At 48.3% G+C, this 144,179-nt stretch overlaps 1 protein-coding gene across 3 annotated transcripts; it reads right to left on the bottom strand.

Moving 5' to 3' along the window:
* Positions 1-402: 402 nt before the first annotated feature.
* VIPR2 (vasoactive intestinal peptide receptor 2) lies at positions 403-115,534 on the bottom strand. 3 transcript variants are annotated; one of them, XM_055269715.2, is made up of 13 exons: positions 115,390-115,534; positions 113,118-113,217; positions 80,945-81,052; positions 75,572-75,669; positions 28,739-28,836; positions 13,267-13,408; positions 6,804-6,954; positions 6,012-6,072; positions 4,639-4,708; positions 4,272-4,363; positions 2,001-2,130; positions 1,891-1,932; positions 403-825 (listed from the first exon to the last, which is right to left on the bottom strand). In XM_055269715.2, exons 1-13 carry the CDS (start codon positions 115,438-115,440, stop codon positions 652-654), a joined length of 1,317 nt encoding a protein of 438 aa, XP_055125690.1. In that variant the 5' UTR covers positions 115,441-115,534; the 3' UTR covers positions 403-651. The 3 variants fall into 3 exon arrangements, with proteins under 3 accessions (XP_055125690.1, XP_055125691.1, XP_055125692.1); XM_055269716.2 differs by lacking the exons at positions 113,118-113,217; positions 115,390-115,534 and adding an exon at positions 83,270-83,322; XM_055269717.2 differs by lacking the exons at positions 13,267-13,408; positions 28,739-28,836.
* Between the last annotated feature and the right edge of the window lie 28,645 nt (positions 115,535-144,179).

The raw sequence follows: 144,179 nt of genomic DNA on the forward strand, positions 1-144,179 counted from the left end.
CCGCCCTGATGTGGGACGGATGTCACCTGGTGGTCGCCCAGGTTCCTGCTGGGCCACACAACTGCGTTTCCACATGTGCTCCTTGGTTCCCCTATTCTCTTGGGCCTGGCGTGGCGGCTCACACCCTGTAATCCCAGCACTTTGGGAGGCCGAGGCGGGCCCATCACGAGGTCAGGAGATCGAGACCATCCTGGCTAACAAGGTGAAACCCCGTCTCTACTAAAAATACAAAAAATTAGCCGGGCGTGGTGGCGGCGCCTGTAGTCCCAGCTACCCGGGAGGCTGAGGCAGGAGAATGGCGTGAACCCGGGAGGCGGAGCTTGCAGGGAGCAGAGATCGCGCCACTGCACTCCAGCCTGGGCGACAGAGCCAGACTCCGTCTCAAAAAAAAAAAAAGAAAGTGGATCCACTATACAGCTGAAACACATTTTGAACAAGATTATCTAAATGCTGGAGTTTAAATCGAGTCAATGACAACACGACCCCAGTTCCAGGTATGGGGTTTAGTGGACAACCAGCTCGACGGAGTCAGGACCGCGCGGACCTGCCCGACACGGTGCTCGGGCATCTGGAAGGAGGAAGCCGGCGTCTCAGCCCCGCAGAAGCCCCGCACCCTGGGCCTCGCGCCGCGTCCGACAGGCAGGGGTGGGGCTAGAGGACCGAGGTCTCCGTCTGCAGGAAGGACTGGGCGCGGGAGCCGCGGTGGGACTGCAGGGCGCCCTCTGAGCCGTTGCGGGAGATGGAGGAGCCGCAGACCCTGTAATCCCGGCTCGTGGACGGGGTCGGGCACCGGCTTCGCCATTTTCGCTTCAGCTCGCACTGCACCTGGGAGGTGAGGGCAGCGGGAACGCCTGTGAGCCCGGGCGGGCGTGCGGGGGTCGGCGGGTGCTCTGGGAAGCGCGGCCCGCGAGCCTCCAGCTCTCCCTCCCGCCTGCTCCCGTGTGGAGGGTGGGGCTTCATCTGTGTCCCCATCAGATGGACAGAAACAGAAACGGCCTTGGGGGAAGAGAGGCTGCAGGGAGCGGGAACTGGACGGCCACAGGAGGGCGGGGGACGCGGCCAGACTCTAAGGCTGTGCATGGGTGGTTCGGGGGTCGCCACTGCCACGGCAACTGCAGTCCCACAGTCTGGAAAGATTTTTTCTGACAAGATTTTCCTTAGCAGCCGGGGATGTGACGGTGCTGGGCCTCCGTCTCCTTCTCTGTTCCCAGCGGGCAGGGAAATGTTAGCTCTGGGAGGGGGTGGGGATGAGTGAGGGGTGCCCGGGCGGCAGAGGAGGGAGAAGGACAAGTGGCACTATTCGGGCTCAGCTCTGCGGAAGCCGTGCTGGTGAAAGTTGCATGTCAAGCAAAGAAAGCACCAGCGACCGCAGCGTGGGGCCTGAGGGTCAGGGGTCAGGGGATGGGGCCAGGCCGTTGGAGCAGCCCGGAGAGAGCATCCCTGGCTGGCGATGAACGCAGGGCAGAGCTCCGCTCCCGGCTTCCTCCCCAGGGACTCACAGAATGCTGTGCATCTCCACCCCCCAACCCAGGCCCGGCTTTCTGGGACTCACAAGCTATATGGTCAGGAGCGAGACGCTGACCATGGGGAAAAACAGATTCTGTCTAGACCTGGCCGGGAGCTTTCCCGAGAGGGCTCCGAGACGGACGGCAGTCGATGCTACTTGGGGTGGACGGAAGGACGGCGGGGTTTGGAAGCCGGGCCCAGAAGAGTGGGTTTGCCTGTGTCGTTGTGGGTTCTCTGATGGGGACACAGAGAACTGTGGGGGCCTGGGCAGTGAGTTGAGCCCATGGAAGACAGGCGTGTGTGGGGGCCACGGCACCAGACTGGGCAGCATTTCAGGAACCAACTGAGTACCTGCGCTTGGTTCCAAGGCGGCCATGAACTTACCTCACTGTTCAGGAAACAGTAGAGGACGGCCACCACCAGGCCCTGCAATGAGAAGAGATGGTCAGGCAGGACCCGCAACTGGGGGAGGGTGGCTGCCTCTGCACACCTACCTGGAACGACCCGAGGCACAGTTCAAACAGTATCTGGTATTTGGAGGAGATGCTGATGGGAAACACGGCAAACACCATGTAGTGGACGCCAAACAGCGGGATGAGCAGGAGCGTGGACTTGGCCAGCCTCCTGCACAGAAGGAGAGGAGCCAGCTCAGCTGCTGGACCCGCGGACCCTCTGCACGCCTGGGTCCTTCTCAGGACAGGGCAGCTGGCTGTGGGAGGGGCTCCACACCCCCTCTCCACTGCTGGAGTCGCCGCCCAACAAGAAAAACCTCTGCTTCTTTCCGTTTATGTCTGAGGCCCCTGTGCAGATCCAGCACTCAGGGCCCGGGAACATGCATTCCAGAAGTGTCCGTTTCTCCCAAATTCCCTCACAAGGACACACGCTGTGTCCTGGGGTTCATAGCTGGCAGGGGCAAGATTCCCTGTGAGTGACCCAAAACCTACACAGGCCCCGCCTGGGAGCCCAGCCCATCCTGAGGCAGGCACGGGACAAGAAGTCCGGCCTCCACCATGGCCACGCGCATGTTTAAATGATGAGGCCCCGATCCTGCTCCCAGACCTGCAGCTCGTAACAGCTGGGCTCTGTGGGAGCCAGGCCCCTCAGTCAGCGACAGAGGACCCGCCTAATTCCCTCTATGAACGCATCTGAAGTTTGGTGGAAAAGAGGCCTCTCTGCAGCTTAGCTCCTGGCCCCTGTCCAGGGAGGTTTTGCTACTTCTGTGACTAGAGAGTTACACAGAAAGGACCTCGTGTGGCCTCAAGGGTGTCTCGGCCTTTTCTGTTGTCCTGGAAAGGGAACAGATTTTGTTTCCAAATAAAAGCATCCATCTCCAAGTCCAATTTAACAAACACTCCCAAAGAACCAACGCAAAGGTCAGCATAGAAACTAAACAAGATTCACAGGAAATCCAAGTTCAACCTGAAGGGCAACCAAGAATGATCTTATTCGGGGGTCTCTGCCATGCAGGCACCACCGGACTCCGCTGAGCAGGGACAAGGTCATGCTGCCATGCAGGGTCTGACGTGGAATCCCATCCCTCATGTGGGCAGGCAGAGACGGATACTCCCTGGATTTAGGCACCACAAGGCAGAATTAGATTCTCTGGTTTACCAGACTCTTTTGCAATACTCTGGTGCCAGGCAGCAAATATCCGGCAAATATAGACTGCATTGATCCTCCTGACCTTAGTGACATTATTACTTCCATCTTACAGATGGGGAAGCTGAGGCATGGAGTGGCAAAGTGACTTCCCTCAGGGCACTGGCCGGTATCTGCACCCAGCTTTGGGGCTCTTGGCCATGCTCCTGTCTAACCACCCCTCCCCAAATCCATCCCTGTTTTCTAAGGTGGGAGAAAAGGGAAATGCAGGCCAGGCACCCTCCTAGGCCGGGCGGCAGGGTTCCTGCCACGGTGCAGCTCTAAGCACAGCCGCCCTTCCACCCCCAGTCAGAGCCCGAGGCGCCTTCTGGACTGGGCCAACCACTTCCACACCAAGCCAGTGTTTAGTTTATACTTGAATTTTGGTTTTTACCTTTTTTTTTTTTTAAAAAAATAAATTCTTGATATAAATTTATGGAGACTTTGCATTACTTTATAGATTCCCCAGATCATCATGAATTAGCTGGATGACCGGGGGTGACTGGCTGAACATCGGCCCTGTCTTCATCTACTGAAGGGAGATCACAATGCCATCGTCATGTAATCACGCGGGCAGGAAACGCTTTCTGAATTGTTATTAGGTGCAAGGCCTGGTATTAGGGCTGGCAGTAGACACACGGCCATGGACCATGTGGTCTGAGGGGAAGACAGAATTAAATGTAAAATAAAAAATAATGTGTGGCCAAGGAGAAAAAGACAGGCTGTATAACATGCAAGTGGGCGGATGCTTAAACAAGCAAGCTCACTAAAGAGGACTTTCTTCTGGCCTTGAAATAAAAGAAATGCTGCCTGACTTTCACAGTCGCCAAGGCCAGAAGGGCCCCTGCTGAGTCCTCCCAGGTCATCAGGTGCAGAATCACACCCTATCTAGACGGCGGGTGTTTTAAACCACCAAATTTTGGAGTGATTTGTTACTTCACCAGGGAAATGCTGTCCAGGACCTCTCTGAGCTTTGGGCAGGAGCAGAGCCCTGGGGCCCAGCCTCGAGGCGTGACGGTGGTGGAGGCGGAGTTGCCGCACCTCCAGGGCCTTCCTGGCAGCCTGGGGGTTTCCTGTCTCCACACGGCATCCCCACTGGGGACGGCCAGGCTGGGACACACACTCACTTGTACTGAGACTGGTCGTTGCCGCCGACATCTGGGGATGTTAACTTCTGCAGCAAAATTCGTATAATACTAATGAAAAGGACAAAATTGACCTGCACAAAAGAGATAATAAGTTTGTGAAACAGACACGTGGATCCTAATTTGCCCTGAAGTCCACCTGATTTCGACCCCCCCCTCCACTCCCTCAGTCCCTCCCTCCTTCCCTGGGAACTGGCTTGGGGGGTCCACATGCCTGAAGAGGTCCTTTTCCGGTAAGGCTGAGTGATGAGTGGAATAGGGTCATTTCTACTTAATAAAGGATGGCAGCTTGTGTCTGCCCAAGTGTGTGACTCCACAGATAATTCACATTTCAACAGGGGCTACTCACAATGATGGAAATTAAAATCGGTATTCGTATGACCCACCAGGGCACACTGTGGTCGTTTGTATCCCAGCAACTGTCAGAGAGAGACGGGAAATCAGGTTACCACCAACCACTTTCGCAAGACAGGTACAGGAGAATGAGCGCCTGCGCCTGCCAGTGGGGCCATCTGTCCCTCCCAACTTGCCCGCTCCCCTCACCGTGGAAGCAGTTTCTCTGCACTGACAGATCGTAAAGGAATCTGTCCCAGGGAGTGATTGAGTTTTGTTTTATGCTTTCAAAACAATAGTCAGCTTGTGGGGAGGAGGAATGGAGTGTGGCCCCAGAAGCCAGGACAAGGGCAGGAGGGCTGCTGACGCCCTCCACTCTGAGCACGAACGCGTGTCAGCCCCATTCAGCCGACATCAGGAGACAAGAACCTTCCTCCTGAAAATTAGCTTCCCCTCACCTACCGAATGGTTTGCATATGTATGGCAAAGGGTTTAAAATGTCCTTAGAGTGACTGAGGTGGGAGAGCCGCCAGCTCTCCATCTCGTAGCATTTCATTTTGATTTTCAGCGCATGGGGTGTCTCCAGCAGGACGCTGTGACCCCTGGCTTGTAAAATGCCTCAGTGATTCTCCCCAGGGTCCACACCCTGCGCTGGGAGTCTGCAGCCCTCCCATAAAGCAGAATCTCCATCGCAGGCCTGGGTCCATGCTTTCCCTCGGGGGCCGAGGGCAGGAGCCTTCCGGCTGGTGCAGCCCCTGCTGAGTCCTCCCAGGTCATCAGGGGCAGAATTGACTGTAACTAGATGGTGGGTGTTTTAAACTACCAGATTTTGGAGTGATTTGTTACTTAGTGGATAACTGATGCACACTGAGGCCCTTTAAAAGGCAGGATATTTGTGCTGGAACCATGCGTGCTCGTGTCTGGGCTGTGGTCTCCCTCGGGGTGAGCGCTCAGGGTGAGCACAGTGGAGAAGTGCTCTGGGCCACACGAGCCAAGACCAGTGCTTAGCAAGTGCCGGGGGCCCTGCAGCCACCATCACCTGAACTTCCACTTTGCTCCGGTAAACAATGTGCAGGGCACGCGGTTTTCTTCTGTGGACATCGCTGTGCCCACCGCAGGGGCTGCCCCCGTCTCTACCTGGCTTATCCCAATCTCAACTATGCTGCAAAACCTGGCTCACTTCCTGTCTCCTGCACGGGGCTTCCTCCAACACTCCAACCTCACAGGATTTCTCCCCATGAATCGCCCAGATGCTTCCTGCGTGGCTGTCGGTTGGCTGCAAACGCTCCCTGTCCTTCCAACCAGGTAACCTTCTGGCTTCCGAAGGACTTCGTGTTGCCAGATGTTGCCGGGCCTGTTTTCGAGGTTGCAGTCTGGGCATGGACTCACCCGGTGTCTTCTAAGTAGAGCCTGGCCGCAGTCCACGCACCGATGCAGACGGTGGGGAGGCCTGCAGAGAGATGCCTGGTTATGCAGGTGGAGCAGAGTGGTGTCCAGGCACACAGGTGGGTGCCTTCACCAGCAAAACCCTCAAGGACACGCTTTCTCACGGGAATATTAAGTGCAATCTCTCGTATAAAGTCTTTGTAAATATTTACAAGTTATGCTCATGCCTTAGTAAGCAGCGAAGACAATTAAACACATGCTTGAGAGCTGAGAATCTGAGACTTGCCATTCCACATGAGAAGTGTTTACTGGAGGCCACGGAGCTGAACGTGCGGAGGAGATGTGTTCACTGATTTTGCGACCACCCGCGGAGCTATCGGCTACGTTTGCCTCATCCTGTCCATGAGGATGTCCTGAACTTGCACCCCTTTCCAACCCTGGGCAAGGCAAGGCTTCCGCTACCTGTGCCTCTCCTCTCTGATCCCCACCCTCAGTGAAAGGTGAAGTGGGCAGAGGCGGGGAGGAGGAAACCGTTTTGTTACTTGTTAACAGCCCAGTTTTAATGGGGGTAAAAGGGGCCAGGAATGGGAGTATTTTAAACTAGGTTCCTGGTTACCAGAAATATTAACGTGTTGTTCGTAGGAGCCTCCAGTCATCCTAGAAGAGCTCTTCACAATATGACCCTGACATGCATTCTACGGGGGTGACAAAGTGTTTTCTGAGCTGAAAATGTTTGCGTTGTTTGGTCCGATGGGATGGGATGGAGGGTTTGTGGGTGGGAAGGGGCACGCTTACCCCATCCGATCAGGAGGTAGGCCAGGAAGCACCTTCTGGGAGGGAGCATGGCCACCAGGAGGGTGTGGAGGTAGAGCCCCTCCACCAGCAGCCAGAAGAAGTTGGCCATGATGCAGTACTGCAGGAAGACCAGGCTCAGCTTGCAGCCCACCTAGAAACCGCAAACAGAGGAGAGCATGACCTCATCCAGTAACATCAGCTCCCAGCAGGCAGCGCTGCTCCAGGACACAGGGCGCTTGGTATCTGTGCAAGGAAGGAGGTGACACCGGTGCCATTGGGAAGGAAAGTGATTAACACAGCGGCCAGGGTGCTGGCCAGGAATGCCTGCTGGTAGCACCGGGCCCTTTGTGTCCGCAGCTCCAGAGGGAGATCACTGCAGAGGCAACTGTGAACAGCCCTCCCTGAGATGAGCTTACTCACTGTTGCGGACCAGGAGCGCACGCACTGCTGGAGGGTCCTAGACAGGCCGCACAGCTCCCTGGCCCTCCCGTTCTCAGCCCCTCCCCTCGGCTTCTCCACTTCCCCTTCTCTGACCTGCTTCACCATAGGAACCCCCGCAGTGGTCCTGCCGGCCAGCCAGGAAGAACCAGAAGAGCCGGCAGGAGCTCATGTGTGGGGCAAGGTGTGGGTGGCAGGGGCCCTGCAGGTGCCCAGGGCTCTGGCCTCTGTCCCTTTGTGTGAACAGAGCACGAGTGCTCTCACCAGCAGCTCAGGTGAGCAGCACCTGGGAAGAGAAAACAGTGGACCCGCACCAGTCCCCAGACTTTTCTTTTAAATTTTTGACAACTACGTAAGTTCCTCAATTGTAAAAAACTGGTTTTAATATTGGGTAACTTAATTAAACATGAGAAAATAAAGGGGAAAACAAGAGTAATCTAGCAAATAAAATATTTTGAGGAGATTTTAAGAGGATTTTCATTGGGAAAGAATTACATATTATATAAAATAAATCTATTTTAATCTCTCAGACCTTCATCTAACTAAATGTACCAGGCATTTCAGCTTCATGAGCAACCATGAAACTGCTACTTTTAATCACTAAGCTTATATAAAGTGTGCTGAAAAAGAATAGTATTTTCATTTCCATTATTTCTATATTTATGTTCATATATATCTATAGACATATGTAGGTGGATGTACATATGTATGGCAGATATATGTATATCTGATACATAGATCAGATGGATACACCTATATATATTTGTGGGTGGATATACTTACATATATATATATATGGGTGGATATATTATGTACATATAGCAGATGGCTATCCCTATACATATATATGGGTGAATATACTTTTTTATATATGGGTGGGTATTCTTATATGTATGGGTGGATACAGTTATATATGGGTGGATATACTTTCATATGGTGGCCTTTCAATTTGGCCTCCAGGGTCCTGAGAGCCAGTGAGCCCTGCAGGCTGCCCCGACCTCCCCAGTACTCTGGGTCTGCCGCCTTCCTCTGCTTTTCCTTTTTCCCAAGCATAGCAGGGTGGGTGCTTTGTTGTCTGAGGCACGGCACAGGTGGGAGTTACCCTTATGGTCCATCTTTGCCACCAGAGCGAGGCGAGCGTCTGCACGCAGATCTCGTGTGTCAACACCTGCTGAATGGACACTGAGATCCCACCGAGTTCTGCCCCTGGCATCAGGACAGAGCCTCTTATGTGGAAAGACACACACGATAACACAGCCATGAGCACAGGAGAGTCACAGTAAGTCAATTTGTGACTTATTGCCACTCATTTGAATGGTAAAGTGAAATAAATCAGGTTTTAAAATCTCCGGGAGGTGGGATTCTGGGAGTTGGTGACCCATCAGGATGCAATGTGCCTTCTTTTGTCTCTCGGTAAAAGACCGCATTTTAAACACAAGGAGTAAATTGCAGATGAACCAAGACACAAATGAACAAACTCAGAATAGAAACCTCCTAACCAAGACGGGAAATCTGAAATGAAAACAAGAAGTGCTAAAAGGATAGACAGCAATTTTGGTTATATAAACTTTAAAAGCTTTTAGATGGCAAAACTACCATAAAAATACAATTGACAAATGATGAATTTGGAAACATATTTACAATAGAAATGACAAATGTTTAATTTTTATGACACCAATATTACAGATGAATGCGGTGTTTTAGAGGGCTGGAACAGCTTGTGGAAAGACGCCAGTTCTCAGCAGGTGCCCTGCCCTGGAGTGTGCATGAGAGCCACAGAGGCAGTGCCAACGCCCACCAGACAGGCAAAACAGTAAAACCAGTCAGGTCTTTGGGCTCCGGTATGATTCTACGTGCAGCTGTCAGCTGTCTCAGCCTTTTGGAAGACGATCTAGCAAAACAGATTTACTACAATTTAAAAATACACATGCAGCCGGGCGCGGTGGCTCATGTCTGTAATCCTAGCACTTTGGGAGGCCAAGGCGGGGAGGATCACTTGAGGTCAGGAGTTCAAGACCAGCCTGGCCAACATAGTGAAACCCCGTCTCTACTAAAGATACAGAAAAAAAAAAAAAAAGAAAAAAACAATTAGCTGGGTGTGGTGGCGCCTGCCTGTGATCCCAGCTACTCAGAAGGCTGAGACATGAGAATCGCCTGAACCTGGGAGGTGGAGGTTGCAGTGAGCCAAGATCCTGCCACTGCACTCCAGCCTGGAAAACAGAGTGAGTCTGTGTCAAAAACAAAACAAACAAAACAAAACAAAAAGTAAAAATATGCATGCCCTTTGCAATGGGCTGGAGGCTTCTTTATGCTGCCAGAATTCATGTGTTGAAGCCCCACCCGTTGTGGGGGGGTGTTAGTGGGTGGGGCCTTGCCACAGGTGTAGAGCCTTACGACGGGATTAGTACCCTGTAAAGGGACCCCAGCAACATCCCTCGCCCCTTCCACCACGTGAGGACACAGAGAAGTCAGACCCGAATCCGGTGGTGCCTCGGTCTCAGGCCTCCAGAACTGAGAAGTAAATATCTGCGGCAGGAGCACACGTGGATGGAGTGAGGCGAGTTCCACCCGACAGAAATAAGAACACCAGTCCATAAAGACACATGTCTGGTGATGCCTACAGTGGCAAAAGAAAAAAATAAAGTGCAGAGCAGGCCCCGTACCAGGAGGATGCCATGCCACACGAGGGGCCGTGTGCCGCCTGAAAGCAGGCGCCGACCTGGTGGGGCCCTGGGACATCCTGCTGAAGGAGCAAAGAGGATGCAGAAAGAGCGTGCTGAAGATGATTCTATTTTCTTCTTAAATGGTAACAAAAACATCTCTGCATTTTTTCCCATGTGCCCATTCACCAAACAAACACACTGAGGAAGGGAGGTCTGGGGAATGACAAGGCCTCTCCTGACTTCATTTTCTACAGTGTGACCTTCCAACCTCATTACACAGGCTCCAGACACCGAAGGAGGGGCCCAGCGGGCCACAGGGGGTCCTCCAGGGCCAGCTGCCACCCACAGGGTTGATGTGGGGACCCCCGGCCAGGATACCCACCAAGGCCCAGTGCCCAGTCAGCGGCTCGTCCCTCTTCAGCCCTGTGGCCTTGTCGGGGAGCCTGTGTGTGAGCGTGTGAGTACGCGCACACGTGCAAGTGAGGCAGGCAGGACTCAGCTTAGTAAGCCTGGGGGTGTGCTTCTGGGAGTCCCACAGACCCCGCAGGGAACCTGCTGTGGCCGACGGTGAGAATAAAGGGCAGGTTTGCTCCATGTCCCGGGACAGCCCAGGGCCCCAGAGGAAACTGTGTCTCTGTCTAGGCCGCGTGGATAGACCTAGAAGAGAGCTGTTCATGTTCCTGGCTGATCCTAATGTCGTGAGAAAAAGACCCTGCACCTATTTTTGGGGGGCTGCCCCAGGTACTCTGCTTGGGAGAATAATTTTGGTTTGGTGAAGTCAGCTGGGAACAAAAAATATACAAAAAAATAAAACTGGAAGGAAAGATATTTTTCCTGTTCCTTATACTGAGGTCTGACTATTTCTGGCTGGCTTGTTTATTCAAAGCCTGAGCGTTCTTTAGAGGACAGCGAGAGGGAAGACCCAGCTTGGCTCCTCTCTGGCCTCAGGCATCTCCCCTCCCTCCTGTCCTCTGTCCCCTCCCTCCTCCATCTGTCACATGCTTTTCCCTTTGCCTCTGCTTTCCCGTTGCTGGTACTAGAGTCACGGGGCATCTGGCACAAGGGGCAAAGCCAACTCCCTCTGTCCTCACAGAGCTCGACTTGGGGAACAGGCTCCATGCTGCTGGGCGTCGTGGGGCCCCACATGTACCTGGGCTTTGGATCCTGAGACTCTGGGTCAGTTGCTGGGTTCCCCTCAGCCCAGTTTCCTCATCTGTGAAATGGGGCAACTGCTCTTTTAGAGGCGAATGAGTGTTCACCCACAGTGTCCACAGAAAGAGCCCGGCATTTAGAGGATGCTCTGTGTGGTGTGTGGGAGGCCAGGCCCTCCTAGTGGGGCAGCCATGCTGGCTCAGATCCACTCTGCCTCAGAGGTTCTGGGCACTCCTCTCAGGTTGAAGCAATAGGGGAGAGTAGAGAGCTGCTGCTCTAGGCCAGCACCCAGTCCCGAGAGCCACCACTTTCTATGTCACAGGTCCTCCAGGGTCCACTGAGGGTCTGTCGTGGGTCCTGAGGGTCTGTTGAGGGTCCTCACAGTCTGTTGAGGGTCTGTTGCAGGTCACTGCTTTCTATGTCACAGGTCCCGAGGGTCTGTCATGGGTCACTGCTTTCTACATCACAGGTCCGTTGAGGGTCCGTCAGGGTCCTGAGGGTCTGTAACGGGTCCTGAGGGTCTGTCATGGCTCACTGCTTTCGATGTCATGGGTCCGTTGAGGGTCTGTCATGGGTCTGAGTGGTCCTCTGAGTGTCTGTCAAGTGTCTGTCGAGGGTGACTACTTTCTACATCACAGATCCGTTGAGGGTCCGTCAGGGTCCTGAGGGTCCGTCATAGGTCCTGAGGGTCTGTCATGGTTCACTGCTTTCTACATCACAGGCCTGTTGAGGATCCGTCATGGGTCCTGAGAGTCAGTCATGGGTCCTGAGGGTCTGTAATGGGTCCTGAGGGTCTGTCATGGGTCACTGCTTTCTACATCACAGGCCCGTCGAGGATCTGTCATGGGTCCTGAGGGTCTGTCATGGGTCACTGCTTTCGATGTCATGGGTCCGTTGAGGGTCTGTCATGGGCCCGAGTGGTCCTCTGAGTGTCTGTCAAGTGTCTGTCGAGGGTGACTGCTTTCTTCATGAAGAGCTAAGGGCAGGGGGATCTGCAGAGTGAAGCCTGAAACTATCTCAGTGAGAGAGAATCTGACACCATCCTCACACTTCTTATGGGCGTTGACCACTGTTACACATGTGGGGAGACCCTATTCCCAGGACAGGAACTCCAGGGGCGCAACTCCACCTGGGACAGGGGCTTGCCAGGTGAAGAATCTTGTTTTTAATTTTGTTATCACAGCAAATCTGATTCACAGGCATCACGTGCCAGCTTATCCCCAGAGGCACATTTCCTGCATGAAGACGACGATGGGCTATGAAAAAGCTGACGTCTGTGTGGTTATAAACGGCTTTACTATCTTAAAACTAAGTTAATTCGAATCTGTTTAGACTGAACAACTGTGCCAGCAGATGGACCTATCTGCGTGGAATACAGGAGGAGAGTCTGGAGCTCCTGGCTCCTTCAGAAGAACCTAGGTAGCGAGGGTCTCGGGTCGAGAGTGAGGTACCAGGGGCATGAATCCTTCACAAAGATGCTGAGCATGTGGAGTGCTCTGGGCCAGCAGGGATGTGCTTGGTAGAACGGCCTGCATGTAGGAGGTGCTCAGCAGCACTTGCTATGTTAAACTGACTTGATTGGGTGCTATATAACCACCAATAACTACCACAAATACAGCTGAGGGAGAAGGGTGTGGGTGGAGTGAAACATCCTGTACTGCATTTGTAGGAACTAATAATTAAGATTATCCTCAAATCAAAGAGTTGGACGCAAGATATTCACAGACATGCAACTGGTTTCACAATCAGGCTTTGCATGGAATTTACCCATGGCACAGATCAAGTTCTTCCAGCAATCTGGAAGGAAGCCTTTACTGCTCAGAATCTAGGAGATTCAGATAGAAAGCAACAGAGTTGTGTGTGTTCACCTGTGCCACAATTTCTCAACCCAGATGTGTGTGAGGAAGGGTGTGCCTTTCCTCAGTCTAGCTCCATGGGGGTCAGGGCTCAGGGCCCTTTCACGTCGCAGCCCTGATGGTGCCTGGGGCCCCCACCCTCCCTGCCTCAGTACCAGCCCCACGTCTCAGCTGCAAACTGGGCCTACTCTGGCCCCACCCACTCTGCCAGGCTCTCTGTTTCTCGGCCATGACCCTGTGCCCTGACAGGGACCCTGCACCAGCACAGAGATGTCCTCATCGTGAGAAGGGTCAAGACAGAGGGACAAGACAAAGGGACAAGACAGTGGGACCCTGTGGTGGGGACAGACTTACCCAGGAGGACGGCTGGTCGGGGCAGTGCAACGTGCCCGAGCTGGAGTAGAGAACATCGTCCTTGACCAGCACTGAGATGGCTCTCAGGATGAAGGACAGGAACAGGTTCAGGTGGATGTAATTCCTGGTGCAGTGCAGCTTCCTGAGGTGGGGGAGTGGGAGAGAGAGGAATTGGAGGGGGAAGGGGAGGGAGGGAGAGAGAACCAGATAGAGATGAGAAACTCACACTATGATCAGAGAAGCACAGAAAAATAAAAGAGTTGAGGGCATGAAGCAGATTTCACCATGAATGGCAACTGCAATTTGCTGTGGCAGAGAAAAAGGAAAAAGCTCTGTTAAGAATTTTTTTGAGATAATAAAGTGGATGAGATGAAGAAATGTTTTTAGCAAATACATATTAAATTTGATAAGAAGTTTCCTATCAACAATTAAAAAACTGTTAAAATCCCAACAAAGGAGGTCAGTGAAAATGGTGGTGTAGGGACCATTCAAGAAACAACAACAACAACAACAACCACAACAACAACAACAACAACGATATTCAAAGGCTTATGGCAACCAAGTGAACACTTAGCCAGGGGAAAGGCCCTGAACAGGCAGAGAACATGCTGTATTTAGCTCACCTTTTGTCCACCCCACCCCAACATGGTGGTTATTTTGAAGACAGAAGCCCATGTTCCTATTGTGGGTACTTGGTCCTGGAGGAATTTCATAAACCCAAGGAATTGTGTTTGTTTTGACCTTTCTGTGGGTTCTGGGCAAAAGACTCAGATTCCTCAGGCTGAGAAGTGGTTTTGCAGACATGCTGGAAGCTGAATGAATAAGCTCCTGCCATCTCAGGAAACACTTGGCAGTGGAGGCAAACATCAGGTCCTCTGATTGCCTGAGAGGAAAAGCTGGTGAGTGAGAATCTTGGAGAATAAGGGCTTCAGGAAGCTCTCACATGAAGTGGGGAACCTAGAAATCCAGGTGCACGTTCAGGGCAGAAAGGACCAAAGAATCCCACAAGCTGTTATCTCAGGCTGCTCTTTGGGCTCAGCACAAGCAGGCAGTGAGAGCTAAGGCAGAGCTGCAGACAGTATGGTTAAGCATTGAAGGAGTGCTCCCAACACAGAGCCAGCCTACAAAGGCCTTTAGAGGGCACTTTTTCTTTTCTTTCAGTTTTTTATTTCTTTGACTCCAGGTGTTTGTGGAAATCTCTATCAAATAACTAGCTGTTGACTGAGCTAAAAGTATAGAGTCTTCAGAGACCAATAAAGACCAAGAGTCTTTATAAAAATAGTTTAGAAAATCCCTAAATAAACAACTACAACCTGCAGCAAGAAACAACAAATCCTAGAGAGGGGAGACTGTGATTCCAGAGTCATCACATCAGAATATTCAAAATGCTCAGCTTCAACAAAAAATATAAAGCAAAAACTAATAATAATATGAAAATATGGCCCATTTATAGGAAAAAGAAAATGAATCAACAAAAATTATCCTTGAGGCATCACATGAAATAGATTTACCTTAAGTTTCTGACTTAAAGTCATAGGCAACAACTTTAAATAAAGTGTCTTAAATATGCTTAAAGAGTGCAAAAAAAAAACCTAAAACAAAAAACCATAGACAAATAAAGGAAACCAGGAGAACAATGTCTCAACACATAGACAATATTGATAAAAGAGACAGAAATTACAAAAAGTAACCGTGTGGAAATTTTGGAGCTGAAATGCACAATTGAACTAAAAGATTAACTGGGGTAGGTCAAAGCAGTTTTTTTTTTTTTTTTTTTTTTTTTTTGAGACGAAGTCTCGTTCTGTCACCCAGGCTGGAGTGCAATGGTGCAATCTTGGCTCACTGCAACTTCTGCCTCCCTGATTCAAGTGATTCTCCTGCCTCAGCCTTCTGAGTAGCTGGGATTACAGGCACCTGCCACCACACCCAGCTAATTTTTGTACTTTTAGTAGAGATGGGGTGGGGTTTCGCAATGTTGGCTAGGCTGGTCTCAAACTTCTGATTGTATGTGATCCGCCTGCCTTGGCCTCCCAAAGTGCTGGGATTACAGGTGTGAGCCACTGCACCTGGCCTAGGTTTGAGCAGGCAAAAGAAATCATCTGTGAACTTGCAGAGAGGTCAAATGAAATTATCCAGTCTGGGGAGCAGAAAGAAAACAAAGAATGAAGGAAAATGAAGAGAGCCCAAGAGCCTAAGAGACCTGTGGAATTCTGTCAAGTGCACCAGCACACGCATGGGGGAGTGCCAAAATGATGATCCCGAAGTCATGCGGAATTATGAGGGATCCTGAACAGCCAAAACAATCTTAAAAAGAACAAAGCTGAAGAACTCACCATCACAACTTCAAACTTACTAGAGACCACCAAATAGTGTGGCACTGCATATAGATCAACTGTATAGAACTGAGAGTCCAGAAATAAACCCACACATCTAAGGCCATTTGATTTTTGACAAGGGTGCCAAGGACATTCAATAGGGAAAGAATAGTCTTCTTAACGAATGGTGCTGTGACAACTAGATGTCCATATGTAAAAGAATACAGCTGGACCCCTACCTCACAGCATATTAAAAATTACTCAGAATGAATCAATGACCTAAACATAATAGCTAAAACCATAAAACTCCTCTGAAAAAACATAGGAGCAAATATTCATGACCTTTGGATTTCCTATGTACTTGTGGTGTCAGCCACAAGTCTATTAGGCTGTTGGATTTCGTATGTTCTTATGTATGATACCAAAAGCACAGCAAGAAAACAACAGATAAAGTGGACTTCATCAACATTAAAAACGTTTATGTATTAAAGGACATTACTAAGAGAGTTCAAAGAAAACCTACAGAATGGGAGAAGATGTCTGCAAATTATATATCTGATAAGGACTAGTATCTAAAATATATAAAGAACTCTTACAACTCCACAACAAAAACCCAATTAGAAAATGGGCAAAAACTCAACTATCTATTTCTCCAAAGAAGATATACAAATGGTCAATAAGCACATAAAACCATAATGTGACATCATTGCATACCACTAGGATGGCAATAGTAATAATAATAATAAATTAAGAAAACAAACTAAAAAGTATTGGATGGGTGTGAAGAAACTGGAACCCTCATATATTGCTAGTGGAAATGTAAAATGGTACAGTCGTTGTGGAAAGCAGTTTGGTGGTTTCTCAACACAGAATTACAATATGTCCCAGAATTTCACTTGTAGGTATATGCTCCAAAGGGTTGGAAACAAGTATTCAAACAAAACGTGTACATGAATGTTCATGGCAGCTCTATTCACAACAGGCAAATGGTGGAACAGTTCAAATGACCATGAGCAGATGAATGGATAAACTAAATGTGGCATATGCATACAACTAAATACTATTCGACCATAAAGAGGCATGAAGTACCGACATGGATGGAACTTGAAAACATTATGCTAAGTAAAGACACCAGTCACAAAAGGCCACATACTATATGATGCATCCAGAGGAGGCAATTCCATAGAGAAGGTAGATTCTAGTTTCCAGGAGCCGGGGTGGGGGGATGGGGAGTGACTGCCTAATGTATCGAAGGCTTCCTTTTGGGACAATAGGAAGTTCGGGAACTAGATAATGGTGATAGTTACACAACACTGTGAAGGTGCTTAGTGCCAAGGAATTGTGTGCCTTAAGATGGCTTAAATGGTAAATTTTGTGTTATGGGTATTTTACCACAAATTTTGAAAATCCACCCTCCCCCTCAAATTTTTAAACAATTATGGCCAGCTGAAACAATTTGGATTCTTGCATAAAAAAGAAAAATAATTTTTGTCCAAAAGGATGTTAAAGGAAATTTTTATTTCATTTGTTAGAGAAACATAAAGAGCAGACTAAGAAATATATTTTACAAAAAGTGAAAATTTTCAATTAAGCCAAACTATTGCCCACAGAGTACAAGCCCTTTCTAACATTATTAAAGATCCTGGGCCGGGCGTGGTGGCTCATGCCTGTAATCCCGGCACTTTGGGAGGCTGAGCCACGTGGATCACCTGAGGTCAGGAGTTCAAGACCAGCCTGACTAACATGGTGAAACCCTGTCTCTACTAAAAATACAAAAGTTAGCCAGGCTTGGTGGTGGGGTGCCTGTAATCCCAGCTACTCAAGAGGCTGAGGCAGGAGAATCGCTTGAACCCAGGAGGCAGAAGTTGAGATTGAACCCAGGTGCTTGAACCCAGGAGCCGAGATTGTGCCATTGAGCTCCAGCCTGGGCAACGCGAGCAAAACTTTGTCTCAAACAAAACAAAAAAATTATAAAGGATCCTTTAATTTAAAACTTGAAAACTTGCAAGTATTTTTCTTTGGTTTTTGGTGAGTTGTGTGGTTAAGAGAAACTCACTGGACAATTAATATTTTGAATTCTTTAATTTCAGAAGAATTCCAAATTTATAAACAAACGTCTATTGATGGCCTAAAAATTAGAAATTATGGTGTAAATATTTTTTCATAGTTTCCATTTGTCAAAGAATTTGGTTATATATGAAAACACTAGTTTCTATTATGACAGACACTGCTCCAGCTATGGCAGGTCAAAAATCTGAATTTATTGCAATTCATTTGGAATTTAAAACAAGTGACAGATGTTTCCATTATTGCTTCTTTCCACTGTATAATACTATTGAAAGTATTTGTGTTCCATTTTATGAAGCAGACTCTAGAAAAACCATCAAGAATGTAGTTGGTAAAATCTTTCAGTATTTATGTGCAAATGCTTTGAATCGCTGAGCGTTTACACAACAGCTGAAAGAAACAAGACAATGAACTTAATGATCTAGTGTTCTTTGCCAATGCTTGGGTGAGTCGTGGAAGAATTTTACAATATTCACTGTATTGGTAACTCCAAGTCAAGATTTTTCTCAAACAATAAGTGCTTTCCAAATACTCAATTATCACAAGCAAAATGACAATATAATTTATGTTTTCTGCTATCCTGTTGATTTTGAAACCCTGAAGAAAGGAGAGCTCATTTGTGACATAGCTAGTTATGAAAAATTATGTGGAAATAAAAACTTTTCATAATATAAATCATAACTAATGATTTAATATTTTTCTAACATGAATAAATATGCAGAATATTTTAATTACAATCAAGAGAACCATTTAAGCTGGCAGAAAAATACCATATAAATTTGAGAAACACTTTTTCTAATTAATGGATTTAGAGTTGTTTGCCAATTTATGCATTGCCCCTTGGAATCTGACATTAGTTATACTGAGCTGATACAAGGGTAAGCTTATTTAACTTGAGAAGACATAATTTGCAAACAAAGGTGCTTTTGCTTCAAAGTTAAATCAACTCTTTCTAAAAATGGTGACCTAGTTTTGTTAATGTGGATATGAATAGTAAAGGGAAATGACTCCTGGTACTCAAGTGACTTGCTGGAGAACTTTTATGTATGTTTGGACAGCTAGGTATGTTTGAACAACTTTTTAAACTGTAAATTTTAAAAACTCTAAAGGCAGATCAAGTATTTCCAATACAAATCAGTGACCAAATTGAACTACACTGTGTGAGCTACAAATTGGATTTTTAAGACTTACTGTGAACACAAGAATGCAAATAGCTCATTAATATTCTATTGATTACATATTGAAGTAATATTTTGGATCTGACTTTAATAAAATGTATTATTAAAGTTAATTTCACTGGTTTCTTTTTATTTTTAAAAGAAAATGTTAAAATGAGGCTACTAGAACGCTTACAATTATGCTAGTGGCTTGCCTTATGTTTCTGTTGGACACTGCCGATCTCGACAGCTATTGGATCGTGCTTTTTCAGCTCTCTCTTTGGGCTGGCACGTCTCAAACTCCTCCACAGCCAGCGTGCACTCAGCTCAGCCCTTCCCGATGTCCTGCACAGCTCCAGGGGCTTTCTCTAGTTCTTCCACAAACCTCTGCTGGGTCCACTTGTTCAAGGCATGGAGGACCCTTCTCTCCCACTCAAAAGATTCCTCATTCTTAGCCTTCAGTTTCTTAAACCTTATTTTTATTTTTTCTATCAACATGCCACCCCCATTCCTGCACCCTCCATGGACTCTGAGCATCCCGTTCCTCTGCCAAGCACACACTCCCATAAAACTTTCTCTCTTAGAATTCTCTTCTTCCAGCAAGACCCTCATCAAATGTCAACATGAACCTTTCTTGGGGCTTAACTTTATGTGACATCTTGCTTTTCTAAAAAGTGTTCAGAACATTTTGTTTATAACTCTCTTAGAACACTTAAATTCTGCTTCAGAGAAGACTTAATTGGAACACACCCTAAAGAGGACCTCCACTTGTAGCGTGAAGGAGAATCCCTCAGGAAAGGATCAGGGTGACCCTAAAAAGCAGCCCAAGGGCTTTGGGGAGCAGCCACAGCCGTGGGGACCAAAGGGCCGGACTCTGGGGAGAAGGCGAGGGCACTGTGGGGAGCGCCTGGGCCCTCCAGGGCCTCCGTGGGTGTCTGCTGCTTTCGCTCTCTGGGCACAGAGGGTGTTCAGAAGGACAAGCCCAGACCCAGGGCCAGAGCGAGGGCAGCCTCACCTGCCAGAGCAGAAACGGGAGATAAAGGCTGTTGGGTGACCCTCAGTGAGCAATGACTCTGCAGGAAAGGAAATAGAGGCTGCATCCAAATCCTTTTGGTCTCTGAGATGGCTGTGTGTTGGGTGAAAGGCTGAGAAATAAAGCAGAAAGCAGTGGCCAAGGGCGAGTACTTGGGGGAAATGCCTGCAGCCTCATGGGTACTGGGTGTCAAGTGCCAGGATTCAGGGCCTGAGGGTGGCGGGGTTCCCACGCCTTCATGGGGGAGTCCCGAATAGCTGTGGCCCACAGTAACAACAAACCAGAGAGCACCTGGCTGCTTGAAGCCTGAAACGCAGCCCCAAACCCAGCCCCAAACCCACGTGGCCCCGACGGCCCAGGCTGGTCTGCCCTTGTTACCACGAAAAATTCAAATCCTCTGCAGTAAGATAATCGTCTGAAGCCTCTGCAATTTAAGTATTTGTAATTTTAGTAACAATTACTAGGTATGCCAGAAACAGGACTAAGTAATCAAAAGCCAAGTTAAAAAGAAAAAACACTGGCCGGGCACGGTGGCTCACGCACGTAATCCTAGCACTTTGGGAGGCCGAGGTGGGTGGATCACTTGAGATCAGGAGCTCGAGACTAGCCTGGCCAACATGGTGAAAACCCGTCTCCACTAAAAATACAAAAATTAGCTGGGCATGGTGGTGCATGCCTGTAATCCCAGCTACTTAGGAGACTGAGGCAAGAGGATCGCTTGAACCTGGGAGACAGAGGTTGCAGTAAGTGGAGATCACGCCACTGCACTCCAGCCTGGGTGACAGAGACATACTCCATCTCAAAAAACAAAAAAACAAAAAAACAAAAACAAAAACAACAACAAAAAAACAGACAATAGAGATTCAGATGCTAGTGTTTTAAAACATGGACTATAAAATAAATATATTTAAGAAAACAGAGATGGAGAATTTTATTAGATAATAAAATTAAGACAAATAGAAAATTTAAAACTTAAAAAACCTTGAAATTAAGAGTTAAATAGAGGGGACTAACATTAATTTAACACAGCAGATGCGAGTACTATGAATTGGATCAGTAGTATGCCCAGATTAAAGTAGAAACCAAAAATATGAAAAATATAGGAAAAAATAGTAATACAATACATGGGAAATAGAGTTTTAGGAGGAGAGGAGAATTAGGAAGGAGCAGTATTGGAAGAGATGCTAGCCACAAAGTTTTTTGAAACTGATAAAAGACAGTAACAAATTAAAGAAACTCTACAAACCCCAAGAAGGAGAAATATGAAGAAAACCACCTTAAGTCCTATGAGAGTGTAACTGGTAAAAACCGAAAAAAGTCTTCAAAGCTTTCAGAGAAAAAAAGACACACTGCCTCAAAGGAACAATGGTGCACTGGCAGCTGACTTTTCAGAAGAGGTCACGACATACATCTTTAATGTGGTGAGAGAAAATAACTCCCAACAGAATTCAGTCCTCCCCAAAATAGCCTCAAAAATGAAGGCAAAATTAAAATGATTTCAAGCAACCAAAACTCCTAAGAATTCACTATTGGTGGGACTGTGTTGAGAGAAACACTACAGGGAAATCTTCCTGCAGTAGGAAAATGATCCCAGATGGAAATATGAAATGCAGGAGAATGAAGATTACCAGAAAGAAATGTTGAGGGAACGCTAAGTAAATGCGACTTTTAACACAACAACAATAGTATTTATATATGGAATTAAAATACATGACAAAAACAAAAAACACATGAGAGGTAAAATGGAGCTAAAATGTTGTAAAATTCTTGAATTGACTGGAAAGTGGTAAAAGTAGTAACTGGAGTTTAACTCATGAGAAAAGGACGCCTATTGTGAATCTGGGGTAACAACTAGAAGAATAATAACAATCCAAAAGAGGAGAAAACCGGAAGAATAAAAATACTTGATCAATTCAAAAGAAACAAGAATATGTGCAAAACCAACAAAGAACAGTTGAGACAATTAGAAAGCAAAGACATGAAAGGTGGATTAGAACTCAGAGTTGTCATAAGTAGACTGTGCATATGAAAATGCTGCATTTAAAAATAAAGATTGGAGACAAAAAGCAAATTCCAATTAAATGGAGCTTATAAAATACCTACATTTACTATAAAACACAGGGAAGTAGAAAATAAAAGCACAGAAAACCGTATACCTTGAAAATACAAAATAAAGCTAATAAAATTATCTTAAATATCAAACAAAGCAGATTTTTAAGGTAGGGGACATTACTACACATTGACAGTTTAAACTGATATACTCCTAATGATATAGCCTTAAAATATAGATGGTAAACAGTGAAAGAAGCCCACAATTATAGTTGGAGATTTTAATACATGTCTTTCAGTACTGTAGAAAAATATACGTCTTTCAGTTCTGGTAGAAAAAGCAGTTAAATCAACCAGTAAAGGTTTGGAATAATTAAATAACATTGAAAAACGATGTGAATGACCTATATAGCATTTAACCAAGAACTGCATAATTTACATTACTTTCAAATGAAAATGAAACTTTTACCAAAACAGATGGCATGCCAGATCATAAAGCAAGTCTCAACAAACTTCAGAGGACTGAAAGTTGGTTCTTGGAAAACATTGATAAAATTGATAACATTTTATTCAGTAAGACTCATCAAGATAAAAAGAAAACACAAATTGACAATACCAGGACTGAAGGAGCAGAGATCTGCATAGATCTCACATACATTAAAAATGTAACGGAACATTGAAAACATTGATGAAATGGACAGAGTCCTTGAAAAGTACAACTTAGCAGAACTAACATACAAAGAAACAGAGTCTGAATAGTCCTATATCTGGTTTAGAAATTTTGAACAGCCAAATAAAAACTGCTCACAAAAAAACTCTCTGCCCTGTTGGCTCTTCTGGTGACAACTTCCAAACATTTAAAGAAGATATAACATCTTATCTAACCTAAACTACTCCAAAAAATAGAAAAGAGAAAACACTTTTGGGCCAACACCAAACCTTACCAGATTGACTCATGGGAAAGGAAGACAATCGATCAATTTCATGAATGTAGATGCAAAAATCCTCAACAAAATATTAGCAAGCTGAGTTCAGCTATATATTAAAAACATAATATATCAAAACCACATAGGGTTAATTTAGGAATGAGAGGTGGATTTAACATTAGAAAATCTATCCATGTAATATTTCAAATTAGATGAACAAATGATAAAAACCGTATGTATGTACATAAAAATCATGATAAAATTCAAAAGCCATTCATGACTAAAAACTCTCAGAAAACTGGGAATTGAGAGGAACTTAATTTGGTAAAAGGTATCTTCAAAATATCTACAGCAAACATCATGCTTATAGTGAAGTATGGAAAGCTTTCACTCTGAGTTCAGAAATAAGAAAATGTTGTTTGCTATCACCACTTCTATTCAACATTGTACTTCACAAAGAGCATGAATTACACATAGAAAAATCCAAGTGAATTTATGGAATAATTAAACAATCCATAAATGAATTTAGTGAGGTTGCTGAAGCAAGAGGTTTGTTTTTTTTTTTTTTTCTCCTTATAAGACAGGGTCTCACTCTGTCACCCGGGCTGGTCTCAAACTCCTGGGCTCAAGCGATCCTCCTGCCTTGACGTAAAGTGCTGGGATTATAGGCATAAGCCACTGTACCTGGCCTTTGAAGCAACATTAATATACTAAAATAAATTCTTTTTCAAGAAACAATTAGAAATGGAATTTAACAAAATATTTATAATAGCATAAACAAATATCTAGGAATGACTATTAAATTATGTATAAGACTTCCACTCAGAAAATCATAAAACACTGAGAGAAATTAAAGAAAACCAAAACAAATGGAAGGATCTACTATGATTACAGGTTGGATGATTCATAATTAGAACGATGTCCTGTCTATCCAAGCTGATCTATAGATACAATGCAATACCAAATGAAATTGCAATAGAATTTTTGTTTTTTTGTTTGTTTTGAGAGAAATGGTCTTGCTCTGTTGCCCAGGCTGGAGTGCAGTGCTGTGATTACAGCTCACTGCAGCCTCGACCTGGGCTCAAGTGATCCTTCCACCCCAGCCCCTTAAGTAGCTGGGACTGCAGGCATGCGCCACCACGGCCAGCTAATTTTAAATTTTGTTGTAGAGACTGTAGAGATGGGGTCTCCCTATGTTGCCCTGGCTTGTCTTGAACTCCTGAGCACAAGCAATCATCCTGTCTTGGCCTCCCAAAAGTGCTGGGATCACAGGCGTGAGCCACTGCATCCAGCCTGATTTTTTAAAATGGCAATTGACATTAAAAGTTTATTTTTAAGACTTGATTTTTAAAATTCACATGTAAGTACAAATGGTCAAGCTCTTCCTAATTAAAAAATAAAAAAGGGTTAATGGACTTGGACTCCTAGGAATAAAGACTTATTAAAGGCAGGGTAATTATAATAAACAGAAACAGTACAGTGGCAGAAGGCCAAAGGAGCAGAACCGGGACTCGAGGCCCCCACACAGGCCACTGCCTGCCCTGTGAAGAGAAGCATTGCAGGCCACAGAAGCTTCTTCCTGTACCCGTTCCCTGACAATGGGATACACATGCTGGAAGCCCTGAAGAAACTTTACCCTGCTTCACACCATAGCAGAAATAAATCACAGGTGGATTATGGACAGAAACATGAAAAGTTAAAATAATAACATCTCTAGATGATAAAAAAAGAATATGGCAAAGATTTCTTAAGAGGACTCCAGAAACAATGACATAAAGAAACAAATGGCAAATGAGCTTCATTAAAGTTGAGAGCTTCTGTTTATCCAAAGACCATGAAGAGAGCTTAAACCCAGTCACAGAGCTAGAGACAAAATCCATAATACTCGTATGTAATGAAAGGCTCTAGGACTCCTAAACACTGACTTAAATAGAGGAAGAGACCAAATAGAAAAATAAGCAAACTCATTTTAAAATGGCACTTCAAAAAAAGCAAGATTTTGAAATGTATGATCTCATTTTCCATGAGGGAAATCAGGGAAATGTAAATTAAAACACCATTCTATGTTATTACAGACCCACAAGAATGGCTGAAGGCTTAAAAATAGACAAAACCGAATGGAGGCAGGGTGTGGTGCAAAAGGAAGCCTCCTGCACTGCGGGTGGGTGTGTACACTGGTAACCACTTTGGACATTACTTGGCAGCATTCTTTTATATAAATTTATTTATTTTTAATGGACACACGGTAACTGTACATATTTATGGGGTATACTTTGATGCTTTGATACATATCTATGTGGTATGATGATCCCATCAGGGTATTAGTGTATCTACTGGCAGTGTTTAGGAAGACTAACTCTATGTATAACCTATGACCAGTAAATATAAAACAAATGTAAATATAAATGTGTGTACATATACACACACACCTAAAGTAACATGTGCGTCTGTGCATGAGAGGATGACTAAGAATATAACAGCAGCATTATTTGTTATGCCTCAAACTGAGTAATCTATATGTCCATGAACAGTTGATTGGATAAATACATTATTTTTTTGAGTGGAATACTACACAGCAAGAAAATAACACATGGTAACTACATGCAACAACATGGATGAACCTCCTTGCAAAATGCTGAGTGAAAGAACCCAGAGACCAGGAGTTCCTTTTGCATGATTCCGAGGTAACGTTTTCAAAAAGAGAAAAGTTGTCTCTGGTGCCAGAACTCTGAATAACGACTGCTTTTCAGGAGAGAGGTGGGGTGGACACAGGGTGGCTGCAGGGTCCCTGGTGAGAGTCCTATCCCACAACTCGATCTGGTGCTGTGTTCACTTGGTAAACATGCATTCTGAACGTATACTGCATTAGCAAACGTTTATTTTAGCATATGTAACACTGCCACAGAGCCTTAGTAAGCGAAGAATTGTAAATATGCTCTGAAGTTTCTTGGTGTCTTGGGAGCAATTCCAAAGCTGTGTGGCCACTGCGCCAGGCTCACGCACCAGTGCCGCTCCCTCTGGCTTCTCCTCAACGCCCCTTCCTCAGAAAGCAAATGTCCCCCCACCGGTGCCATTTTGCTCCCACTGATTCTCTCATTGGCTGCGTTCATCTCTCCAAATCACCTTTTTCCCTCTCATTTTTTCTCCTTCCCTCTCTCTCCCACCCCATGTGTTTCTGTGGAGTGCGGTTGGCACTCACAGCCATTGCTCAGAGATGAGCACACTTTTGGTCCAGTTAGCAAGCCATCCAAATACATGTTTGCTGGGTTTCTCAGTGATATTCTTCATTACTCACTGCTCATTTTAAATTTTCACTTCCATGTATGGATCTGCCAATGGGAGATGGAGGTAGCAGAAAGTGTGGCTTCTGGAAAGGGGGACGGGAGTATGCTCATCAGCAATGGTGGGAAAGGATTTTGGAGGCCACGTCCATCTGACAGTGACGGAGGTGCAGGCTGCAGTGATGAGAGCCTGGGTTGAAATCGGGGCTCTGCATGCACCAGCTCAGCAACCCTGCAATGTCCAGCGACCTTCCTGGGGCTGCACTCTCCACCTGGAGAAACTGGGTAAGTGGCAGCACTTACCTGATGATGTTAACATCTGTAAAGTACTTGACACGGTGCATGTTAGCAGTTACAGCTGTCCCTCGGTATCCACAGGGGATTGGGTCCAATCCCCCTCTCCCAATCTTGCCCCCCTTACCCCATGCCAAAATCCATGAATGTGCAAGTCCCACATTCAGGACCTGCGGATATATGAAGCTGGTCCTCTGTATCTGCAGGCTTCTCATCCTGAGAATAGGCCGTATTTCTGATCTGTGGTATCCATCGATACAGGGGGCTGACCATATTGAAAAAACATTCTCAGAGAAGTGGACCATGCAGTTCAAACCTGTGTTGTTTGAGGAGCAACCGTGCTGTGGACCCTGCTGGACTGGCATGGACTGGAGCCGTCTCTGTCAGTCCCTGGGTCACAGGGGCAGCTGTCACCATAGGATGACTCCCCCACAAAGCTGGTCCTATATTTGTTGTGAGCGTCAATGCTGCACTTTGGGACGTGTTCTAAGAAGTAAGTAGCTCCATTTCCCGTGTACAAAATAAGAACATGGCTACTGAAGGCTTTCTTGGCTTATAGGGCTATTTTGGAGAAGAAATGTTCAATGCCCGCAAAGCATTCTGCTTCCTGGGTATAATTACTGAGACAATGGAGCATGTTATTTTTATAATTCGGACTTTAGAATTGACAGACTCTCACAGCTCTCAGGAAATGGCACTGGACCCTGCTTCTGACAGAAGGATGTGGGATGAGCCCCAAGCCTAGAGCTGCACACCAGCTCTGGACGCTATGTGGTCACTAGCAGAATGACATCCAACGCAGACATGCACTTTTTTCAGCTTAGAAGTGCCACAGGCAGGTGACGAACGATGCCCACAGATGGAGGAGTGTGTTCTGTGCCCTAAAGGATCAGTGTTCATAGGCGGGATAATTCCTCATGCTCTTGGGTTGTCTAATTAAATATGTCATGCTGTACATATGTGAAGGAAATGGATGTGTGTAAAAAATAGGGATTGTTCAATATAGGAAAATAAGATAAAATTTTCAGATTCAATTACCCTGGGTCAGCTTACCTCCTTAAAGTTTTCCTCTTTCTCTTTAGCAACTTAAAAATTTAAACATATATAGTAAAATAGTAAACATATATAGTAAAATATTATACTCCATAAAATATAGAGTATAATAGAATATTAATATTGTACCAGCTTTTAAAAATAACTAGAATATGATAGGCCTTCCTCACACTTTTCAGAGTGCAGCCCTGCATTAAAGGTAGACTTATTCTGAGAATTACCAACCATAGTTAAGATGCGTGAACAATAAAAAGCATAGCTCAATTACATTTGCTGGGTTTCTTAGCTGGATTCTCAACCACTCCTAACTTGTTTATTTTACACTTCCAAGTATGGATCTTCTAATGGACTATTGTTAGGGTCTAGAAATATTCTATTTGTTTTATCATTGATTTTATCTGACATACTGGCAAACATTTGGATTACATTTTAGCAAAGAGAAACAAAATATGTAGTGATTGATACATAGAATAAGCTGAATAGCCTCCATTTTATTTAGTGCTAATGATACATAAGACAGATTTAATCCTAATTCACCAATGAGCTCTTCCTATAGAGAAACTGCTGTTCTGGGACCAAAACCTCTACCCCCAACCCAAATCAAACAATGATTTGATTGGTCAAATCATCTGTACTATGTCATCATTAGTTACCAAGAGACCCACTAAAGATGCAGGTGTGCAGGGGCCATCTCACCTCACTGCCAGGGAAGAGTGGGCAGCATTTAATAAGCCCTCATCACAACCTCACGTGCCATGCTAAGCCCTTCACATCTACCGACACATCAAGTTCTCACAACAGCCCTCTGAAAGGGGCTTCTTAGTCTCCACACGTTACAGAAGCAGACAAGTTAAGTACTTTGTCCAAGGTCACACAGCTGCTAAGAGACTGAACCAGGATTTGAACCCACAGTCTGACTCCACCTTCATGCTCTTAAACACATCGTAGCATCTCTCTAATAGAGCACCTACAGCCAAAACACAGGAGCTTCTGGATGGCAAGGGTGAGATCATATTTCTTCTGTATTTTCCATGCATTTGCATAATGGCTAAGTATTTAATAAATGATAGCTGAGCTGAGTTCCTATCCAAGGTCAGCATTATCTCTTTACATAATAAATACAGAGTATTTAAATAAAAATGTAAATGTTAACATCATATTTCATGGCAGCATTCTCCAAGGGAGTCTTATTGGCTTAGCACACAGAGGGCTCCAGGCTGGGTGGCGCCTAGAAGGCCTAAATGGAAACTTTGCTTGTCTTGTATTCTTTGCAGAATTACTAATTTCTGCTCCTTACCTGAAGAGGCACAGAATTATGCTTCCTGTTGCAAGAGACATCAGAGAGACACTGTAGCCCAGGGTATAAATGGCCTTCACCAGAATATAAAACGTGATCTATAAAGAAAGAAAACGGATCTGTAAGCTGAGGGTGACCAGCAGCACCAGAAAACAGGAATGGTTCCAAGATCCAGCCCAGTGCTCTGGCCATGAAGGACTCTTGCCTGCCTGGAAGGCATGAGACAGTCTCGCTTTATAATTCCACCTCCATTTTGAACCAAAAAATGACACCCACCACTCGGAACCTCCATTTTTTTCTTATAATTCGTCATGAATGATTTTGCATGGTTCCTGTAAAGCACCTCTGTCTGGAGGGAATATGAACCGCCACCATCAGGGAAAGCAAAGGAAGGAAGTGCTGAGCTAAGTTCAGAAAGAGAGCTAGTCTGTCCCTGAGGCAGCACATCCAGCTTTCTGACACTCCTGGATGAGCTCAGGTGGACACACAAGTCTGAGTATGTTAAACACTATGACCTACAGGCTCAGGGTGAGGTGTTCCAGACAGAGGTAGTTGCCTAAGCCAGAGCTAGCTGCTGAGCTGCAGTATCTTGGGAATTTTATTTCCTTAACATTTCTTGGTTTAGCAAGGTTCATGGCTTGATACTTTTAATCTCCACGAAATCATCAGGTACAGGAGGGATTCATGATCATCATGGTGGCAGAATCACTGGGAGTTCTACGACAACAGGGAATCCTACACAAAAAGAACTGGGTCCTCTAGAAGGAAAACCAGTGCCGGTAGTGAAAAAACCAGCAACACCTGCAGGGCATCGTCATCGCTGGCCACTCCCAAAGGCCGCTTCCTGGTCTGCATTTTCTTGATAAAGCTAATTCCTACAAAATAAAGAGGGAAACAATCCATGTGTGCTTATGTGACAAATTTTATTTTTTGCCAAGAGGTCCTAATTCCGTATACGTACAACCGAACCTCGGTTATTTTACAATACAAAATTTAAGGCAAAACTCAAAAAGTTATGCTCTTGTTTATTAGTTTGGCTCTTAATTATAACTTTACTGTTTAATCATTATTTAGAACATATTAACCCATTTACTTTGTATTGCACGAATCTCTTCTTGGGAACCTCGGCCCTGCTTACTTAGGACAGCTCAGAAAAGAGCAGAGTAGTCCTGGCCAGATCCCTTCTCTTTGCTATTCCTCATCCTTCCCAACTCCACTCATGAGAAGATGTCATTAACCACCACACTCACCTCACCTAACCACCACTCTCAACTTACCTAAACTATACTCACTTCACCTAACCACCGCCCTCACCTCACCTAACCATCACATCACTTCACCCAACCACCACCCTCACCTCACCTAACCACAAGCCTCATCTAACCCATACTTTACCTAACCATGACCCTCACCTCATCCAACCACCATTCTCAACTCATCTAACCGTCTCCTTCACCTAACCACCATTTCACTTCACCTAACAATCCACTTCACCTAACCACGTTTCTCACCTCACCTAACCACCACTCTCAACTCATCTAACCCATACTCACTTCATTTACCCACCATATATTCACCTCACTTATCCGTAACTCTTACCTCACCTAACTGCCACCCTCACATCACCTAACAACCACCTTCATCTCACCTAACCACTTTCCTCACTTCAGCCACCACTCTCAACTCATCCAACCCATACTTACTTCACTTACCCACCACCCTCACCTCACAGAACCCATCTTCACCTCACCTAACCACTAACCTCATTTCACCTAACCCCCACTCTGAACTCATCTAACCCATATTCACTTCAACTAACCACAGCCTGCACCTTACCTAACCCACCGTCACATCACGTAACCACCACCTTCACTTTGTTGTGGAAAGCAGTTTGCTGATTTCTCAAAGAACTCAGAACTACCACTCAACCTGGCAATACAATTACTGGGTATAAACCCAAAGGAACAGAAATCATTCTACCAAAAAGACATGACCATCAAAGCCCTATTCACAAAGCAAAGACATGGAATCAATACGTTTCCATCAAAGGTGGACTGGATAAAGAACACGTGGTACATATAGAGCATGGAATATTATGCAGCCACAAAGACTGAAATCACGTCCATTGAAGCACCACGGAGGCAGCTGGAGGCCATCATCCTAAGCCAATTAGCACAGAAACAGAAAACCAAATACCACATGTTCTCATAAGTGGGAGCAAAACATTGGGTACTCAGGGAGGAGAAATGGAGGGAGAGGGCAAGGGTTGAAAAACTAACTGTTGGGTACTATGCTCTGTACCTGAGTGGCGGGATCAGTCAGACCCCAAACCTTATCATCATGAAATATATCCAGGTAACAAGCCTGCACATGTGCCCTCTGAATCTAAAATAAAAGTTGAAAAAAAAAAAAAAAAAAGGCTGGGCTTGGTGGCTTACACCTGCAAAATCCCAGCACTTTGGGAAGCCGAGGTGGGAGGATTGCTTGTTCCCAGGAATTTGAGACCAGCCTGGGCAACAAAGTGAGACTCCCGTCTCTATAGAAAAAATAGAAAAATAATTAGCTGGGTGTGGTTGCGCGTGCCTGTGGTCCTCAGCTACTGGGGAGACTGAGGTAGGAGGATCACCTGAGCCAGGAAGGTGGAGGCTGCCTAAGCTGTGATCGCGCTACTGCCCTCCAGCCTGGTGACAGAGCGAGGATCTGTCGCATAAAAGAGAAAAAAAAGAAAGAACGAAAAAAAGTGAAAAATAATCCATACTTCCATCCTTTCTCTCATTCGACAAGTATTTACTAGGTGCCCACCACGGTTGAGAACGTGAGAGAAGCCAACAGGAACGGTGGCCTTGCGGGTCTCACACAGCGGGAGGGCGAGCCGCGGCGGAGTAGCGGGTCAAGCGCGGTGCGCGGCTGTGTGGGGAAGCCAGGCCGGGTCGGACGCCCTGCTGGGGGGAGGGGAGCGGCGGCCGCATCTGGAGCCGATGGCGGGAAGCCTGAAGTCTCTAGAGGAGACCCGTCCTAAGAACCCTGGTCTTGGGGAGCCCCGTCCTGAGGGCCCTGCAGGGGGCGAGGTGTGGAGTCTTCAGGCTGCACTGGCGGGCGTGAAGCAGGCGAGAACTGGTCGGATCCCAACAATGACTTGATGGGGGGGCCCGCGGGCCTTCCCGACGGAGATGGGAGGAGAACAGGGCAAGGACACCAGTAAGGCTTCAGCCTGAGCCCGGGCAAGCTGCAGCCATAGCGGCCCGGAGGTGAGAGAGTAGCGCCAGCCTTGGGCTCGGGTCTGGGGGTCCTGGTGGGATCTGGGGTCTTGGCAGGGTCTGGGGGTCCTGGTGGTGTGTCTGGAATTGACGGGTTTTTGGTCTCACTGACTTGAATTCAAGAACGAAGCCACGGACCCTCGTGGTGAGTGTTACAGCTCTTAAGGCGGCATGTCTGGTGCGTCGGGAGTTGTTCGTTCCTCCCATCCAGAGTTGTTTGTTCCTCTGGGTAGGTTCGTGGTCTCGCTGGTCTCAGAAGTGAAGCTGCAGAACTTTGAGGTGGGCGTTACAGCTCATAAGAACAGTGAGGACCCAAAGAATGAGCAGCAACAAGATTTACTGCAGCAAGATTTATTGCAAAGAGGGAAAGAACAAACCTGCCACAGCGTAGAAAGAGATCAGAACGCGTTGCCACTGCTGACTCACGCAGCCTATACTTATTCCCTTATCTGGCCCCACCCACATCCTGCTGACTGGTCCACTTTACAGAGAGCTGATTGGTCCGTTTTGACAGGGTGCTGATTGGTGCATTTACAATCCCTGAGCTAGATGGAAAAGTTCTCCAAGTCCCCACTAGATTAGCTAGACACAGAGCACTGACTGGTGCATTTACAAACCTTGAGCTAGACACAGGGTGCTGATTGGTGTATTTACAATCCCTTAGCTAGACATAAGGATTCTCCAAGTCCACACAAGATTAGCTAAATACAGAGCGCTGACTGGTGTATTTACAATCCCTTAGCTAGACATAAAGGTTCTCCAAGTCCCCACTGGACTCAGGAGCCCAGCTGGCTTCACCTGGTGGATCACGCACAGGGTCCACAGGCAGAGCTGCCCGCCAGTCCCGTGCCCTTTGCCTGCAGCCCTTGGGCGGTCGATGGGACTGGGTGCCACGGAGCAGGGGGCAGCGCTTGTCGGGGAGGCTTGGCGGTGCAGGAGCCCACGGTGCCAGGGAGGCCCGGGCATGGCTGGCTGCAGGTCTCGAGCCCTGCCCTGCGGGGAGGCATCTGAGGCCCAGCGAGAATTTGAGTGCAGGGCCGGCGGGCCAGCACTGCTGGGGTACCCGGTGCACCCTCCGCAGCTGCTGGCCCGGGTGCTAAGCCCCTCACTGCCCAGGGCCAGCGGCCCTGGCCCCGCTCCAAGTGCGGGGCAGTCCCGGTTCCCGCCCGCGCCTCTCCCTCCACACCTCCCCTCAAGCTGAGGGAGTCGGCTCTGGCCTCAGCCTCCCCAGAAAGGGGCTCCCACAGTGCAGTGGCGGGCTGAAGGGCTCCTCAAGCACGGCCAGAGTGGGCGCCGAGGCAGAGGAGGCGCTGAGAGCGAGTGAGGGCTGCCAGCAGGCTATCACCTCTCAGTGGGGTCCGGGGGTCCTGGCGGGATCTGGGGTTCCTGGCGGGTCCGAGGGCCTGGCGGGATCTGGGGGGTGTGGCAGGGTCCAGGGGTCCTGGTGGGGTCCGGGGATCCTGGGGGGATCTGGGGTTCCTGGCAGGATGTGGGGTCCTGGTTGGATCTGCGGGGCCTGGCGGGGTCCGGGGGTCGCAGAGCACCCGGTGCCCACACCGGGCTGGGGTTCAAGAGGAAAGTCTAGGTCAGAGGCGTCCCCTGAGACTTCCTCAGGCTGAGGCAGCACTGAGGCCCGGGGCGTGCACCAAGAAATTCAATGACAAAAACCCCTGTCATGTGATTCCGGGCGTGGGTGGACGCAGAGGGAGCAGAAAGGAGGCAATGCGGCTGCTGGGGTCGGGGAGGGGCGGCCCCACGCGCCGGGCCAGGAGGGCTCCTTCTTCCCTCATTTCACAGGAGCCCGGGTCCCCTGCCCCGGAGCCGCTGGGGCCTGGCTGAGGCGACCCTGCACCTGGGCCCCGTGGGCTCGAGCGGGTCCACGGAGGACCCCCGGCTGCCCCTCTGTGCAGAGCCCTCCGGGACCGGACTGTGGCAGGGAGGGATGCAGGAAGCGGCGGAGACGGAGTGGAATCGGCGGCTCCTGAGTCAGCAGCGTCCAGGTTCGTTGTGAGTGAGGATTCTGGCGGGGTGAAAATGGACGAGACCAGAACTGTGGTCTCAAGTGGGGGCAGCGAGTAGGGTGCTGGGCTGAAGGTGGCAGCAGCCACCCGCTGTCGGGTGGGGCTTCGAGGTCGGCAGCAGCAGGAGCGCAGAGGCCTGGGTTTGGGTCCTGGGTTTGGGTCCTGGGTGCAGTGGCACAGAGGCCGGCCAGGCTGCTCTCTCGCGGCCGAGCAGTTGGTGCTGACTGAGTCTTGCCAGGTCGGCGTCCAGTTCTGAGGCGCATCCAGGGCCCTCTGCTGGCCCGGCCTTCACCCCAGCTCTGGCTCCACATGGCCCCGGGGCTCTGTGCACAGCATGGGGCACCGACCCTTCCTCCTTCAGTCCCTGCAGAGGCCTCGCCTGGAGGCCCGGGGTTCCATGCCTGGCAAGACAGGCTTTGATGAGGTGGAGGAAGCTGCTGTCCCAGCTTTGCAGGGGCCTGATGTTCCCCGCGTAGACTCTGCATTGCCACCTCTACCGAGAACCTGCCGACCTTCCAGAAGCAGGCGGTAGGAACTCCGTGGGCCTTGGAGCCATGGCGGGCCCACTGCACCGCGCCCTGAAAGCTGGGAGGGCGGAAATCACAACACGCTGTTGGAACCCCACACGATTCCTCCTGAACTAAGGCTTTCTTGGCTCTCCTAAAGGCCTGATCCCTGGGGAGTGGAAGATCTGAGAGCTGAGAGAGAAGTCTCTGGATGTGTCTGTGTTTCTGAGTTGTTCTAGGACCTCAACCCCTGGATTTAGAAAGCCTTGGACAGCGTCATGCTGCTGTTCCCTCTGCCCGCCCATCTCCCTCCCTCCCCTCCCCTGCAGTGGCTGCTACAGGAGGAACCCGCAGGAGACGGGGGCAGGAGGGCGGCCACCCCAGGCTCTGGCCCTCCGTGGCTGCTCAAATACGTCAAGCCCTGGTGTCTCGGGTCCCTTCCCTGCCCCTCTGGCCAGGGTTCTGGCTTCCCGTGGCTGGAGAGTGGAGGCTGCACAGTTCTCACTGGGCTCCGTGACTGCCCAGACCTCTGTAAGGATTCTCTGCATTTAAGCTCTTTTCAGTTTCATCCTTGGCGTGTGCCAGCAGTGTCCTGTTGCTGAACCCTGAATCGACACACTGTTCCTTCAATGTACAATAACATTTTTTATGAACTCGAATCCCCATAAAAAGACCATCAGATTGACCAGGAAAATTTTTCAACACTAAGGTTTTAGAACTTGAGATCGCACAAGAAACGAGAATACATCAGGGACACAGCTATTGAAAGTGCTTTGCTTGACCCGTCTCAGAAACCCTCCACCCAGAAAGTACCCTGGTTTCTCTGTGGCCCCTGGCCCACCTGTGGTTACGTTCTCCACCACAGTGTCCACTACAGAGTGCTCAGGGCTGACCCACAGATTGCGTTTAGGGAATGAAAGAAGCCACACAGAGCACAGAGCTGTGAGGTTTGACCTCCACTGAGACAGAAAACGCGGATGAAGCAAATTCATTTAACCTAACATGTGTTAGAGATTAAAAGAGGGCTGCTGGGGCAGGTTTTCCCTTAGGGGACTGCTTCCACACCGTCCGTGGGATTCCAGGATGCCTGTTCCCGCACTTTCCGTGGGATTCCAGGATGCCTGTTCCCACATTGTCAGTGGGATTCCAGGATGCCTGTTCCCCCACCGTCCGTGGGATTCCAGGATGCCTGTTCCCGCACCGTCCGTGCGATTCCAGGATGCCTGTTCCTGCAATGTCTGTGCGATTCCAGGATGCCTGTTCCCGCACTGTCCGTGGGATTCCAGGATGCCTGTTCCCGCACTGTCTGTGGGATTCCAGGATGCCTGTTCCCCCACCGTCCGTGGGATTCCAGGATGCCTGTTCCCGCACCGTCCGTGGGATTCCAGGATGCCTGTTCCCGCACCGTCCGTGGGATTCCAGGATGCCTGTTCCTGCAGTGTCCGTGGGATTCCAGGATGCCTGCTTCCACACCGTCCGTGGGATTCCAAGATGCCTGTTCCCGCACCGTCTGTGGGATTCTAGGATGCCTGTTCCCACATTGTCAGTGGGATTCCGGGATGCCTGTTCCCACACCGTCCGTGGGATTCCAGGATGCCTGTTCCCGCACTCTCCGTGGGATTCCAGGATGCCTGTTCCTGCAGTGTCCGTGGGATTCCAGGATGCCTGCTTCCACACCGTCCGTGGGATTCCAAGATGCCTGTTCCTGCAGTGTCCGTGGGATTCCAGGATGCCTGTTCCTGCAGTGTCCGTGGGATTCCAGGATGCCTGCTTCCACACCGTCCGTGGGATTCCAGGATGCCTGTTCCCGCATCGTCCGTGGGATTCTAGGATGCCTGTTCCCGCACTGTCCGTGGGATTCCAAGATGCCTGTTCCCGCACCGTCCGTGGGATTCCAAGATGCCTGTTCCCGCACCGTCCGTGGGATTCCAAGATGCCTGTTCCCGCACGGTCCGTGGGATTCCAAGATGCCTGTTCCCGCACCGTCCGTGGGATTCTAGGATGCCTGTTCCCGCACCGTCCATGGGATTCCAGGATGCCTGTTCCCACACCATCTGTGGGATTCCAGGATGCCTGTTCCCGCACCGTCCGCGGGATTCTAGGATGCCTGTTCCCACATTGTCAGTGGGATTCCAGGATGCCTGTTCCCGCACCGTCCGTGGGATTCCAGGATGCCTGTTCCCACATTGTCAGTGGGATTCCAGGATGCCTGTTCCCGCACCATCTGTGGGATTCCAGGATGCCTGTTCCCGCACCGTCCGTGGGATTCTAGGATGCCTGTTCTCACATTGTCAGTGGGATTCCAGGATGCCTGTTCCCGCACCATCCGTGGGATTCCAGGATGCCTGTTCCAACACCAGCTGTGGGATTCCAGGATGCCTGCTCCTGCAGCATTCTGTGGGATTCAGGGCACCATCCCGTGGATTCCAGGACAATTGCTGTTGAACCCTTCCATGGCATTCTGGGAGGCCATTTGGCCTAGCTGGACAGCCTCTGCTCTGGGATGGCTTGGTGGACCAAGCAGATTTGTCTGAATTGCTTCCACTCCCTGCATCTTTGTGGTGTGAGAACTAGAGCTCAGTGATGATGTTTCAAGGAAAGCTTCCCTATGCTCATTACTACTTACAAAGCCTCAAAGGTGGGCTAACACATTTTAGAAAGACAATACTGATAAATACTTAGCAAGAAAACCAAATTCGTTAGTATAACTCCTCAAATAGTTCAGGTAATCAAGGTTGACATCAATTTTGATCTGGGAAACTAATGTATTAATACAATTTTAGAAGGGGGATTTTTTTGCCTTGTTAAACCTCAGTAGGAAAACCAAGATCCACACTGAGTGGAACTCTCCTGTGAGTAGGCACTGGCGCTCTCCAGCACGTGCCTGCCATGTGCGGATGCTGAGATCGAAGTTAACTAAACTTACATAAAATTGACACACCAGTGACTCAGTTGCACCAGCCATATTTTGATGCTCAAGGCCACATGTGGCCAGTGGCTGCCACACTGGACAAAGCAGATAAAGAACGTTCCCATCAGCGCAGACCGTTCTGTTGGCACAGACCATATGACCACCATTCACCCACACGAGCACCTTCACTCTGTTAATCAACATTTGCATGTGTGTATTCTCCAGTCTCACATAAAGGGCAGCCAAGCGGAGGCTCTGACCCATTTGAAAGTCATCAAATCTGCTGTGCAGCTGTAGGATTTATTCCCAGCACAGAGCTCTGGATTCCAGGTGTGTGGGGGCAGATCCATGGGCAATGCCCAGAACTTATAAAGCATGATCTGTTTGAATAGCACTAACCTTTCCACCAATGGCCCAGAACCCAGCGTGCATGAGGAGGTGGCGCCGGCCTGACACCTGGAAGCTACACTCATCCCGTGAGCTCAATGCTTTCAAATTTCCTCGCAACAAGAAAATGCTCCGCTCAGTGTGGGTATTTTAAATCTCAAGAATGTACAATAGCTCTGATCATTACAGGATTCTAAAAACACGATGATTTCCTACTAGAAAGAAAGAATAATCCAGCAAGACGTGTTCATGATCAGAAAGGGCCTAAACTAACAGCTGCAATTCCAGGGAGCGGCTCGGTCACAGCAGAAGTTAATTCCAGCACTGATGTTGGAAAGAAGGATTTGCAAGACCTTCAAGTTCTTTCCCTGGACCCAAGATCCTGTCAAGGCCAAGGAGAAGGGCGAAAGATAATCTCATAAGTTCAAGGCTATCACCTGGGCTTGCCAAAAGGAAGCAGGTACTTTGCTGCTGCCACTTGCAATGGTTTGTGGCTGGGCAGAGCCACCGTCAGGACAGGAAGGGCAGGTGCTGTGGGGACCGCTAGCCCCTCTCTGCAGAGGTCCTTCTTGAGCAATCCAGGCTGCAGCTCCTGCATGCTAAACGCAGGGGAGCTGCCCATACCCAACTCCAGAAGTGGACAGCAACTGGCTCAGATATTTAAAAACACTGAGGCCAATGGTGTGTTTACTGAAAATATCAAGCACGTCCTAGAACCTGGCCTTAGATATGAGTATTACTAACCCTGCCCCCACAGTGTGTAGACAGTGTGCTAAGACCCGAAGCAGCAGGTCCTCACTTCTGAGAGGGGAGAGTCAGCCCAGCCCCAGGGTTCTTGACCCTGGAACTCAAGGCCCTTTAAAAAAACAGCCCCTCTCTTTTCACATGTTTTTCCTGTAAGGGGAATAGAACTAATTAAAATCTGTCAGAGAAATCATGCACGCTCAGCATTAATGGCAAAGCCATCTGACCTCAAACCCAGCGTTCTTTCCCCTAGAACACCATCAGCAGCTGTGACCCATTTCTAATTAGCCACCAGCGAGGGCTCAATGCAGGAAGAGGGTTCCCACATGGCCAGCATGTGTTCTGTGTTCCAAAGCATGTGTGTTTAGAAGTGGGTTCTCTGTTCTCTTGTTCAATTCCGGTCAGCGCAGACAGCCCTGGCACCCACGACAAAGCCTGCTGGGGCTAGGGCAGGCCTGAGTGTGAGGGAGAAAGCAGATCCCACTGTTGGCTGCTGTGACGTTTGTTGCAGGAGTGGTGCTTCTGGATAGCGGGTGCAACAGCACGGCCTCAGAAAGAAGGAAGGGTCTGAGGAGGGTTCTGAAGGCATCTCCACAGCTGCGACTGAGGCCATTGTCCCCTTTCTAATTTCCTTTCTGAGACATTCCCATGGGGACCAGAGTGGAATGGCCGCTCTTCAACAATTAGCTTGTGATCAAAGTTCAGACTACACAGTCAGAAAACGGTGTTTCAAACCTACCAAAAGCATAGAAAACAATATAAGGAGGACACACAGCTACTAACAAACAGCAGAAAGAGAACTGCAAGGGAATAAAATATCAGTGGGTGCCGGCAGGCCCCTGTCTCTAGGCTGTGCAGCACCATGGCCTTAGGCTTCACTGAGTCGCGTGAACCGTTCTGGTTCCTGTACCTCACTGGGCAGCCTTAATCTGCAGGTACTCCTCACAGTTTTTCCATCTCCCCGCAGGCTCCTGGCTGTGTGGTGTCCGCTCCACCTGTCTCGTTTCACTACCGCCTCAGCAACTGTGCTCAGGGGCTCATGGGGGCCTTTCTCCCTGCTCACTTTTTCTTCCTGAGTCTCAGTTCTTCCTCCTGTGTCGTTTCCCCTGAACTACCTTTTCCAGGTGCTCCGAGTGAGAGTTGCTGGCTGGGGACCCTGCCAGTCCCTGCTTTCTGGAACCCGCGTGCAGTCTGGCCGGGTATGCACTCCTGGAACGAACGGCTGTAGGCCCCGGACAACAATGCACCTGCTGCGCTCCTCCTCATGTGTTCGGAATCCATCTCTTGTCTCCAGAACTTTCCAGACCCACCACAATTGTCTGGCCAGATATTTCCTTTTATCCACTGTATTTAGGGTCTTCAGGCTTTCCGAATCTGAGGATTGGAGCCTCACAAAAACTCTGGAAAACCTCTACTAAGCCTGCGACTGGCCTCGGGCAGTCCTGGTCTCCGACTCTGTTGTTTTCTGTCCCTCTCTCTGCCTGCATCTGGGCTGGTTTCTTTGTATGGATCCTTCCTGGTCCAGAACCCTCTTTGCATCATGTCTAATGTGCTGTTTAATGCACCCACTCCATTTTCCCCCCCAAATAAGGGAAACTCATCTAACCCATACTTTTTAGGGTATCTTGTTTCTGGTTCACACTTTCAGCCCCAGTTCTCCCTTTTAAAAAACATTTTAAATGCATTTATTTCCTTTTGGTACCTGATGGTTTCCTGAGCTGAAGATTGGGTGTAGTTTTACTGTCTGTCGTTGGCTAATTCTTGTTCATGGTGCTTCTTCCTTCTGTAGTTTGTCAACCTGGAATGTGAGCTGATGTCTGCAGTTTACCCATGGGAATTCTGTGAGGCCTGGTGGACATTTCCCTCCAGACAGAACCTGTTTACTCTGCCTGGTACCCCCTAGTGCTGCCCATTCAGCAACAGCCGATGCCAAAGTCTCAGCTCAGGGCTTCTGCATCGAGGGTAAAAAGGATCTTGCCCTTTAGGAGGGCATATCCATGGTGAGATTCCTGGGAAGGACCTTAAAAATCTTCTTTGTGGAAAGCAAAGGCATATAAGGCAAGTTTCCCAGGTGTCCCAGGGTCAGATTCCAAGCAGCCGTCCTGCATCCAGGACCGCACAGAGGACTCCGCACACGCCCCAGGGCCTGGTGCCACCACCGCGGTCACTCTGGTTCTCAGCTGTTTTTTTTTTAGATTTTCTTACTTTCCTGAAATCCCAGCTGTGCATTTTAAAGGATTATTGTTATGTTTTATTTAGCATTTTGGGATGATTTGTGGTGGGAGTTGTTTATCCCCAGTTTCTCGTATAAGATTTGTGTTTCTTCTGAACGTGTTTGGTATCCTTGGTTAATTTAATTCATTCTATCCAGGACATTCATGGACGCTTAATAGGATGCAGACACCATGCAAGGCATTGTGAGAAACACGGCAGTTACTAACAGTAGGGCCCCACAAGTCACTCGGCCTGTATTTTACCACAGGAACTTTGTTTTGTGAACTGTCCCACAAGACAATAAGTGAGCTAGAAAGTGAGATGAATATGAATTAAAATTTGTGTTTGTCTTCACTAGAAGAATAGAAAGGTCTACATTTCAAACTATGTTAGTTTGCTTAAAGCTGGTTTTGATTTTACACATCCCGTGCTTTCAATCATTTAAGAAGGCTTATTTGGTTTCTTGCAAAAATGCCTCCATTAAGGCCTTGGGGAAGCGAAGCAGACCCTGCGGTGAGTGCTGAAGCACACACAGGTGGGAAGGTCCTGTCAGAACCTCGGCAGCGTGGCTCAGCAGTACGCAAAACGGCGCGCCCAGAGACTGGCTGACTGTGGCTTCACCACGCAGGTCATTACCAGCAAGAAATCCTTCCCGTAGTCAGTTTTTAAAAACATGAGGCAACTCACAAGAAAACCACCAGGCTACTGTGTTGCAGGAGGTGGGTTCAGCAACTTCCAGGGTTTTTCTGGGTTGCATAGACATTCATTCAACCTCCTGTAATAAGCACCAATGTTTAGAACATGGTCATGAGGAACTGTGCACACTTTTCCATCTTCACTGTGAGGTTAAGTTTATCTTCATTAGAGGTGGCCAAGCCAGCTCAGCAGTTTCAAGAACTGCACAGAGGGTCTCTTCCTAGGAGGCCTCTGCCTCCAGACTCCAGATCCTTCCCCAGCTCAGCCTCGCATCTTGGTTTCCTTCCTCCTGGGTCCCCAGGCAGACCCGTGGCCTTGGACCCCTCAGAGAGTGCCTGTCCCCATTTGGGGCCTTCAGAGAGAATCTTGGCTCTGAGCGTCTCCCTGGCACTGGCTTTTCCATGGGCACTGTGTTCTGTTCTTCATGGTTCCTCAGTTGTGCCTGGAGCTCGGACCCACAGCCCCATCAGCCTCATTCCAAGGCCCAGGCCCCCTCCTTGTCCAGAACAAGAGTTCATTTCAGTGGTAATGAGTGAACTTGTCCATATCAGAGAGACTGTTCACAGGAGAACAGGTGCAAAGAGTTTTCTCTTTAACTTTAGATCCAGAGGAGACTTCTGGTAAACTGGAATTCATAATATACAAAGTAGCCACGAAAAGTGCAGTCATGCTGCACAGAGCACGGCTGGGAACCCTGCAGCACCTGCTGGATGAAGGCACGATGGTACTGGCAGGTAAGAAAACACACATCGCTAGACTAGCAACAAAATCCAGAGTCCCATGTCTCTGAAGCTTGCAGAATGACACTTATGACTATAAAATTTTAAAGAGCAAGAAAATTAACAGTCAACTTATTTTCCAAATAAACTCAAAAAATAAAATTAAAACTAGAAAAACAGTAAACATCTGAAAAAGAGAAAATAACATTTCAAAACATTGTCAAAATTATGATCAGTGGCATAATTACAGCCTTAAATACCTTTGTTAATAAAAAAATAAAGCATTCAACTAAAAAGCCAGAAAAATGATAAAACAAGTCAAGGAAAGCAAGAAGAAGGAAATTATAATAATAAGAGCACAAAAACGAAAGACACAGAAAGTTACCTGCTTCTTGGAAGACAGGCCCATGAGGCCCCAGGCCTTGGTTTTGTAATTATTGATGTATATCCAAAATGCCCAGAACAGTGCTTGGCACACAGGAATACTCAGGAAATATTTATTAAGGAAAGTAAATTTTAAAAAATGGTCAGATTTACAATAACCCACTTTTTTGGTATAGCCTAATAGAGTAGATATATTTATGAAATATCAAAACAAGAAAAATAATGAGAAATGTTATTTTACACATTTTAATTAAAGTGTGATGCACAACTCTGTGCTAACAAAGTCAAAACTTCAATGAAATGGTAACATTCTGGGGCTGTAAACATTTCCAGAACAGATTTAAGGAAAAGCTAAAAACACCAATAACCAGAAGAGCTATTTTTTAAAAGTCTGTGAAATATAAGTTGTAAAAATGTTAGTGAACCCAGGAGTTTTCACAGGTGAGTTCTTTTCATCTTCTAAGGTACACATTATTCCTAGGATATAAAAATTGTTCCAGAAATAGTAACAAATAAAAAGCACAACATCTTATTTTTAAAGCTAGCATAAGTCTGATGTCAAAAGCAGACAATACACTGAAACAAACAGTAATAACTACAGACTAATTTCACTTATAAATTCAAAAGGAAAAATCTCAAAATATCAAGGATAAAAGAAGATCAATTTAGAAGTATATTAAATACACACACCTCAATCAAGTAGATTTTCCCCAGGATGCAAAGACGACGCATGCTTGCAATTAGTACAATACGTTGCATCCATATGTCAATGAAAAAAATGCTTATCCCAGTTGACATTCACTTGTCCTTGTTTATTTATTTATTTATTGGAGACAAGAGTCTTGCTCTGTCACCCAGGTTGGAGCGAAGTGGCCCCATCTCGGCTCACTGCAGCCTCTGTCTCCCGGGTTCAAGTGATTCTCATGCCTCAGCCTCCTGAGTAGTTGGGATTACAGGTGTGTGCCTCTCCACCTGGCTAATTTTTGTAGAGACGAGGTTTCATCATGTTACCCAGGCTGGTCTTGGACTTCTGAGCTCAGGCGATCTGCCTGCCTTGGCCTTCCAAAATGTGAGGATTACAGGGCTGAGCCACTGTGCTCAGCCTGTCCCTTTTTTTTAAATTGAATAGAATTATAATTTCTTAGGTCTCATTAGAACAATTCCTTTCAGGCACAGGCAGTGCCACATAGAGTGGGGGAGCCCCAGGGCAGAACTCTATGCCTCTTCTGGGCTGTGGAGCTGTCTGTCCACCTAAGGGAGACATGGAACCTTTTTTCTACAGGAAGAAAATGCACACAGGCATGAGCGCACAGACAGACAACTGTGCACACAATTCTGGGGGCTGATGGAATCAGAGCCCTGACTAGAAATTTCTCATTAACATTAGCAATGTCCACTCCTGCTTCTACCACAAAATGTTTTTCACATTTTAATCAATAAAATAAAACATGCAAAATGAAGTTTTTTACACATTAGAAAAGAAAAAAAACAAAACTGTTGCTTGTGGATCATGTAAGTCCATACTCAGAAAAATCAAGAGAAGTCAACAGAAATAATCAGTGAAACTATCAAGTAAGTTTAATTAGGCCTCATTCAAAAGAGCTGCACAAAGGGTAAAATATCTAGGAATAAACTGAGCAGAAAATGTTCTGGGCCTGAAGTGAGGAAACTGAAGCACTTCCCCAAGCAACAGAAGAGAAATCCAAATAAAAGGGAGACAGACCCATTTCTGTGTGAAAGACTCAGCTTGCTCAGGACATCATTTCCTATGTTGGAACTTAACATTTTGGTGACGGTATCAAGAGGTGCGGCCTCTGGAAGGTGATCAGGTTGTGAGGGTGGAGCCCTCATGAACAGGGTTAGAGCCCGTTTTCCCTCCACCGTGTGGGAGCATCGTGAGAGGAAATGTGGTCTCACCAGACAAGGAATCGGCTGCACCTCGATCTGGGACTTCATACCCTCCAAAGCTTGAAAAATAAATTTCCATTTTTCATAAGCCATCCAGCCTATGGTATTTGGTTATTGCAACGTGAATAGACTAAGATAATATACTATTAAAAATTGTTCTTATGACTAGAAATCTATAAGAACTTGTTTTTCTGGCTGGGAGCAGTGGCTCATGCCTGTAATCCCAACACTTTGGGAGGCTGAGGTGGGAGGACTGCTTGAGGCTAGGAGTGTGAGACCAGCCTGGTCAACACAGTGAGACTCTGTCATAATGAACAAACAAACAAACAAACAAAAACCCAGATAAAAAAAGAACTGGTTTTTCTTAAGCCAATAGAAAGAGACCAATGGACATGTATGAAAAACTGGGTACCCATCATGCTCGAGGAGCCATGAGACAGGTAACTTGGGATAGGAGCGTCTCTATGTCTATGAAAAGTGAACTCAATGGATACATTATTTAGCTGAAATTTAAATAGCTTGGCTTGGCTTTTGGAGTAAAGACAGGCTAAGAAGCCTCTTGTTCTATGTTAGCCTTAGACTACATGACTACATGTGGCCTTTGCAGATGCTTTTGAAAAGTTTAGGATCCCCCCATTATCACTGTTAAATAAGAATAAAAATGGAGGCTAGAAGTGACCTTTGCCTGTGAGCCAATGGCCTACCAACAGCTCAGCTCAAAATCTACAGGTGTCCATTTACCCACTTAAACTGTAAACCAATTTTGAGCTTTATTTCTCTGTTGAAACACCTCAGCACATTGTAGGCAAGTAGTGACCCAAGTAATTCACTCAACCTAACCAGTGAGACTTAAGCTTATGAACTTCCTCTTTCATAGCATATAAACCTTGCTGTAACCATGAGACAAGCTTCTTACCACTTTTGGCTTTGAAGTCTCCCTATTTGCAAACAGTTTGTTTCTCAATAAAATCTTCATATCATATTTTTGGTGTCAGGAGTGGGAACCAAAGAAGACCCCTGATGAGCCCTGAGGCCAGTGAGTAGCCCAGGGCCGGCACCCACGGACCTATTGCATTGGTGAGTAGCCCAGGGCCAGCACTCACGGACCTACTGCATCAGGGAGTAGCCCAGGGCCGGCATCCATGGACCCACTGCATCAGTGAGTAGCCCAGGGCCAGCACCCACGGACCTACTGCATCGGTGAGTAGCCCAGGGCCAGCACCCACGGACCTACTGCATCAGTGAGTAGCCCAGGGCCGGCATCCATGGACCTACTGCATCAGTGAGTGGCCCAGGGCCAGCACCCATGGACCTACTGCATTTACTGCTTTTTCACGGGCCATGGATGTCCAGGGTAAGTCTCTAGGATCTGATCTCCACACCCTTTGTGTTGAGCTTGCCCATTTTGTTGATTAATCTTTGTTGAACCTTCTTGGTGGGTCACCCTGTTCTGTACAGAAGTGGAAGAAACAGCTGAACTGTTTTGGAACAGCTGTTCACGTCTGGGTAATTTAAGGCAAAGATGGGTTCCACCTGGCCCAAAATCCTCCGTGGGCCAGAATCTTGTGCCTTTTTGGAAAAATGGATAAACTTAAAAAAGGATAATTTGGAACTGCCATGGCCACTTTGGGGAACCTTTAACATTTACACATTAGAAAAGAAAAAAAAACAAAACTGTTGCTTGTAGATCGTGTAAGTCCATAAGTAAGATAGATCAGCTTAGGGGCACCCTTGAAAACAAAGGATCTTCATCTTTTCAGAGACAGTGAAATGCATTCTTTGTTATGCAGAAGCTTCTAAAAGACAAAATGATTCTCCAAAAGAATACTTACAGTGCACAAATGAAAAATCTTTAGTAAAAGTCTTTAGCCATTTGAGCAAATTATTTTATCTGCCAGAAACACAATTTGGATCCAGCTATTCTTTTATAAACTAGCAAGTTTTGTATTATTGTACCAGACACATGACTAAAATTTCCAAATGGATGCTATAAGATCTCTGTGTCTGTCTCTATGTTTATGACGTGTATTTTTTTAACCTCTGGATGGCATTTCCAAAATTAATTTATAAAAGAGCTCTATTTAATTGGCTCAAATAAAAATAAGCACTTGTATAATTAATCCTAAAACTCTCAGAAAAACAGGAATTTACTCAAATGCTTTTTAAGTTCATGTGACGTGGATAATCTTTGGTAAGTAAGAATATTGTTGGTTTAGTTTTTCTAAAAAAGAACAGGATATACCTTCAGAGTTGTCAGTATTAGTTATAATACAGACATACAACTTTTATTACTAGTTAAATTATCTCCATTTTACAAAATTTCCAGGCAAGAAAGATGAAAAACAAATGAATTAAACTGATGAAAATCTAAATAAGATAAAATATTAAAACATTAATTGCTCAACATAAGTTTATGTACTTTTAGACAGAGAAACTGAAGATATTTGGGTCTGTTAGTAAATACGTCCTGTACCACATAGAAAAACTGTATTCATGGATTTGCCAATCTTCAAAATGCTGGTGTGACAAATGGTTAATCAATACATATAGAAAGTTGGTGAGAGCAAGAGAGAGAGAGAGGATCTTGTGTGGTCAAGCTGGCTAAAATTGAATTATAAAAGTTTTTAAAAATGGGCATTAATGACAAAAATACACAGATGCAAAGCTAGGATTTAGTCTTCTCTGTTAAAAGAACAAAGTTATCTTAGCGTACTGATCTACTCTTGATAAGAGATTGTGAAAGGCTTTTCTTTGTGTTTTGAGTAATCTGCCTATGAAACAAAGGTTATGTGTTTTATCAAAATAATTTGACTACTTAATCTTCTCTATCAAAAAATCTAATGCTTTTTTTAAATACAATGATGTAATTCTGTATTTGCCTTTGAAATCTTTGTCACTTTTGTTAAATGGATAATGTCTTAGTTCATTTTCTGTTGCTATACTTGAATATACTGGGTAATTTATAAAGAAAAAAATGTATTTTTTATAATTCTGGAGGCTGGAAAAGTCCAAGGTCAAAGGCTGCATCTGGTGTGGGCCTTCTCACTATGTCATAATATGGCAGAGGTCATCACATGGTGAGAGGGCATGCCAGCTGGTCTTCCTCTTCTTATAAAGACACTAGTCCCATCATGGACATCCCAGCCTAATGACCTTATCTAATCCAATTACCTCCCAAAGGGCCTATCTCCAAATGCCATCAACGCATGCATATGGGGGTTACATTTCCAACGCATGACATTTGAGGGACGCATTTAAGCCATAGCAGATAACTATCTGTGATCCTAATCAAGTGTTTTAAATCTTTGGATATTTTTTACAGACTTTCCAAAATCAAATTCTAAGTGAGGATTTTTTGGTCTCAAGCAAACTTTTGGATTTTCTAGGGGTCCTCTGGTAAATTTCAAAAACAAACAAACAAACAAAACTCCCTCCTTATAAAAAGAGAGATGTGAAACTAATCAGGCTTATTTGCATGGGAAGAACTGTCAAAGGTACAACTATTCAGGTTTATTTTACATGTTAAATTGCATGAGAAGCATTGTCAAATAAAGGTGATGATTAACCTTCTTTATGTTATATTTGTATGGATATGTGATTAATATAAGTGTTCCAAAAATTGTATAAAATTAATGGAAATCTGATATGTCCTAGCATAATATTGTTAGTCATAATTTTAGTTACTGTCTTAAAATGTTAACAATAAACTCTCATCAAATTTTTTACCTTTTAAAATTATTTTATTTATTTATTTTTTGAGACAGAGTCTTGCTCTGTTGTCCAGGCTGGAGTGCAGTGGCACAATCTCGGCTCATTGCAACCTCCACCTCCCGGGTTCAAGTGATTCTCCTGCCTCAGCCTCCTGAGAAGCTGGGATTACAGGCGTGCGCCACCACACTCAGCTAATTTTTGCATTTTTAGTAGAGATGGGGTTTTACCATTTGGTCAGACTGGTCTCAAACTCCTGACCTTGTGATCTGCCTGCCTCGGCCTCCCAAAGTGCTGGGATTACAGGTGTGAGCCACTGCACCCGGCCTATTTATTTGTTCTTTTTTTTTTGAGATGAGGTCTCACTATGTTGCCCAGGCTGAACTCGAACTCCTGGGCTCAAGCCATCTGCCCACTTTGGCCTCCCAAAGTGCTAGGATTACGGGCTTGAGCCACTGTGCCCAGCCGCTCATCAAATTTTTAAACATGACCATTTTAAGTCTTTTGTCATCCATAGATCTTGTTTTTATTCTGTTTTCCTGAAAACTTTTGTAAGCAGCTATAACACAAAATGGAAAGAATTCATGGAAAAGACGAACAAACGAGCTCTCTGGTAACTTTAAGATCATATCATTGAACTGGGTAAGAATTCCAAAACTCTAATGTCAAATTGATGGATTCATAAAACTGCTAACCCAAGATCAAGCAGAACAAGAATTAATTACATAAGACTGAATGAACTGACAAGGATGATTAACAATTTTATGACTTTTTTGAAACTTTGCTGGTTCTTTAATATTTTGTTTTCCAGATTTAAAGAACCTCTTTTGGCTTTTTTCTTACGCATCTATAACAAAGTAATTTGGTTAAGTATACTTTTGTAAACAAAAATGAAGAATTCATCCTTTTTCTCTCTACCTGAACCCTCCAGAATTCAGAAACTCTTACTGCATGTTCTTATTTTCATGGCAATACAGGTATTTACATAAATTCAGTAAGAATCTGTTCTCCTTATTACAGGAAACAATTGTGCAAGTCCTTGGCTTGGTTGCTTAGCCTGGAGCGGCTTTTAAAAGTCTAATCTGAGATTCCTTATTACCAGACAGTTTCAATGAGTAGAGATGGACTTTATGGAGCTAATAACCCCTTTGGTTATCACCAAAACTTTGACTGGAATGTCATATTTGAGAATGTGCATTGAACCACTATCCTTGATGCAGTTACATAAATGATCAGTCCAAGTTTAATGAGACTAGACTGATTTTGCAAACAGATTAGTCTTAGTATGATTATCCTTGGTAGGAATTGGAGTGACTGAAGAGACAAAAGTTGTGTTCTAGTAGAAAACTACAGTGTACCTGTTATCAGATTCTACCCGTTCAGTGTCTTTGAGGTACTACAGTGTGCCTGTTATCAGATTCTAGCCCTGTTCAGTGTCTTTGAGGTACTACAGTGTACCTGTTATCAGATTCTAGCCCTGTTCAGTGTCTTTGAGGTACTACAGTGTGCCTGTTATCAGATTCTAGCCCTGTTCAGTGTCTTTGAGGTACTACAGTGTGCCTGTTATCAGATTCTACCCGTTCAGTGTCTTTGAGGTACTACAGTGTACCTGTTATCAGATTCTACCCGTTCAGTGTCTTTGAGGTACTACAGTGTGCCTGTTATCAGATTCTAGCCCTGTTCAGTGTCTTTGAGGTACTACAGTGTACCTGTTATCAGATTCTAGCCCTGTTCAGTGTCTTTGAGGTACTACAGTGTGCCTGTTATCAGATTCTAGCCCTGTTCAGTGTCTTTGAGGTACTACAGTGTGCCTGTTATCAGATTCTACCCGTTCAGTGTCTTTGAGGTACTACAGTGTACCTGTTATCAGATTCTACCCGTTCAGTGTCTTTGAGGTACTACAGTGTACCTGTTATCAGATTCTAGCCCTGTTCAGTGTCTTTGAGGTACTATAGTGTGCCTGTTATCAGATTCTAGTCCTGTTCAGTGTCTTTGAGGTACTATGGTGTGCCTGTTATCAGATTCTAGCCCTGTTCAGTGTCTTTGAGGTACTACAGTGTACCTCTTATCAGATTCTAGTCCTGTTCAATATCTTTGAGGTTTGCTGTGTACCTCTAACCTGGACTGGAATTTGAGTTTTTCCTTTTTCCTCCAATGTCTGGCTATGACTTTCGAAATGAACATTTCCAATTTTCCCCACTCTTCTGACCTGGAATCACCAGAAATAAAACTGCCCTTTCCCTCACACCCTGCAAGTTGAAACTGGAAAATTTGATATAAACTTCAGAGAAATCGCTGCCACAGTTCATGTATGGACAACATTCATGCCTGTTGCTGTGTGGGCCACTTAGAGAGCTCATTGGAACACCTGGTGATATCGCCTGGGACATTCAAGCTGCAAATCAGGAAAATCGTTCACATCGAAACTCCTCCCTCCTCATTTTACCATCTAAAGATAATTCCAGCTCAAATCTACAAATCTCAACTGGCTTCCCTCTGAACTGAGAGACTGAGTTTATAATTTGTTCCAACTAGTAACCTTTTGTTTGTTTGTTTCCACAGATATATCTCTTAACAAATACCTGATTGCTCACACCATGTAGAAGCCTAATTTAGGAGGAAGCTCTCTTGTAGCACTGCTTCCTGAAATGAGACATCCCCATGTTTATCTTGACTTAGGTAATCATGACATGGTTCAACACTGTAAGGCACTAATGCAATATTCAAAAGTTTATTTTCACCAGATCTAAGAAGTTTTCTGTGATCTGCTTCCAAAAGAAGGCAATGTGCCCCATACATTAAAACTTGGAGACTTAGTTGGAAAAGATGCCAACGAAAGTCTGCATTTGAGTCTTGTTGGAAGGGGTCTTTTTTACTGCAAAATATTTACAGTTATAACAAAGATCTATTCACTGTTGAGCCAGATTTGCATTAGGCAAATACACAACCTCGGGCTATTCATGGCTGAGGAGGAGCACGTTGTTGCATCGCGTTGTGCCTACATAAGTAACTCAGGAAAAATGGAAACCCAATTACACGTTATCCAGAAAAATGTAGGTGGGCTTGGAAATGTACAATCTGAATCAGACTGTGACCCATTTTATCCTTTGAGCTGGTTAAATCTGGGCAGGTAGCATTTTTGGATTCTAGGTGTTATCCTCCTGAGAGTAACATCCACCACCTCTCTTGGGTGTTGTATCCACTCCAGTGCCCACTGACTCAGCAAATGGTCTCCGTGAGAACCAAACAACAACCTGGAGGGCCCACTGAGATCCTACTTTGAAGCCTTCAGTGTCCATGGAGGAAGGATGGGTGGTGACAGGAATGCTGAATGGCCGCACTCCCAGCTCCACTCGGAGAAAGACCACAAGGGAAGAATTGTCAAATAAACACAGAAATGCAGGTGGGGACTGACCTTCGCCCCAACCATGGCCTCACCCACTCAGTGAGATTCCAAAATTGGCCATATAGTTGGAAGTAAAGCACTCATCAGCAAATGTAAAAGAACAGAAATTATAACAAACTGTCTCTCAGACCACAGTGCAATCAAACTAGAACTCAGGATTAAGAAACTCACTCAAAACCGCTCAACTACATGGAAACTGAACAACCTGCTCCTGAATGACTACTGGGTACATAATGAAATGAAGGCAGAAATAAAGATGTTCTTTGAAACCAACGAGAACAAAGACACAACATACTAGAATCTCTGGGACACATTCAAAGCAGTGTGTAGAGGGAAATTTATAGCACTAAATGCCCACAAGAGAAAGCAGGAAAGATCCAAAATTGACACCTTAACATCACAATTAAAAGAACTAGAGAAGCAAGAGCAAACACATTCAAAAGCTAGCAGAAGGCAAGAAATAACTAAGATCAGAGCAGAACTGAAGGAAATAGAGACACAAAAAACCCTACAAAAATTTATGAATCCAGGAGCTGGTTTTTTGAAAGAGCAACAAAATTGATAGACCTCTAGCAAGACTAATAAAGAAGAAAAGAGAGAAGAATCAAATAGACGCAATAAAAAATGACAAGTGGGATATCACCACTGATCCCACAGAAATACAAACTACCATCAGAGAATACTATAAACACCTTTACGCAAATAAACTAGAAAATCTAGAAGAAATGGATAAATTCCTTGACACATACACTCTCCCAAGACTAAACCAGGAAGAAGTGGAATCTCTGAATAGGCCAATAACAGGCTCTGAAATTGAGGCAATAATCAATAGCTTACCAACCAAAAAAAGTCCAGGACCAGATGGATTCACAGCCGAATTCTACCAGAGGTACAAGGAGGAGCTGGTACCATTCCTTCTGAAACTATTCCAGTCAATAGAAAGAGAGGGAATCCTCCCTAACTCATTTTATGAGGCCAGCATCATCCTGATACCAAAGCCTGGCAGAGACACAACAAAAAAAGAGAATTTTAGACCAATATCCTTGATGAACAGTGATGCAAAAATCCTCAATAAAATACTGGCAAACCGAATCCAGCAACACATTAAAAACGTTATCCACCATGATCAAGTGGGCTTCATCCCTGGGATGCAAGGCTGGTTCAACATATGAAAATCAATAAACGTAATCCAGCATATAAACAGAACCAAAGACAAAAACCACATGATTATCTCAACAGATGCAGAAAAGGCCTTTGACAAAATTCAATAACCTTCATGTTAAAAACTCTCAATAAATTAGGTATTGATGGGATGTATCTCAAAATAATAAGAGCTATCTATGACAAATCCACAGCCAATATCATACTGAATGGGCAAAAACTGGAAGCATTCCCTTTGAAAACTGGCACAAGACAGGGATACCCTCTCTCACCACTCCTATTCAACATAGTGTTGGAAGTTCTGGCCAGGGCAATCAGGCAGGAGAAGGAAATAAAGGGCATTCAATTAGGGAAAGAGGAAGTCAAATTGTCCCTGTTTGCAGATGACATGATTGTATATCTAGAAAACCCCATCATCTCAGCCCAAAATCTCCTTAAGCAACTTCAGCAAAGTCTCAGGATACAAAATCAATGTGCAAAAATCACAAGCATTCTTATACACCAATAACAGACAAACAGAGAGCCAAATCATGAGTGAACTCCCATTCACAATTGCTTCAAAGAGAATAAAATACCTAGGAATCCAACTTACAAAGGATATGAAGGACCTCTTCAAGGAGAACTACAAACCACTGCTCAATGAAATAAAAGAGGATACAAACAAATGGAAGAACATTCCATGCTCATGGATAGGAAGAATCAGTACGTGAAAATGGCCATACTGCCCAAGGTAATTTATTGATTCAATGCCATCCCCATCAAGCTACCAATGACTTTCTTCACAGAATTGGAAAAAAGTACTTTAAAGTTCATATGGAACCAAAAAAGAGCCCACATTGCCAAGTCAATCCTAAGCCAAAAGAACAAACTGAAGGCATCACGCTACCTGACTTCAAACTATATTACAAGGCTACAGTAACCAAAACAGCATGGTACTGGTACCAAAACAGAGATATAGACCAATGGAACAGAACAGAACCCTCAGAAATAATGCCACATATCTACAACTATCTGATCTTTGACAAATCTGACAAAAACAAGAAATGGGGAAAGGATTCCCTATTTAATAAATGGTGCTGGGAAAACTGGCTAGCCATATGTAGAAAGCTGAAACTGGATCCCTTCCTTACGCCTTATACAAAAATTAATTCAAGATGGATTAAAGACTTATATGTTAGACCTAAAACCATAAAAACCCTAGAAGAAAACCTAGGCAATACCATTCAGGACATAGGCATGGGCAAGGACTTCATGTCTAAAACACCAAAAGCAATGGCAACAAAAGCCAAAATTGACAAATGGGATCTAATTAAACTAAAGAGCTTCTGCACAGCAAAAGAAACCACCATCAGAGTGAACAGGCCACCTACAGAATGGGAGAAAATTTTTGCAACCTACTCATCTGACAAAGGGCTAATATCCAGAATCTACAATGAACTCAAACAAATTTACAAGAAAAAAAAAACCCATCAAAAAGTGGGTGAAGGATATGAACAGACACCTCTGAAAAGAACACATTTATGCAGCCAAAAAACACATGAAAAAATGCTCATCATCACTGGCCATCAGAGAAATGCAAATCAAAACCACAATGAGATACCATCTCACACCAGTTAGAATGGCCATCATTAAAAAGTCAGGAAACAACAGGTGCTGGAGAGGATATGGAGAAATAGGAACACTTTTACACTGTTGGTGGGACTGTAAACTAGTTCAACCATTGTGGAAGTCGGTGTGGTGATCCCTCGGGGATCTAGAACTAGAAATACCATTTGACCCAGCCATCCCATTACTGGGTATATACCCAAAGGATTATAAATCATGCTGCTATAAAGACACATGCACACGTATGTTTATTGTGGCACTATTCACAATAGCAAAGACTTGGAACCAACCCAAATGTCCAACAATGATAGACTGGATTAAGAAAATGTGGCACATATACACCATGGAATACTATGCAGCCATAAAAAAGGATGAGTTCATGTCCTTTGTAGGGACATGGCTGAAGCTAGAAACCATCATTCTCAGCAAACTATCACAAGGACAAAAAAACAAACACCACATGTTCTCACTCATAGGTGGGAATTGACCAGTGAGAATACATGGACACAGGAAGGGGAACATCACACACCGGGGACTGTTGTGGGGTGGGGGGAGGGGGGAGGGATAGCATTAGGAGATATACCTAATGTTAAATGACAAGTTAATGGGTGCAGCACACCAACATGGCACATGTATACATATGTAACAAACCTGCACGTTGTGCACATGTACCCTAAAGCTTATAGTATAATAATAATGAAAAAAAGAAAGTTTCTATGAAAGAGCGACATTCTGAATTCATCCTAATTACCTGTTCACCCATTTCCTTTGGGCTTCTAAGGCAGTAGAATAGGCTGTGCTGAAAACAGACAGACAGACAGATAGACCTGCAGACAGATAGGCAGATAGGCAGAAAGCCAGACAGACTTGCAGACAGACAGGCAGACAGAAAGACAGATAGACCTGCTCCCAGATGGACAGAGAGGCAGCTATCATGAAGGGTGGCTCAAGACCATTCCCAGTGTATCAATGGGTCACCAACTGTGTGATGAACAATGATTAGATCCTTCCTAACTACATCATGCAAATGAGGCTAACCATCATCCTCATGTAATTACACATGGTGTTATATCATATTTGTCTCAGTTGTGATTGGCTTCAAGAATAGAACAGAAGGGCAAGAGCTTCAGTGTTCTAATACTGGATCTTGGTGGCCACACCCCCAAGTCTTCCTGAACCTCCTATCCCTGCCTGTCCCTGGTCCCACCTGTCCTACCTGCCCCTGTCCTGACTCCACCTGCCTGTCACACACACTAATTCCATTGTCCACCCTGGAGCAGCCTTGACACTCACTCGGCAAGGATCCCAAGCCTTCCCCACTGCTCTGCAGAGCCCCTTCCCTTCATCTTTGTCTGGGTGAGGGAGTCTCCCCCAACTTCATCCGGAACCTTGTGGCCATGATGGAGAAAGTGCTTCTGTTCCAGTCCCATTTGCAAGGAATCTCAATTGGCGCCCAGCCCACTTTCTTCCCTAAAGCAATGACCTTAGATAGTTCCCCTTCTGGGAGCAGTTTCCTCGTCCCTAAATGAGTGTGTTGGTCAAGGAGGTGTCTAAGTCCCTTCCAGCTCCACCTTTCCATAAATATCTGCCCTGGAGTGATGATAGCAGAGTCCTTCACACAGCACGTGGGTTCAACGGCTTTCCAGGCAGCGAACCACAGGAGCCACAGCCCGGGCGGCCAGTACCCGCTAGCCGGGCCAGGCCTGCTTCTCACCTGCTGTGCCGGGCAATCATGCACAGCCCCATTCTCTTGAGAGAGGCCAGGTCTGGTGGACACATTTACTGTCACTCCATTCATAACCCATCCAGGAGGTATGCAGTTTGGTGGGTGACAAGCAACATTTGGAAGAGAACCTGTGGTTTCGTGAGGTGTCTGCACTGCATCACAGTGTGAACTGTGTCCCTAACTGCAGGTCTCAGGCAAACTCGAAGCAAGCCTTGGGCTAGGCCAGGGGGCTCCTGACTCTATGACTGGCCGTGCTGGAGCCTGCGTCTGCTGCAGGCAGTGTCTGGGCTGGTGCACATGAACATTCTCAGGAACCCGTCAGATAGAAGCCGTCTTTACCCCTTAGCGGATGTGCCCTTGCTGGATGGGTTCTGAGAAAGTCTCAGCTTCCCAGCCCACTTCAGCCCCCATCACACACATCTCCATCTGGGAAACTGCTTCTTCCAACCCTTAGTGTAACGATGAACATCTTAACCAATGCCACTTTGCACAGGGTGCTGTGGGGTGCAGAAGGCAAAGCCGCATCAGTATTCAGACAGCTTCTGTCCGGTCCTCAGTAAACAAGACCAATGCGTACCAGGCCAGAGGGGCAAGGGCCATGCCTCTGAGTTTTGCAGGCAGGCAGTGTACTCTTGGCAGGACCGCAGGAGGCGTGGGTGGGAGGAGAAGAGTGCTCGGGGCAGGAACCCTGGGAGCACTTAGTGGGTGAAGGGAAATGGCGAGTGATGGGGCAGGCGGCTGGGCACGCTGGAGGGCAGTGCTGCCAGGTGGGGCAGGAAGAGCGTGAGGCAGGAGACAGGACGTGGGAGCCCCTGGGGCAGCATTTCATGCCGAGTGACAGCACCCTCCCTTGGCCTCTCCCTCCCAGAGTGGCACAATGTGTCCCCTGTTCCCTCTGCCAGGCTTCAGGCTCCTGCAGAGAGGGCGCCGGGCATGGGATTCAGGGCACTCTGCCTGTGCAATGGCAGGCAAGGTCACTGCCTGGTCAGTGTCTGCAGGGCCCCTGGCGGCGTGGCCTCATGCTGCAGAAAGTGCAGGGTTTGTCTGCACCTCTTATGGGTCCCTGGAGCATGTGGGCCTGTTGGGGGGCCTCTGCCCGGTGCTGGCACAGAGTGAGGTGCAGGGAGGATTTCAGGCCATGGACTCCACCCCTCACTGGAGGCCACCAGTTGCCAGTCTCAGAGGTTGGAGGTGCCTGTTCTTGCCTTAGAAGTCGAAGGCTGGAGCTTCCTTTTGCTTCTCAAATGTTTTAGACACCGTCAGAAACCACACCTATTTTTGTGGGAAATGTTCTCCAAGATGCCACTGCAGTATTTTCCAAGGGCGTCATGGCCCATGGAAGCTTCTTCCGAAAACAGAGGCGCTGTTTCAAGATTCAGGATGAGAACACTGCACTGTGGAAAAGCATTAGCAAGTTGAGTTTTTCTTCTTTCAAGTTACTGGCAAAATATCCTTTGAGGATATTTACTTTGAGGATATACCCTGTGGCAAATATCCTGGTGTGAAGCATCAGATTCTACAAGTCACTCCACTTAGGGGACTGTCAGGACCATCATCATGATGGTGCAGCGTTTTGCAATTTACAGAACAAATTCATGCTGTTCTGGCAACAACCCTGTGAAGGCACCAGATTGAGTCTCACTGCTCCGTTCCCATGACACGGATGAGGTGGGTGGAGAGTTTTGTTTTGTTTTTTTGAGATGGAGCCTCGCTCTGTTGCCCAGGCTGGAGTGCAGTGGTGAGATCTCAGTTTACTGCAACCTCTGCCTCCTGGGTTCAAGTGATTCTTTTGCCTCAGCCTCCTGAGTAGCTGCAACTACAGGCACGTGCCACCGTGCCCAGCTAATTTTTGTATTTTTAGTAGAGAAAGGCTTTCACCATGTTGGTCAGGCTGGTCTCGAACTCCTGACCTCAGGTGATCCGCCTGCCTTGGCCTCCCAAAGTTCTGGGATTACAGGCATGAGCCACCACGCCCGGCCACATGGTGAGTTAAGGACACGGCTGTCATGCTGAAGCTGACACCAGGATCGAATCCCATGACACTGTCTCACTGGAGGAAGCCTCCCACCGTGAGAATCCAGAGTTACTCTTTTGTTTCAGTTTTTTTTTTTTTTGTTAGGAGTAACTGGTGATTCCATCTGAAAAGGCCACATGCTGTAGGATTCCAGCCCATGACATTCTGGAAAGGCAGAACTATGGAGCCAGGGCAAAGATCGGTGGTTGCCAGGGGCTGGGGAAGGAGGGACGAAGAGGCGGAGCATGGGAGTTTCAGGTCAGTGAGGACGAGCCGCGCGATGCTGTAATGGCGGGTCCTTGTCATTAGGCATTTATCCAAACCCACAGAATGCAAAGCACCAGGAGTGAACCTTAAGTAAACCAGGGACTTCAGTTAACAACAAGGGGTCAATATTATACCAAAGCCATCAGTTGTAACAAATGTGCAACATTAACAAAACATGTTAATAAGAGGCACTGGGCAGTGCGGACTGCACAAGAACCCCCTGTACTTTCTGCTTAATTTTTATGTCACCATAAAACTGCTCTAAAAAGTCAATTCACTTGAAAAAGCAGGAGCTGCTAGGTCTAGTGGAGAACTCAGGGACGCCTGGGGTGGTTCCATCTTAAGAATGTGTGTTCCAGTGATAACTGTTTTTCCAACAGCAAGGTAAAGCACAGACGTGATCTTGACTTGTTTCGCCCATGGAGTCCTGTGAGAATCAGACCCTGCTGAGCTGGGTTGTGGGGAGGTGCCCTGTTCTGACCCACGTGGGGGACTGTAACATCCCGGAATCTGAGGCAAGCTGAAAAGGCCTTCCCAGAGCAAAAGCTGTGACAGCCTGGATCCTGCCCCATGGCTGCGTGGCTGAGACCTGCCACATGTGTTCTGCCTCCAGGAAAGGCTGAGGCTGGGGCCTGCATGGTTCTGCTGAGTCTTCAGGAAGGTGAGAGAGAAGCTCTCAACCCGGGGGATGCCAATGTGAAGTTTCTTTCCAGGGATGCTCTTCCTCTTTACATGGGCCATCTGGGTGTGGCAGCTGTGCTGATTCTCCATGGCCAGGCGTCGTGCCCAGGAGCTGGTCCTGCTGGGTCTAAGTTCTGCCTACCTCCAAGCGCCCGGTCTAGGATGCTTGGCTCACGATGCTTGCTTCCCACCCCGTGGGATGGCACAAAGCCAGGACCCCTCAGTGAGTAGCTGATACCCATGTAATAAACATGGAAGTGACACAATTCTCTGAAGCAGCAGAAGTGCATCTTGGAGGCTGGTTGTGACACCAGCAGGTTGTCTTCAGGTTCTGTGAATAAAACATCAGCTCTCACCTCAAATGGTCTAGAGTAGACTCACATGTCCTCACGTGAAGAAAACCACACTCTGCCAGGATCCCGATAGTGAGATATGTCTTCCCAACAAACAATAAGCACACTATACCAGGACTCTGATAGTGAGATACGGCTTCCCCAACAAACAATACCCAGGATCCTGATAGTGAGATACGGCTTTCCCAACAAACAATACCCAGGATCCTCATAGTGAGATACCGCTTCCCCAGCAAACAATACCCAGGATCCTGATAGTGAGATACGGCTTCCCCAACAAACAATACCCAGGATCCTCATAGTGAGATACGGCTTCCCCAACAAACAATACCCAGGATCCTCATAGTGAGATACGGCTTCCCCAACAAACAATACCCAGGATCCTGATAGTGAGATACGGCTTCCCCAGCAAACAATACCCAGGATCCTGATAGTGAGATACGGCTTCCCCAGCAAACAATACCCAGGATCCTGATAGTGAGATACGGCTTCCCCAGCAAACAATACCCAGGATCCTGATAATGAGATACGGCTTTCCCAACAAACAATACCCAGGATCCTCATAGTGAGATACGGCTTCCCCAGCAAACAATACCCAGGATCCTGATAGTGAGATACGGCTTCCCCAGCAAACAATACCCAGGATCCTGATAGTGAGATACGGCTTCCCCAGCAAACAATACCCAGGATCCTGATAGTGAGATACGGCTTCCCCAGCAAACAATACCCAGGATCCTGATAATGAGATACGGCTTTCCCAACAAACAATACCCAGGATCCTCATAGTGAGATACGGCTTCCCCAGCAAACAATACCCAGGATCCTGATAGTGAGATACGGCTTCCCCAGCAAACAATACCCAGGATCCTGATAATGAGATACGGCTTTCCCAACAAACAATACCCAGGATCCTCATAGTGAGATACGGCTTCCCCAGCAAACAATACCCAGGATCCTGATAGTGAGATACGGCTTCCCCAGCAAACAATACCCAGGATCCTGATAGTGAGATACGGCTTCCCCAGCAAACAATACCCAGGATCCTGATAGTGAGATACGGCTTCCCCAGCAAACCATACCCAGGATCCTCATAGTGAGATACGGCTTCCCCAACAAACCATACCCAGGATCCTCATAGTGAGATACGGCTTCCCCAACAAACAATACCCAGGATCCTGATAGTGAGATACGGCTTTCCCAACAAACAATACCCAGGATCCTGACAGTGAGATACGGCTTCCCCAGCAAACAATACCCAGGATCCTGACAGTGAGATACGGCTTCCCCAGCAAACAATACCTAGGATCCTGACAGTGAGATACGGCTTCCCCAGCAAACAATACCCAGGATCCTAATAGTGAGATACGGCTTCCCCAACAAACAGTACCCAGGATCCTCATAGTGAGATATGGCTTCTCCAACAAACAATACCCAGGATTCTCATAGTGAGATACGGCTTCCCCAACAAACAGTACCCAAGCGGGGGCACTCCCTATTCTCTCCCTGCTGCCCCCATAATCCAAGCTGTGGGAAGTCCTGTGGCTGGCTGGGGGCCCCACTCGGTGCTCACCCAACCCCTAAAGGCACTGAGCCTGAGGGTCTTTTACAGGGGAAGCCGGCAATGAGCCGTAGGGTCTTCTGACAGTCAAGAATGGTTCTTCCTTTGCCTACTAGAGCACAGCATCCATCAGCCTTGACTGTTGCCCAATCTTGAGAGAACCTACAGAGGAGCCGGCATCTGCAGCAGCACACTGGTACATCCACACACATGCTGCAGCACAGCCATACACCTGCGGCAGTACACCTGCACACCTGCACACCCACTACAGCACACCTGTTCATCCGCACACATGCTGCAGCACAGCCGTACACCTGTGCCAGTACACCTGTACACCTGCACACCCATTACAGCACACCTGTTCATCCGCACACATGCTGCTGCAGAGCCGTACACCTGTGGCAGTACACCTGCACACCTGCATACTGGCTGCAGCACACCTTTTCATCTGCACACATGCTGCAGCACAGCCATAAACCTGTGGCAGTATACCTGTACACCTGCATACTGGCTGCAGCATACCTGTTCATCTGCACACATGCTGCAGCACACCTGCACACCCGTGGCAGTACACCTGTACACCTGCACACCCACTACAACACACCTGTTCATCCGCACACATGCTGCAGCACACCTGTACACCTGTGGCAGTACACCTGAACACCTGCGTACCAGCTGCAGCACACCTGTTCATCTGCACACATGCTGCAGCACACCTGCACACCTGTGGCAGTACACCTGTACACCTGCACACCCACTACAACACACCTGTTCATCCGCACACATGCTGCAGCACAGCCATACACCTGCGGCAGTACACCTGTACACCTGCATACCAGCTGTGGCACACCTGTTCATCCACACACATGCTGCAGCACACCTGCACACTGGTGGCAGTGCACCTGAACACCCACTTGCCCACTGCAGCACACCGCTACATCTGCACACATGCTGCAGTACACCTGTATACCTGCGGCAGTACACCTGTACACCCGCATGCCCACTGCAGCACACCTGTACACCACACACATGCTGCAGCACACCTGTACACCTGCATACCTGCACACCTGCTGTAGCATACCTGTACACCTGCACAACTGCTGCAGCCTACCTGCACAACCATACACCTGTGGCAGTACACCTGCACACCTGCTGCAGCACACCTGTACACCACACACAAGCTGCAGCACAGCTGTTCATCCGCACACATGCTGCAGCACACCTGTACACCTGCGGCAGTACACCTGAACACCTGCACACCCACTGCAGCACACCCGTATACCACACACAAGCTGCAGCACAGCTGTCCACCTACACACCTGCTGCAGCACACCTGTACACCTGCAAGGAGTCAGGACAGTCCCACCACATTATTCACATCACAGTGAGTGAGTGGACAGGACAGTGTCTCCCAAGTTGGACTAAGTCCTGACCTGTTTCTTGAGTAGGATTTCTTGGAGAAGCCACTGTCTGAGCTGGAGAGGGAATCACACAGCGGTAGCGGCACGGCCTGCACCACGGAGTGAAAGCAGTGAGCTCTGCAGTCCATTCAGCTCCTCCGGTCGCAACCTGGAAACGCTGCTGGGAGAACAATCCCTGTGCCTCCAGGCCTCAGTTCCTCATCTGTGGAACGGGAATAGTTCCTATCTGGCAGTGTTGTGCATTAAATTTAGAATTTCATGTAAAGTGCTTAGAACACAGTAAGCCCTTAACAACAATTATTATTATCATTAATATTATTAGCACATTCTAGATGTTCAATACATATTAGTGATTTTTGTCAGCAAGGAAACCTGAGACAAGTCTTTACATGCTTTATAACTCAGGTTTCTCCACCTGTAAAAAAACAACAAAAACCTGTCCCACTGTCTCAAAAAGTGCATGGGACCCTAACAACTAATACTTCACTGGCTGTACACTGCATACACGATGACAGTATGAGGCGGCATTTCTGTGAGAGCAAGGCATTCCACGTCTAGAAGACCTGTGATTAGCAAGGATCACTGTGGGGAAGGGACAAGTTACTCATGGAGAGAAAAGAAGAGCAAATCAGGACTTAAACAATTACTGTGGACGAAGGGACAGCAAATCAAATGCAAGGCAGGCACCAAAGGAGACACTCAGCACAGACACACTGGGACCACGCACAGGGGCCACCTCCTGCGACCATCGCAATTGCCGGTGACCTCAGCACAGACACGCCGGGACCACGCACAGGGGCCACCTCCTGCGACCATCGTAATCGCTGGTGACCTCAGCACAGACACGCCAGGACCACGCACAGGGGCCACCTCTTGTGACCATCGCAATTCCTGGCGACCTCAGCACAGACACGCTGGGACCACGCACAGGGGCCACCTCTTGTGACCATCGCAATTCCTGGTGACCTCAGCACAGACACGCTGGGACCACGCACAGGGGCCACCTCCTGCGACCATTGCAATTCCCGGTGATCTCAGCACAGACACGCCAGGACCACGCACAGGGGCCACCTCCTGCGACCATCGTAATCGCCGGTGACCTCAGCACAGACACGCCGGAACCACGCACGGGGCCACCTCTTGTGACCATCGCAATTCCTGGTGACCTCAGCACAGACACGCTGGGACCACGCACAGGGGCCACCTCTCGTGACCATCGCAATCCCCGGTGACCTCAGGACAGACACACTGGGACCACGCACAGAGGCCACTTCCTGTGACCATTTTACCAAACCGGCAAAGCCTGGATTCCTTGGGAACCTACTTCACCCCAGGAGCTCTGTAGAAGCATCAAATTGTGGTTTACAGAACTGGAGCAACACCAGCGAGGTTAATAGAGGTCTTTGCATACGAAGCAGAAGATAAGGGCGGATGTCTCGACTGCTCGTGCGAACCCCCTGCTCACAGATGAGTCTGTGGCTGCCCCTTCTGAGCCGTGTCCCCGTATGGTAAAGTGTGGTCATGCAGCACCTTATCCCATGGATGGCTGGGGGACTGAACGGGCTGGTCCATGCAGAGTTCAGCATGGTGCCAGGTGCTGTGTGAACGCTCAATAATTTATGCTATTTGGTGTGATATGATGATGAAAGGAATTTTTATAATGGAAGGGATGTGAAAGGTTGTGTAATCCCACAACTGCAGCCCTCCTTGCCTCCTTCGCACACGACTGCCTCACAGGGGGCCCAGGGAAAGCCCCACCCTGCACGTCACTCCTCACACACTCCCGTTCCCCCATCAGCATCAGCCGTGGGGGAACGAGGGGCCATGAGACCTGCCTGGCCGCCTCCCGTGGTTCCCGGAACGCAAGCGCTGGTCGGTGCCACAGGAGGAGGCTGGAACACTCAGAGCTGCGGTCGGGAGCCTGCCTGGCCCCAAAGGCTGCTTCCCAGTCGGCTGGGCCTGGACCTGTCCTCCTTCTATGGGCCTGAGCAACTGCAGTTAGAAAAGCCACCGGGGCCGGGACAGGGGCTCATGCCTGTAATCCCAACACTTCGGGAGGCTGAGGCGGGCGGATTGCCTGAGGCCAGGAGTCTCTACTAAAAATACAAAAATTGGCCAGGCTTGTGGCACACGTCTGTAGTCCCAGCTACTCCGGAGGCTGAGGCACGAGAATCGCTTGAACCTGGGAGGCTGAGGTTGCAGTGAGCCGAGATTATGCCACTGAACTCCTGGGCAGCAGTTAGTCCCTCAGGAAACGGAGGTGAGAACCTCCCAGGGCTTTCCTGTGAAGACAGAGTCAGAGGCTGAGGTGAGGGCTTCCCACCTGCACAGCCTGCCCACCTCCGCCTGAGCTGTGGACTCTGCAGGCTGAGCCCTTTTTAAGCAAAAGGACACAGCAATGGACGGCTGGGGCCCAGAGCGAAATCGGCGAATCTGACGCTCATGAAGCCGAGAGCTCCGGGTGCAACAGGAGCGGGTCTTACCCTGTCCCCTCCAGACAGGCCCAGCCACCACGTTCTAATCTGAGGTCAAAAGGAGGAGACAGTGACCTGAGTACCCCATTTACCCTCTCCTCTGGGATTTTCTCCTCAAGATGACAGGGTGAGGAGGGTTTCTGGGTTCTGGTCTGCCACTGCCCTTTGAGATATTTATCTTCAAATATTCGTTTCCTTTCCCATTTTAAACTGAAGAGTCTTGACTCATTCCAAATTGCACAGCCTCTGGCATCAAAATAACTTGAACCAAATCACCAAAATAACCTCCTTCCATGGGCAATTTCGGGATGCTTTTTGGCAGGAGGCTGTTTTCTTTTCTTTTCTGAGACAGAGTCTCGCTCTGTTGCCCGGGCTGGAGTGCAGTGGTGCGATCTCGGCTCACTGCAAGCTCCGCCTCCCGGGTTCGGCTGTTTTCAGAGATTCGTGTGTCTGCCAGTTGGAGGTGGTCGGTGTTTGCAACGTGGCTTTCTGCTTGGAAGGACTGTAGCTCAGCGTCTCAGAGTCTTGGGCCCTGGGTGTCTCATGGGCCTGGTGCTGGGCAGCGGCACGGAGCTGCCAGCAAGAGCAGCCTCAAGACTGCTCTCAAGACTCAGGCGTTGGGAGCACAGGCTGTGACTGTTGTTACCCACACACACATGTGAGTGTGCAGCCTCTCCGGGGAGAATGGGTGACCTGGGGGAGTCAAGGCAGGTGGAACAAGCCATCCACTTCTGCGTTGGTGCCGTCCACTCAGAGAACCCGTCCAAGCAGCGGAGATGCTGCTAACAAGCTGAGAGATGTGGTCCTGTGGGGGCTGCTGGGGGCAGAAAACATTTCTTCAAGACCCTGGCAGTTACTGGAGGAAGGTGAGAGGTAAATGTCATTATATTTTTAAACACACTGTAGACTTTGAGAGCTTTGTGTGTTCATTTACTTTTCCTTAGGTTGAGACTGAAAACGTCAACACAGGAGGCTGTTCTCGTCCATCTTCTCAGAGGTCATCCTTGAGGGAAATGGGAAACTCAGACCAACCGTGTTTTAAGAAGCATCGTTTAGTAGAAGTCAGGGCAGGCACCGCGGCTCCACACTCACTTTCGAGGGTGCTGGCGGGTGTGCTCTGGAGCTCACTCTCACTGCCAGAAGTGAGGAGCCTCTCCACCTCGCTCAGGGGAGATTTTTTAAAATAGTTTTATTTCTCACAAAAATAACCACTTCCCTGGGCTGAAAACTCCCCTGGAGTCTGTCAGTGCAGAGCAGCGCTGGGCTCAGGATGCGAGATGGGAACGAGGAGGTGTTCCACCCGCAACAAGCAGGTGCCCACAGTGTCCCTGGGTCCGGACACGGGAGGCCCCGCAGCGTCCCTGGGTCCGGACACGGGAGGCCCCGCAGCGTCCCTGGGTCCGGACACGGGAGGCCCCGCAGCGTCCCTGGGTCCGGACACGGGAGGCCCCGCAGCGTCCCTGGGTCCGGACACGGGAGGCCCCGCAGCGTCCCTGGGTCCGGACACGGGAGGCCCCGCAGCGTCCCTGGGTCCGGACACGGGAGGCCCCGCAGCGTCCCTGGGTCCGGACACGGGAGGCCCCGCAGCGTCCCTGGGTCCGGACACGGGAGGCCCCGCAGCGTCCCTGGGTCCGGACATGGGAGGCCCCGCAGCGTCCCTGAGTCTCCTGGACAGCAGCCACCCCGTGCCCGGTGCTGACGGGCACCCCTCGTGACTCCCTCTTTCAGGGCTGGTGGTCATGTCTGGGTGATGGAAAGGGAGCAGGAAGCTGAAGGGTAGGATGGGGAATGGCTCACATCTGTGATGGGAAAGTCTGCCTTGACCTCTCAAGGAAAGGCTCAATTTTTAGGGGAATGATTTCCAAATCATTTAAGAGGCCCCAAGAGGAGAGATGCGGAGGAGGGGATGGTCTCTCACTGCAACCCTGGTCTCATTCTCCGCAGGGCAGGCTCCTCCCCTCTGCTCCATCCCCAGGGGAGCCAGGGCCTCGCCTCTGCCATCTGGGACGTGAAACCTGTGGCTTCACTTCCAGACTCAGCAGAGGAAGAGGCCATGGGGTCTCTAATGAGCACGTGGAAACTTGCCCCTTAAATCTTGCTGTCTGAGGAATGGGGACATCATTTAGACACAGGCCAGACAGTGCCCAAGGCCCACGGAAAGTTGAGCCCATGGCTGCTTCTGACATCAGCCACTAGCTAAGCTCAGCCCTCAGGAACCCTTGGAGCCCCTGACCCCTCAGCCAGGGCTGGCACTCAGGAGCCAGAGCTGCTGGGAGGCCCAGGCCGTGGCCACGTGCACAGGCACCACTCTCCCTGGGGGAGCAGCAGACATATCCTTGGGTGGCCTCCTGTTCCTCCTCTGAATAAGGGCTGGTTTCCCAGAGAAGAGTGTGCACTGCTGTTACCCCAAGTGAGCCTGCGGTGATAACTGCAGTGTGATTGCGCAGCTTCTTTGCAGGGTGGCATCTGGCTCTGGTGGTGACGTTTTAAAGAGGAAGATCCTGCATATACACGGCTGTGAGGCAGACAGCCCGTAATCAGTGCGACTCCATGCCATGCCACACACCTTATTTTAAGCCACGTGTTTCCTTTGTGGTGTGTCCAAGTTAGAGGGAGAACTTCTTTTCTTTTAAAATCCAAACATGACATTTCTGAAGTACAGAAACAGTCAGAGACATTTGGAGCTTTTTATCCCATTGAGACCTAGTTCATGCATAGAGTTTAGGATTAAAAAATGCAACTGACCTAGGAAGTGGGGGCCTTTGCTTTGCTGGCAAATATTTGTACTTTGCTTTAAAACATGTGCCTGGCAGATCTCCTGAACCTAGCCCCAAGGAGACATCAGACAGACCCCAGCAAAGCCACTTCGTGAGATGAGAGGGCTGAGGTCTCTGAGGGCATCACGGCCACAAAGATGGAGAGGGGCTGGGGAGAGTTCCAGATTAACGCCGGGGAGCCACCACAACCACACACAGCACACGCTATCCTGGCCTGGAGTCTATGAAATCGGAGCTGAGACAGCAAATCAGACGACAGCAGTAGTGAAAATGGGACATTTCCCAAATTTGATGACACTCCTGAAGAGATTTAAGAGAACAGCCCTGCTTTTAGGGGATTCCTAACATTTAAGGGGTGGAAAGGCGTGTGTGCCACCCACCCTCAAGTGACTGTGCGCTGCACACACCCAGTGTGAGGGCCAGGCAAACGCTCACAGCCGGTGACGGGGCTCACAGTCGGTGACGGGGCTCACAGCCGGCGAACCTGGCCCTGTCCTTGCAACTAACTTCAAAACAGCTTCTAAGAAAGATAACGGCAGACAGAATGTGACAACTGAGTTTCCTCTTTGTACTGGCAAAGTCTGGGGTTCAAAGGCAAAGCTCGTATAAATTTAAGTGTTCTTTTTAGTACTTAAAATTTGATTTTTGTAAATATAAAACCAATATATTCTTATTTTTGAAAAAGCGGAAAATAGAGCAAAAGGACTATTAAGAGGGAGAACAGGAGGGTTACTGGGAGCCCCAGACTCAAGGCCCTGCTGTTCTGCCCCCTCAGCCGCTATCCCGTCCATGGTGGTCTCCACAAGTCCCTGCTCCTATCCGGGTTCCAAATCACACCGACCTGACAGGTGGTGCTGACCTGACAGGCAGTAGGTGAATCCCTTCAAAACTCTTCCTTCTTTTTTTTTTTTAAAGTCTTTAACAGACCTCCCTAGTACCCTGAATTTTGTGTTTCCACACTTTCTTCAATTCAGTTGTTTCTTAGGACCATAAGTGCTGAGTCCTGGAGCATGTGCTGTGTGTCCTGGAGGGGCCAGTGTGGTGTGTGGTGCACGATCCGGAGAGTCCCCGGGGGCTCCTGGCAACAAGCTGCAGGGCGCACACCTTCTTGGAACCAGCGCCCCCGCCCCATCCACCTGTGGGGCCCAAGAGCCAGCTGCCTGGTGCCCAAGCTGAACATCTGCTGCCCACATACAGACCTCCCCTTAAGGGCAGCAGCAGGGAAGCTGGACCCTTCCCCAGAGCACAATGCCGGGGGTCCCACCCAAGGCTGCCCAAGCCCAAAGACAGACCTCCTATCCATCGAGGCTGGGAGAGTTTCAACCCCTGTCTGGGGCCACACACTCCTTCATGCAGAGCCTGGTGTGCAGACCCTGCTACCTTGGATGGTCCATTCTGTGCCAGGCACGTACCTCCCCTCCTCCGGCATCGGCCAGCTCCATGCCCAGAAGCGCCTGGCGCACTGCTGTGTTTCCTACAGGTCCCCTGTCCTGCGCTGCACATCATCCCGGTGTGCTCCTCCGTCCTTCCACCTTCCTGATCATGTGGACCTCTAATTCCTTCGCCTTCATCTCCCTCCCATTAGGAGAATCTTCCCTAGTGGATTCCTTTAGAACCTAAAGAACTTGGAGACACAATCGCTGTCCCTGGGTACCAGCGTATCCATGCATTTCCTTCTTAACCTCCTTCCCTGGTCCCGTATCTCCTTTGGCCCTGAAAAGACTCATCCATTTATTTGGAAAGTATTAAGCATCACATGCACAGGTTAAAACTAAACAGCAGAAAAGTGCTCGTAATCCTGTCTGGTTGTGCCAGGTGACTGCTGAATGATTTCTGCCTGTGGCTGGATTTCCGCCCCTGCTTGAGGTTAGTCTCGTGGCCCCTGCAGGAGCCACAGGCCCAGCTTTCGTCCCGACCCACCTCTGGATGCTTCCGCAATACTGTGTCCATGGCCGAGCCCACCCTGCCCATGGCCGCCTAGCTGTCCCTGTTCCCATCACTCGATTAGCCAATGCCCTTGTGGCTGGCACCGAGCTTGGCACCTGCTGGGCCTGAAGACCATGAGGGGAGGCTTCCTTCTGAAACGCTGCTGCTCCCAGAAGTGATTTGGGGCAGGCTGCTCTGGGGGTCTCTGCCAGGCTCCTCCTGGCACCCTGGGAGGCTGGTGTGTCCTTGCAGGGTTGCAGGAGGGTTGGCGGGATGATCAGATGGTACCTCCCACAAAGGCATCCGCGGTGCCAGCTGCTGTGATCTTTGTCACCAGGGATGGGAGCCCTGGGGAGTGAAGTCTGCCATCAGGGGGAACGAGTCACCGTGGTGGCTTGAGTGCTGGAGGGAGGCAGAGGCTTATTTTTAGGGATGTGGCGTAACACGGAAGAAATGTGTGCACTTGAAGCATGGGAAGGCCGAAATGCCAAACAGTTCTCTTGGCTAAATTTAGCAGATGTGCTTTTTATGTAAGAACGGAGTTAACAAGTATGTAACACAGAAGCCTTACGGGAGCCGGCCACCTTGCGTGCCCACCACGGCGTGCTGCTGGGGCCATTCCCGGGAATGCCGCGCTCCGCCCCGGCCGCCTCCACCACAGAAGCAATGGCAGGGCCTGTGAGTGCCCAGGGTCTTAGAGATTTGACTGCGTTGCCCCTGCCTGACCCTGACTCAAGGAGGGAGGCCCCCACTCCGTGCTCTTTCATCGGTGCCCGAGATGAAATCCAAATCACCAAGGAGAATTCCCACTCCCTTTGGGCTTTTGACACAAAGTGCTTTTCAGTGTCTTGTTTCAAGAAACAGGCTTGAAGAGGCACCTTTCAGAAGCTGAGCAGCAATTGTAGCCAGTTGGGATGCACAGACCGAGATTTCTGGGTCTGATCCCAGGAGTGGGACAGGGCAGGCACAGGGCTTTGTGCAAAGTTACTCAGCCATCGCTGAGTGACAGCTGGGCGGATTCTCAGGCCTGGACTGCTGAGGCCAAGGCTTCTGGCCTCTCGCGTAAGGATTCCAGGCTCTGACTCCGACTGGCACCAGCTGGGAACACGCTGGAAAGGCAGGGTCTCAGCCCCCACACAGACCCACTGGGCCAGAGCCCGCACCACGATGAGTCCCAGGAGCTCCTGCGTGGCCTCTTGGAAACCTGAGCCCTGCTGGGGAGAGTGGAATCCCCAGCCTCACACGCCCGGCCGCTGCTGCTCCCATCCTCTGCCTGAGCCATTCTGTTTTCCACGCAGTGGGAACCCCGGCCCCCAGCTATCAGCACAGAAGGGTTGTGATGGGATGAAGGGAAGGGCAGGGCAGGGCCGGGCGGTTGGGCCCCAGCACATGGCTCGGGGAGCCTCCCACGCTTGGTGATCCCGAGCCCTCAGTCTGCTGGTGGTGTTGCTCGAGAACTGTGGCTTACAGCGAAGTGCGGGTGGGCAAGCGGAGAGGAGCAGCTGTGGAGGGCAAGGGCTGGGGCTGTTGCTCCTTGATACACTGTGGATGAAACCCTTTACTCAGTGAAGACCTAAGACTCCCCCAGACCTGAAAGTTGGTCTTGGCAGGAGAAGGACACAGATGGGAAGTCCTTGGATAGGGAGACGGATCCCTGGCTGCCGTATCTGCCTCAGGATCTGACTGCAGCAGGTGAGACCCCAAATAAAGGCCCAGACCACGGCCATGGCCCGTACGGCCCCTCGGGCTCCGGGTCCGGATGAGATGCAGCTGCTCAGCAGCGCCCAGGGCTGCCCTAGAGCCCTCTGGTCCCCAGGGCCCTTCTCCTCCCAGGGGCTCCCACACCCACATCTCTGCTGAGTCCCTCACACATGTAGCCAAGTCTGTGGCTTCTGTGGAGGCTAATTTTTTTCTCAAATTTAATTAATTTTGAGAACAATAAACAATAATGATTGCACACACAACACCCAGGGCAGACTTTGGCCCTGTGCAAGCAGGAAACACAACTAAAAACGTGAATGTGGGAAGCAAGTGGGCCTGATGGGACGAAGCATGAGCTCCGGGCAGGAGAAACTCTGTTCAGTTCAGCTCCCAGGCAGCCCCGTGCTCGCCAGCAGGCAGAGCCGGCCCAGGGCCGTGCATGTCCACCCGTGGCTGCCTGGGGCCTGTTCTGGCGCTTGCAGCCTCCAGAACTGCCTGTGCTATGTGCCGTCGCTTCATCTTGGAAACGAGTCCCTAAACCAACCAAGTATTCAAAGTATTCAATGAGCAGAAACTGCAACAGGAAGAAAAATTATTCATTTTGGTTTTGTGCCATCCTTTTCCTTGCATTCTCACTTTAAAATATTTTGACTTTCTAATCCCTTAGCAGTGAATATGCACTTATAATATTTGCAGAATCTCTGAAATGTTTAATTAAGAAGAAAAATAGTTCTTCAGACTAAACAGCAAAGCATCAGGTGATTACAGAGCAACTATGCTCATGCAGGCAGGGTTTAGTTATGGGCCTTGATGAAGGACCAATGGACCCAGAAGAGCTTGCCACGTGTCCCTGGGATGCCTCGCAGGGTGTGCCCAGGAGGTGGCAGGAGCTAAGGAGCTTGGGCATGACTGTGGGCTGCCATTGCCACAGCAGGCGGTGGCTGTCACTGCCTCCCAGATCCACGTCACTCTTTATAACCCAGGCTCGGGCTCAGAACAGAGGTTCCCAGGGAAGGCTTATTCATGGAGTGAATAAAGGAAGGAGAGAATGAAGGAAGGAGCCTGCACATACGGGGCTCTGGGTGATGCTGCTGGGGGTCTTGGTCTCTGCTTTTCACCAGCACCTCTGTCCTAATGTCTCCCAGGCACAGCTGCCGGCCAGGTGCAGACGAAGATGAAGACTCAGAGGTGGTGCCTCCAACACACTGGGAATCCCACCTGGACCTTGAAATCACCCCCAGGCCATAGAAGCCCCACAGACCCCTGGCCACTCCCTTTCCTATGGAAGCCTGGGGCAGATGGTATTGTCACTGCTGTGATTTCACACACCAGAGCCAGCTGTCAGCCACGGTGTGTGATGACAGAGGCCGCAATGTTCCCCCATCCCTGGCTGAGCTGAGTGTAGCCATGCACCCCAGGACCCTCCCTGAGGACCTTCCTCAAGGGCTCACATGCGGCTCAGCCACGCGTGCCGGAGCAGGGCCCCCAACACTCAACTCAGTCTTCTCTCAACTCCACTGGACACCATGGAGAACAGTGCATCTTAGACAGGCCCACAGGTCAATGCGGTCCCCAGCTGGGCAGCTCCTGCAGATGCCTTCAACCCACTCAGGGAGGGCGGCGGGGCCAGGAGCTGTCCTGACCAGATGGCAACAAGCAGACTGCATGGGAAGCAGACAGACCGGGGCCTGGCTGTGGCTGCTCACCAGTGGGGAGCACACCTCACCACTCCTCTAAGCCTCAGCTTCTCCAACCATGCAGTGAGTTGTTTTCAAGCCTAACTACAGTAACACAATGGCAGTGGGCTCACAGTAACACCCGCCAATGCCAGCCAGCACCACCTTATCCACTGAACGCAATGACAGTGGGCTCACAGTAACACCTGCCAACGTCAGCCAGCACCACCTTATCCACTGAACACAATGGCAGTGGGCTCACAGTAACACCTGCCAACGTCAGCCACCACCACCTTATCCACTGAACACAATGGCAGTGGGCTCACAGTAACACCCGCCAATGCCAGCCAGCACCACCTTATCCACTGAACACAATGACAGTGGGCTCACAGTAACACCTGCCAACGTCAGCCACCACCACCTTATCCACTGAACACAATGGCAGTGGGCTCACAGTAACACCTGCCAACGTCAGCCAGCACCACCTTATCCACTGAACACAATGGCAGTGGGCTCACAGTAACACCTGCCAACGTCAGCCACCACCACCTTATCCACTGAACACAATGGCAGTGGGCTCACAGTAACACCCGCCAATGCCAGCCAGCACCACCTTATCCACTGAACACAATGACAGTGGGCTCACAGTAACACCCGCCAATGCCAGCCAGCACCACCTTATCCACTGAACACAATGACAGTGGGCTCACAGTAACACCTGCCAACGTCAGCCACCACCACCTTATCCACTGAACACAATGGCAGTGGGCTCACAGTAACACCTGCCAACGTCAGCCACCACCACCTTATCCACTGAACGCAATGACAGTGGGCTCACAGTAACACCTGCCAACGTCAGCCAGCACCACCTTATCCACTGAACGCAATGACAGTGGGCTCACAGTAACACCTGCCAACGTCAGCCACCACCACCTTATCCACTGGCCATGTAATATGGTTTTCCCGTGTCCCCGCCCAAATCTCATCTTGAATTGTAGCTCCCATAATTCCGACGTGTTGTGGGAGGTAATTGAATCATACAGGCGGTTCCCCCGACTGTTCTCGTGGTAGTGAATGGGTCTCACGGGATCTGATGGTTCGATAAGGGGTCTCCATTTTCACTTGGCTCTGATTCTCTCTTTCGCCTGCTGCCATGTAAGACGTGCCTTTCACCTTCTGCCATGATTGTGAGGCCTCCTCAGCCACACGAACTGTGAGTCCATCAAAGCTCTGTTTCTTATAAATTACCCAGTCTCAGATATGTCTTTATCAGCAGTGTGAAAATGACCCATAAACCATGGGTCAGGAGTTTTATCTTCCAATTGTTGGGATATTGGTTACCATATAAGATACTTCCTTTCCTGGGGTTTAATAATCTGACGGAGAAAGAACTGGCTTAGAGTTGTGAATCTTAAAGAAGTGAGCAAAGAAAGCCTCTGTGAGAAAGTTGGGCTCATTCTCCCAAGAGGCAGCCAGGCAGCATTGCCACCATCCTCTGGGGGCCCAGAGGGCAGAAGCCACACCTCCGGGAGGGGCAGGCAGAAGAGGGTCAGGGCAGGAGGTGATCGGCCCACAAGCTGGCCACACCTCCAGGAGGGGCAGGCAGAGCAGGGTCAGGGCAGGAGGCGATCGGCCTATGAGCTGATGGTTTCGCCCCGGAATTCTGTGGGCTTGTAGGAGAACATTTGCATGTGGGGAGCACCATACTTCCTGGGGCTCCTTAGAGCAGCCTCCAATGCATCCCCTGCCCCCTACCTCGCCCCGTGCAGGGAGCACGCTCTGCACACACCTCTGGCTGCGAGTTGGTACGGCGCCCACCACCCACACGGTGCTGCCAGGGCTGCGGGGAAGGACGGAGGTCTGTCTGGTGATAAACCACAGGAGGACGTTGCGCAGAGCAGCTTGGGAGGAGCAGCTGCCTGAGGCAGAGCTGGGGAAGTTTGCACGGATGGACCGGAGCAGAGCTTAAGGACACACATCCCACACTCGGGAGAAACATCCTCATTACTGAAAGATCACAACCCTGCAGAAGGGTTCACAGTGGACATAACACCTGAGAGCTCCAGATCACTGCAGCAAGTTTGTGCAGCCCGGATGGGGGGATCCCCGACTCATCCTGGGACCCTTGCTCCCAGACACCTCTTGGCGGAGGACAAGCTGGGTCTCTTAGCTTGAAAAGACACCCTAATTGTGGTCACATCTCCTGCTGCAGGCTCAGGGCTCAGGAAACCATGACACTGACTTCTCAATGCCCCAGAATGTGACAAAATCTTAAATGGGACAAGAAATCCAAATGCGGAAAGGGCGTGCTCTCCAGGACCCATCTGAAAAGTAACTTTCGGGCAGGCAGGCCCACTCTCAGGTTCTCCTCACTATCTCCCAGACACTCATACAGCAGGTCAAGAAAACCGGCCTTTCCCTGCCTGCAAAATGATGGAACAATCAAACAATCCCAAGTGCCGGCAGCAGAACGGAAACACGAACTTCACTTAACTTGGAAAGCGGGAAGTAGCGTTGGTACTCAGAGGATTATTTACGGGAAAAATCTTATAATTCTTGCAGGGCAGGAGGGGCTGCTGGTGCAGTGTTAGGAAGTGGAACCTCACCACCGCAGCACCACGCAGGAGCCTACCTTGCTCTCGTCCTCCGGGTCGCTGTAGCCACAGGCATCGACGAAATCTGGGAACGTCTCTGACCATCCGTCACTTGTACAGTTTTTGCTTATGTTTCCTGGAAAGTGAAATTCAGATATTTTATCTGCAAGTCCATGAAAACTGGCCTTAGAAGGGACCTTAGTCCGTGCTGAGCCCGTGCTCTCTTAAAATGCTTCCCACACCCAGGGGTCAGCTAGGAGACAGGGCTGCTACTCATAAAACCTTCCTTGGCCTCCTAGTCCACGTGGCCTGGCCAGCAGGTCACCTCTCAGGGCCGGTGGGGCCTGAGATGTGAGTGAACGCACTGTCATAAGTCATAATTACCGTGACTGTAAGTGTAGTTCTTTTGGGGCAGAATGAAAATTCTTATCAGACTCTTAGGTTCTGCCACCATAAGTGATATTTACAGCCAAGCCCTGGCCATCCTGGAGCCGGGTGCCCAGCCTTCCCCAGTTCCTGACAGCACCCTCCTTCCTCCTGGCCAGACCCTCACCACCGATGGTGACCAGGTACCCTGCCTGCTCCCAACAGCACCCTCCCTCCTTCTGGCCAGGCCCTCACCACTGACAGTGAGCGGGTGCCCAGCCTGCCCCAGTTCCTGACAGCACCCTGCCTCCTCCCAACAGCACCCTCCCTCCTTCTGGCCAGGCCCTCACCACTGACAGTGAGCGGGTGCCCAGCCTGCCCCAGTTCCTGACAGCACCCTGCCTCCTCCCAACAGCACCCTCCCTCCTTCTGGCCGGGCCCTCACCACTGACAGTGAGCGGGTGCCCAGCCTGCCCCAGTTCCTGACAGCACCCTGCCTCCTCCCAACAGCACCCTCCCTCCTTCTGGCCAGGCCCTCACCACTGACAGTGAGCGGGTGCCCAGCCTGCCCCAGTTCCTGACAGCACCCTCCCTCCTCCCGGCCAGGCCCTCACCACCAACCATGACCCAGTAGGGCAGGCTCCATTTGGCCACTGGTGTTGGAAGAAAGGATGGCGGAATTACAGTTCACTTGTAGGAAACCAAGGCAGTTGTTCCCTTAGAATCTCATCTTTTGCTCCTAAGGAACTAAAATCATATGTAAGCTCAGAAATTCAATGTTCCTTGTATTTGTGTGTGTCCTTAGCAGATGGCCACACAGAACAGTAAGTGATAAAGCTCTCGAAGGTGTCTGAGCCGTAAGAATACAACCAGGCACTGAACGCCGTGCCAGCCTTGCCCCGAGCATGGCTACATGGTGTCAGGATCACCCCCACAGCAGAGCCCAGGAGGCTGGACCCCTCCATGCACTCCTGCGCCTGGTGTGGCCAGAGCAGGGCCTCTGTCTCCCTGCCTGGGTGACTGGAAGGGTCTGGGGCTTTGGATTTAGCAAATATTTTCACTCTCATGACTTTTTAATTTCAAGACAACCCTGCAAGACAGACTTGGTGGGCACTGCTGTTCCCATTTTACAGAAGGGGAAAACAAGGCTTTGAAGACTCAGTAGTTTCTGAGTGGGGTGCGTGCGTGATTCTTGTCCTGCAGTGATGAGAGGCAGAGAGAGGGCCGGGCCAGGCTCTGGCTCTACTAGGCGGGGAGTGGGGTGGGAGACTTGTCTCAGCAAGGCCACAGGGCTGGCCCTGCCCACTGGCGCCCCGACACCATCACTAATCAGGGGCTCTGACTACAAGGCCCACACTTTACACAGGGAGCCCCAGTGGGGTCTAGGGGCATCTTAGCTGCAGAGACCCCATACACGGTAGAGGCAAAACAGAGCCCTAAAGCAGGCAAGACTCCTAGAGACCTGGTCCCACGGCCCCATTGTGCAGACAAGGAGACAGGTCCACAAAGATAAATGATGTGCTCACCACTCATAATAGTTATTATAATAATACTAGTCATGTGGTAGTAGCCGCTACGACTCACTGAGCCCTCAGGAACACCGGGCTCTGTGTTTGCATCAACCCAGTTAATCCTGACACAACAGGAGGCGGCTCTTCAATTAATCTCAGAGATGAGACAGCCAAGGCTGATCAGGGAAGTTGTGTCACTTGTCCAAAGTCACACTGGTGAGCGATGGGCCAAGCACCACACCTGACAGCCCGGCTCTCACCTGCAGGCCCCTATCCTGAGCCTGGAAGCCAGGACCTGAGTGGGAGCTGAGCCTGTCACTCATCATCTGCGAGGTGCACCCTTTTTTCTTTCCTACAGGAGATCAGTGTTTACCAATCCAAAGAAGATGCTGAAATAAAACTCCAAAAACTAAGTCAGTAAGTCATTCTATGAAGTGCAGATTCCCTCACAGGTTCTTTATCCTTTCTGACTTCTCACTCCTGAGACACATGGGGCAGATGTGGAAGGACAGGACATGACTGAGGTGGCAACCTGCAGAGAGATCAGGGAGGTACAGAGAGGCAGGGGAGGTACAGAGAGGCCAGGGAGGTGCAGAGGGAGGCCAGGGAGGGGCAGAGAGGCCAGGGAGGTAGAGAGAGAGATCAGGGAGGTACAGAGAGAGGCCAGAGAGGTGCAGAGAGGCCAGGGAGTTGTAGACAGAGGCCATCCGGGGGCAGAGAGAGGCCGGGGAGGTGCAGAGAGAGGCCAGGGAGGGGCAGAGAGGCCGGGGAGGTGCAGACAGAGGCCGGGGAGGCACACAGAGGCCAGGGAGGTGCTGAGAGAGGCCAGGGAGGTGCAGACAGAGGCCAGGGAGGGGCAGAGAGGCCAAGGAGGTGCAGTCAGAGGCCACCCAGGTGCAGAGAGGCCAGGGAGATGGAAAGAAAGGTTGTGGGGGGCAGGGGCATGCTCACTTGCAGGATGACAAATACTTGAAGGCCTCCCTTAGGGCTTCAGTGCTTCTCAGCGACTATTCCAAGCCCCACGAGCCTACATCATCCTCCACTGGGGGATGTGCTGATGCCCCTTTAAAGGCTCAGAACCACACCTGGCCCTACACCTGTGCTGGATGGGTGGCTGAGCTGCTGCCCTGGGTCTGGCTACAACAGTGCCATGCAGAATTGGCAGGTGGGCACCAGGAGCAACTGGAAACACAGAAAGCAAGTCAAGGGAGAAAGGTCAGCACACAGCTGTCGGAGCTGCCTCCTGGGCCCTGAGCATGGGGCATGAACAGCAGCTGCTCACAGAAGGCTGTCCTCCTGGTGATGAGTCCTCGTGCCTCTCACCCCGGCTCCCTGCTTCCTTTGTTCTCCTCTATGCAGACAGTTGGCTCATTGCTTCCTGGAAGGGATGGGGGCAGGAAATATCTGAAGCACCTAATCCTCACAGCTTTCCCCAAGCAGCAGCAGTGAAGTCCAGCCCGGGTGGGGAGAGGACTTGCATCCCGGGTCCTACTGCTGCAGGGCAGGGTTAGGACCTGGGGAAGGAGCTGCCTGCTGCTTCTGGACAGGGCCCAAGGTCCCGCCTGGCACAGAGACGCAGGGCGCCAGTGTGCTGGTCACTGTGATGATGAGCCGGGCACATGTGATGATGCCCAGAGGCCACCTGCCTAGCATAGGACAGACAGCCCCCAAACCTCCCACCTGCTGGAAGGATGAGAAATCAAAAGAGAAAACAACGTTTCATTAGAATGGTGACTTATTTCTGGAACACCTCGGTTTGCAGGCAGAAATGATTCCACGTGTGTTCTATGACCCAGCTTTCCTTACAGGTCATGGGAGGAGCAGCCATCACATGTGTAGAGTGTTCTGTAGACCACAGAGCACCACGCAGATGCAAGCCTGACTTTCATTTCATTCCGACACTCTCCAGTTATCCTGCTGAATTTAGTCACTGAAGCCTCAGCCCCTGTGGTACGATGCCAGGTGGCTTCACCCCAGCCCTGCTTGGCCCCCAGTCCCATCCACATCTCTCTAAGTATTTGCAAAGGATGCCCATTTAATGCCCCAAAGATGAATTCTATGCGGACATTCCATGGGGACCATCTGTCCACAGTTCGTGCATGTCCTCGCATAGCTCACGTTTTTGTGATCAGTTGAAAAAGTAGAAGCATATTTTCCCTGCATTTCAGATCATCTAGCTGCGACTACTCAAGTACCCAGACTTGGGGAAACACCACAGGTTTCCTCACAATAGCAAGGTGGTGTCATGCTCCCTGCTTGGGAAAAAGGTGGAATAAGTATTTAACCCAAAGCCGACTGGGAGTTTCCATTCTCACAGGCTCCAGGCAGGGCCAGAGCCTCACTGACCTGAGCGCCTGGTGCCCAGATGGCTTCTGTCTGGCAGAGGCTGGACTGGATTCTGGTGTTTGCTAATGTGCAAACTACCAGGCTGCTGGGTGCTTTCTGGAAGCCTCAGAACCATGCCATCGACTAGGAAAAGCCAGAGTCCATGCCAGTTTCCTCCAGATCTCCAGGAGAATGGACGTAGCCCAAGCTGCTCAGCAGAAATGCTACTGATTGGAGGGAACAGTTCTTAAAGTTCAGGTTCTCTAAAGTGACTTAGATTCTAACTCAGGGGTGGGCAATGATGCTAACGCAAGCATGGTCCCCACGTTCAGGCTGCTCTGCTGGCAACTTGGGGTGAGAAAGTCAAAATCTTCCTTTCAGAATCTCCTTCTCCTCTGTCCCAATCTCTCTTCCAAAACTCTGCTTTAAAACACTACAGCATTATTACTTCCCAAAGTCCTTACCCTTTAACCTCTGTCCAAGATAAAAGCAAATTCTCCATAGTGCTCCAAAGTATTATGCTTTCTGTTTCCAGATGTTTCCTTTGTTTTCTATTTTTCTGAATAGATTTCTTCACACTATGAAAATCTGAATCACTCACAAAAACAAACAAAACCCTTCTCTCAGGATTCAGCCAAGAGATACTTGTAGCACCGCATACGGAGCATGCCCTGGGTGCAGAGGAGGAGCCTGGAAGCCCAGAGAAACTGCAAATTCCAGGCAGCATCAAACCTGTGAGGCGGCAGGGAGGTCAGGGGAGTGGGTTCAATAAACTAGGTGCGTCCTGGGGCCTCTGCCCTGAGCATGGAGGCTCTGGGTGCCACACTTCCCACTTCCCAGAAACTTCCAGAGCATGGTCTCCAAGGTCAAAGGCCGACTCAGCAGGAGGAGGGGAGCCTCCTTTATGCTCCCCTTGCCTCCCCTCCCCTCTCATGCACGTTTCCCATGCTTTTGTTCCCATTTGGCTCCTGTCTCCCCTGGTTCTTTCCCTGCAGTAGCCCTGCTCTCTGGGGTTTGGCTGAAGGCAGGTGATGCCCTTCTGCTCCCTAAGATGGGCACTTACCCCAATATGCCACAGCTGTTCCCTGACCCCCAGGGTAGCAAGAGATGCCTGAAGGAAAGTGATGTTCCTGCTTCTTGGATGGAAAAAATGGATGCTCAGATGCAAACACCCTGGAGGAGCTCAGGAACTCAACCCACGGACAGTACCTGCTTTGCTGTAAAAATTGCTGAAGACTTTTGGGCAGGGTACCGTGACCATCTCTCCCACATTGGCAGGCCGCCAGCATGTGATGTTGTCCCAGATGCCACTGCAGGCTGGAAGGAGAGAAGCAGAATGAGGCAGGTGCAAGGTGACAGAAGCATCACAAATAGAAATGCCATTAATGTGATAACTGCCTCGCAAACTCCTTTCCTGTGAAACACAATTGCACCAACACAATTATTGAGACTATAGTTAGCTTGTGGGTTCATCTCAATTAGCTTCGGAGGAATAACCATATGGTGGTAGAAAGCATTTGAGTAATTCAGTGTATATCATGTACCTTCTGAATTTTAAGAGAATCATTACTCACTTCTTGTGATCAGCATTTCCTAGTGTGCTGAAATGGGCACCACTGGGTATTAGTGTAAGGGCCCGTCGGGGAGGGAGACGCCCAGAGAAAGTGTGCTTGTGTTTCTGTGGAATCTGACTTCAATGATTTGCAAATAGAAGTATTTGAAAATATTTGGTTGATTTTTCACCATCAAGATGCCTTATTAGCAACAAAATCTTATGTTATCTTCATGGAGTTATCAAATAATTTGCATAATGCATAGCTTAAACATTTTTAGACCTACTATTTGGCCTTAATAACCAACTGGTGAAGGTAAGATATAAAAATATTGCATTAATTATCTTCTAGATGAAAAGCAGTAAGGTTCAAATCATTTAACGACTTCTCAATATCACACAACAGTGATGGAATCCATGTTTAAACCTAGGAGTTTTTCCTACTTGTCCATAGTATTTATACTGCATTTGAGACCTCTAAAATTTTACCTTTTACTTAAACCTCAATATCGGAAAAGCAATGTGCTAGCCTCGGTAAAAACTAACAAACAAACAAACATCAGTTTTCCTTTCAGCACATGCCACCCAGACCTGTGCAATAACTGCAGGAATACATCCATGGAGAACACACAGCTTTGGTGTGAACACAGGAGTGTTTTACTTTCAAGAATACAGAAATGTCTGTGAAAAGCTGGCCATGAGTAAGTTTTGCAGATGAAAATAGTTTCTAAATACTTTCAATAAAAGTGAAAATATATTTATTATAAAATAAAATTACATGCCAATACTTGAATAAGTACATAAATCTATATTACATTAATGTTAACATATTTAAAGAAAATGTTGGTTTTCTTTTAACATGTTCAAAACAAGTGATCAAATATAAATGCATCACTAGAAACTCCAGATGTGCCTCGGGCTCACCAGGCGTGAGCCCCCCTGTAAGGCTGCTTAGAGTCTAAGTAGTAGAGTTATTTAAGTGCTAAGTTCATAAACCAAGCACCTCTAACTCTGGTGTGTAGGGAAGGTGGTGGAGAGGTGTCAGCATGGGGTTCCTAGCCAAGAGTGAACAAGATGGAGAGGAAAGTGAAGATGTGTAGGCCTCCAAGTGAAGACTCTGCACGTGATCAGCAAATCTGTCCATCTCCTACAAAACAGCAAGCTCTGGCAGTTTCGTGTCTGGTTATTTTGAAAGGTCAGCTTTTTATCAAAAAATGACAAATTTCTGCCTTGATAATAGTAAAGGGTGGGTGTGGTGGCTCACACCTGTAATCCCAGCGCTTTGGGAGGCAGAGGTTGGTGGATCATTTAAGGTCAGGAGCGTGAGACCAGCCTAGCCAACATGGTGAAACCCCGTCTCTACTAAAAATACAAAAACTAGCTGGGTGTGGTGGTACACGCCTGTAATCCCAGCTACTCAGGAGGCTGAGGGAGGAGAATTGCTTGAACCCAGAAGGTGGAGGTTGCAGTGTGCCGAGATTGTGTCACTGCACTCCAGCCTGGGTGACAGAGCAAGATTCCGTCTCAAAAAAAAAAGTAATAATTACATAATATTGTTATTTTAAAATAATGGGCTGGGTGTGGTGACTCATGTTTGTAATCTCAACACTTTGGCAGGCTGAGGCGGGATGATCCCTTGAGCCCAAGACTTCAAGACCAGCGTGGGCAACAAGCGGGACCCCATCTCTACAGAAAATATTTAAAAATTCGCTGGAGGTAACAGAGCATGCCTGTAGTCCCAGCTACTCAAGAGGCTGAGGTGGGAGGATCACTTGAGCCTGGGAGGTTGAGGTTGCAGTGAGTAAAGATCATGGCACCGCACTCCAGCCCAGGCGACAGAGCGAGACCTTGTCTCAATAAACAAACAATAAATAAGATAATGTATAGTAAGATAACTAATACATAGTATAAATTATAATGCAATATATACTGTATAATACTAATTGCTGCTTTAAATTTCAACAGAGATACTAAACTCATACCACATCAAACAGTCTTTGCATTACAGTAGGATTTGATTTAAACGTCTAGAGCTTATCATCCGAACCCTTCAATGGCTAGGGAAAGTCTTCCCTTCATTTGTTCCTTTATTGAACCGCACGTGAGGGAGCAGAGCTAGAAGGTGTCAGGATGTGAGAAAGCGAGGGTGTCAGGGCGCCGAGGCTGAGCTAGCGCCGGAAGTGCAGCCGAAGGTGCAGCCGGAAGCGCTGCCACAGTGCCGGGCGCACGCGTGGTACTGGCTGCAACCTTCCGGCAACAGCCGCCAGGCGGGAATACAGGAGTTTCTCCCTCAGCTTCTCAACCTCACGGAAAGGACAGCCAAAAATTTGAAAGGGCAGCACCAAGAGATGTCCCTACAGCCTTGCAGACAGAAGCAACTGTGTTAAATAGGCAGGCAGAGGAGGGGGAGAGGCGAGAGACAGGCCATCGGTACCCCCCGCACCGGCATGGGCGGAGGACGCTGCAGGGACCCGCGTCCAGCTGGAGTCCCGGGCTCTGAGACTGCAGCCTCCCGGAGGCCGGGCCATGGCGCCTACCTGGGACCGGACCTGGCCAAGAGCCCAACTATGAGGAGGAGGCTTACGGCGCCTACCTGGGACCAACCCTGACTGTGAGGAGGAAACTCACGCCGCCTACCTGGGACCAACCCTGACTGTGAGGAGGAGACTCACGGCGCCTACCTGGGACCAACCCTGACTGTGAGGAGGAAACTCACGGCGCCTACCTGGGACCAACCCTGACTGTGAGGAGGAGACTCACGGCGCCTACCTGGGGCCGGACCCGGCCAAGAGCCCCGACTGTGAGGAGGAAACTCACGCCGCCTACCTGGTACGGGACCCGGCCGAGAGCCCCGACTGTGAGGAGGAGGCTCACGGCGCCTACCTGGGACCGACCCTGACTGTGAGGAGACTCACGGGACCTACTTGGGACCGACCCTGACTGTGAGGAGGAGACTCACGGGACCTACCTGGGACTGGATCCCAACTGTGAGGAGGAGGCTCATGGAACCTTCCTGGGGCCAGATCCCCGCCCGAGGACCCCTACTGTGTGAGCAGGCGGCTCACAATGCCTGCCTGGGGCCAGACCCCAGCCCAAGGATTCCGACTGGGCAAGGAGGGGGAATCCAGAGGGAGTAGCTCTAGGAGTGCGAGAAGAGAGACAGACCCTCTCATATTGTTTTGGATTGTTTTATACTCAGAAAAGGAAAGAGAAGCGAAACTAAAGGCAGGTAGCCCAGCGCCTAGGAACCAGACCCGAAACCAAGGAACCAGACCCGACACCGGGCGTGGACCTGCCTGACCTAAGCCTGGTAGTTAAAATTCGACCCCTGACCTAGCAACTGATGTTATCTATAGATTCCAGACATTGTATAGAAAGACATTGTGAAACTTCCCGGTCTGTTCTGTTTCACTCTGACCACCGGTGCATGCAGCTCCTGTCACATACCCCCTGGCTTGCTCAATCAATCATGACACTTTCATGTGAAACCCTTAGCGTTGTGAGCCCTTAAAAGGGACAAAAATTGTTCACCTGACAAGCTCGGATTTTAAGACGCTAGTCTGCCAATGCTTCCAGCTGATTAAAGCCACTCCCTTCACTATCTCGGTGTCTGAGGGGTTTTGTCTGTGGCTCGTCCTGCTACAGGAGAAAAAATGGAACCCTGAGACCACCTCATGAGTGCAGTGTCTTGAGAGTGTTCTGGCCTGAGGTTTGATGCCTAATTATTGACAGGTAGGTGAAAAACCCAGCAACAGAAAAACGAGGAAAAGTGTAAAGTTAGGAAGAAAGGAAATGCTGGATATTACGTGGCTCAACTGTGTGGCAATGATGTACACCAGCAATGTGAAGTGAGTCTATCAGGAGGCTGGTGGGACGATAAATTATACTTGGGTGGTGAGAATGGCACAGGAGAGATAGATCTTTATTCTTGTTAGAGTCTAATGGACACTGATGTAAATTGGGAGGAAGAAAGAAAAGAAACAGGAGCATAAGTATGCTGTTTAGAAGTAAAATAAATACCAGAGAAGAGATGAAAGAGATGCTGCCATAGGGCTGAGAACTGGGGATGAGGAGGGGCTGAGGAGGGGCTGGAGACTATTATCGTCATACAGCCTTGCAGTATCATTTGCCTTTTACAATTTTATAAATGCACTCTTTGTTGAAAACTAGCATTTAAAGTGTATCATAATATTAAGATACCCATTTTTAAATGTTTACATTTTTAAGGAACATTGTGCAGGCCAAAGCAAAATAGTGCATGAATAGGCCATCAGTTCAGTGTCGGATGTAAGTGATTCAAATTCGGCACAGCGAACCCTTTGGGAGAGGCAGTGAATTTGGGAGAGGCAGCAAGTCCTTCTGTAGGAGTGTGCACCGAGACACAGGACAGCATGGGAGGAGAAGGGGAGGCAGGCAGGGCCATCCCCGAGAGAAGCACAGCCACTTGGAGACGCCTGTCTGTTTGGAAAGCAGTGGGCAGCTGAGGTTTCATGAAACAAAGGATTTGCAGATGGAGGTAGTGAGAAACAAACAAAAGTGCTCAGATAATGCAGTCAGGGAAATGGGACTTGTTAAGCTCTGGTGGCAAGCTAGGCTTTCGAGATGGTGATCATAAAATCAAAGGTCGCTCTGAAAAGTGGAAAATGTATCAATAGACTCTGAAAAGTTACTTGGTGAAATTCAGTGGCCATTTCTAATTGTTTTAAAGCCCTAAATAAAATAGTAAAATAATGAGACTCCCTTAACATCACAGAGAATATTTGTTAAAAATAGCAAGCATTAAGCCAGGCACCCTGGTAAGTACCTGCAGTCCCAGCCACCCAGGAGGCTAAGCCGGAGGATCACTAGAGCCCAGGAGCTTGAGTCAAGTCTGGGTGACTGAGTGAGGCCCTGTCTCAAAGAAAGAGGAAAGAAAGAAAAGAAAAAGAGAGAGAGAGAGAGAGAGAGAAAGGAAGGAAGAAGAAGGGAGGGAGGGAGGGAGCAGGGAGGGAAGAAGAAAGAGAAAGAAAGAGCAAGTATTAGACATGTTTAAACAGAATTGTACAACTGAGGAGCCAGGTTGGGTACTTGCAATTCATTATTATTCAACAATGTGTCATAAGTTTCAGCTAAAACAGCAGATAAAAGAACTAAGAGGTATAAATTGGTAAAAAGTAGAGAAAAAACCCTAGAACTGTACTTTCTATATGGCAACCACTAGCCTCACATGGCCATTTAAATGAAAGCTAATTAAAATGAGATGCAGTTAAAGGTTTGGTTCCTCAGTTGCAGCTGCCGCATTTGAATGTTCCACAGTGGAACATGACTGGTAGCCATCATACTGGCATTTCCACTACCATGGGAAATTCTACTCGACAGCATTGTCTAGGGTCAGAGTTAGACAAATGCAACATAAACCCAGCAAACCTGTCTCGCAAATCAAGAAGCAAAAAGAGAGAGAAAAGAGCAATGAAACCCTTTGGCTCGCACACTGAGGCAGAAGCTCAGAGGAGCCGCTTCTCTGGGTCATTGCTCTTCAGCTAAAATGTCCCATATAAATAATCCAAAATACCCATGAATCAATATAAATGATAAAGTTGTTTCACTTATCACCCCAATCTTCCTCTTTCAAAACTTGGCAGAGGGGTAGAGAAGGACCCTCCTCTGATCTCAGCAGCCTCTCACCCAAAGTCATGGCCAGGGCTTGGCAGGCAAGCCTGGCTGAAACAGGACTGCAATCTGTCTGCTTTGGACATCTCACCTTAATTAGAACATAGCAAGGTGTGTCACCACTAGTGCTTAAAATGCGTCACCAAAGCCCCTGAGCTCAGGCTTGCTGGCTGGGTCATCCCTTGGCCTTTTCAGATCATGCCCCTGACGTGCTGCCTGCAACCTCCAAGGTCAGGGTGCTGGGAATGTAGGAGGTGCCCCATGCCCTCTAGCTGCCCTTCTCACCTCCGATTCCATTGTTGCTTCTAGTCTTTCCTAAGCACTCAAGTCAGCTTCCTGGGGCCACGTGCTTCCTTTCATATACCAGCGTAGGCTGCGTTTAGCTAAGTAGTCAGGCAGCAGGTGTGAGGCATCGATTTGTTTGTAAACAGCAAGGTCTCCCAGGGCTGCTGTGAGCTCCTGCCATCCCATGCACACCAGCTTCACCCATTGGACATGGGGTCTTGTCCCTACCCTGCTATGTGGCCCCGTAACCTATGCTGACCACTCGGACTGACCGGCTCTGCTTCCTTCTGGAAGGTGATCATCATGGAAGGGTCGGAGCAGTTGGTGGAGGCCTGGTCGGAGAGGCTGCAGGGAGAAGCAAGGCTTAGGCACCTGCTGAATGTAGGAAAGGAACAGCTTGGGTGACGTGGGCAGAACCTTTTGGGCCAACCTCAGAGCGCTGGGAGGAGCCAACTACTAATTTCGAAGCCAAGTTTCAGGAGATTTGTGCCATAGTCACACATAACGAGGAGCAAATCTGCCTGGGAAGCAAACAGCTGGTGGAGCAGAGTCACATGGGCCCTCCAGAGGGCCCTGCAGTGGGTTGGCACCAGCATGGTCAGTGCCTGCATGGTCAGTGCATTCAGGAAAGCAAGTGGGCAGAGTGGGCAGTGACCGGTGGTCAGTCACAGGGGCCGGTCAGGGTGCTGGAAGCTTCCAGGCAATGAGTGACTTTTCGATGTAGACTGGCAGTGGTGGCTTCCTAACTTTTTGCTTGAAAATCAGCTTAGTCTCCTGAAAAAGACATTGCAGACTAAGTGGTTCAGAAAAACGGACCCTGTGATGGTGCAGCCTTCCAACATTTCTGAGGCTTCACAGCATCTTCAACGGAATACACAGGGTTTGGGAAAGGCTGCTGCTAGAACAGGTTATCAGTATGCTGGGAATTCCTCCAGGTGGAATTCTGACGAACACAGCAGTAACTCAGTTATGTGACACCTTTTAGCCAAAGGGGAGCGCGCACAGAGTGGGAAGGAACCTACAGGATCCTGCAGTCCTACCGTATCAAAGACGCTGCCTTCTCTCCAGAGACTCCCTAGGAAGTCCTGGCTCTTACAGATGACGTTATAGGTGTTACCTTGAACTCTGGATTTGGATTTATTTTCTCATTATTTCAATGTCAATTACATAAACATCAATTAAATTTCAAGAGGCTCTCACGACATGCTCCTCCTTATCTAGGAAATGACTTTTACATATACTCCCTTTTGTCCTCCCAGCAACTCCCTGAAGAAGGCGAGAGCCCCTGTCCTCACGCTGGGGAGGAGACCAGGTTCACAGAGGGGAGGAAACACGCTCTGAGCCACAGGATGGAGTGCGGGAGCCGGCCGAGCAGTCGGGCTCCTGGGTCACTGCCCTTTCCCTAGAAGGTCACTTGCCATCTCAGACCTCATGGGACTTGCTTTATCACCAGTGTATACCACACACGAGGCTTCCTGTGACTTAATTTCTCCATGATTTTGTAATTATAAAAGCACTGGTCATGGAGCCAACGGGTAGGTATGTGGGTCCAGGATCTCTTTAAACCTCCAGCGTGAATGAGGATGAACCCCTTTGTATGGCCTGTGAACAGACAGGTTAACAGTGAGCACATCACACATGGTGCCGCACCATGCAAAGGCAATGCAGGACATCATCTCGGAGGTGGGGCTGCACCTGCTGACCTGAGTCATGGACATAGACAGGTGCAACTCCAGTTGTCACCTGCACCGTGCTTGCCACGCAGCTCATGCTCTCTTTGGACAATGGGCAGCTCTGGCGGGTGGTGCCCTAGATCTTCCCATGGTTCCCCCACACCCTCCTACCATCTTCAGAGTCACCTGCCCCTACCCCACATGCAACTCCACAGAGAGTGGCAGCTGAGGGTAGGTGGCCCAGGAGGCCCGAGTCATGGGAGGCCACCCTGCTGCTGTCATCAGTGACCACCAAGTGTCAGCAGGACTGGCAGGAGCCGCATGAGGGCTGAAGCTGCTTCATCCAGACAGGGCTGGGGAACAGCTCTAAGAACCAGCGAGTGGGAAAAGGAAAGCTGAGAAGCAAAGCCTCCTGAGACTGGCCATTGGCTCGGATGACAGCTTGCCTCCGACACATTTAGAAGCAAATATTTCCAATCGCATCCTCCATTCAAGAAAGCTTGACTTATGTCTCAAGTGACAACAACAAAGCTTCCTCCAGAATCTGGGCAGAGCAGGAAGTCCCAGCTGGTTCTCACGGGGAGCTCAGAGAGGCCGGGGGCGTCACAGCCACCGAATACTCCCCTTGCACGGCAAATAACGGGCTGAAGGATGAGCCTCTCTCTTCCTGCAGGGGGGCTGCTGAAGTCCTTGTGACCACTCCTTCCGAAGGTGGGTGTTTAAATGCCTTCCCAGCCGGATGTCTGAGTGGCTGAGTTCTCTGCAATCCTCACCGCTTCTGCCCCAAACGTAACAGGATTCTTCCTGGAGATAGCCATGAGGAAAAGACCCGCGGGAGGAATTCCGATTGCCTGGTTGTGATGGAGTGTGCTGCTGGATACCATTTTCTGTGTCTCAAAGAGCTGCATGTGAAAGCAGTCAGCCTGGTCCATCTCAGGGAACGAGCTTAAAACACAGGTCCCGATGAGCAAGACCAAGGTGGGAGAACAGCGTGCTCAGCATCCCACCTCCCCTGCCTCCTGATCCTGCCTCTTCCTGTGCAGTGCTTCCAGGTTCAGTGGGTGTTTATGGTGAATGAGATGGAGGGGAAGGAAGAGAGAAATGGAAACGTAGCTGCCATTCAACGGCAGGCATGAGCCCGGCTCCGCTAGCCCCTCTCTTCCAGCGCAGACAGAGATGCATGATCAGGTCCAAGTTCTTTCATTATAGAAAGTGACTTTTTTTCTTACCTTAAGAGAAACCAGAAAAATAGCACTTCTTGTACCGTGGTGATTCTTTGTATAAAATCTGCTGTGACCAGAACAACATGGCTCCCACGGTCACTTGGCGCCGGTGCACAGAGCTGCTCCTGGATGCTGTCACCAGCATGGGCTCTGCTGTCCCGAGTGCACAGAACCGAGGCCTGGCTGTGCTGCACAGTGCTTTGTGCACTCCTACAGACCACACCTCCATACAGATCACACCTTCAGAGGAAAATCAGCTGTAATTTCCTTCAGAGGAAACTGCTATAAACACCCACACCCCAGGGTTCTGGTTTAATGTGCCTGGAGGATGTTTTTATTGTTTCAGGATTCTTCCTGGTTCCAAGTGTACCCAGGGATGAGGCCCAGCCATGGAACGTGGAGGCTGGAATGGGGTCACCATGCAGGGTGGTCCCTAGCCATCCATTTAAACAGGCGACTCTGACGACGGGCCGCAGCTCCCCGGGTGGACACAGGAGACAGGAAGGATGGGGCCCAGGCACGCAGGGGTCCCGCCCCACAGCTCCTGGCTGCCCCTGAGCATGTTGCTAACCCTAGGCCTCGGTTTGCTCCTCTGCAGAACAGAGATGACACCAGGTAGGAGGTGATCACGAGCACTGCAAGGCAGAGCTGGGTGCACAGGGCCTCGATTGCAGGGTGGCGGCACTCAGAGCTCCTGCAGGACAACACATGGCCTGCGTCTCCAGACTCGGACTCGTGCTTGCTGTTCCCCCTGCACCCATAGGAGCCCAGACGCAGATGCCCAGACCAGCCTGCTGCAGGGGGGAGTAGAGGCAGCAGTGCAAGGCAGAGGCCAAGGCAAACCCCTCCCAGGGCATGACCCCAACACTGTGATGTGGGAACTCATTCATCACCAGAACCCCAAGGGCAGGGGGCACCACCAGTCCCATCTCCCATGTGTGTAATGCCTGAGGTGAAGCAGCCAGCGGGCGCCCAGCCATGCCCTAACCTCTGCTCCCAGCCTCCATACAGCATCCTCCAGGGTGGGGTCGGGTGGGTTGAAGGCCAGGAGGGCCCGGCCTGGGAAGTGCAGCTTTGCAAGGCATGCCTACCTAGAGCTGTCCAGGGATGCACAAAGCCTGGTAGGTGGGGCCGGAAGAAACGCCTGTCCCCGTTGGAGAGGGGACAGCATGCTGGGGCCACCCTCAGCTCTGAGCTTGTTCCTGGTGACATCTGCCACCATGGGCCCCTGATCCCTGCAGGGGCACCTCCTGAGCTTCCTGCACCTGCTGAGGGTCGTCGCGGCCCACCTGGGTGGGACGCAGGCAGGGACAGGGAGGGGCTCCCATCACAGCCATGCCTGTGTTCTGTATTTTGGTTCAGTCCAGACTCATACTAAACATCCCTGAATGAGAAAAAAATTTCATGTTTTTCTCACTGTATTTGTCATTCTCCTCACCTGTCTCAAATAAGGAGCAGCCTTCTACCAGGGAGAAGAGCAGGCAAGGATGCATGGTGCAGAGGGTTGTCCAGGAGGCAGCAAAGCGGGGCTGGACGGTCCCCCTTGGAGTGCTCACCAAGGAAGGGCTGCCCACCGCACCTGGACCCCTCCCAGGTCACGAAGGTGGGGACAGAGGGGGCCACCGCCAAGTCTCATCACACCAGGCTGCCCTGGGCCACTAGGATTCTTTTACGGGAAACAGCCTAGAACTTTTCATATCTAAGGTGACAATACACATGCCTCACTTCAATATGTCTTTAAGATTCCAAGCATTTTTCCAGGTGTAAATTTTCAAATTAGGAAAGTAATCTCTGCCCGCTGGGAACATGTTTCAACACAACACAGCACAGGCAGAAGAGTGAAGGCCTCACGTTGGCACCACTGCATAGTAACAGGCTAGTGTGCAGCCTGGGCGGCAGGTGCAGCTGTGCAGGCTCTGTCTCTGCATCCCACTGCACCCTATTTATGATGGGTAAGAGGCTGGGCCTTGTCACTTCTCACCTCTGTGAGCAGGTGCCTCCCTCCCTAGTATTTCTGTCCACTCTTTGAAAATGCATTTTCTAACCATCCTAGTCTAAGGTACGATTTGGTTTCCTTATTTAATACGTTTAGCTCTAAACTTTAACATTTAAGCTTGGACTTAAACAGGGGCTGTCCAGCCCTACTTTGCCGCCTCCTGGCTGACCCTCTGCACAAGGCACCCTTGCCTGCTTTTTAAGCTTGGACTTAAACATTAAAGTTTGGAGCTAAACATATCAAATAAGCTTTGGGGCAGAAACCTGCATGGGAAGAGGGGAGGCCTCTCCCTCCCACGCCAGGGCGTGAGGAGCTGGAGGGGAGGGTGGGAGACTGCTCCTGACCTGCTCGGGAGACCTGGGTGGTCACCTCCCTTCCTCCCTCCAGGCTGCTGTTCTGATTCCTCCTTCCTAACACAGCCCCAGGCCAGCTCCCTCTGCACGAGGCGGCTCCCAGGGCTCCATTTACTAGGGGAGGTTTTCCTTCCAGTCCTCTCCCTCCACAGGGGATGGGGGAGAGACACGACATTCCGAGGGCAGAGGTAACTATCAGGACACCACTTCTGAGTCCAGCAACGTCAGGGACTTGCTTGGGAAGAGGACCTCCCTGCTTAGGGCCATAATAAATCTGAGACCCCAGGAGTTCATTTTGACACACTGTTACACATGCTTAGGTACCCGTGCACAGGATACACAGAAGTTACGTATGATACCTTTTTACAAAAATATGATATTATACATATGGAAATCTTCCTTGCTTTCCCACTTAATAGATCATGCATATTTTTCATGTTATTCATGTAGAATGCCATCATTTTTAATGGCTGTATAATATTCCACAGTACAATCATAACACAGTTAAATGCCTCATTTGTAATCTTCAATATCCACAATATTTATGATATAAACAAATGGCAATGAAATAATTGTCTGATAGGAAATCTAGTTATTCAGTATTTAATAGGGGCCGAAAATGCTTGGACTTTTATCCTGTCCTTTTAAAAGGAATTGTGGTTCTTTCCCAGTCAATGAAGAAAAGCCCTTCTTTACCGCAAATGTTCATTAATAATGTGTGGAGAATTATTAGAATTGGAGAAATCAACATGGTTTAACCTTCAAAGACAACTGATTGGGTACGAATCATTAACATACGAAAGCCAAGACATGAAAAGTTGTTGAACCAGAGCTTACACCACTGGGCTAGCAACCGTACAGGTGGTTCTCCAGCCCCACTTTGACTCCCCAGGAAGGGAAAGAGACGCTTTTATGCGTGGAGTTCTGGAGGTCACTTCCTAACCAGGTGACAAAGAGCATAATGGGAAGTCAAGGGGCATGACGGGCGGCAGGATCGTGAGGTCAAGGGGCACAACGGGCGGCAGGACCGTGCGCTGAGAGATGCACCAGCAGGCTCACAGTGTCCCCAGACATCTTCCTCCTGAAAGCCTTGGACCTGAATCTAATCAAGCCTTTAACACCAAATTCTAGTTCAAAGGAACCACAGGGAACAGAGGAAGAATTCAACACCAAAAGGAAATGCTGAGACAGAATGTGGGCTGGTTAGGGGACATACCTGCCTGCTAAAATGCCTCCATTGACAGGAGCCTCAGGCACAGTTTCCCAAAATATGCCCTCTAGAGTCTGTAAACACAGCAGGAGCAAATGCAGCAAAATGTTGCCGAATCCAGGCCGTGGAATGTGAGAGTATTCCACATACCCTTCCACCACCAGGATTATACAAACTATCAAACATTCAGAAAGGAGCCAGCATTACTGTTGGAGAAATGCTCGTTAAGATGAGAATGAAGATAGGGTTCCTTTACCTGCAGAGTCCTGCCTGGCTCTGGAAAAGCAGGAGCTCACGGAATCCTGAGCCCTTGAATGAGCAAGGCACCTGGGGAGGCTGTGATGGGGAGCTGCTGGCTCATCCAGCAGAGCTGGCCAGCCCCCTCCCACGGGGACCCCGAGGTCATGCACCAAAGGCTACACAAACAGAACCGAGGTGGTGCCTGGCTGGTGGCAGAGACAAGGCTCCAGGGGCAAGTGTGCTCCCACTGGAATCTCTCTTTGGGGTCTGGAAGTCATCTCCTGAGCCACTGCTCTCTTGCTTCTGCGGAGCTCACCTGCTCTCCCGGGAAGAGACTGAACTGGATAAAAACAGACCTGGCAACAAAGGAGAGTGAAAGCTCTAACCTCACTTTCTGCCACTGGGTGGGTCCGGAGGGTGCTGGCTGACTGTGTTTCTGAGTCCCTGCCACTAATGTGAAAGCACAGGTCACGTCCAGGTACAGGGCACACCGGTGAGCCTTGTATCTTCTCTGGAAAGACAGCTGCTGCGCAAGGAGGTTTCCATCTGAGCTCTAAATGCAGATGTAACAGAGCTTCTAGAAGAACTAATTACCTTCATTTTGGCCACCAAAGCCATTGATCCTCTATGCCAGTTATCAATTTAAAGGACTAACAGCTTGATGGAATGATTCACCGGTTGAGGTGGGAAAATCTTTTTAACTTTTATTTTAGGTTCTGGGGTACATATGCAGATTTATTATATAGGTAAACTCGTGTCATGGGAGCTTGTTGTGCAGGCTATTTCATCGCCCAGGTATTAAACACAGTATTCAGTGGTTATCTTTTCTGCTCCTCTCCCTCCAACTGGGGGAAGACCCAGTGCCAGCCGGGCACGGTGGCTCAGGCTTGCAATCTCAGTACTTTGGGAGGCCGAGGCGGGCAGATCACGAGGTCAAGAGATTGAGACCATCCTGGCCAACATGGTGAAACCCTGTCTCTACTAAAAATACAAAAATTAGCTGGGCATGGTGGCGTGCACCTGTGGTCCCAGCTACTCAGGAGGCTGAGGCAGGAGAATCGCTTGAACCCAGGAGGCAGAGGTTGCGGTGAGCCAAGGTCACACCACTGCACCCCAGCCTGGCAACAGAGCAAGACTCTGTATATATATATAAAAAAGAAAACCCCAGTGTCTGTTTCCTTCTTTGTGTTCATGAGTTCTCATAATTTAGCTCCCACTTACAAGTGAGGACATGTAGTATTTGGTTTTCTGTTCCTCCATTAGTTTGTTAAGGAAACTGGTCTCTAGCTCCATCCATGTTCCCACCAAAGACATGACCTGGTTCTTTTTTATGGCTGCATAGTATTCCATGGTGCATATGTACCACATTTTCTTTATCCAGTCTGTTACTGATAGGCATTAAGGTTGATTTTATGTCTTTGCTATTGTGAATGGAGCTGCAGTGAACATTCATGTGCATGTGTCTTTATGGTAGAATGATTTATATTCCTCTTGGTATATACCCAGTAATGGGATTGCTGGGTCAAATGGTAGTTCTGTTTTTACATCTTTGAGGAATTGCCAGTCTTCCACAATGGTTGAACTAATTTACACTCCCTCCAACAGTGTATACATATTCCCTTTTCTCTGCAATCTTGCCAGCATCTGTTATTTTTTACTTTTTAACAATAGCCATTCTGACTGGTGTGAGATGGTATCTCATAATGGTAGGGATTTGCATTTCTCTAATGATCAGTGATGTTGACCTTTTTTCCATATGCTTGTTGGTTGCATGTATGTTTTCTTTTGAAAAATGTCTGTTCATGTCCTCTGCCTACTCTTTAATAGGTTGTTTTTCTCTTGTAAATTTGTTTGAATTCCTTACAGATGCTGGATATTAGACCTTTGTCAGGTGCATAGTTGCAAATGTTTTCTCCCATTCTGTAGGTTGTCTGTTTACTCTGATGATAGTTTCTTTTCCTGTGCAGAAGCTCTTTAGTTTAATTAGACCCCATTTGTCAATTTTTGCTTTTGTTGCAATTGCTTTTGGTGTCTTTGTTATGAAACCTTTTTCCATTCTGTGTTCAGGATGCTATTGCCTACGTTGTCTTCCAGGGCTTTTATAGTTTGGGGTTTTACATTTAAGTCTTTAACCATCTTGAGTTGATTTTTGTATACGATGTAAGGAAACAGTCCAGCTTCAATCTTCCACATATGACTAGCCAGTTATCCCAGCACCATTTATTGAATAGGGAGTCTTTTCCCTATTGCTTATTTTTGTCAGCTTTGTTGAAGATCAGATGGTAATAGGTGTGCAGCCTTATTTCTGGGTTCTCTATTTTGTTCCAGTGGTCTATGTGCCTGTTTTTGTACCACTACCATGCTGTTCTGGTTATGGTAGCCCTGTAGTATAGTTTCAGGTAGGGTAATGTGATACCTCCAGCTTTCTTTTTTTTGCTTAGGATTGTCTTAGCTATGTGGGCTCTTTTTTGGTTCCATATGAATTTTAAAATAGTTTTTTTTCTAGTTCTGTGAAGAATGCCATTAGTAGTTTGATAGGAATAGCATTGAATCTATAAATTGCTTTGGGCAGTATGGCCATTTTAATGATACTGATTCTTCCTAACCATGAGCAGGGGATGTTTTTCCATTTGTTTGTGTCACCTCTGACTTCTTTGAGCAGTGTTTTATAATTCTCACTGTAGAGATCTTTCACCTCCCTGGTTAGCTGTATTTCTAAGTATTTTATTCTTTCTGTGGCAATTGTGAATGGGACTGCCTTCCTGATTTGGCTCTTAGTTTGGCTGTTGTTGGTATATAGAAATGCTACTGATTTCTTTTCGTGGATTTTGTATCCTAAAACTTTGCTGAAGTTGTTTATCAGCTGAAGGAGCTTTTGGGCTGAGACTATAGGGTTTTCTAGATATAGAATCATGTCATCTGCAAAAGGGGATAAGTTGACTTCCTCTCTTCCTATTTGGATGCGCTTTATTTTTTTCTCTTGCCTGACTGCCCTGGCTAGGACTTCCAATAGCACGTTGAATAGGAGTGGTGAGAGAGGGCATCCAAAATCATTTTTTAAAACTGCTTTGTCCTCTGTGAACCATGGCCATTTGCTCTGACCTGAATCATCCCAGACCAGACAAACTGACCCCTACTTGCTGACCTTGCAAAGCCAATTGGCGTCCATGCCTATAGGGAGAACACAGTCTTTCCTGCAGTGTAAGATGTTTTTGGCCAGTCCGCAGGGTCCCTGGGTGAGGAGGACACAGGGAACTGTGGTTCTTTCCTCACTTTAGACTGGACCAGTGGGTGCCCAGGACTGGAAAGACCACAGAGCTGGTCCAGGGCAGCCCGACCCTCTGGGTTACTCTCAGAGTCTGGGAAGTCAGCACCTCCTGCAGCAGCTGTCTACCTCAGTTCACCAGAAAATTCTCTGGTATGTCCTAGGGCCAGAATCTGGCTACTTGTGATTTCTACCCCCAGCCCTAGTTCTGCTTTCTGGAGCCTTCAAGGGGCCACTGCAGTTATGATTGGCAGCAGTTTAGCATGATTTCCATCCCTGCCTTACTTTGACTTTCTGCTCAGAGACCCTTCAAAATAACACCATTGCTGGACACCTGGTGTCAGCCTGGACACTCAGGGCCATCACTTCCCAGCCACCCAGCTGACCATGCAGAGCAAGGGCCCCACGGTGTCCATCTCCAGAGCTCAGGGGCTCATAGTTGAGAGGTGGGTGGATGTTTCCTCGGAGCCACTGCCAGCATCCCTGCCCACCCCTTCAGGGAGCAGTTGTACAGAGACCCTCAGCGTTCTAGTAGCTGCATTCCAGGACCTTCTTGTCTTAGTGTTTATGGTTAAACAAAGCTCCAGAGTGAAGCTGATGAAACAATGCAGGAAGCTGGATGCGACATCACCCAGGTCCAGATTTCACAACCCCGTGGAACGTGAACTTGAGGGCTCTCGTAAACAAACCTTCCCTGCATCTGGAGATTCTGAAATGGTGGCCCACACTGCCAGACTCCTGAAATCTCTCTGTCAGTGACATTTTTGAATGCTGCCTGTTCAGGTGGCCAATTACAAAATATCTTGTTACTCCCAGTCCTACAGAATCTCAGTTATTCTAACACAAACAGTGATTACACAAATCTACCAAATGAAGGCTTCTTTCTTTTTGTTCTGAGGCTGCATGTTTACATCATTTGTTCTTAAAATATTTGCAAGTGATATGAGGAGAGCTACATCTATGCATTCACTAAGCTGAGTATGATGCCAAATGCTGCAATTAAGAATGATGACAATAATTGCTTTTGGCAGAAACAGAGAGGGAAGAACCTTTGGAGGGAAATACACAAAGCAATTACCTGCCAAAACTAATAAAAGGAGCATGCCCTGGAATGCACGGAGTACAGAAATGAGAATGTGCTCTTCTCAGGAGACAATCGGCGGAGGTGTGAGATGGCCACATGCTGGGAAGGGCCTTAGCTGCAGCCGAGAGCTGAGGGACTAACTGCAGAGATAATCAGAGAAGGGACTCTGGGTGCCACAGTAACCCTACCGTCCATAGAGGCAGAAACCAGGCAATACAGCGTCCAACCAACAGGCTGCTCTTGATGATTTAGCATGGTTTTCAGACAAGTTTCTTCTACTTGGCAGTAACGAGCATTCGTTTCTCCAGCAAATGTTTACAGAGCATCTGCTGCACTGCCATGCACTGTACTATGGACAGGATCACCTGCCACTGTCCAGGGCTCCCTGACCACTGCTTTTCTTGCCAGAAAGGATGGCAAAGCTTAACCCTGCAAACACAGCCTTGAGGTGGGGATTTGCTCCTAACATCCCCCTGGCTGGCAAGAGTCCGCTCCTGGTCCCTAAGAGAAACAGCTAAGACAGGAGGGACAATGCCCCACAGCAGAGCGCGGTCTCCAACTGTGTTTAGAATGCTGCAGAGGATATTTTATAGCAAGCCGGATTTTTTTCAGATGACTCAGATATGCTGACATTCTAATTAGTGCGCTGCACGCATCCCACCCTCAACAGCCTGATGGTGAACTACAGACTGTGTCGGGAAATGCCATCTCCTGGGACACTGCCCTTAGGTGGCACCTGGAAACTGGATCATAGCAGAATTCTGAATTTCAGAAACAGCTGTTTGATTCTGGGTTGGGGCTCAGGTGGATTCCACAGGTGGGGGCCACATTCTGGTACCTGAACAAACATTAAACCCATGACTCCAAATCCAGAAAAAAACAAAACTATTAAATGAACAAGAGGATTTTTCAAAGTAACGTATATAGGTCCAGATAGAACCTATGCATTTTTAAGAATGTGCTGAATCCAATACAACCCAAACATCCAAGTATGCTCCACATTGAGCCTCAGTCAGTCCAATACATGTGGCTGGATCCCTGACCAGCCATCTCTGCCTAAAGAGAAGGAATCATTGCAAATGCCTCAGAGGTGGGAGTCTCTCCCACACCTGCAGGGTCCTTGGGGCCCTCAGCTTTGCACTGACAGGAGCACTGAGCAAATGCATGTGGGCATCAGGAAAATGGATGTGTGTGCTAATTCGTCTGCAAAATACCTGAACTCTTCCTCTTCCAGAAGTTTGCTGTTATTACCTTCATGGACAGCCAGTGCTTCCTTCCACATCAAATATTCTCAAACCCCTTTCCCGAACTCCTGCCATGGCTCAGATGCTGCTGGGGCCGCAGGGGCTTAGGGCTGGGGCCACGCAAGGCCTCGGAGAGGGTGAGCATTCAAGGCCTCAAAGCACGGGGAGTCCTGCCATGTTAGTCCAAGGACAATCTTCCATAGATTTATGATTGGGACTTGCATCTCCTCCTGGATCATCCCAGAACATACATCCACAGCGCCAGGACAAACCGCCCGCCCCCACCTTGCAGCAGGGCCTGACCATGGGTCTCGGCAGGAATGGAGCCAGGTGAGCACACCTGGTAGTGGTCTCTCCTTCAGGCTCCTGCTGCTTCTGCCCCTGCGGGACGTGATGGGGGTGGGGGGACACCACCCCAGCGTAGTCAGGGCCAGCAGCTGTGCCCAGGGTCCACAGAACGGCCGGCCACGGTGTGGGACAGCTGCTGGCCCTGGGACGTCTGCCCCATCCATACCCTGGGACCCAGCTCTCATGATCTCACAGCCCCATCCTTCCCCAACCCCTGACCACCCTGGAACAGTTCTGAGCCTGCAGTGGTCTCCTTGTCCCCCCGGTGCCTGCTGGCACCAGGACACACCTTATGTCCCCCAGATGACTGAGGTCCCAACAACTGTGTAAAAACCTCTGCGCCCCCCTGGCCACTCCCCTCCTGCGGCGGGCCTCCCACCTGTGTGCTGGGACCCCTTCACCCTCCCTCCAGCAGCCTTGGCATCCCTACCAGAGGCACTTTCCTCACCTCTGACCCTGCCTTCTTTGCTCTCCGTGAAATTTCAGGAGGAGCATCCACTGCCGTCCTGCAGCCTGGGTCCTGCCCTGTGGCCTGGCTCTGGCTCCACTGATCCTTGGAGGTGGCTCCTGGAGCTGCCCTTCCCATACTTACCACGAGGGCATCTCCGTCTCCCACCTGGAGGAACTCAATCAATGAGTTTCCTCATCTCCAGGAATGCCCTAATTCCTTCCAGAAATGACAGCTCCATGGACGTTCCTGAAACACAGCTCACATGCGAACCCCACTTCTCAGGAGCCTTCAGTGGTCTCAGCTCTGCAGGTTGGGCACGCTGACTGCTCTTCTCCCTCAACTGCTCCCTCCTTCCCTCCCTGCGGCTGAGCTCAGGCCTGACACAGGCTTCTTCCACCTGCTGCAAGCCAAAGCCCACCACCCTTCAAGCTCCAGGGCAAAGCCAGCCCGAGCACCAGTGTAAATGCACCCCCTCCCTCCTGTGAGCTCCCACAGCACATTTTGGTGCCAGGAGACAGTGGTCTTGGGGGCGATGGCATGGACGTCTGCAGCTGTAAGAAGAACCTGTCACCACCCGCCTGGGGGGGACAAGGCCAGGTGAGCAGCTTCACACTCTGTTCCCTCAAACTGGCCTCTGGAGGGGACACGGCCCAGTGACCAGCTTCACACTCTGTTCCCTCAAACTAGCCTCTAGGGGGGACAGGGCCAGGTGACCAGCTTCACACTCTGTCCCCTCAAACTGGCCTCTGTCCTCCCCTCTTGAAACTACCTTCACAAAAATTATAACAGTGAGAAAATGATGGCAGTGAGAGACCTGATTTAACCACCCCTTATATTGCCTTTAGATGCCCTCAATTATTCCTGGGCTTAGGTCAAGCTAACTTCAGGAGACTTTTAGGTTATGGTTTAAGTGATAAGAGCCCTTCCCCCAAACTCAGCCATCTTTGTAAAGCTAATGAGAGACCACTGGGCTAGGGGGAGGAGAAGAGGCTGAATTCTGCTAAGGCACAGATATAAATGATTGGCAGCCATTATTCTGGGTGTCACAAGATATGCAACTTCCTCAGTTACCCCTGCAGATGACATCACTATTGTAGGAACCTAAGATTGGCCTTTTGAAATGTCTTTTCAGAGTTTCTGCATGTCTGACACCATGGCTCCACCTGGACCGGCCAACCACTCCTGTAGCCCCACCCAGAAGTGATTCAGCCCACTGAGGACCATTTCCCACACCCCCAGGATGGCACCCCAGCCAATCAGCAGCAAGCACCATTGCCTAGCACCCCCCCATCCCCAAACTACCTTTGAAAAACCCTATCCTCTGAGCCTTTGGTGAGGTGATTTGAGTAACAACTCAGTCTCCCACATGGCGTGGCCAGCATCACGTCAATTAAATTCGTTCTTTACTGAAATGCTGTGTATTGATTTTGTTTGTGCAGAGGGCAGGAAGAATACATCGGGCAGTTACATTCTCCACTGGCAAGGAAAGAGCTACAGGTAAGTTACAGATCCTTTGAAAAGCTCTGTTAATAATCTCCTGGGATGGGAGGAAGGTTGCCTTGAAATTAACTGTTAATTCTGAGCCACAGAAGCACTACAAATGGCAGGATACTCAAGTGGCTGCAGACATCTGAGTGTGCTCTGGACGTGGCATCCAAGGCCCAGCATGGCAGTCTCCTCTTCCAGACAGAATGCGCTGCCTCCGCCCAGTTCATCTACACGCAGAAACGTAGAGAATGGGGTGGTCTGTGCCGGAGGTGTGATAGGGGAGACTCTAGCCAGTGGAACAAGGAGGGGTCATCAAATCTTAGAAAGAAGAACACGGGGCCCTGCCCTCAAACTTCAAAGAATTGACAGACCGGAGAAGAGAAAATGCTGATTTCACAAAGTGGATGGTGAACAAACAGAAAACCTTATCTCCTGTGTAAAGGCAAACAGAAAACTCTCAGGACCCCCAAACTCTTTATGCCAAAGGAAAAGTTAAGGATGGAGGCCCAGTTCATTTCACACTGATCATGTGAATTACAAGCTTGTCTTCCCAGGTGCAGAATGACAAGATGAGATCAGTCATTTCCTCCACCTACCCACAGATACCTGCAAAACTGATGCTTCCTTTACCCCCTTTCTTTCTTCAAAAGTTCATCCGGTCTGATGTAAAACGCAGATTTACTGGGTACCAACTAAAGTCTCAGCATGTGGCCATTTGCCTTACTACCTCCTCACCGGTCTCCCCACAGGACTTCACTGCTTTAATGACAAGTATAAACACTAACCCTCCTGAAGACCTCTTCAGAAAAGAGTCACAGGTGTGTCTGTGACTCACGTTTTTTCCAGATCTGCTGTAAGACTGGCTTAATAAACCTCTTGAAACCTTCACTGAAATCCATGCCTAAGTCACTGATTTTGGTTATCACCAGAGGTGGCTTAAGCTTCTCAAAGTTAAAATGGAGACAACACCTGAAAAATCCCTGAGCAGACACAACCAGTCAGGTCTCATAGAGTACCTCAACCTCGATTGATTTGCAGACATAAGCAACACTTAACCTGAGCCATTTCTTATAAATTCCCATTTTAAAGAAGAATAGTATTTAAGCTCAACAACCAGAAGTAGCCAACAAGCTTTTAATAATCATATCAACGAGGGACTTTCCAATGGGATAGAACAAATAAGGCAGCTGTGCAAGTGTAACCAAGCCAGCATTCTTTGCTTTACTTCTGTGTTGTCTATAAAAGCCTCCCCCTCACATTCCTTCAGGGGAGTTCCTGAACCACCTCTGGTTTTGAGCTGCCCAGTTCATGAATTGTTGCTTGCTCAAATGAACTCTTTAAACACGTCACCGTGCCTCAGTTTACCTTTTTGACAGTCTGGTGTCAGAAGTGAGATCCCTAGGAGCAGAGAGTAACCAGGTGTGGGCAGCCCCCAGGCCACTGTGCTCACTGCTGTCTCGCTGCATTTGGTGGCCACAGGGGAAGCCCCTCCAGGAGGTCGAGCTCCACAACTGGCATCCTGAGCTCTCCGACTCCATGGGAGCAGTTTTTATTCCAGAGCTCAGCCTGGGTCTGACAGGGACTGCACTGGAACCTGGACTGGGATCCAGAGTCAAACTGGGTGTTCTACAGGAACTGGCCTGGGTCCAGCTGGAGGCCTCAGGTAAGAAAAATGTGAGAAAAACAGGGAATTATGGGTTCATCAGAATCCATGGAGTCTGGGACACCCCATCTGGAACTCCAGCTAATTTTATGTTCAGAAACTACAGACCCAGAGCCCATGCCTTTCTAGAGAAATGGGTGCAGCTCGGGGGATGACTCTGAGTCCCATTGGCCACACGGGAAGTTCATTCCACATGAAATCATTCACGTATGGGCACATTCAAGAAAAAGGATCCCTGAGTGCCTGCAAACCACGCAATACATTTTTTGATTGGCATACAGATTGATTTCAGACAGAAGGACTCCAAAAATGCAGCCCCCCTAAATGAATCTCTACAGCACTCAAACAAAATGCTATTTTGAGTCTACTAACATTTGTTTTCTTGCCTTTTCCATATGAAGATTCTGAAAACCAACTTTCTTACAAATTAAATCCTCCACTGAGCCTGGGGAATCTGCAACAACTAACTCAGATTTTGGCCTTGCACACAACCCTGAGCTATTACAAAAGCAGCCACCTGAGGCTGAAGACGAGAAGGACTCGTCAACACACCAGTGTCTCCTGGCCACTCCCTAAACACGCCCGTGGTCCCAATAAATCTGACCCCGGACAACAGGCAACTATGCCCACAACTCCTTTCTGGAGAAAACTTAATGTCCTTTCTCCCTGCCTTAGAGATACCGAAATCTTTAAAATGCAGGCATCTGGGAAATGACGCATCAGAAGGGAGAAAAAATGGGAACACTGTAGAAAAAAACTGGCAAATGGAAAATCTTAAAGTCCTTTCCATATGTATTAACAAAAGACTTTGGCCATCTGAACAGGTAACTTTATCTGCCAAGAACACAATTTGGACCGACCAGTGAGTTTTATATTATTGTACCTGGCACAGGGCTACAATTTGAGAACAGAGTCCAGGAATCTCTGCTTCTGTCTGTTTGGTTATGTACGTCTATATTTATGTATGTTATTTGTATCTCATATTACCCTACCTTCTGATGTTATTATTAGAAATAACATATAAAGGAGAGCTATTTTATTGGCCTAAAGAAAATTAGGTGCTTGTAAAAATTAAATATTTTGTGAGAAAAAAAGGAACTAACCCAATGGTTTTCAAGTTCATATAACTTGAGTAATTTTTAATAAATAAGAACATCAATGATTTAGTAGAAATAGACATTCTACCTAGCTGAGCTAGTCAATTAAGCTCATTATTCCTGTTAAAAAATTTGTCAACAAGGAAAATAACCTGAGATGACAGGTAGTTTGATATTATCTGTCTGTTTAAAAGCAGTTTCCAAAATATTTTTGAAAACTTGAAACTCTGAAATTATACTGTTAAATTAAATGACACTAACTACATATCTAGATCATGCCCAAACAAGATAAACTACTGAAACACTAATTCCTAAAAAGCAGTTTAAGCTTAAGTATTTTTGGCTTATTCTAGAGTAACTGGAGCTACCTGGGTCTGCCAGTAAGTGTGTCCTGTGCTGAGGAAACACGTGCCATTTAATAACTATGATGCCATGGACTTCCTAATTCACAGTGTGTATCAGTGTCGCCAAGGATTAAGAATTTGAATTAACATGTGTAATTAAAACCACTAGAAATAAAGATGAAAGCAAACAACTGTATATGAAAAAAACACAGAAAGTAGGATGTGTTTTTAATAAGGAAAAGTATACGAGGTCTGTGTTTAAGGAAAAAGAGAGTACTTTTATCTTAAAGCAAGATGACTGATTGTTCCAGAATAAAAAAGAAGAAAATGAGTAAGACAAAAACTGAGTGGGTACACACAGTTGTAGAAAGTCTGACAAAAGAAATTTTATGTGTGGTCAAACTACTAACATTAGAATGATTTTATTTATAAGTTTTTGTTAAAAAAAAGCTTAAACTACTGACACAAAGTGAGTTTGTTTTCCATTAATAGGACAATATTTTCTTTTCTTTTTTTTTTTTTTTTTTTTGAGACGGAGTCTTGCTCTGTCACCCAGGCTGGAGAGCAGTGGGGCCATCTCGGCTCACTGCAAACTCCGCCTCCTGTGTTCACGCCATTCTCCTGCCTCAGCCGGGGTCTCACCATGTTGGCCAGGATGGTCTCGATCTCCTGACCTCATGATCCGCCTGCCTCAGCCTCCCAAAGTGCTGGGATTACAGGCGTGAGCCACCGCGCCCGGCCAATAGGACAATATTTTCTTGAATATTGGTCTTCTCTTAATTACAAAAGTTTTTTTGTTTTTTTTTTTTACATTTTAAGTAATTGGCCTAGAAAACAATGATTTTGTGTTTTATCAGGATAACTTATTAAGCTTCATGTTGTCTTTATTTAGTCTTTGATTAGTCAAGAAAAGTGAGTATTTAATATTAAAAAAGGGCCGGCTACAGGGGCTCGCGCCTATAATCTCAGCACTGTGGGAGGCCAAGGCAGGCGGATCAATTGAGGAGTTCAAGACCAGCCTGGCCAACATAGTGAAACCCTGTCTCTACCAAAAATACAAAAAATTACTTGGGCATGGTGACACATGCCAGTAATCCCAACTACTCGGGAGGCTGAGGCAGGAGAATTGCTTCAACCCAGGAGGCGAAGGTTGCAGTGAGCCCAGATCGCACCCCTGCACTCCAATCTGGGTGACAGAGTGAGTGAGGCTCTGTCTCAAAAAATAAATAAAATAAAAATAGTATTTAAAAAGGAAAGTTTTTTTATTACAATCTGGTATCTGTTCCATAAAAACCTGCTGAAAAATGTTAATAAATGGGAGGAGGCCAGGCACAGTGGCTCACACCTGTAATCCCAGCACTTTGGGAGGCCAAGGCGGGTGGATCACCTGAGGGCAGGAGTTTGAGACCAGCCTGGTGAACATGGTGAAACTCCATCTCTACTAAAAATACAAAAATTAGCTGGGCATGGTGACAGGTGCCTGTAATCCCAGCTACTCAGGAGGCCAAGGCAAGAGAATTGCTTGAACCCAGGAGGCGGAGGTTGCAGTGAGCTGAGATCACGCTATTGCACTCCAGCCTAGGTGACAGAGTGAAACTCCATCTCAGAAAAAATAAATAAATGAGAGGATCAGCCAGCGCATCAGCAAATGTCAGCCGGATGGTTTAATTTCCACTCATCCCATGACATGAGGCAACCCTCAAACACACAGGCCCTGGCCATGAAGCCTTCGGGGCATCACAGGACTGGGTACTGACCCAGAAAACTACAAAGCTTTGTGACCAAAGAGGTTCAAGTCCCGAGTCCCCTTCAGGAAGAGCTGCAGTCTGCTCACATGTCCAAGTTTGCCTCTGTTGCTTATAACAACATACTGGAAACTGGGTAAATTATAAAGGAAAGGCGTTTATTTCTCACAGTTATGAGGCTGGACAAGTCCAGGGTCGAGTGGCCACAGTGGTGAGGGCTTTCTTGCTGGCGGGGACTTTTCAGGGTTCCCAGGTGGCACAGGCCATCGTGTAGTGAGGGGGCCGAGCGTGTTGGCCCAGGTCTCTCTTCTTCTTCTTATAAAACCTCTCCCATGAAAACCCACTAATCTATTAACGGATTAACCCACTTACGAGGGCAGAGCTTTCATGATCCAATCACCTCTTCAAGGCCCATCTCTCAATACTACTACATTGAGGATTAAGTTTTAACCTAAGTATTTAAGGGGATAAATATTCAAACTGTAGCAAATCAAAAACACGTGAGAGCCGAAGCCACCAAGAATCTGACAGGTTGCATGAAAGCACACATCAGTGTCCATCCACAGTGGCCACGTACCCAAGACAACCACTGCTGCCCAGGAAGAAGCTGAGAGGTCACTGGCCACACACTGAGGAGCTGTGTGTGTGGTGAGCTGCATGCTGGCTGTGGGTTTGGTTTCCATTGAGCCAGCCCAGGTCTCTGAGCCTCTCAAGAACCCCCACGTCAACACAGTCCTTGTGGAAGAACAGGCTGAGCCCAGGAAAAGGAGGAGGCCCCGACAGACAATATGCTGTAAAAACCATGGCTCGTAAGTAAAGAATGTGAAATGGGTATCTAAATATAAAATCATAAAAAATGAGGCCAGCAGGAATTGTTACCGCTGTGGCCATGTGAAGGAGGAGCAGCCACTTGTCACCAACCCCCACCAGCAGGACAGGAAGCAGCCAGGTTCTGAGGACACCCAGGCGTACCTGGGGAGGAGGAGGCAGGTGTGAGAGCCCAAGGATGGAGGAGACAGAGATCAAGGGAGGGGAGTGGAGAAGGCAGAGAGGTGTGCACTGGGAGAGGCTGTCGACTGGTGGGAGCTTGCTGCGTCTGGGGTCACCAGCACCAGACTGAGCCCTGACCTCAGCAGGAGGGGTGGGGAGGAAGCCGACTCTGACCCCATCAGCAGCAGCTCACCCCAAGGGGCCGGCCGCTCACCCCGAATCACTTCCTGTGACCCACTGTGGTCACCCAGGCAACAGCTCCGTTCTTCCCAGACAGGAGAAGCCATTGGTGCACTTCTGAGTGGCCCCCTCCTTCACCTGCCAGGAACTGACTTCTCAACCATAATTCCCTTTATGATTCTTAAGATAAGCATTTTATTCAGGGTAAAAATTAATTCAGTGAGATTTGTTTCCTATAAAAAGTAAATATAAAGACGTTACTTTTAAAAAAATAGAGACAGCTTCTTGCTCTGTTGTCTCTGTTGTCCAGGCTGGCGTGCAGTGGTGCTATCATAGCTCACTGCAGCCTTGAACTCCTGGGCTCAAGCAATCCTTCTGCCTCCGCCTCCTGAGAAGCTGGGACTATAGGTGTGTGCCACCACACCAGGTTAAGTTAAAAAGTTTTTTTTGGTGTCTTGCTATGTTAATCAGGCTTGTCTTGAACTCCTGCCTTCAAGTTATCCTCCTGCCTCGATCTCCCAAAGTGCTGGGGTTACAGGTGTGAGCCCACTGCACCAGGCCATAAAGACATTACTTTAAGACTGTCCCAACCAATCAACAGTTATTAATTATTTAAATATCCAAGACAAGGAAATGACCTTAAGGAGCGTAGAAACAGAAGAAATCTAGTCAAAAAGATCCAAAAGAAAAAAGTGACCAGCTGTTTATATCATCAGTCCAAAAAGGTATTTGGACTAGAACAAGGACCTACTTATATCAGAGAGAAAACGAAAAGGAAAGAGATAGGCACCATTTAAGATACAACTGACGTCTACACCATCAATATCGACATCAGAGGAACCTACTTCTCTGCTCTCTGCCATGGATTCCAAAACTGCTCAGTTCAGACCTCCTGGAGCATAACACAGTGATTATTCATTTAGTTTCTTAGCACTGGTCTGCCTTGAACGTCTGTTGAGGACCAGGAACAGCGAGCTCCCACCACAGCTCCAGCTCCCGCAGCAGAGAGCAGCATCGCAGGGCAGCTGAGCCGAGACCACAGAGCGAGGTGGCGTGCTGCCGTCGCACAGGGCTCTGGACCCCCCGAGGAGGGCCAGTCCCCACATGACACTGTGAGCGAGAACCCTTTTGTGGACAGTCTGGTTTCCTCTGACAAAGAGGAACAAGAAAGAACGGGCTAGGTGTAAAATGGGTTGTGATTAACCATATTCCACATGACACAACCATCACAGGAATGAGAAAGTGGGCTAAAATAGTGTCATTTGGTCATAGGAGATGGTGATTCCAATTTTATATTAGTAGCTTGAAGTTAACCCTCAAATGCTGGTGAAATATTTTATTCCCACCAACAAAACAGTCACTAGAAATTGTTTGTAGTAGCAACATACTGTCGGCTACCTAAAAGTCCACGGACCTGGGAGAGACTAAAGAAACACATTAGAATACTATAGCAGCTCTTAAAGAGAATATAAGAACAAATACAACACAGTCACCAAATAGTTGTTACACTGAAATACAAAACAGAAAAGAAAAGCAAAATGCCGGGTGCATGTGTGAAGAGTGTGCCAGCTTCCACGTGTCTGGAAGGAAAAGCGGGGTCTGCCCACGTGCGCACCCCGACTCTCCGGGGCAACTCGGGGCTGGCAGCGGTGGAGTCTGTAGAGACATTTCCCGTTACACACATTTTTGAACAGAATTTTTCTATGTATATATATATATATATATATATATATACATATATATATCACTTAATTTCTACTGTGAGAATTTTCATTAATTTGTTCAGCAAAAGCTTTTAAAATATCTCTTTAGATGCTAAGTTCTGTGTGAGACTTGGGAGAAGCAGCAGAAACATGATGCCATCTCCTCCGGGCACTGTAGGAGAAGGACCAAGAAATCACACAGTGAGTTATAATCACGAAAGTCACAGAATGCTATGGGACAGTAAAGGAAGCACATTTACGTCCTACTCGGCAGCCACCAATCCTTGCTTGAGGAGATCATTCCCCCAAGTATGATAGATAATATGTTTCTCTGACATAAGTCATCCTTTTTTTCTGAGGATGTTTGTATAGCAAACAACCTAGGAGAGTTCGATAATTAAGATAATTAAGATACCATCTCTCTCTGTAACAAAGGCTGGGGCTTTGCCAGCAGCCTCCTTTTGACACTGGGGGTTCCCTAAGCCAGTTCTCCTCAGCTACGACACAAATGCACTGCATCCAAGGGGGCCGCTCCCACTGCTCCTGGGGGGGCTTGAGAAGCAGAGGGAACCCGTGGGCACATGCAGCTCATGATGCCTGCTGTGCCGTGAACAGCAAGTCTCTTGTCTCTGGCCCAGCATCTCCCATCTTCTGCAGCATCTGCAAAACTGTGGCAGGCGACCTTGTTAGCCTGCAAGTGGGGAATGACCTCAAACCCTTCACAGTTCCTGACATGCAGATTGAAATTAGTTCAGCATCCATTGTTTTAAAAAAAATCAAACAAAAGTTAGTTTTTAAGCCTAGCACTTTCTGTGGCCTGGTCTAAGCTGACATTCGCCATCAGATCCATTTCAACCATGCACCTCTGAAGGATGTCTCAGAACAGTGAGCTCCCAGAACACACAGAGACCACCTCTGCTTCTCCCCAGAGCAGGTCACACCTCTCCAGACGTGGGTGTTAAGAATGATATAAAATCACACGAAAGTTCCTATCCAGCCTGTGCCTAGGCAGGAAGCCTGGACAAAGCCCCCTCAGGGACCTGTGCCTTCCACCTGTGAGTTGGCATGGGCCATGGGAACAGGGCTGGATCTCGGCTCTGAGGCCGGGAGTGCCTCATACGCATATCCACAAGAGAAAGCTTGTCTTAGTGATGCATCGATGTTAAGTCATACAGCTCCAATAACTCCTAAGCTTACAAAGAGAATCCTGTAAGAGAGCTTAGAATTGAAATTGGTTTCTGTCTGGATTTATGTGTTTTTTTTTTTTTTAGATTCAACATGTAATAAAGAGAAACATTTCCAAATTTCCAAATCAGACTTACACAAATTACCTCACTGGAACTGGAAGCTAGGTTTTTTCACCTCATTTCTGGCACTCTTTCACACAAATTTCTTAATCGTACGGATTTAAAAGTGGTTGTAACAGACCGTCAGTGTCTCACCTCACCTGGCATCATGTGCAAATGCACACTGTTGTCTCATGGAGTCACTCAGCCCATCTAATCAGACGCCTGCCTCAGCCTGTAGACTCTGGTTCACATTGCTGATAGCATCTTTATTCTGGTAACTTACTTCTATTTACATCCCTGGCATTTGAGCCATGCATATTTCAAAGAGTACAAAAAAACAAAAGAGTGGCCAGGCTGAGGCCCCGGCATGCTGCTGCTTCTCTCCTGAAGGGCAGTGTCTTGTTACCAAGTACTTCGTGCAAGTCAAAAGGGTAAAACGGATCAGATACAGATATTTTTCCTACAGAGCTGATATTGGAAATAAGAGCCTTCAATACGAGATGTCCAGGTAGACACCTGTCGCTGCAAGAAAGCCCAGTGACAAGTTTCCCAACCAACGCTGCCTATGAGGGCCTCTTGGGCCTGCATCTGAACCCGCTCAAGTTGGTGTGGGGCTGAGTGACTGCCTGGGACCTGTGGCCCCTGGCGTCCGATGTGACTTACACACAGATTGCCCACTGAGGAGGAGGGAAGCCCTGTGAATAGTGTAAATGTGCTGACCTGTCTTTGGATGAGGGTGTTCCAGGAGGCATCGGATGGCCCCAGGCTCCCTCAAAATCTTTTTTTTTAATGTATTGTTTGCAAACTTTTAAGAAAGTGGAATATTTTATATAAATCTGCATTTCTAATATCCCATGAAAACAGGAAGATGGACAATTTGGAACTTGGAGGTGAGGAGGGCTGCCCAGGCCCCCAGGCCCCCAGGTAATCCTAAAAGCCTGTCTCTCCTCAGGACTACCTTTCCTAACTCAGAATTTTCACTGGGAAGAAGGACCCTCCATGGCCACGCTGCTGTTTCTGCTGTGGCGGACTGGCTGCCTCCTCCATCCACATCTCCTGGGCCGCATCAGCACTTCCCAGGACAGACTCTCAGCATGGCTTCACCCAAGTTACTTTATTTGCCTTTCTCTGGACAGAGTTCAACCAGACAATCTGGAAGATGGGCCAGAACCATGCGTGCACCACGGAATCGCAGATCTTTAAAGCCAGAGGAAGCCTTGGGGCAGAGCCTGCATGTTTCATACCAAGAAACGGTGGCTCAGAGGGGGATGGGAACGGGAAGGGACACCTGTTTTAGTGACAATCTACAGCCCATTGTCCAGCGTGAAGACCGCTGGCTGCCTGTGGCTACTGGACCTTGAAATGGGGTCCAAATTGTGTTGTGCTGTAAGCACAAAAAACACACTGGACTTCTAAAACTTAGCATAAAATAAGAATGCAAAATTAATAATTTTAGGTTGATTATACGTTGAAATGTTAACGATTCAGATTTATTCAGGTAAATAAAGGATACTATTAAAATTAATCTCTCATGCTTCTTTTTACTCATTGTCATGTGGCTTGCATTCTGTTGCTGCTGGGCAGGGATATTCTTGAATAAAGCCCACCATCTGAGGCCCTCTACAGGACACCAGACTGTTTTAACACAGATTTAGTTTCTTTCTTGAAGAGGAGAAAATCATGACAAAGAGCAGAGAAAGCTGAGGGACAAAGGCCTTGCTACTATTTATAGGCCGGGTGCTATCCCAGGGCAGAGTCTATAAACAGGTTGTTAGCAGGCCCAGTTGGGGCATGATGGCCCAGCATGCCTCTGTCAAACCGGAGAAGGCAATCTGCACGTTCACAGTGTTCACCACAGGCCCGTCTTCAGCACAACCAAAGTCCCATTTTCCTGTTTGCTTTCTGCCAAGTACCCACCATCCTTAACCAGATCAAAATCATCTGTCCTATAGCTAAGAATTTAAAATGCAAGAATTCAGATAAATGCTTATCCCCTGGAAAACTGAAGCTGCTTTTGCAAAGCATAACAAAGCCCATGAAATTGTTTTAGTAACTGTTGCTATCATCTCAAACCATGGAAACTGTTACTGTTAAGGATTCAGGTTTTCTTTTTAAAGGTGTGTGTGAAGACCTTACCTATCCAAATCTCTATGAGTTTTACCAGTAGTTCATTAACAAACAATGAGAAGTGGCCTTTTTCTTTTTCTTTTTTTTTAAGATGCAGGTGGTGACCCTGAACCACAGCTGAGTGAGGTGCATTCCCGGGTAAGACTGTCACTGGAGTTCTTACTCACCAAGCCTCTGCCTTACCTTTGTGTTTTTCTGTTTGAGACCTCAGAAGCTCTGCACATTTTGTTTCTTCCTCCTGTATTTCCAGATGAAATCGGCATTCTGGGTGAATGCCGTTCACCTGTTCACGGTTAAAAGAAATATTAATAACTAAAAATTCCACAATAAGAGGAAAAGCAAGCAAAAGTTCTACAAAAACAACCCCAAACCTCACAGTTTTAAACTGCTTCCAAACCAAAATGCATTTAAAACCAATCACCTTTTCTGGCATTTTAAAAAAAACTTCACTGTTTACTTTGTAAAGTTATTGTAAAACAAATACAAAATCTAATAGAATATTTTTTTCTGAGCAGGAAAATGAACTTACTAACAATACATCGGTACTAATTTGGAGGCAACAGAGCTCTTTACTCCACTAATCTCTCGACACCTGGCTCCTCCGTTTCACAGCCTTTGGTTTGGTTTAAGCCTGTGGACTGCGCAGCGTCCTCTGAGGACGGCCTCCACCCGGGAAAGAGTCGTGATGGAAGGGCTTTATGTTTAAAGGTGTTGGTACATGTTCAAAGCTTAACCCTCTAACTACAGATAAAACTGCAATCATTTTGACTAGAATTTGGGGTGGAAGAGATATTCAAAAAAATCAGCAAGATGAGGAGGGATTCAGAGGTGGGGGAATCACACCACTGTGGCCCCACAGAGAAGAGGGGGCGATTTCCAGTCAGGCTCCATCAGGGGAGCGAAAGATGCTACAAAGGTAGTAATTAACCGTCTATTAATGTGAGAAGAAGACAGAACTACACAATGCTTCTTCTCAGAAGGCACCGTTTCTACCTAGATCAACGTTCTTGTTCTTCACGCCCACCCCCAAGTCAGCACAGGGCCTGCCAAGCGGCCCTTGGGGGCTTAAGGAGGGCTCCCCCCACCCATCCTTTTAGTCTTGATCTTCCCGTCCCCCAACACCGACCAAAATTCTACTTGTACTAAAGTAGTAACTAAAGACAATCACGCTGTTGGGCGTACTATGGCCATCTATGTTTAGTTATCTTACTATCGAAATGGTCAGTAAGAGTTCCAACCAGGAACACAATATCCTAACAGAATTAAGGGGAAAACAACGCTGGAACTTCTGCCACCTTTAGCCCCATTTAAAAGAGCTTGCTTCTAGCTCGTGACTGAACCAGCACCAGGCACTGACTCCGGGTCTCAAGTCCTCTGTTTTCATGCAGGACAAGTGAGTGGCTTAAATTTCAGAATTAAGGAAATTACATTGATGTAAAAAGAAAAACTTTGTTAAAGTATAAAAGACATTAATAATACCTGACGTTCCTGGAATATGCAGAGCAATGGCTTCTTTTAGGACATTTTAGCAATGAAAGCGGCATTAACCATGATAAAGCCTGGTACTTTCCAAGGACCCGCTCCTCAAAGCGCCCACCCTCGAGGGAGGAGAGCCTAGCTGCGCCTCCGCGCAAGGCCAGGGAGTGTGGCTCGAGCCCCGCTGCAGACTGGGCGTCGCCGGTTAATCAATGACGCTGTCCCGTCAGCAGCGCAGCCTCCCAGCTGCAGAGAGGCCGCGGATCGGTCCAGACCTACCTCGGCTGCGACGCGCACGAAAACCGCGCGCACCGCAAACCCGCTTCGGTCTCCAAGAGGAAAGCAAGAAACAAGGCTCGAATTTTTTTTTTCTTTTCTCTCTCTTTTTTTTAAGGTTCACAAAGGGAATAATTCAGAACTCCATGTGCGAAGGCACTTATTCAACAAACTTTTGCGCAGTTATTTCCTCCAGTGCTCTTGGGAAAAAAGCAACTATTTCCAAAAGGAAACTTTATTTAACCGACGCCACGTCCCCCCGACACTAAAACCAACAAACCAGTAAGTACAGGGAGGGGCCGAGAGGCATCTGCGGCCAACGCCAACCCCGATCTCCCCGTGAAACGCGCAGCCCGCGCAGGTGCCCGCAGCTCCCAGCTCCCGGGACGGCCCCGAACGAGCTCATCGTTGACGCGTCCGGGAAGAAACGATCCCGTTTCCAGCAAACCCCGGACGGTGGGGCGCGGGGAAGGGCGCAGGCAGCCTCCCAACCCGAGTCCCGCAACCCGGCGGGGCCGGAGCTCGGCGCTTCACGCTCTCCGGGAGGAAGCTCCGGACCCCGGGCGACCCCGCTGCCTCTCCCGGACCCCGCCCGCGCTCCAGCACCCGGGAGGAAGGCGAAGCCCGGCGGGAGGAGCGCTCTTCTCGGAAGGGGAGAACCGGGTCCGGGGCGCCGTGGGGCGGGGGTCGCGGGCGCACTCACGGGGGCTAGCAGCCAGCAGGTCAGCAGCGCGGGCGGCAGCAGCGTCCGCATCCCGAGCTCAGCGTGCCGGGGGCAGCCCAGCGCCCGCCGCCTCCGTCCTGGGTCCCCGCGGTTCCGCCGCCTCCAGCATGGGCCGGGAGCGAGTGCGCGGAGACCTCGGGCCCCGCAGCTGCAGCCGAGCGGCCCGAGCGCGTGGGCCGCCCCCTCCGTCCCGGCAGCTGGAGCGCGCTCAATGCTCGTCCGTCCCCCACGCGCCCCGCCGCTCCGCCCCCCGCCCCCGTCCCCGCCCCGCGCTGCCCCAGTCCTCGTCTCCCTCCTCCCCGAGAACCCCCGCTCCGCGCCCCTCCTCCCCGCCCCCCACTTCCCCTTCCCCTGCGCCCCGCGTCTTCTCCTCGCCCCTGGGCTCTCTGTCCCCGCCGCGCGCGCTCCCTCTGGTCTCCGCGACCCCCCCAGCCTCTCTCTCCGACCTCCTCCCCCCTTCTCTGCCCCACGCCCCCCTCCCGGCCGCGCCTCCAGATTCTGTGGGCGGAGGGGCTGGGAAGGGGGTGCTCAGTGCGCGCCCGGCTCCGAGTAGAGAGAACTGGGGGACAGCGGCCGGCGCGGGGCCGGGAGAGGAGGACCTGGGCCAGGTGTGCGCTCGGAAGGGGCGGATGCCTTTGCCGCCGCCTGTACCTGCCTTTCTAAATAAAGCCCAAGAAAGCGGCCAGAGGCCCGTCCGGGGTGGGCGCGCCGTCTTTGTAGCCAGTGGGGCTCAGTTGGGGCGTCTGAAAATGGAGAAAATTAGAGTGCTTTTTGGTGGGGACCCCCGCAGCCTCAAAAGAGGACGTCAGGTTGAACAGAAAGCTGGAGAAAAACGCAGACGGAGGTATAGGTGGGTCCCAGCCTCAGCTGGGTAGCTGGTTTTGTGTCCTGCGTTTGCAAAACGGGGGTCATTCTGTCCCCGCAGACGCAGCGGCGGGTGGGGAGCGCTGGGCGGGGACTCGCGCGGTGCCACTGGGGCCGCCCCGCCGCGCCCCACGCGGGACTGCGCGGCCTCCCGAGGCGCCTGCGTGACCAACCCGGGAGAGCTCGGCGTTCCCCAGCAAGTGAAAGCACTGGAATGAGAGATACAAGTTAAGTTTGTGTTGTTTTAATTTTTATTTGGAAATAATTTCAAACTTACACAAAAATTAGAAGAATAAGAATATTACAAATAAGTCCTTTTTATCCTTTTTGTGGATTCGGTCACCATCATTAACATTTACCTCATTGGGCTTATCATTTGCTTCTCTCTGATCCCCCACCCCCCGTATTCACAGATACCGATTTTTCTATCATCTGGTGTTTATCATCCATATTATCTATCATCTACCTGTCCATCATCTACCTATCATCTATCATCTATCGATCTGTCATGTACCTATCATCTATCATCTTCCTATCGATCGTCTATCTGTAATCTATCATCTGTCATCTATCATCTACCTGTCCATCATCTACCTATCATCTATCATCTATCGATCTGTCATGTACCTATCATCTATCATCTTCCTATCGATCGTCTATCTGTAATCTATCATCTGTCATCTATCATCTACCTGTCCATCATCTACCTATCGTCTATCCATCTGTCAGGTATCTATCATCATGCGCCTATCCTCTATCATCCACCTATCCTCTATCACCTACCTGTCATCTATTATCTGTGATCTATCCATCTATTATGTACCTATCATCTATCATTTGCCTATCTTTCATCTGTCATTTACACCTATTTATCATCTATCATCTGCTGTCATTTATGATCTATCCATCTATCATGTACCTATCATCTCTGTATCATGTATCAATCAGCTATCATCTACCTATCATCTCTCTGCGATCTATCATCTATCTATTACCTATTACCTACCATCTACCTATTTATCATCTATCATCTACCTCTCTGTCATTTATCTATGATCTGTCCATCTATCATGTACTTATCATCTATTATATTCCTATCGATTGTCTATCTGTAATCTATCATCTATTATCTGTCATCTATCATCTGCCTATCCGTCATCTGTGACCTATCATATCTGTGATCTACCTGCCTGTCATCTATCAATCACCTATCTGCCTATCTGTCATCTGCCTGTCATCTATCAATCATCTATCATCTGCCTGTCATCTATCATCTGCCTATCTGTCATCTATCTGTGATCTGTCTGTCATCTATCAATCATCTATCATCTGCATATCTGTCATCTGCCTGTCATCTATCCTCTAACTGTTATCTCTCTGGCTTCATCCATATGTATCTAGTGGGAGACGACAGAGAGGGAGACCTGGGCCTTAGACGAGCTGCTTGGCTTGTGAAGAAAGCTCTTGACGCTGGGTGCCTTCGACGAACACATCTTTTTCTCCCAGTTCCACCTGGGCGAGCGATGAACTTTGAACTCTGTGCATTTGTAGGAATGACAGCACCTGCCCTTCCACCGCAGAGGGGCTCTGTAAGAATCAAGGTAATTAATGCACACGTTAATACCTTGTTGAGGGCTTACATTTTAGAAGTGACTGTCCAGGGTACAGTGAGGGGTCTCATGACGGATGAGTTTTCTCCTGCAGCAGTGCGTCCCGCTGGACGGGGTAGACCAGGAGAAATGGCTGTGGTCATAGCTAGATGCCACACTTCTCTGAAGGTCCAGTGTGTGTGTAGTCACGGGCTTTGCTGAACACCCCTAAACCCTGCGGTTACCTGATGCTCTTAGAAAAATGACCAAAGTCCTCAATATGCCTTTGTAAACAAAAGATAAAATTCTAAGCCCCCCAACCAACTTAATGGACTCCCCTCTTGGCCAAAGGGATCCCAAAGAAACCCGAAAAACGAGTTCAGGCCATGACAGGGAGAGGGGGTTGGGCAGGCCTCACTACACCCTCCTTTCCTGGAGTTCATGACCAACATTAACATAAAAACAGAGCTCCTAAGGCTGACCAGACTCTTCATAGCAATAAGATAGCAAATTCCCACCAGACTCTAGTAGAGCATCACGTGACGGCCAGCAGGCCCTGAAGAAATATATTTGACAGATTTTGAAATGGCCCAGCAAAGCCGTCTGTTGGGGAATCCTGCACTCTGGAGAATCCCTGTCCCTCACTAGGTCTTTCTGGAGAGTCTGACACCTTTCAAGGCCCTGATAGTAGACATTCACATTCACTCTCTCTCAAGCCTGCTAGCCAGAGGCTTCATCCACAAGAACCTTGGCTTCCACAACCCCCTTTATCTTCACTCAAGCTGATTTCAAGTCTTCAGGCAGATCTTAACTCTGTTTTACCCAACTGCCAATCAGGAAATCCTGTAATCCACCTGTGACCTGGAAGGCGCCCCCCCCCCCCACCACCCACACCCTGATTCGAGATGTCCCACCTTTCTGGGCCAAATCAATGTATACCTTCCAGATATTGCTTTGTGTCTTTTCCTGTAACTTCAGTCTCCCTAAAATGTATAAAACCAAGCCATACCCTGTCGCCTTGGGTGTGTGTTCTTGGGACCCCCTGAGGTTGTGCCCTGGGCCATGGTCCTTAACCTTGGCAAAATCAACCTCTAGTTGATTGAGACCTGTCTCAAATACATTTTGGTTTACACCTTTGAACAGGCAACCACCTGCCATGCTGGGCCTGGCCTGGCTTTGCCCATTGCCCCAGCGTAACTGTTACTCGTGTCCCCCTATTCTTGGAAATGTCCTGGTTTGGACATATTATGTGAAGCACATGGTCACCCTACATGCAAGGCCACACCTGATCTGGGCCTGAGTCTCCTCCTGGACCCGTCTCGCAGCCTCCACTCTGCCTCTCATGCCTCAGCCTTGCTGATCTCTGGAAGCCGCAGGCACGCTCCACCCCAGGCACATGCCTCACAGCTTCCTCCTGTCTTGGCTCAGGTGTCTGCCTTAGGAAAGCCCTCCCAGTCTGGAGAAGCATCCTGCTTTTCCTCGCTGGGGCAAAAGCAGAGACCGTTGGACATATCTAAGCAGAGTTTAGTGCCAGGACAGCCAGGGACCCCTACTCAGCTCAGCAGGAGGCTCTGCGATGGAGCCAGAGCAGCCGGGAGAACATCTCAGATGGTTTGTCCAAGAGCCGGGCACACACCAGCACGTGCCGCAGCCCTGCCCGGGCCCCCCTCCCACCACAGGCAGGTGGGGCTCACAGAGACAGGCCACCAGCCTCTCCCTTCTGCTTCTGACCAGTTCTTCCAGGAGCTGTCTCTTTATCCTCTCCTGGGGCCCTGACTGTTGCCATCCTCCAATTTCTCAGACCAACCAGGCTCAGAGTTCTTTAAACTCCCCATTTACAAGGAGGTGTTGCCACTTTCTTCGAGAACTCTTCTTAGCTTAATATGATGCGATAGGATACAATATTTAGAGAGATTATTTGGTGTCTGCCCCTCAGTGAATGCCCAGCATTGTGGGTTTGTACAGCAGGTGTTCCCTGTTCGTTGATGAGCTAGTGGGCAGATGTATGAATTACTCCTGGTTCTGCTCACTCCCGTCTGGAGGGTTCAGCCAGCAGCTGCCAGGACAGCAGGGCCCCTCCCTGAGCACTCCCCCTCAAGCCCAGCCCAGAACCCACGCTTCGGCTCCACAGGCAGGGAGCAGGTCGGTGGCGGGGCTGCCCTCCAGACCCTTCCCCTCACCAGGGCCTCCTCACTTTCTGGGTTATGCTCTCCTCTCCGATTCCCTTTCAAAGGAGAAGCAAGAGGTGCTAAATCGCTAACATTTGTGCGTGAATTGGTAAACCAGGACTTTCCTTTTTGAGAGATGAGGCCTGGGTGGGGCCTGGTGGGAGGGGGGAGAAAGCTGTCAGCTGAGCCTCCCTGGCCATCATTGGTAGGCATGGGTCACGAATTTATCACGTGTCCAAAATTCCGAGGGTTTGGGGGATCCAGGGAGCATGGAGAAGGGGAGAGTGGGTGAAAGGAGGGTCCCGAGAGTGGCAGGGGACCCTGCAGGCCGGGAGGCCAGCGATTCCAGGCCAGAGGGTCCTGGACTTCAGAGAGAAGCAGGGCCTGGTTTGACGGCCATGCCACCTTTCCAAGTGGCTTTTTAGGGAGAAGAAAACAAACAACACTAAAGAAACAAAATAGGGAACTATTTTTAGCTGCGTATGAAGCAGAAATAGAAATCTAATTGAGGAGTAAATTGAGGAATGAGACTAAATTTAAAAGTTTGCTTAGAAATGAATAGGGAAGGATAATTAATGACTCAAGTGGCCCTTTAAATAATTAATAATGTTCTCCTGGGAGTAATTAAAGCATCACATGGAAGTGAGGCATTTTCTATGCCTAATTGTTCTCAGTTACTATTTTTACACACATAACCAGAGTGTTTACAGTATCAAGAACTTTTGTCCTCGTATTTTCATTAAAATACTGATTTTTTGTTCTTAATCTTTTTTCCCATTTTCTAACCTATTTTACTAGGTCCTCTCCCCAGTTCGGAATGCCCTTTGGAAGAGGATGGGGATAGACAGATGAGGGTGACGGGATGGAGATATTCCCTCAACATAAGAGTTTTCAAAGTGTTATTTACTACCAGTTACTAAGCCATGCTTTCCCAAGACACAACGCTAACAGTGGCTGAGTAACATCTCCCTCGCTGGCATCCTGAGCAGCAGGGTCTTCTCTTTTATTTTCAGCCCTGTGGCAATCGAAAGAGCCCTGGGCACCCAGAGGCCCAGGTGTGCCGGCTCTACCTGGAGGCGTTATCTCATGTCTCCAGACACAAATCTCATTTGTAAGGGGAACTAGTTGAAGGGCTGGTAGACTATTTCAGTGACCCCCGCCCCCCGGCACCCTCAAAGGCAAACTAGGGTGACATTTAAAAACTGAATTAACTTCATTTTCATATTCACTTGGAGTCTTTAACAAAATAAACTGACATTATGAGGCGTTTTACCTCGTATGCTCTCAAAACCGGAAATAAAATCTCTTATAGTTTCTTCTTTTGCATCTTTGGAAGACAGAAGCCCTGGAATGTTCGCACACTGGGACCAGGAGCACTCCTGTGGCCACGGCTGTGTCTCGGCTGCACCGTGGGATTCTGTCCTTACTCCAAGGATCAGCTCCTCATCTGAAGGAAAAAGGTATTACAGTGACAGCTCACTCATCAAAAGATGACTTTTCCAGGAAAGTCGCTGTCTGAGAATTGCCAAGACCAGGGACATTTGTAACAGCCCAGTTCTAGGAAAGCCAGGAGGAAACTGCTGTCTGACAGGGAGGGCGTAAACGCTCAGCTGCGCAGACACCTCCGGCAGAGGGGACCCTGTCGCTTCCAAAGGCTGTGGGCCCAGCTGGCCGCATGGCTGGCCCTGCTCACCCCCATCCCTCAGTCCTTTCCGACTCCAGGGATGTGCCTGGAATTCCATCGTCACAGTTGGAGCTTCTAGCGTAGGGCTGCCGTCAGTGTTTGAGCACAGATGCCACTGCGGAGGGGAACTCTTCACACTGGAAGGCAGAGGACAGGAGTGTGGGGAAATGAGGGGTGAATGAGCCACAAAAAAGGGGGCCGGGGATAGAGATTCTCAGGGTAAATTTGTCAACCTCAGAATTTTTCTGTGACTTTACTTTCAATGAAGCTCAATTTTGTGAAAGCTGATCGTTACTTCTGAAGTCTTTAATAGAACGATGCATACCTGTGGAAATACATTTTCTTTCCATTTAGCTTTTTCTGTAATCTCTACTTACAGTAAATGTGTTAAATAGCTACCTATTTTAGAGCATGTGCACCGTGCCAAGCCCCAAGCCAGGTACTAGGAACTCTGAGTAACTTCCTGTCTCGTAGGGACTGACACTTGGGGACTAGCAGAACCTTTTAGGAAAAGCCACACACCCTGTGTTAGTCGGAGTTCTCCAGTGAGACAGAACCGACAGGACATGATGTAGATACGGGTATGTGAGGGGGGGATTAGTGGGGACCTAAACCGGCTCATGCTATTACGGAGGCTGTGATGTCTGGCGACGTGCCCTCTGCAAGCTGGAGCACCAGGGAGGCTGGTGGTGCAATTCAGTCCAAAGGCCCGAGAGCCAGGGGTCCCATGGTGTAATTCTCAGTCCAGGGCTGAGGGCTTGCATGTCCGGGGGCTGCCAGGGCAAATCCCCAAGCTCTGGGGTCCAAAAGCCGGGGAGCCTGGAGCTCCGAAGTCCACAGGCAGGAGAAGCAGTGTCCCGGCTCCGGAAGAGAGAGAGAATTCTCCCTCCCTCCACCTTTTTCTTTCCTCTGGGTCCCCAGCTGATTGGGCGGTGCCGGCCCACGGTGAGAGCAAATCTGCCTGCTCCGTCCACCGACCCACGTGCTGATCTCCCCAGAGACACCCAGAACTCATGCTTCACAGCTATGCAGGTGTCCCGAATCCAGTCAAGTCGATGCCTAAAATTCACCACCACACACGCACATGTGTACTGCGTCTCCTTGAGGAAAGATTCTATCCCCCGTATTTTGCTGAGATTTGTGTAGGACTCCAGGATACGACATTTCCCACGGGCACAATGCTCTTCTCAGGGTCTCCAACTGTGTGAGACACCAGGGACTTGCATGCTTTTCCCGGAAGAGGGTTAGAAACTGTGCATTACAGCCTGGAGGGCAAAACTCATTTTCCAAATATTAACTACTCCATTCGTGACAAGTTTTGAATTTTAAAATATCAGATGAAAAATTTTCTACACAAATAAATGGATAGGAGAAAACAAATGCATGAGATCGAACTGCGTGGCAAGTGTGGGTTGTTTCCAAGAAAGCACCGTCCTGGGTGAGCCTGCCTCTGCCACCTCCGTCCCCCCTGCTCTCCCTCTCCCCCTCTGCCACCCTGAGACAGCAGGGCCAAGCCCTCCCCTTTCCCCTCCTCCTCAGCCCCTCCAGGTGGGGACGAGGAGGATGAAGGCCTGTAGCTCTGGAGAACAGACCTGGAGGCGGTTTGCAGTGCTGCCGTCCTAGTCACAACTCCCCCTCACGCCAGGAGGCAAGGCCTTTGCGACGCACACTCCACTTCATGAACAGTAAACTTGGTCTCTCTTATGGTTTTCTTAATACCATTTTCTTTATCTTATTTTGTTGTAAAAATACAGTATGTAATACATGGAGCACACAAAATATATGTTACTTACCTGTTCATGTCAGCGGTAAGGCTCCTGTCAACAGAAGGCTATGGGAAGCTAAGTGTTTTGGGGAGTGAAAAGTTCTTTGCGGATTTTCAGCTGTGCAGGGGGTGGCAGGCATTGGGCCCCAAACCCCCTCTTCGTTCAAGGTCCACTGTATATGCCTTTCCATCTTTTCCATCAAGAATCACATGGTGATGCACTTTCAAGAATCTTCTTTTGCTGTCTTCTCCAGTCCACAATCATTCTGCGTGCCAGATGACGCTTGGTGTGCCAGAAATTCAAAAGTTTCCAGACTCAACTAAATGTGTGCCTGGCTGTAGTTAAAATCATTTTCCTCTTTGATTTTTAAGTTGAGGCGTAAGTTACACACAGTAAAGGGCAAAGTTGTAAGTGGGCGACCAGCGAGTTTTACAGTGGCCTACACTTGTGGAACCAATCCTCGAATGAAGATCGGAACATCGGAGGACACAGGGGCTCCCTCACTCCACCTCCCGGCCACAATGCCACCTTCGCTGCCTGGCTCAGCCGTGCCTTTCATTTCAAAACTGCAACCAAGGCAGTGTCAGAATGTGGGCGATGGTGTTGGAACGTGGGTGACGGTGTCGGAGCATGGGCAGCGGTGTCAGAACGTGGGTGGTGGGTGACCCGGCCCAGGACCATGACTAGTGCTCCTGCCGCTCATTCTGATGGGTAACCACACGCTGATTTGTGTGACCTCTGACTGTTTTGTGTTTCCACGTCTCAGCTAGGTTGCAGACTTGCGGAGTGCAGGGCCTCGGACCTGCATCCCTCTTGTCCCCAGTGGTGCCTAAGGAGGTGCTTTCCACATGGTGCTGTTTGCCAGCATAGAACTTGCAGCATTCCATCCACGCCCCAACCGTCTTCAGATGGTCTCACAAGACAGGAAACAAACTCCCAACTGGTTAATCAATTATTGACAATTTACTTAGGACCCAGGATGTGCAAGGTGCTTTGCTTGGCCTCTGAGGAGAAACAGCAATGAGACCACGGACCATGTCCTCTTTAGTACTTTGTTCTAATCAACTGACCACACAGATGGAATTTAGATAGACAGAAAATAAATGAAATAAGTATTGAGCTTTAACTAAAATTCCTTTATGAGTCAACCAAACAGCTAAACACATCAACTTGGACACATTGTAATGGCAGAAAATGAAGATCTGTTACGCCCACAAATCAACCCACTTTTCTCCTGAAGAATGTTCTTATAATTAGGGCACTTGAGCTGTATTAAAGTGTTTCACTCCTCCAGTGGTCATATTCTACTTTAATTTCCTTCTTGCAGTGTACCCTTCCTCCAGACCGTAAAAGATGCTGTGGTAAGGAAGTGACAAAGAATGTGAGGAAAATGAAGAGGGTACTCAAAAGCCAGATGCAGAAACGAGGATTAGATTTAAACCCTGTGTTGATTTCCCCACTCCATCGTGTGGAGTCGACTGTGCTGGGAAAGGTGCTTTGCTTTGTTGCCCGAGTGGCACTGTGTGCAGGTTATGTGAGGTTGCTCCACGTCGTGACTTGTTCCCTGGAACCCGGCGGTAGCAGTGTTTTCATAAGCACCACCGGCATGTTGACAGCTGCATGGAGTTCAGAGTCCATGGACCCTGGGGATGACTGACGCCCCTGTGTGCAGGTGACAACGCCCCTGCTGAAGGCCACGCAGTCAGCTGGAGAAGCCAGGGCTGGCTGCTGTGTCTCTGCAGGACGCTTCTGCTCCTCTGTCCCAGTGTGAGATGCCAGGACAATGGTCAGGCCTCTCTCAGTGCCTCAGCAGCCAGCCCAGGGCTTGGAATGCTTTGTTGGATAGATCTGGAGGCCACATCCAGGACAACACTGAATTACCAATTTCTGTTGTGTATCCTTGAGTCCAGGCCTTCTGTTCTGGCTGGGACAGGGTAGCCAGGGGCCAGTCCCTGTGGAGAGAAGCTGCCTGTCCGCCACCTCCATCAGAGCAGGCCCTGCCTTCCTTCATCCTGAGAAGGCCGTGGCTTCTTTATGGCAGGAACTTCACATGAATATTTGATTCAATCCCGCTCATTGCTATGGAGTAAATGTTATTTGTATTCCTGTTTAAGTGACAAGGAGACTTGTCACTTGTGGTGGTAGAGCCGGATAGGGAATCCCAGTGGTCTCACTTTAGGGCCCATAACCTTAACCTCTTCTGAGGCTGCCTCCTTCTCACTCTAAGGCCTTTCTGGCCTGCACAGAGGCAGGTCCTGTGATTTCCTGGTGCGTCGGTGTGTCTCTGCCCTCTCACTGGCCATCACGAAGCTCTGGATCCCAGAGAAGAGCCGACCGTCGCAGCGGCCTCGGGTAAACGCTTGCGAATGAGCAGGGAAGGAGCGGCTGATGGTGCTCAGCCTGGCACCTGCACCCAACAGGCCTGGTGCTCCCGCCTGCTGTGGAGGAGCGGATCCCCCAGACTCTGTGACTCCGAGACCCTTCTTTTCCCTAGAAGAAAACACCAGTTACTGGAGGCAACTGTTATACTTTAACAAAATGTGATTTGCTCACTTGGAGACAAAGTTCAGCCCAGCCACTGCTGCAGATACTATGGACCCATTTTTTTTTTTTAATGGAAGAAAAGGACTATTTAAAAAAAAGTCATTGATTTTATTACCGAAGTGTACAGAAACCCAAAAGCACAAGCTGGTGTGGAGCAAACCCCCTGGTTTCCCGAGGGGGCGTCGCAGCTGCTGAGCTGGATTCCAGACTGGAGACTGGCGGCGCCCGTTGAAACTTGACTGGTGGTTCTGCGGCTTCACAGCCTCACGTGTTGCTTTGAATAAGAGAACATTCCTTTTAATATACCAATTTCGCTTCAGTTCTGTTTATGAAATGCTCCTTTGAAAATACGACTTTAATGCAATCTAGGAATTTAATTCCTAAGAAAATGGAAAAAGGAAGTGCTCTGAGTCACCAGCCAGAGATCACAGTACTGTGCTCTGGGGCGCTGCCGTGGGTGGTGGCTGGGGGACCCTCGGAAGCTGTGCTTGGTGTCCCTCTAAGAGGCTTCCCAGAGCCGCCCCTCTTGGTGCAGGAACAGCCATCTTGCCGGTGACATTGACCCTTCCTGACGTCTCCACTAAATTGCTCATTTTTGTCAACATCCAACCTAGACACCGCTCACACCAAGTAAGAACGGCTCACTCCCCACAGTGACTCCTCGGGAGCCATTTCCCACCGTGGGATTCTTCCCCGTCTTTCTCGGCAGGCCCGTCTCTCCTTAGCGATACCACAAATCACCCCTTCCATGACCAAACCCACCCAAATGAATTGCTTCTGTTCCCTTCCCCACCCGCTAAACGCTTGTAAAATTACAATTCCAGTGAAGTGACCCATTTAACAGGGGGTTTCAGTGGAAGAAGAAATGCCGTGGGAAATTTCACAAAACCAGTGAAATTGTTATTTCATTTATTTTATTTTTTTTTGACACAAAGCCTCACTCTGTTGCCCGAGCTGGAGTGCAGTGGCACGATCTCAGCTCACTGCAACCTCTGCCTCCCAAGTTCAAGTGATTCTCCTGCCTCAGCCTCCCGAGTAGCTGGGATTATAGGCACGCGCCACCATGCTAGGCTAATTTTTGTATTTTTAGTAGAGATGGGTTTCACCATGTTGGCCAGGCTGGTATCGAACTCCTGACCTCAGGTAATCCACCTGTCTTGGCCTCTCAAAGTGCTGGGATTACAGGCGTGAGCCACCGCGCCCAGCCTGTTATTTATTTTTGAAGTTCATGAACTGATTTTTATTTTTAAATTATTTTATTAGCTTTATTTTTAAATTGCCTGCTATTCATCCTTAAAAATCAATTCCGTAAGTTTTTCACTTATTAAAAGTGAGGCTGTCGTGGGCCCTCCACCCAATTCACTTGGGACCCTCACTGGGGAGGCCAGTGAGAAACCTGGCCTGAGCCCACCATGCTGAGGGGCTGAGCAGAGATGTGAACCCCTGGCCAGGCTTGTGTGCCTGAGCTGCGTGGCGTCCAGCCTGGGGCTGGCCACGGCGACATGAATGGCCCCACGTGGGAACTGCCCAGCTGAACCCTTCCCAAGTTTCTGACACACAACATTTTGTGTATAGGCAAATTAAAATTCGTGTTTGAAGTCGCTAAATCCTGGAGTGTTTGTTCCACAGCAGCAGCAGCAGCTGAAGCAGGTCCCAGATGATGTCAAATGTCTTGCAGCTGTGCGGAGGGCACCATCCATCCTGCACCTTTCTCAGCTGACTCTCAGGCCGGAAAGCGTCCCGATGAAATGGGGTCCTAAGGTGACACCAGCCCTGGCCACAGTCACAGATGCTGAGAGCCTCTAGGTGAACTTGGGTCACAAAGTCTAACACCTTCCTTGCAGGTTTCACGTTAGCCTGTTTCCAGATGCAGCCTGGGAACAGTAAGTGGGTGCACCTGTTCTAGGTGTGCCACTGTGTCTGGGTGTGAATGCTTTTAGCCCCCACGGGAGGCGAAGGCCACTTTTTCTTCACTTCGAGATGCAGAGAGTCACGAGCGCAGGAATGAGGTGAAGCAAAGCCGTGCGGCTCTGTGGGGCAGGACTCGCCCCAGCCCATCTGGTCCAGCAGCCACGCTCTCAGCTGGACCATTAGACGGGAAATCTCAGCGACTTTTCTAGGGTGAAGCTCGATGGTGTTGTGATGGGGTGTTCTCGATGCTGCTTTCTTAGCCTAGAAAAGCACAGAGTGGGCGCCCTCCCTGGTCCGCAGTGCGCGTTTTGATTGTCTACTGCTGTATAACAAACTCTCACAAATGTTAGTGGCTACAAACACCTGTTTGATTTTGCACATGATTCCATTGGCAAGGGATCGTCTGATCCTCCGGGTGCTGGAGCGGCTGAGGCCGAGGGACCCCCTCTCACCGGGTGCTGGCATGGCTGAGGCCGAGGGACCCCCTCTCACCGGGTGCTGGTGCGGCTGAGGCCCAGGGACCCCCTCTCACCTTGTGCTGGCGCGGCTGAGGCCGAGGGACCCCCTCTCACCGGCTGCTGGTGCGGCTGAGGCTGAGGGACCCCCTCTCATTTGGCTTTTCTGAGGGTGCCTGGCCTCTCTCTGTCTCTCCACGTGGGCTCTCTGTGTGGCTGGGGCTGCACACGTGTGTGGAGCCAGCATGGTGCTTCTCACATGGGGTGGCTTCCTGAAGGCAGGTGACATCAGCTGCAGGCCAGGTCAGGGCTGTGCCTGCAGCCAACAGCTTCAAGCCTCTGACCCTCAGTCTGAACCACAAGTCCTGCCCAGGTGTAAGGAGTGAAGAAACAAGAGTCTGTCCCGAGGGAGTGGCCGGAGCCGACTGCAGAGGAGAATGGGGGGCGGGAGATGCTGGAAAATGCCATCTGCCACAGCAGGTGGGTGAGCAGGTGAGAGAAAGAGAGGATGTGGCAGCTCCGTTTCCTGGGAGGTTGCACCCCTGCTCTGGATGAAGACCCATCAGTTTCGCCTGGCCGGGAACCTGTTCTCCTTCCTTTTCAATGGAAATAACGTCTGTTACGCCTGACTCTGAAACCAAATGTGGTTGGTGCTGGGTTGGAGAGCAGAGTGCTGTGGAAATGTCCATTGATGTTGTTTTCTGAAAAGCCGTTGGGCAGCATGAGAACAGATGACACACTGCCCTTTTGCCCCTGGAGACCCAGTTCCATCTGGAAAGCCAGCACTACAAACACGAGCTGTGGACTTTTGAAAACTGGAGACGGTGCATGCAGAAAGTTGCAGGACCTTGTCAAGCTGCATAGCTAGCAAGCAGCAGAGCAAGAGAGAGGCCAACACGGTACATTCTCAACCAGCCTAGCCCATCCTGTGCCATTTTTACCAAACCCTCACCCATTGGAACTCAGCGATCCGATTAGGACCATTATGGTGTCAGCTTCTTTCCAGGATGACATTGAGTAAGGAAATTCATTTTTAAAACTTTTAGCTGTTAAAAATGTAAACCAAGGCTCCAATTTTTACTTTAACAGGTCTCAGCAAGCCAAGAGGCTGACCCGATAGTGCAGTGCTGTTCTCAGCTGCCACGACCGGCACAGTCGCTGGGAGGGAGGGTCCTGTGGAGGACGCATTGTCCACGGTCGCACTGCAAGGTGGGTCTTGGAGCCGTGGTTGTCCAAGGCTGCCTGGGCATTGAAGGCTTGGGGAGCAGGATGTGGTTTCTTCACGTTGTCTGATCCTGAGGGCAAGCATTTGATGTGTGAGTGGCTGCTGGGAAGCACTGGAATTCCCTAAGCAGATACAACACACTGGGGAGAAAACGGCCATGAAGGTAAGAAAGTAATAGCCAAGGATTGACAAACTCCCTGGAGCAGAGACCCTGAGGAGCCGAGACTTAACCAATTAAATCCATCAGTGGAGGAGGCAGCACCTGTAGATGAGAGACCTGTATTTGTTTCCTAAGCACCTTTAAATTTTGGGTAACAATTTCTAATTTATTAACATAGAAACAATTTTTTTTTAGATCAATAAGAGCACAAACTCCTCCTTACTAACCTGTTGAGGTGTCAAGAATGCGTACTTTGGAGTACCATTAAGACTAAATTGTTCATTTCAGATTGTATTGCTTGAAGGGAATTCAAGGTATTCTTTCATGAAAACAAGAAAAGCGAAGGTTAACATTTGGAGCAAATTATGATCTTAGTGGCTGAGTCCAGAGGGCAGCTGTCAAGAGCATTTCTAGATATGAGTTTGAAGCATCTTGAGATGGTGGAATGTGGACAGCAGCTGAGATCCGATGGACCTCTCTGGTTTGCAGCTGGCATGTCCCTGGTGATGTCATAGGCTGTTTTGGTGAACCCTGAGTGACCGCGTGGCAGCGGGCATGAACACTGTCCATCCGTGGTCTGCCGCAGGGATTCTCCTAAGTTTAAAGTCATCCAGATTCAGTTTGCAGGGCTTGGGAGAAAAAGATAAGTATTCCACTTTTTTTCTTTCTTTTTCAAATGGCTGCAAGTTATAGACAGCTTAATAGAAAAAAAGGGTTCTTTAAATCTGAAAAATAAGACATTAAGGAGCTAGTAATGTTTCAAACAAAAAGTCATAGAAGTTATAATTCTTCTAATAGTTAATTCAGTACCTTATAATTAACGGTACTGAATTTTGTTTTGTTCAGTCTTTGCTTAGCGGTTTTATGAATCCATCCGTTTTTCATTACAGTTCTGGAAATCCTTAATAGTATGATCTTAAAGTTATTAGACACAAGTACCTGTTGAGAGTTTTTCTCATGAATCTCTTGCAATTTTGTATCAAGAAACTCACAAGAAAATTTGATTTGGTGACATGCCACATTTTAAGAACATAATTAGTTATGACTGATGATGTTATACCAGAACATATCAGATTTTTAGAAATTTCATGTAATTTTTAAGCACTTCTATGAATAATATATATCCATGTAAGTGTAACCTAAGATTCTGTATTTGACAGTGCTTCTCATGCAATTTAACATATTCAATAAGCTCATTAGTTTAGCATCTCTCTTTTTATAAGGAGAGAAAATGTTCTTTTGATGTACTCCCCAGGATCCCTCCTGAAAACTACCAAAGTTAATTTGAGGTGAAAAAGACTTAATATAGAATTTGATTTTGGGATGCCGTTAAAAATGTCAAATGGCTTAAAACACTTAAGACCACAGGCCACTGCGGAACAAGGCCAAAGTGACAGAAGATTTTATAGGCAAATACAGAAAGCAGCTTAGTTGCAAAAAAAAAAAATCTTAGCTTTTTTAGTATTGAAAAGACTCTTTTCTTAAGTAATCAAAGACCTAATAAAAGACAACATGAAGCATAAGAAATTAATCTGATAAAACACAAAATCGTTGTTTTTTAGGCCAATTGCTTAAAAGGCAAAAAAACCTTTCATAATCAAGAGCAGACCAACTCCAAGAAAACTTTGTCCTTTTAACAGAGAGAAAGCAAAATTCCAACTCAGCGTCAGCACTTCTTAAACTTTTTTTTTTTAAAAAAAACCTTATAAGTAAAATTATTCTAATCTTAGTTTGACCACACATACATTTTTTTTTCTCAGACTTTCTGCAATTTTCTATATGCATTAAATTTTTGTCTTACTCATTTTCTTCTTTATTCTGGAACAATCAGTCATCTTGCTTTAGGACAAAATCTCTTTTTTTCCTTAAACACAGACCTCGTATATTTTTTCTCATTAAAAGCACATTCTATTTTGTACATTTTTCATATACTGTTGTTTGCTTCAGTCTTTATTTTTCTAGTGGTTTTAATGACACATGTTAATTCAAATTCTTAATCCTTAGTGGCATTAATATTCACTGTGAATTAGGAAGTCCATGGCATCATAGTTATTAGATGGCACATGTTTCCTCAGCACGGGACACGCTTACTGGCAGACCCAGGTAGCTCCAGTTCCTCTATAATAAGCCAAAAATACTTAAGCTTTATTTTATGAAACATTAATGTTTTAGTAGTTTATCTTATCCAGGCATGATCTAGATATTTAATAACTATCATTTAATTTTAGTATAATTTTAAGGTTTCAAGTTTTCAAAAGTATTTTGGAAACTGTTTGTAGGCAGACATAACTCCTTGTCATCTCAGGATATTTTCTTGTTGACAAATTTTGTAACAGAAATTTTGTAAGCTTATTTGACTATTACAGCTAGGTAGAATATCCATTTCTACTAAATCATCAATATTCTCATTTATTAAAAATGACTCACTGGGCATGGTGGCTCATGCCTGTAATCCCAGCACTTTGGGAGGCCAAAGGATTGCTTGGGGCCAGGAATTTCAGATTAGCCTGGCCAACATAGTGAGACCCCTGTCTCTACAAAAAATTAAAAAATTAGCTGGGTGTGGTGGTGCATGCCTGCAGTCCCGGCTACTTGGGAGGCTGAGGTGGGAAGACTGTTTGAGCCCAGAAGACTGAGATTGCAGTGAGCTATGATCATATCACTGCACTTCAGCCTGGGCAACAGAACGAGACTGTCTTAAAAAAGAAACAAAACAAAAAGATTACTCAAGTTATGTGACCCTGAAAATGATCTGGGTTCGTTTGTTTTCTGAGAAAATTTGTATAAGCACTTTTCTTTAGGCCAGTAAAATAGAGCTCTTTTAATATTATTTCTAATAATACCATCCAGAGGTAGAATGATATATAAATAACAGACATACATATAGACGTACATAACCAAACAGACAGAAGCAGAGATTCCTGGACTCTGTTCTCAAATTGTAGCCCTGTGCCAGGTACAATAATATAAAACTCACTGGTCGGTCCAAATTGTGTTCTTGGCAGATAAAGTTACCTGTTCGGATGGCCAAAGTCTTTTGTTAATACATATGGAAAGGACTTTAAGATTTTCCATTTGCCAGTTTTTTTCTACAGTGTTCCCATTTTTTCTCCCTTTTGATGCGTCATTTCCCAGATGCCTGCATTTTAAAGATTTCGGTATCTCTAAGGCAGGGAGAAAGGACATTAAGTTTTCTCCAGAAAGGAGTTGTGGGCATAGTTGCCTGTTGTTCGGGGTCAGATTTATTGGGACCACGGGCGTGTTTAGGGAGTGGCCAGGAGACACTGGTGTGTTGACGAGTCCTTCTCATCTTCAGCCTCAGGTGGCTGCTTTTGTAATAGCTCAGGGTTGTGTCCAAGGCCAAAATCTGAGTTAGTTGTTGCAGATGCCCCAGGCTCATGGAGGATTTAATTTGTAAGGAATTTGGTTTTTAGAATCTTCAGATGGAAAAGGCAAATAATCAAATGTTAGTAGACTCAAAATAGTGTTTCGTTCAAGTGCTGTAGAGATTCCTTTAGGGATGCTGTATTTTGGAGTCCTTCTGTCTGAAATCAATCTGTATGCCAATCATTCTGTCTGAAATCAATCTGTATGCCAATCAAAAAATGTATTGCGTGGTTTGCAGGCACTCAGGGATCCTTTTTCTTGAATGTGCCCATACGGGAATGATTTCATGTGGAATGAACTTCCCGTGTGGCCGATGGGACTCAGAGTCATCCCCCTGAGCTGCACCCATTTCTCTAGAAAGGCATGGGCTCTGGGTCTGTAGTTTCTGAACATAAAATTAGCTGGAGTTCCAGATGGGGTGTCCCAGACTCATGGATTCTGATGAACCCATAATTCCCTGTTTTTCTCACATTTTTCTTACCTGAGGCCTCCAGCTGGACCCAGGCCAGTTCCTGTAGAACACCCAGTTTGACTCTGGATCCCAGTCCAGGTTCCAGTGCAGTCCCTGTCAGACCCAGGCTGAGCTCTGGAATAAAAACTGCTCCCATGGAGTCGGAGAGCTCAGGATGCCAGTTGTGGAGCTCGACCTCCTGGAGGGGCTTCCCCTGTGGCCACCAAATGCAGCGAGACAGCAGTGAGCACAGTGGCCTGGGGGCTGCCCACACCTGGTTACTCTCTGCTCCTAGGGATCTCACTTCTGACACCAGACTGTCAAAAAGGTAAACTGAGGCACAGTGATGTGTTTAAAGAGTTCATTTGAGCAAGTAACAATTCATGAACTGGGCAGCTCGAAACCAGAGGTGGTTCAGGAACTCCCCTGAAGGAATGTGAGGGGGAGGCTTTTATAGACAACACAGAAGTAAAGCAAAGAATGCTGGCTTGGTTACACTTGCACAGCTGCCTTATTTGTTCTATCCCATTGGAAAGTTCCTTGTTGATATGTTTATTAAAAGTTTGTTCGCTACTTCTGATTGTTTATTCTGATATGATCCTTGATGTGATAATTGATATTATTGATATCAATTATTATAGATTGATATAATTGATATGATATTCTGATATGATTACTAAAAGTTTGTTGGCTACTTCTGATTGTTCTGATAACTTAAGTCCTATTCCTTTTTAAAATGGGAATTTACAAGAAATGGCTCAAATTAAGTGTCGCTTATGTCTGCAAATCAATCAAGGTTGAGATAATTTATGAGACCTGACTGGTTGTGTCTGCCCAGAGCTTCTTGATATCTGTTTCCTTTTAAATGTACTTTAAAATAGCTAGTCTAACAATATTAGATGTGCTTCATGCATTTAACTTAAAACATTATGTTTTCTAAAGACTATCTTTGTTTATGGTATAATATTATAAAATACTATTTTATTTTGAATTAAAAACATCTGTTTTTCAGGTAATATCAAAAGAGGATACCAACGTGGCCTCTAAGAATATACACATGTGCTCCATGTAATTATTTCTCATTATTTGTTAGGGAAGTCCATTAGACACTCAGTGCAGAGGCTAAAATTAAAAAGGCTGATCATACCAAGTCTTGGCAATGATATGGAGTAACAGCACTCACACTGTTGATCAGGGCATACATATGTGCAATCCCTTTGGAAAACCGTTTAGCAGTAGGTACTACAAACTAGACATATGTCCACTGATGACCTAACGATTCCTCTGCTAGGTACAAACCCAAGACAAATGTGTGTGTGTGTGTCCACCAGCATACACATACAAGAGCATATTAGCCAATAAGTACAGACAACCCAGACATGCACTGACGGAACAGTGGGCAGTGGCCTGTGCTGTGGTCACACCTTGGGTCCCTCTGTGGCAGGAGAGGACAGGTGCACACAGAACAACAACACGTCACAGACACGATGAAGTCGGGGGAAGCCAGACACAGGAGTCCTCAAAGCAGAAGCCCAACCCTAGAAAGTTTGAGGGCACACTTCTCTGTGCTGATAGAAGTCAGAACAGTGACCCTCTGGGGCTGGGGTGATGACTGGGAAGAGGCACTGGGGACTCCCAGGTGTCGGGAATGTTCTATATGTTGATCGTGAGGGTGTGGTGTGTGTGTGCGCGTGAGTAGCATGTGGTATGTCTGTGGTATGTATGCTTTATGGGGTGTGTGTATGTGTGTGGTGTATGTAGTGTGTATGTGTGATGTGCGTATGTGTTTGGTGTGTGTATGTGTGCTGTGTGTACTGTGTGGTGTGTGTGTTCTGTGTGCGTTGTGTGTATGTGTGGTGCATGTAGTGTGTGTCAGGTGTGACATGTGTAGCGTGTGGTACATCTGGTGTGTTTGCTATGTGGTGTGTGTATATGTGTGTTGTGTAGTGTATGTGTAGTGTGTGTGTTGTGTGGTGTGTGTGGTGTGTGTGTTTAGTGTGTGTGGTTTATGTGTGGTGTGTGTGTGTGTGTAGTGTAGTGTGTTGTATGTGTGGTGTATGTGTGTGTTGTGTGGTGTATGTGTGTGTTGTGTGTGTTGTGTGTATGTGTGGTGTGTGTTTTGTGGTGTAGTGTGTGTGGTGTGTGTGGTTGTGTGTGGTGTGTGTCTTTGTGTGGTGTAGTGTGTGTATGTGTGTTGTGTATGTGTGGTGTTTGTATATGTGTGTTTGTGTTGTGTAGTGTGTGGTACACAACTGTGTGTCAGGAATGCTCTATAAGTTGATCATAAGGGTGTGGCGTGTGTGTGTGTAGCATGTAGTATGTCTGTGGTGTGTGTGGTGTGTATGTGTGTCGTGTGTGTTGTGTAGTGTGTGTTTGTGTATGTGTGGTGTGTGTATGTGTGCTGTGTGTATGTGGTGTATGTGTGGTGTGTGTGGTGTGTGTCTTTGTGTGTTGTATGTGTGGTGTATGTATGTGTGTGTGTTGTGTGTATGTGTGTGTGTGGTGTGTGTGTGTTGTGTGTGTGGTGTGTGTGTGTTGTGTGTGTGGTGTGTGTCTTTGTTGTGTGTAGGTATGTGTGTGTGTGTCTGCGTGTTGTGTGTATGTGTGGTGTGTGTGGTGTGTGTCTGCGTGTTGTGTGTATGTGTGGTGTGTGTGGTGTGTGTCTGTGTGTTGTGTGTATGTGTGGTGTATGTGGTGTGTGTGTGTTGTGTGTGTTGTGTGTATGTGTGTTTGTGTGTTGTGTGTTGTGTGTTTTGTGTGTGGTGTAGTGTGTGTTGTGTGTATGTGTGGTGTGTGTGGTGTGTGTCTTTGTGTGTGTGTGTATGTGTGTGTGTGTCTGTGTGTGTGTGTATGTGTGTGTGGTGTGTGTGTGGTGTGTGTATGTGTGGTGTGTGTGTGTGGTGTAGTGTGTGTGTTGTGCATGTAAAATCTATTGTGTTGCATAAAGATCCGTTCAGGTTACGTGTGTCCATTTTCTCAGTGTTCTCAGGTGCACACAGGAAAACGCCTTCTTCACGTAGAAGCACATAATGGCGGACCCTTGAGTCCATTTGGAGAAAGACTGAGAATGCTAACATTTAACTTCTTGGATTCTTCTCAGGCAGTTGGTGGATTTTCTTTTAAACTTTACACATTTTATGTGGCTTCAAGGGACAGCAAAATGTTACAAAACTGAAAGCCAAACGGAAATCTGCCTTGAAGAAGTTGCAGACACTATTTTCTAAAAACACTGTTTTTGGTTCTGTCAGCAGGAAACTGCAGCTTTCTTTCTATGTCACAAACGATGGTGGCTCCCGGGGTCACCCAGTCAACAACAGCTGCCAAGACACCAGCTCCTCGAGACACCGCCTTCCTGAGCTCTTGGCTCCATGAGGTCATTGGCCAAGCATTTGAAGAGTGAATCACCAGTGTGCGCGTGGAGGGCGCCCAGGCCACTGCTGGGACCCTGTGACCTAGGCTGGCTGCTGCCGCTGCCTCTGAGCAAGGAACTTGGGAAGGGTGCCTCAATAAGCCGCTGATTGCTGTGGCAGCTGTGCCCGCTCCTGCCGGCCTTTCAGGGAAATGATGTAAAACGTGCCCCAGAGCCGTCCCTCTGAGGGCCATGAATACCAAGGCACTCACCACCCTCTCCCACCTGCCACTGGCTGCTCCTGGGGCAACAAGGCACCACCAGAGACCCAGGCGGAAAGTACAGGTTGTCTGAGCAGGGTGCGTCCTGAGAGGGGAATGCTGAGGGGCTCTGGGCAGGATGGCACTTCCCACCCACCGAGTGCTCAGAGTGTCAGCACTGTTTGCAAGTCGCAGGTGAAAGTCAAAATACACACTCCCTTCCTTCAATACCTTTTCTTCAATCACAAGTCTGATGTTTAAAATGAAATTAAGAAAGTTAACTATTTCAGACAAAACCTCCTTCCTCTTGATGCAACATAGTAAGAGATGTTGGTCCAGCTGAAATTATTTTCTCTTAATTAGACAACCCACAGCATGGATGGTTACAAAGCATACATCTGATAAGGGGTTATTACCCAAAATATGTAAGGAACTCAACCCAATAGCAAGAAAACAACCTGATTTTTAAAATGGGCAAAAGACCCGAACAGACATTTCTCAAAAGAAGACATACAAATGTCCAACAGGTTCATGAAAAAAGCTCAACATTACTAATCATTAGAGAAATGCTAATGAAAATCTTGAGCTATCACACCACACCTGTTGGAATGGTTATTCTCAAAAAAGACGAAATGTAAGTGTTGGTGGGGATATGGCAAAAAGGGAATACTTGCACCCTGTTGGAGAAGACAAAAACTAGTTCAGCCATTGTGGAAAACGGTATGGAGGTTCCTCAAAACACTAAAATGGGTGGGCGCGGTGGCTCACGCTTGTAATCCCAGCACTTTGGGAGGCCGAGGTGGGCGGATCACGAGGTCAGGAGATGGAGACCACGGTGAAACTCCATCTCTACTAAAAAAAAAATACAAAACATTAGCTGGGCATGGTGGCGGGCGCCTGTAGTCCCAGCTACTCGGAGAGGCTGAGGCAGGAGAATGGCGTGAACCCGGGAGGCAGAGCTTGCAGTGAGCCGAGATCGCGCCACTGCACTCCAACCTGGGTGACAGAGTGAGACTCCGTCTCAAAAAAAAAAACCAAAAAACAAAAAACCACTAAAACGACAACTACCATAGTTTCTGGCGATCCCACTACTGGGTTTACAGCCAAATGAAATGGAATCAGTATGTCGCACAGGCACCTGCACCCCCATGTTTACCACAAGACTACTCACCACAGTCACCATGTGGAAGAAACCTGTGTCCATCAGAGGACGAATGGCTGAAGTAAATGTGGTATTAAACAATGGAATACTAGTCAGCCTTTAAAAAGGAGAAAATTCTGTCACTTATGACAACATGGACAAACCTGGAGGACGTCATGTTAAGTGAAATAAGGCAGGTGCAGAAAGGCAAATACTGAACGACCTCACTACAAGGGCTGAACTCATGGAAGCAGAGGGTGGGATGGTGGTTACCAGGTGCTGGGGAAGGAGAGAAGGGAGGGGATGGGGAGATGTCAGTCAAAGGCTGCAAAGCTTTAGTTAGGAGGAATACGTTCTAATGATCTATTGCACAGCAGGGTGACTACAGCTAATGCCAGCTGACCTGGGAACAGTGAGGGCCTGAGCTGCACATCCACACAGTCGGGTCGGCACGGCAGGTTCCTCGTCCACAGCCAAACACTGAGGGATGAGAATCCCGTGTATGCGGAGGACTTTTTGTATTTGTGGGTTCTGCAGGGCTGACTGCGGGACTGGAGTATAAGGTTTTGGTGTCTTGGGGATCCTGGAACCCATCCCCCATGGATACCAACGGATGCCTGTATATGTTTCAAAATCGGTAAGAGCAATTCTCTTAACTTCAAATGCTCCCACCACAAAATAACGATCAAGTATTTGAGGTGATGTTAACTAGCTTGATTCAATCATTCCACATTGTATATATAATGTAACATCAAATCCTACCTCAGAAATGTAACACAATTACGATTTGTCAATGACAAGTATTCTAACAGTAATGAAGAAAGGACCCTCTTCTGAAGGGCTCCCTTGCCATCGCTGCCTTCACCCTCCCTGGGGTCTTCCTCCCACTTAAGCTTCTGCTCCTCTCATAAGCTCAGGGTCATGTGTTTCCAGTACAGGGAGATATTTTGAATGATTTCAGATTTTCTCTGCTTGTTTCTATGGCCCAAACTCAGTTCAGACCCCACATGCATGCGTGGGTAGACCAGAAGGCCAGAGAACACGAGTGAGCACTGAAATCCACAGTGACATCCAAAAGGCAAGTGTGTGACTGGAGATGGCTCAGGGCCTGGGCGTGCTTGCTGGACCTGGGAGATGTGTCATTGCCTGTTCCCAAATGGCATTGTTGCATCCTGGGGTGAACTTTGAGGGAACATGAGCAGCTCCATGACACCTACCAAGTGAAAGGCAGGCCCGATGCCACGCCTGGGGTGGGGTCCACATCTCCAGTGGCAGACACGACTCGCTACGCCACGTGCTCCTCCACTGCACCCTTCCCATGGCACTGGCTGTAACCTGGGGGACTCTGAGTCCTTTATCAAGGTTGTCCTGGGAGATGGGAGTTTAAACACCCAGCCCGCAAGGCCACGGCCATTCCCAGGCTTCTCTCTCCACACACCTGGGCTTTGTCAGTGGGCGCAGTGACTGAGGGCATAACCGGGGCTCCATCCCAACGCTGCCTTATCCCTGCAGTCACCCCGCACAGGTGACGCAGGCTTCAGAGGGCCCCGGACCTCGCCTGAGGGTGAAGAAAATCATGGCGTCACTGACAAGGCCGCCATGAGGATCCCCTGAGCAGAAACACACAGATAATCACAGAATCACTGACGGGGCAGCTCTGAGGATCGTGTGAGCAGAAACAAGGATGATCGTGGCTCACTGACGGGGAGGTCTGAGGATCCCGTGAGCAGAAACACACAGATAATCACAGAATCACTGACGGGGCCACTGTGAGGATCGTGTGAGCAGAAACACACAGATGATCATGGCCTGACCTATGCGGCTGCTGTGAGGATCCCGTGAGCAGAAACACACAGATGACCACGGCTCACTGACGGGGCCGCTGCGAGAATCGCATGAGCAGAAACATGGATGATCTTGGCTCACTGACGGGGAGGTCTGAGGATCACGTGAGCAGAAACACACAGATGATCACACAATCACTGACGGGGCCGCTGGGAGGATCCCGTGAGCAGAAACACGGACGATCACAGCATCACTGCCAAGAAGGCTCTGAGGATCCCGTGAGCAGAACACTGGTGTGTTATGCTTTAAAGCTTTTCCTTGATCTTGGTGATTTCACGTCTTAGGAAACCTCCCTCACTAATCAGCTGGCCCCGTGTGCCATGCAGCTTCTCCTGAAAAGCAAACACTTTAACTTCCAGGCTTCGTGGCCACCGCCCGGCTTCTGGCCGGGGGCAGCCTCCTCCCTCCCCTCGTGTAACGGACCATGGGACTGGACATCTGTCACGATGCCGTTTGAGAAGTAAAGCACTGGGTCGGCATCTGGAACTGGCCTGGCGTCTGGAACTGGTCCCCATGCCTCAGGTGGGTCTGGCAGGCTGCATTTGTCCCTGGGCCTTGGTTTTTCCTTCTTCTTGAATAATTAGGAGTCCCTGAAAAGCAATATTTTCCTGGAATCCTCAGCTAAACCAGAAGCTCCTACACACCAAGCCAGAAGAACATGCTTCCGAATTTCCTGTGGGTGGATTGACCTGTAGGAACAAGATTTATTATTTTGTTTTCCAGACAGAAGAAATTCTAGTTTCTTAACATTTGCAAACTTTTAGTCCAAGAATGTGGGGGAATTATAATGTATTTCATAGTTACTCGTGGGTACAATTTTGAAGTAGATCATGTGACTTTTAGCTTCTTTTTGAGCTGTCCAGGTCCCTCCTGTGAACACGCAGCTGCCCCCGACCCACACTACGATCGTGTCCCAGGCGGAACCCCTGCCTGCACTTGGCACCTTTCCTGTCCGTGTGTGTCCCATAAAAACTTACCTGTCAAAACAGCCATGACTGAGGTACAAATGTCTGATAATGACAAATATCATAAATACTGATTGCTCCTCATTTGGCACAGGTTGTAATGATTTAAACATGTCTGCCTCCCTCAAGGGCTTTGTTTTCAGTTTTCTTTGTAGGAATATATTACAGCCTCTTCTGTTGGCTATAAAATTCACCCATAGCTGGGTAACTGAAAAAATAGCAATCCTGATTTTATAGACAGCTGGTGAGAAGTCCTGTTAGATATTTGAACTTTTTTCATGCAGGCATACCTTAGCGATATTGTGGATTTAGTTTCAGACCACCATAATCAAATGAATATCACAATAAAGCAAGTCACACAAATTTTTTGGTTTTTCAATGCATATAAAAGTTATTTTTATGCTATTTGTAGTCTTTTCAGTGTGCAATAGCATTATGTCTAAGAAACACTGTATATACCTTAATTGAAAGACTATTGCTAAAAATGCTAATGATATCTGAGCTGTCAGCAGGTGGAAATCCTTGCTGATGAAGGGGTCTTTCCTTGATGTTGACGGCTGCTGACTCATCAGAGTGGGCACTGCTGAAAGCTGGGATGGCTGTGGCAATTTCTTAAAACAATGATGAAGTTTGCTGCATTGACTGACTCTTCCTTTCACAAAACCTTTCTCTATCATGATGCTGTTTGGCAACATTTTATCCACAGTAGAACTTCTTTCAAAATTGGAATCAACCTCCTAAACCCAGCTGCTGCTTTATCGACTAGGTTTATTTAATATTCTAAATCTTCTGTTGTCATTTCAACAATATTCACAGCATTTTCACCAGGAGTAGATTCCATCTTAAGTCATTTTCTTTACTTACTCACAAGAAGCATCTTTTTTTCCATGTAAGTTTGATGATGAGATTGCAGCAGTTCAGTCCCATCTTCAGGCCCCACTTCTAACTCTGGTTCTTTTGCTCTTTCCACCACATCTCCGGTTCCTTCCTTCACCAAAGTCTTGAACCCCTCATGGTCATCCATGAGAGTTGGAATCAACTTCTTCCAAACTCCTGTGAATGTTGATATTTTGACCCGCTCTCATGAATCCCAAATGTTCTTAATGACATCTAGAGTGGTGAATTTTTTTCTGAAAGGTTTTCAATTTACTTTGCCCAGATCTATCTGAGGAATTACTATCTATGGCAGTTATGGACATATGAAATGTATTTCTTGAATGAGACTCAAAAGTTTAGATGACTCCATGGGCTGAAGAATGGTTGTTGTTTCAGCCAGCAAGAGAACAACATTCATTCTCCATCAGAGCTCTTGGGTGACCAGGTGCATTGTCAATGAGCAGTAATATTTTGAAAGGAATATTTTTTGGGCAGTAGGTCTCAACAGTGGGCTTAAAATATTCAGTAAACCATACTGTAAACAGATGTACTGTCATCCAGGCTTTGTTGTTCCATTTATAGAGCACAGGTAGAGTAGATTTAGTATAATTCTTAAAGGCCCTACTATTTTTGGAATAGTAAATGAGCATTAACTTCAACTTCAAGTCACCAGCGGCATTAGCCCCTCACAAGAGACTCGGCCTATCTTTTGAAGCTTTGAAGCCAGGCATTGGCTTCTCCTCTCTAGCTATGAAGGTCTTAGGTGGCATCTTCTTCCAAAAGCTGGCTGTTTCACCTACACTGAAAATCTGTTGTGTAGTGTAGCCTCCTTCATCACTGATCTTAGCTAGATCTTCTGGATAACTTACTACAGCTTCACCTTGTACTTTATGTTATGGAGATGGCTTCTTTCCTTATACTTCATGAACCAACATCTATGAGCTTCCAACTTTTCTTCTGCAGCTTCCTCTCCTCTCCTGGATTTCACAGAATTGAAGAGAGTTCAGCCTGTTACCTCTGGATTAGGCTGTTTTGCTTTCTCATTTATTTGTTCACTGGGGCAGCACTTTTACTTTCCTTCACAAACTTTTCCTTTGCATTCTCAGCTTGGCTAACCGTTTTTCACAAGAGGCCTCGATTTCAGTCTTTCATGGCTTTCAACATGGCCTCCTCACTAAGCTTAATCATTTCTAGCTTTTGATTTAAGGTGAGAGAGGTGTGGCTTTTTCTTTCATGTGAGTACTTAGAGGCACTTGCCAAATTTAAATATTCTTGAGTCTCAGGAAATAGGGAGGCCAAAGGAGTGGGAGAGAGATGGGGGGAAGGTTGGTTGGTGGGGCCATTGGAACTTACAACATGTATTAAGTTGGCCACCTTATATGGGCCCCCAAACCATTACAGTAGTAACATTAAAGATCAACAGTCACAGATTACCATAACATTTGTATAATGAAAAAGTTTGGAATATTATGGGAATTATCAAAATGTGACAAAGAAACACAAAGTGAGCACATGCTGTTGGAAAAATGGCACCTATAGCCTCGCTCAATGCAGGGTTGCTACAAACCTTCAGTTTGTGAGAAAAGCAGCACCTGTGAAACACAATAAAGGGAAGTGCAGTAAAACGAGGCCTGTGGGTTCTCCTGGGCTGCTGGATTTCCTGTGGGTTCTCCTTCTGGACTGCCGAATTTCCTGTGGGTTCTCCTGGGCTGCTGGATTTCCTGTGGGTTCTCCTTCTGGGCTGCTGAATCTCCTGTGGGTTCTCCTGGGCTGCCGAATTTCCTGTGGGTTCTCCTTCTGGACTGCCGAATTTCCTGTGGGTTCTCCTGGGCTGCTGGATCTCCTGTGGTTCTCCTTCTGGGCTGCCAAATTTCCTGTGGGTTCTCCTGGGCTGCTGGATTTCCTGTGGGTTCTCTTGGGCTGCCGGATTTCCTGTGAGTTCTCCTTCTGGGCTGCCGAATTTCCTGTGGGTTCTCCTTCTGGACTGCCGAATTTCCTGTGGGTTCTCCTGGGCTGCTGGATCTCCTGTGGGTTCTCCTTCTGGGCTGCCGAATTTCCTGTGGGTTCTCCTGGGCTGCTGGATTTCCTGTGGGTTCTCCTTCTGGGCTGCCGGATTTCCTGTGAGTTCT

This window comes from Symphalangus syndactylus, chromosome 6 (genome assembly GCF_028878055.3).
Source record: "Symphalangus syndactylus isolate Jambi chromosome 6, NHGRI_mSymSyn1-v2.1_pri, whole genome shotgun sequence".
Classification (NCBI taxonomy): domain Eukaryota; kingdom Metazoa; phylum Chordata; class Mammalia; order Primates; family Hylobatidae; genus Symphalangus; species Symphalangus syndactylus.

Coding starts and splice junctions, on each gene's coding strand:
- VIPR2 (XM_055269715.2), bottom strand. CDS start 115,440: ATGCGGACGCTGCTGCCGCCCGCGCTGCTGACCTGCTGGCTGCTAGCC. Junction 13,409..28,738: donor ATAATTCTGTGCCTCTTCAG/GTAAGGAGCAGA, acceptor CCCCCACCTCAG/GAAGCTGCACTGCACCAGGA. Junction 2,131..4,271: donor AACGACCAGTCTCAGTACAA/GTGAGTGTGTGT, acceptor CCTTCTGTGCAG/GAGGCTGGCCAAGTCCACGC.